General features: G+C 47.8%; 4 protein-coding genes across 8 annotated transcripts in view; 3 read left to right on the top strand and 1 right to left on the bottom strand.

Annotated features, from left to right (window-relative positions):
• Positions 1-7,022, top strand: part of SMARCAL1 (SNF2 related chromatin remodeling annealing helicase 1) — a 37,881-nt gene extending 30,859 nt beyond the window's left edge. For 4 of the 5 annotated variants that reach the window (XM_085066851.1, XM_085066852.1, XM_085066854.1 and 1 more), the window contains 6 exons: positions 176-246; positions 2,382-2,484; positions 3,159-3,341; positions 3,842-3,942; positions 5,487-5,583; positions 5,963-6,249. In XM_085066851.1, coding sequence (XP_084922977.1) covers positions 176-246; positions 2,382-2,484; positions 3,159-3,341; positions 3,842-3,942; positions 5,487-5,583; positions 5,963-6,169 — 762 coding nt within the window. In that variant the 3' untranslated portion in view covers positions 6,170-6,249. Of the gene's footprint in view, positions 1-175; positions 247-2,381; positions 2,485-3,158; positions 3,342-3,841; positions 3,943-5,486; positions 5,584-5,962; positions 6,250-6,921 lie in introns of those variants that run through there. The other variant, XM_085066855.1, reaches the window with a different exon arrangement.
• A 2,702-nt stretch (positions 7,023-9,724) lies between these two features.
• Positions 9,725-13,300, top strand: RPL37A (ribosomal protein L37a). The gene is made up of 4 exons (XM_085066540.1): positions 9,725-10,237; positions 11,192-11,320; positions 12,429-12,511; positions 13,148-13,300. The coding sequence occupies exons 1-4, from the start codon at positions 9,725-9,727 to the stop codon at positions 13,209-13,211; spliced, it is 789 nt and encodes a 262-aa protein (XP_084922666.1). The 3' UTR covers positions 13,212-13,300.
• A 31,221-nt stretch (positions 13,301-44,521) lies between these two features.
• Positions 44,522-106,850, top strand: IGFBP2 (insulin like growth factor binding protein 2). Its single transcript, XM_085066849.1, has 4 exons — positions 44,522-45,109; positions 98,374-98,597; positions 100,002-100,142; positions 101,936-106,850. The coding sequence occupies exons 1-4, from the start codon at positions 44,710-44,712 to the stop codon at positions 102,101-102,103; spliced, it is 933 nt and encodes a 310-aa protein (XP_084922975.1). The 5' UTR covers positions 44,522-44,709; the 3' UTR covers positions 102,104-106,850.
• IGFBP5 (insulin like growth factor binding protein 5) lies at positions 106,229-129,988 on the bottom strand. The gene is made up of 4 exons (XM_085066850.1): positions 128,672-129,988; positions 111,262-111,488; positions 110,978-111,097; positions 106,229-110,589 (listed from the first exon to the last, which is right to left on the bottom strand). Exons 1-4 carry the CDS (start codon positions 129,000-129,002, stop codon positions 110,458-110,460), a joined length of 810 nt encoding a protein of 269 aa, XP_084922976.1. The 5' UTR covers positions 129,003-129,988; the 3' UTR covers positions 106,229-110,457.
• Between the last annotated feature and the right edge of the window lie 10,941 nt (positions 129,989-140,929).

Raw genomic sequence — 140,929 nt, 5'->3', positions numbered from 1 at the left:
CCGTACCCAATGGCGAGTAGGAGACTTCCCCCGCCAGGCCTCTATTGTTGTGCTTTTTTAGGCTGATTTTTTTCCTAGCAAAGTGTTTATTGGCAGCAGCAGACATCCAGATTTGTAAGCAAGAAGGAGAAAAGGCATTTTTGAGACTCAAATTTGTTTATCTTTCCTTCTACAGAAACAACAGGAGAAGGAAGCTCTTCTCGTCTTCTTCAGCAGAACAGCAGAAGCTAAAATCCGCTCAGTCATGTAAGCACCATGTCATTGCCTCATTCTTGCCCAGAAAAATGTGGTTTTCTGCCGAGAGCAGGGAGACAGTACCTTAGAGATAACAGTGCAGGGACATGAGGCATAGCCTCAAGCCAGCCTAGAAAAGCTTGATTGTAATTACAGTGCACTAAACATTTTCTTCTCTTGGAGTTCTTTGGCTTAATAAATCTACTGATTTCATTCCAGATACAGATCTAAACTGTCATTTGAACCATTTAAAATTACTTTGCATTTGGGACTTGGATCAAATACCCTGGTCTGGACCCTATTTCAGTTTAAGGAGTGTGGGAATAATGAAAGTAAAAACATCAACAGAATTTGAGAAAACAAATGCTGCAGTTCTGCTGCAGCAGGAATCCTGAACCAAAAAGCTTATGAGATGGGCTGAGCTTTAGTTGTAGTGTGCTATAGGAATCTCAGAGCTCCTACTGAAGTTGTTGGCTCTTCCACAGGAATCTTCACACAGGACCTCAGTAGCAAAAGGCTTTGTACCATGGGTGTGCTTTTAACTCTCTGTTCTCTAGAAATAATTTCTTTCTGTGCCCTTTCATCTTTAGCCTTTTTGCTGGGAATGCACAGAAGTTGCTTTAGGTCATAGTGTAACTTTCTAATAAGTAAAATGTTAATAACATGAAAATGGTTTACTTTCCACAGCTCTCTGAATGTAAGGACCAACTGAGGTGCACTGTGTGATTTCACAGTCGAAGACCTTGCTGCAAAATTTGCCTGTTTGGCACAGCACTGCACTTCATAGTCCCAGCATTCATTTCTGTAGAGGAGTTTCTTCTTTTTTTTATGTTAGTTAGAAGACTTTCATCTTTTTATTTTGGTTGCAAATGTGAACTTAATATAAAACCATTAAATGTTGTTTACTTGACTTTCTGATAGGAACTAGTCCATTTTTTTCTGGAGTTTAGTAGCATTTAAAATATTAGTCACTACAAGCTGCTAAGGTACAGTGCCATGTAAGGAATGGTACTGTCCTACCATCACCAGCACTTCCCGTGTCTCACTCCTGATGACACATCTCCCATTGCTTCCACTGAAATGACTTGCCATTTGTTAAGTAGAATGTGGGAATGAGATATAAAATAATTGTGATGTATTGGTTGGCATCTGCTTACTACTCTGAATGTTTGCTTTGATATTTGTTTTAAAATCGAGCAGTCCCATTTCTCTCCCAGATTTCTTTGTTAAATAATACTGCCATGTAATGGGGATCTGAATATTAGGAACCCCCTTGCAAAGTTGTCTGTCATCTTAATACAGTGCTGAAATCCTTCTTGGTCTTTTGTGACAGTTGCTGCTGACCTAAGATGTATTGTATTTAGCAAAGGTCTTGGTATTCCTGATCTTCACACCAGCTTTGCTGTTCCAAAGAAAAGATGACCTTTGTATCATCTGTATGGACTTAGCAGTGTTCCTCAGGCTCCAGCTGACCTCATTATAACTCAAGTTACTACATAGAAATGGGTTCTGTAGCTGTGCTGGTAGTCCATAGGAAAAACTAGATGTTTTCATTTAAGTGCATTTTAAAGGAGTCTTGTTGCCTTTCATTGACCATTAGCCTATATGCATATGGATAACTCCTAGAAATAGCTGATGAATTTAGATTCTTAAGCTGGAGTAAATTGTCAGTGGGACCCCTTACAAGGAAAGGGTTTTTTTTCTGATCAGTGTGTTTAGAGGTCTTCTGATATAAAAACAATCCCAACTAAACACAGGAAATACTACTGCATACAAATTATTTTAGTGTATTGTGATTGTGCAATAGTTAGAAATACAGATGAGTGAATGAGATTGTAATTAAGTATAGATGACCTTCAGTTGATTGGCCTGGTATGTCATGTTCCAAGTAGTATATAATAAACTGATGTTTAATGTAGGTAGCTGTCTGCCTGTGGTGAAGAGAAAGTGAGGGAATTTTCCTTTCTGTATTTTAACCTATAGAAGACTTGACTTGATACTTGCATTTTACTGCAGCTTTTTATGCTAGCCTGTTTCCTACTGTCTGTGTATGGATGGGCAGTATCTTCAAAATTTTGTTGTGAGCCAAGTCTGTATTCTCTGAGCACATAATTTTATAGAGTTTTGGTGTTTTTCCTTTCATGTAGAGAATACATCCTGGAGTTATTGGAAAGTGGGAATAATAAATTCCTGGTGTTTGCTCATCACAAGATAATGCTGGATGCAGTAGTTGCAGAACTGAAGAAGAAAGTAAGTGACTGATTTGTCTTAACTTTATCACTGTTTGAACTTCAAAGCTGTTGGAGAGCCCCCTGGATTTATGGCTGGTCAGATAGTATAGAACAGTTAGTGACAGAGATAATTTCTACTTGCTGTGCTTCTGAGTGTGCCCTTCACTGAGAGACCTGAGCTGTCAGCATGAATGCTTCACAAGATGCACTCGGTATTAGCTTAATGGCTTTTATTGTATTTAGTGTTCTTTAATTCCACTGTCTGCCCTGGAGTTTGTGAGTTCTTGGAGGAGTGTTACCCTGTGTGGCTGATGTTCTCCAGGCTTTCCTCAGAGCGAGAATGCAACTACCCAAGCCCACCATCCCTGCCTGCCTTTACTTCTGTGGTGCTTTTATATTTTTGAATTAAGGTACTGTAGGGAGACTTGATCGACCTGCCAGTCATTTCTCTGACTCGAAAATTATTTCTCTTAAGTTTTCATGTGAGATTTCCATGGATGCTCCGAAAGTGTTCTGGATCATGGTGGAGCAGCATGAAGAATGGTTGAAGATAACATTCCAGACTATAACCCACAGTGGGACTGGGAACTTTGCTCAGTGGCAGCACTGGGCATGGAATCCACTAGAACATGGAAGGAGTATGTAAGAAAGAGGACATCAGGTCTCTAAACAGCATCTTCTGCCTTTTCACAGCACGTTGAGCACATTCGCATCGATGGCTCCACATCTTCAGCTGAGCGGCAGTCTCTGTGCCACAAGTTCCAGTTCTCAGAGAAGCAGGCTGTGGCTGTCCTTTCCCTCACTGCTGCAAACATGGGCTTGACGTTGTCTGCTGCGGATCTGGTGGTGTTTGCAGAGCTCTTCTGGAACCCAGGGGTAAATGTTCTGGAGGGGAGAGGGGTTTGATGTTCCCTGGAGAGCAGAAACATTGCTGATTAGGAGATGTAATGGGCAGGTAACTTTCTCTAGGGTTTTTCTCTTCCTTTCTCAGATGTCTGCTGTCTCTGCAACCACAGGTGCCAGGGCTTGAACCTGTGAGGCTGGTTTACACAGATTGCAGGCTGGGAAAAGTGGCACAAAAGGGAACATGCTCCTGTCTTAATTTGACAGAGCTCTTGAGAGTTTGCCCAGCCAAAATCTGAAAGGGTCCATCATCAGTGCTGACCCTCTACTTCTGAGAAGTGCTCAGTGCCTTTTGGGAACCTGGTGTACCAGATTACTTCTTGGCTTAGTCTGTGTTTGAGAACACAGGTCTTAACAGGATCCGGATAAAAAACAGTTGCTAAGCAGAAGAAATGAGATCTTCCTGTTCTCTGGTGTTTACACTATTTCTTAAATGTTGGAGTTCTCACTTTTTGTCATGTTTTTACGTTAAGATTTTGATCCAAGCAGAAGATCGAGCACATCGAATTGGACAGACCAACTCTGTTAATGTTCACTACCTGGTGGCTAAAGGCACAGCAGATGACTACTTATGGTAAGAAGTGAGAAAGACACTTTGGTTCTCCTGCCACCTGTTTCCACTGTTTGTCTCATATGTGGTGTGAGGGGTTAATGTTAGTGCTGATTTCCACAGTCTGTGAGGGGAGGATCAATACCTGCCAGTCAGGGCTGCTGCAAGCTGGTGACATGGCCTGGCTGCAATGGACATAACTAAGTGGCTGACAAGCAGGTGGAATAAAAGTAGCTACCTGACAAAGAAAGTGTTCTTAAGAGAAATTCTGGGAAAGTTGATGTATCTGAAACAGTGTCTGTATAAGGAAGAGGAATTGTCTTAGGTAACAGGCCAGAACATTCCTGTGCTAGGGTCCTGTGAAGTGCTGAGACTTTCAGACAAAGCCAGCAGACACTGGAGATGGTTCAATGTATTGTACATCATGTCTGAGCAGCAATCTGGCTGCTGAGTGCTTCAACAGGGAGCTGTGGAGGAGGACTGCACTGTTGCCTTCCTCTTGCTCTTCAGTGAGCCCTTCAGATGGACTAAAAAGGTGCTATTCACCCACCTCTGCATAGTTGGGCTATGAGCCTTTTTGGCTGCAGTGAGAGTTATCAGTGGACATTAGTCCTTAGGGCTGGGGAATTTCACATCAGGGTGGGGGGGATCTGAGGAATCTTTAATGTTGCAAGGGACCTGACCTGCAAATAATGGAAAGAAATTATCTACCAGCTGGTTCATTTAAGGTCCAAAATTACATCTTTATTACCTTGTTTAAGGGAATGAACGAACTAAGTGAACTTGTGCAGTTCTCAGAATATCATGATGGCAAATAATTATAACCCTACAATGCAGGGATCTGGAAACTGATGCATCACCCAAATTTCATGGAAAGTTAATGACAGTAATTCTGCCTTTATTTGTGAAATGCTATCTGTGCAGTCATTAGTGCTTAATGGGAAAGAAATATGGCTCTCTAAAGGACAGTGGCATCTTTTTAAAGACAAGAAAAAGAACAAGAGGACAAGGCTATTTGGTAACTTCATTAATTGTGCTGTGGCCTTGGCATCTTTCAGTGTCCAGTCTGTAGGTGTGGCCAGGACCTCTCGGCCTCTTGGGCCAGCGATGGATTCTTCCTCCTGCTGTACATTGGGAGTTGTCCTTGAAATGCTGATTCATCTGTTGCTGGGGTTTACTATTGCTTGCCTTGGAGACTGAGCACACAGGCTACTAGGAGTCCTTTTTAGCTGCATCTTATTTTTCTGACTTCATACCATTGATGTTGCCTCAGTCAGCTAGTTTCCCTATTGGATGTGTGTGTTCTCCAAATGTTGATAGTCTAAAATCCTCTAATTGTTACTTATTTAATTGATTGACACTTGTTTAAATTGGATGGATTGATATCCCAAGGCAGCATACAGTGGTGATCATAAACAAGAGCAGAACAGGTTAAGGAACCAACAAAGTTTGGTAGAAAAGCCATTTTTATACCCAGTTTTATCCTTTTTTAATCTACACATAGTAAATGAAGCAGTGTCCTTGATGATACTTTTTTCCTTCCAGTAATATCCGTTTATCACTCCTAGGCCAATGATTCAGGAGAAAATCAAAGTGCTGGGCGAAGCTGGTCTTTCAGAAACCAATTTCTCCGAAACAGCTGAGTCAACTAATTACTATCCTAAGGTAATTGACCTGAAAGAATATTGGTGGTCCCTGGGAGAGGCTGAATGGGCTTTGGCTTGTGTATATCTAGATTGGCACAGGTGACTTTACACCTGTTCTGCCTTTAATGCCGCAGACCAGATTGTTCAACTCCTCCCAGGATCCATGCCTTGGCTTGGACTCTCCACAGCGATTACAAGCCTGCTACTTGCAAGGAGACCATGTTAGCCTCCATGTCATATATATGTCTTTGAGTATAGATGTATGAGGTGTATGTGTGTATCATATATGGTATGATCTATACACAGGAGTGCACTGTGTAAGGGGAGTGTCCTCTGATTTTGCTCACTGTTTTATGTGACAGTGCAGATGCAGATCCTGTTCTGTTCTGTTTCCTCAGCCAGATGCAAAGCAGAAGAGCATCTATGACCTTTTCCAGAAGACCTTCTCTGAGAGCAGAGATGACACTGATGATATTTTGCTTTTGGAGGCAGCTGATGCTGGCTGTGAGTTTGACTCTGGCAGTGCCTTGCAAGACAGAGAAGCAGAGACATGTTCAGTGAGTCCCCAGAAAAAGCGGCGTATTGAGGAGTTTTTCAAAGAGTAATTTTTTAAATTAAAAAAGAAAAAACAAAAGCAATCATGTATTATTTTTTGAGTTTCTGAAAATAAAAGACGTTTTCTGTATCTTTGGCATGTTTCATCTCAAAGGATGAGAAAGCAGTCTGACAGTGTGACAGATGTGCAATGCACACCTGGCAGCCTGCAGGGTTTGAAGTCCTGGTTTTCCCGATGACTGAGTGGACATGGGCAAGTATTCTGCTGTGTTTCAGTCAGCTTCCACAGTTGTTTTGTTTAAAAAACAGTAATGGTTGTCTGTCCCCAAGGCAGAACTATTGAGAGAACGAGCTCCTCAGCAGCTACAGAGTGCTTGTGACAGCGTTCCATTTCCAGAAGTTCTGGTCTGTATTTCTAGGAGTTTGTTCATGGCAAATTCGGCCATTTCTTGGATCACTCACAAACTGGCTCTTGGGTATTCGGTTTGGCCATGAGGAAAAAAGATCCAGACAGATCTTGATGTTTTGTGGAGGTGGGGAAGAAGAGGGAAAAGAGCAAGTCACCACCTTGAAACTAAGTAATGTAGCTGTGTGCCAGTAAGTGTGCATTGTCTATTTTAGGCACATGTCTGCGGGAGCATACTCATCTCCAGCCTCGTGCTGAATGTTAGGAGCTGCTCCATGGCATGTGCTTCTTGTATCAATGGAAGGGGAAGCTTGTGCTGTCTGCCAGGGATTAAGCCTGATTTTTCAGGGAGGAGGTGTGTGTGTGTTTTCTTCAAGACTTGACTGATTTCTGCAGGTGAATGCGGAGAGGGGGACACAGGCAGACTTTTCCTCTTGTTTTGTACGAAATCGATTCCAGACTGGATTGTTTAAATAAAAAGTTGTTTTAAGTTGTGATTCCCAAGCTTTTGGTACTCTTTGTATTTTAGCATTTTATCTCCCAGTTAGCTGTGTTTTAGAGCCGTAATCTGTAGAGAAGGTGCCAAACTGAAGGCTTACGTTTAGCTCCTGGAGGCCAGCAGCTAACATGCTGTGGAGGTGACATGCTTGGCTCTGTGCAGATACCAGATACTGACAAAAACACTTCTATTGCAAGGCAGAGGAGAAAAATGTTTGTGCTGTAAGATCAACCTGGTAATATTAGGTATTTTTTCCTGCATTGAAGGGTTTGATTGTTCCATTTTCAGCTGTTGTCGTCATGGAAATGCCCCACAGGCTGCGTGTACAATTGTGCTGGGTGGAGAATTGCTTCTCATTCATGACTGCAGATGGTGCTTTGGTGTGTGAGCAGTAGCAAGGGGTGTGTGACTGGGCAGCTGGAGGAAATGCTGGGTTTGAGGCTGAAGTTAAACATCACTGCTCTTGCTTCAACAGCTGGCCAGGCAATGAAGACACCCTTTTTGACATTTTTAAATGTCTGTCATCTCGAACACATGATATTTAATCTGTCTCTAGGACGAGTGATCTTTCTACTTGGCGAAGTGGGTTGTTCTGAGTAAGGGGTGAGAAATGTTGCTGTCTGTTGGCTGAAAAAAAATTGCAAAAGACATTATTTGTGTACCCATCGTGTTGTCTCCTATAGAAATAGTGATCTTCTTTGTAAAGCTACAGCTATTTCAAAACAGTATTTTTCTCAGGTACACTGAAAGTACCCTTGGAGAATTCTGCTGCTTATGAACTTGATTCATCTTGTCCATGTGTTGGTAAATCCCAGCCCTGGTAGAGGAATGGTAGGTGTACCCTTCCTTTGTCAGGACTCATAAAATCTCAGCTGGTTTGCTGCAGAGATACAGAGGTTTTTCAAGTACACTTGAGATTCACTTTATCCTTGCTAGATGAAAAGGGGGAGAAGAACCTTGCAGCAATGTGCTATTAGTGATCACTTCAAGGGATTGGAGAGACTGCAGGCCTTACCCTGATGGCACCATTAGTCCATCATTAATATGGTGAGGTGGCTGGGCAGCTGCCAGCAGGCTCAGGCAGGATCTCCAAGGCTTGGTGACAAGAACCTGTACAAGGCAGTGTGCAAGTTTCCAGTGAGACCCACAGGCAGGCTCAGGAACACTCCTGGGAACTCTTGCACCTGCTTACTGAAGATGATAGAGCTATATCTTTGTGGCATTATCTAAAGCCAGTAGAGGAAAGGAAAGGACCCATCTTACTGGATCTGGAAGCATCTTGCTATGGCTAGATGCCTGCTTGTACACCTGCACCAGTCCTCCCACCTGTGTTGGAGAAAGGTCTGTTTTAAGAAGGGTGCCAAAATAACAACTGGTAAAAATACTTGAACAACAAGCTGGAGCAGTTCCAGCTAAGGCTTCTGTGTTCCCCAGGCTGGCCTGTGCTGAAGAGTTCCAAGGTAATCAAGGTAAGGCTGTGCTGGCCTGTGTCCTTCATCTTCTCAGTCACTTGGAAATGCGTGTTTACTTTGGCAGTGCTGGGAATGGCTGTCACCGTGGGACTCGGGGTCTGGTTGTTGCCAGAGCTGTCTGTGACACTGGTAGATGAAGGATGTGACCACATGCTGTACTGTTACAGCAAACTTCAACTCTGTAGATGCAGACCAGAAAACAGCAGTGGATTCTCTGGATGTACTGACTGACAATTTATATTTTTATTTTATTTATATCGTCACTAAGCAGCCAAAGGAACTTATTTTTCTTTTCTAATACGTTGGTATCAAAGCTGTATCCTGTGAGTCATCATTATGACGAGGATCTGAAAAGGGCAAATATATTCCTAGGATATATCAAATGAGATTTTGATTCAACAGAGAAAGATATAAATACCATTGCCTAAAGCCCTGCTGAGCCCTCATCTCAAACATTGCTCTGGCCCACCAGCTCCCAGAAGAGCTTGCAGGGAGGATCAGGGAGTAAGGAGCCTGGCATGACAGAGGGAATTAAAAATGTCAGCCTTCAAACCCTCAAAGCAAGAGCCAAGAGGGGATGTGACACCTGCCTTGAGCATCTCTTAAGTACAGACCCCAGCCAGGGGAAGTAACATAGGGGCAGGGTACACTCAATTCCTTAATTCCCTCTTAACTAAGACCATAAATGAAGAGGGCTGTCGTGGGTTGAGGCAGCAAGCATGGGTGTGGAGGAGCATTACCTGCACCAACTACCTGGGGATGGTTTCTCTGGGTGGACTGAGAAGCTCTGGCCCTCCCCTGGCAGAAGGGGATGAACCACAGCTAGTTCTGCCCATCAAAAAGTTCTCAGGGTAACTGGATTACATTTCTTAATGGAGGTTAATGGGTTGCTAACACCCTTACAAGCACTGCATCTCGGTGGCCATTGCTGTTTTCCTCTCCCTGTATTTTGGTGCTGGGAGTCACCTCTGCAGTGGCACATAGACTTTGATGGTTGGTTGTTTCAGCACTGGGTAATCCCAAGGAAATTAGGAAATTGCCTTAACCTGCCCTGATGCAAAAACTCTTGAAACCTCACGTTTTAGGGCTGGCATGTGTTAAGAATTCATCCTCATTGATTTTTGTATGTATTTATTATTATTTACTTTTTCTGGAATTCTGGTCATGTTTTCTGTCCCTGGTTCGACATCTACCTGCTGCTTCTTCTCTTTAAAAAGGAGATGAGAGAATGGAACTGCCCTATCTCCTTTCCTGCTGTGGCCTCCCTCGGTGGAAACGCAGGAACCTGTGCTCCTGGGGCTCCTGTGCCGCCTGGTCTCACCCTGGGCCCCACGGGACGAGGCAGGCTGGAAGGAACCACCATGCTCATGTGCCCCAGCCTCCGTGCTCGAGCAGGGCCATCCCAGGGCACACGGCACAGGACTGCGTTCACACGGCTCGTGAGCATCTCCAGCGAAGGAGCCTCTGTAACCTCTCAGGCCTCAGTCCTGCAGCCCGCTCCCGTGCCCCGCTCCCGTTCGGGGCTCAGTCCTGCAGCCCGCTCCCGTTCGGGGCTCAGTCCTGCAGCCCGCTCCCGTTCGGGGCTCTGCCCTGCAGCCCGCTCCCGTTCGGGGCTCTCCCGCTCCCGCTCTTTGCCAAGCGCCGCTCGCCCACAGCCGCGTCCCGCCCGCCCTGCCTTGCGTCACTTCCGCCCGCGCCTGCGCGCTGTGGCTCTCTCTCCGCGTCGCAGCCGGCAAAGATGGTGAGTGCGGCCGGGCCTGTCCGCCGCCATCTGCCGCCATCGGCGCCGGGGCGGCTGTTCTGAGCCCGCGGGGCGCGCCCGGGGCAGCGCGGGGCCGGGGCCGGAGTGCGCCGCGTCCCTGAGCCGGCCCCGGCCCCGCGCTGCGCTGTGATAGCGGCTCGCTGCGGCCGGGAGGAGGCGGCCTGGGTGAGGGGAATGGCAGCCGGGGCGCTGGGAGAGAAGGGGCTGCAGCGCTCCGTGCCACAGCCGGCGGGCCCCGGGGAGGGACAGAGCTCTGCTCGGGCTCGGCGGCCGCACTGCCGCCCCAAGTGCCCCGGCAGGAGTTGGGAGGCTGCAGCAGTGCCAGCCGGCGGCCTTTCGTCACTGATGCTCCAGGGGAGGGCAGCGAGAACTGGGGGACTGGAATAACTATTATGAGCACGGGCTGAGGAGGCTGCGCCTGGTCAGGCGATTGAGAGGGCATCTCATTATTAAATATATAATAGTGTGCGGATGTCTAAAGGGGGCTGACAGGAAGCTGGAGTCAGGCTCTTCTCGGTGGTGCCAAGCAGTAGGACAAATGGGCAGAACCTGATGCACAGGAAGTTCCACCTGAACATGAGGAAGAGCTTGGTTACTGTCCAGCGAGGAGCACTGGAATAGGCTGCCCAGAGAGGGTGTGGAGTCTCCCTCACTGGAGATAGTCAGGAACGCTCTGGATGCACTCCTGTGCACTGCCATGTGCTCGGGACGATCCTACTTGAGTAGGAGGTTGGACCAGATGAGCACTGTGGTCCTTTCCAACCTGACCCATTCCGTGACTGAATACTCAGTTTTCCCAGCGGCAGGGAGAGGCTGCAGGTCGGCTTTGGGGTGCTCAGCACGCAGCTGCCATGTCGGGAGAGGGGAGCAGCGAGGGGACAGCAGAGGCTGTCTGTGTAGAGTTGCAGCTTATTCTGGTTTGCCTCCCAACAGGCCAAGCGCACCAAGAAGGTCGGGATTGTGGGTAAATATGGGACCCGTTATGGTGCATCCCTTAGGAAGATGGTGAAGAAGATTGAAATCAGCCAGCATGCCAAGTATACCTGCTCCTTCTGTGGCAAGGTGAGAGATCTCCTTTCCCCAAAAAAGTCTTTAAAAATTACATTGTTATTGATGCTAGAATGGTGATTTGATGCTTCAGTAATTTTTGTACTGAAGAGGAATGTCACTACTTCTGAGACTGACAGCATAGGCATTTCACATGCATGTTTAGTGGTAATTGAATGAAAATAAACATAGATTGTATTTCATTATACAGAAGACTGAGCAATATTGCCATATTGTATATTTTACATAATTAATAAAATAGACCTGACAGAATTAAAGCATCACAGTTGTTATCTTGATAATTAAGGCTTGACTTGGGCTTTTTTTTTTTCTCCTTCAGTAACTTTACAGCATACCTGGAGGAGGACCAGAGCTTAATTTTCCCACTTTAAACTTTTGATGGTAGTTGCTTACTTCTGTGTGATGTATAACTGTAGATGGGGAGGAATTTCTGATGGGAAGTAATCTTACCTGCATGTGTACATAATTAAAATTCACTGTTAAATCCAGTGTTTGACAGTTTGAAGGGCCCATCAGCTTATGCTTTGCATAGATTTTTTTTATATATATTTGTAGAGTAGGAATCTTTAAAGTGGCTGGAAATTAAAAAATATTTCATAGTGGGTTATTTTGTTGTTTTGATTTGTTGGTTTTTTGTTTAACTTTCTGTCTCATATAAAGTGAGAATACTTGTGAGAGGGAGAGAGTTCAGTACCCACTGCTCACTCTTCAGATGCTGTTAGAAGTGGGTCTGGGTTAGAGCAATCTGAGGTTGCTCAGGGAGTCCTGGGAACAGTGGTGTTACATGAATCACCAAACCAGGTGAGAATATCAGTTGTTACGACCAAGGTCACTCCTTAATATTTTTGTCCTTCAAAACAAGCTGAATTTTCGATGATGCACTCAGAAATGACCCAGTTTATATCAGAATAAAAAGTTTTTCAGAAGGACTTCCGCTGTTCTGCAGATTTTGAGTGAAAGGATCCCAACCCTTTCCTGTCATAATTTGGCTTATAGGAATGCTGTGATGTGATGCTGAAGTCCTTGCCTGAAATTTGTTGTTTTGCTTTTTCAGCTGATGGAGAGTGATTTTTTTTCCCCCCTGCTTTTTCTTCTGTTTCAGACCAAAATGAAGAGGAAGGCTGTGGGTATCTGGCACTGTGGATCCTGCATGAAGACAGTTGCTGGTGGTGCCTGGACTTACAAGTAAGGAGATGAAGAAGCTCCTGTCAGCATTTATTCTCACATAGCTGAGGCATAATACAGCTTTTATTTTTTATCTTTTTTAAAAAATTTTTGGTATACTAACCACTAAGGCGGTTTGTCTTGAGTTAGCAATAAGGGGGAGTTGCCTTTTTTGTTAAAATTCAATTGCTATGGATCAAAGATTTGATTGCTATTCTTTGCAATAGGCAAAACCAGATTTACTCCCAGAAAAATTATTTTAATGTTTTCCTCTTGTTGTAAAAGCGTTGAATTGTAATAACGTTTATTGTGAGGGTGCTGTTGCTTACTCCCTGTCTTTGCTCTCCTTCCCCCACAATTGTGTAGAAGACACTGTTGCCCCTTGTGTAGCAGTCGTGAGGGATCTGAGCCCACGCATTTGTGCACATGGTGGGTGCATGACTGGGAAATTTGGGTTGGGAAATAGCCTGTGAAGTTCCATGTGCTTTGTGGACCAAGGCCTACGCTTTGTTGTCAGGAAAATAAAAGTGGAGTTAGACCCCATTTGACAGCACAATCAGATGATAATTTGAAATTATTAGTGCTTTCTCAAAAAAACCCAAAAAATGCTAGCACAGTTGTTCAGCCACATGCAAATGACTCTTTTTCTTCCTCCAGTACCACCTCTGCAGTGACAGTCAAATCTGCCATCAGAAGACTGAAGGAATTGAAAGACCAGTAGAAGCTACTTCCTGTTCTCCTTGTGAAACATCCTTTTTTTTTCTCCACTGTCAAGATCTGTCCTTTTATCAATAAAAGGTTGATAATGGAGTGGAATCATGTTTGTCTTTTCTGCAAAAAGCCTGTTGTGTAATGTGTGGTGGGTGCCAGGGGCCCAGCAGAGCTTCCCCATCACTGCCTTCCTCTGCCAGACAGGCAAGTGAAAATAAAATGAAAGGTTCATGGGTTGACAGCAGTTACTGTCATGGGCAAAACAGACCTAACGTAGAGAAACCAGTTTAATTTGTTACCAATTACATCAGAGTCGGACAATGAGAAATAAAGCCAAATGTTAATTCTGCTCACACGTCCCTACTTCCCAGGCTCAACTTAAATCTTGATTTTTCTCTCCCTCCCCAGCAGCTGCACAGGGAGATGAGGAATGGGGGCTGAGTCCATCACATGCTGACTGCTGCTCCATCTCCCTCAGGGGGAGGACTCCTCACTTCCTCTGCTCCAGCACGGGTCCCCCATGGTGCCACAAGTCCTGGCAGCAAACCACCTCCCATATGAGCTCCTCTCCACAGGGCCACAGGTCCTGCTGGGAGCCTGCTCCACTGTAGGCTTCCTACACTGTCACAGCCTCCTTTGGACATAGCCCTGCTTCAGCACGGAGTCCTCCATGGGCTGCAGGACTCATGTAGCAGGTATATTTTAGAACAATTTAGTTGCAGTGGCATGAAGGAATGTAGCTGTTTTGATTATCTACAGAAATAACAATATAAAAGTATTAAAATACTTAAAAACACAAATAAAAGGAAAGACTGAGAAAAATAGAGGAAAACCACCACCACCCATGGATCCAGTGACAAGACTTGATTGCTGGTGAATTCAATGTTCCTTGGTTGAGATGATGGTCAGTCTTGATTTGTGGGAGGTGGGGGAGCCCCTGAAACACAAAGTTCACTGGATTAGTAAGTTTAGGTTTAGGTGGGAATGCCTATGTAGTTCCCCTGAAGGGAGTGGGCTTTCCACTGTCTGATGAACATTGTGGATCATGTGCAGTCCAGGTCTAGAAATGGGTCTGGGGATACTTCAGGGGTCTTGGATGGTTTATGACCCCTTCTAAGACATGACAGCTGCCTCGTGTCAGCGTAGCTGATCCACTGATGAAAGCTGTCAGGCCTACACGTTAATGTCCCAATACCTTCCAGGGCAGGGGGGAAAGGGAGGAGCAGTTTTACATCTCAGCCAGTTGTGTAAGGTAGGACATCAGCATGATAAAAGGCATTATCCCACCTTGCAGAATCTGCTTATTACTAGCCTTCTCCCTCATCTGGCTCAAAACCCAGTTTGTTGCTAAACAGAAGTTGGTTTGAAGTCATGCACTTCACCAGCTGCTTTTGAAAAGGCTGATTGAGTCACTAACCCTTAAAATTTCAGTCTCAAAGGCAGGTGCCTGGAGCATCTGTTTCTGCTGCACTGACCTGGGTACCTGCAGACCTGTACCTTTCACATACTCTCACTCCCCTCTCTGGCTGCAATTGCTGTTGTGTCAGTTTTTTTCTCCTTAAATCTGTTAGCCCAGACACTCTACCATTATTGCCGATGGGCTTGTCCTTGGCAAGTGGTGGGTCCATGTGGGAGTGGGCTGACATCAGCTCTGTCAGACACAGGGGAAGCTTCTGGCAGCTTCTCACAGAGGCTGCCCCTGTAGCCCCCCCCACTTCCAAAACCTTGCCATGCAAACCCAGTGCACTGTTCTGTTTTTAGAGGTGTAACTATGGAGACATCAGTAGTGCTATCCAGCAGTTTGAGTGGCTCTTGTTACTGGTGAGGCCATTAAAAAACACTTGCCTTTCTAGTTAACTGCACACTTTGTTGCTTGAATGCACTGAGGTGAATCTGAGGAAAGATTAAACATGAAGAAGCTTGGTTCATCTTGCTATGTCCTTCACATCTGTGCCTTGAGGAATAGAGCTCCATGAGTGGAGGAATGGACAGATGTAAGGGAGGCAAGAGAGAACACAAAAAACATGACTCTGCCTCTTCCCATTTCCTCAAGGGACTGGGGCATGTGCTGCAAGATGGAGAGAAAAAGAGCATCTTGACTGGCTTGGCAGAGACTGGAATGGTGAAAGCAGCTCATGCTCTGTTGCTGGCTGGTACTGCTAATTCTTCAGCACCAACCACAGATAAGTGTGTAGTACAGCCTGTGGCATGTTCTGCTGGCTGCAGACCTCGGGATTAGCCCACCTGAATGCTTGGCTCCCTGTGGCTCACTCCCTCTTGCCCTGGTAGCAACTTTTGTGTCCGTAGGTTTGAGTTGCCTAATCCATACTGAGTTGCAGCAATACATTTTCATGTTGAGCCAATCCTTGGGACATTCAGTCTTGGAGAAAAAGCTGCTGTTTGAGTTCATAACTGCCTCCAGATAATCCATTTAGACTGTCAAGATGCTGGAACATCTTTTATGGTCTGACTCGTGAGTCTCAATTTGGTTTTGTCCAAGGTTTTTTGGTGACTACTGTCTCCCATCCCTAACAATACAGGTCATAAAATGCAAGTCTTGTTAATAACTTTGGTTATTAACCAAACTTATTAACAAATTTTCCTGCTGGAAGAAAAATAGTAAGGAGGTAGCAGAAGGGTTGCTTGTTCTTGCTCCAAATAAAGCTTTACATGGATTTGGGTAGTGATAAGCCACAGCAATAGCAATTCATTAATGATCCTGACATCTTCAAAACACTAATTCAAAGCTGGACCTAAGTAGGAACTTTTTCCCAAGATGCAAAAAGTGTGTGGCTCCCAAGTTTGACTGCAGTGTTTCTGAAGTTGTTTTCTACATGCTTTTTTTTTTTCCCCCTTTTAATTCAGTGTTTCAGACTTCCCTTACAAAAGTCAATTAATGTGTTCTGGTATCTACTGTTATTCACACCAACCTGCATATCCTCATATCCCAGCTAGCTTGGTGCTGTAACCACTTCCCAGGGAAGCCAGCTGCAGTGCCCAACTACTCCCTGGGTGGAAAACTTCTTCCTAATATCCAGCTTAAACCTCCCCTGACAGAACTTAGTTATGTTCCTTTGGATCCTGTTACTGATCATGAGAGATCAGCCCCTGCCCCTCTGCAGTGTGGTTCTGCATATTGCTTCTTATTATTGATGCAGAGTGCTTGGGTCACATTTCCACATGCTGAGACATGACTCTGTACACCTCTGTGCTTTCCTCATTAATGCAGAGGTCGTAATTGAAGTACAGGTTTCTGATAAAGCCCTCTCAGCTGCTCTGAAGTAGCCATTCATTAACAGGTGCAGAGGATATGTTTCACTGTGTTGATATCCCAGGATGGTTGCTCAGGTATCTTATCTGAGGTGACTTCTATTCCTGCTGAGGAGGTTATTAATTGTCCTTTGGGTTTATACTTGCAGAGGGTGGAAGCTGGGCAGGGTAGAAATAAAAAGAGGAGATAAGGATGTGAGACAATCTTTTTGACCTGGATTGTGTGGTCCTACCTGCATCCCTGTGGGATGGGCTGCTCCCGCAGATCCCCTGGGCTCTCTGTGCCGTGCTACCCTGGCCTGCTCCTCGGCAGAGACGCTTTGTGCTGGCGAATCCTCAAGGCTGCCAGTTCCAAGGGAGGGCGAGGAGGAGGAAGGATGCTCGGGCAATGCTGCGAGCGGCCAGCGGGCGACACTGCCGCTGCATCCTTCGGCTTCCCTCCCTCTCTCCCTCCCGGCCGGGAGCGGCTCTGCTCACCTGGGCGCCTGCTGCAGCTGCTCAGCTCGGCGGATCGTGCTCCTCCCCCTAAAATAGAACATGGCAGTCATTTTAGATTGAAGCAAGAGTCTGTGACAAAAGATATCGGGAGGTTCAAATAGTCTGCGGGGGGGAGGGTTGGACGTGAGGATTTTGTAGTCATTTGTCATCTCTAGCAGAACTGAATTTGTCAGTGCTCAGTCCAAATGCTGTGTATATCATAGGAGAAATTGTATTGACAGCTACATGATTTGGCCAGGTGATCCTCCAAATTTGTTGTTTCCTCTGGGAATCTAGGGTGAAAACAGGAATTCTAAACAATTTTGCTTACTGCTTTCAGTATATTTGCTGTTAAGCCTTTATTAGGCACTTGGATAAACTTGTCTTAGAAGCTGTAGAAGCAGAGAGCTGATACATGTCCTGGAGGAGCTTATGGCAATGTCTGACCCATCTGGATTACTACAGCTCTGGGAATTGAAGAAGGGATAGATGGAAGCAGAGACTTTAAATCTGAATGTTTTCTAGCTGTGGCTGTGCAGGTTAGTTGATCTTGGTTCCTTTTAAAGAGCAGGTGAGAAGGGAACCTCTTTCTCAGAGCAATCTGTCAGTCCCATGGGATTTTTCTTTCAGGATCAAGGGTATAACCTAATGGGATGGTAGGTGTAATCAGGGTGGCATTTCAGGTACCCAAAGGTGTTTCAGGAGCCCGAAGGAACTTGGAAATAAAAAACCAAACAAGCTCAGGGCAGCTTTCCTCATTCTGATTTCTGTTAAGCATTTCTTTGTTTCTAAAACAAAACAATTGCTTTGGCTTTACCCCATTTGTGCTTCCTGCTCCCTCTTGGTCCTTGACAGCCTGTTTGGTCTATAGGGGATCATGATGCCTTGGGGGCACCACTGGTGTTTGCTATGCCACATATTAAAGACTGTGGGGTTTTAGGGCTTACAGGGATGAGAAACCTCAGTCACAGGGGTTGGTTGCCCCTTCTGCGTGTCCTGGCTCCAAGGTGGTGTAAACTCAGCCCGTGTGCAGATGCTCTCTTTTGGCTTGGTGTCTTAGAGATTTAAATGCAATACAGCCTGGCAGTTAGGAGCAATGGGCACCATGTTTTAGGGAGCATATTCCAGTGTGATTTTTAACTTTCATGACCATCAAATGTCTTGCCCTTACTGTATGGTCAGCTACTTTCCTCCTTGAGCACAACCAAGGGCTCCTCATGGCCTTCCTGAGCTCCTTCATGCCTCTTCCTCCACACTGCATCCCCAGGAGGTTTCAGTGGCACTTCAGGAACAAGAGTGACTGATGCAGGTGAGTCACCTTCCTGGTGCAGACTAACCCTGTCTTGGGACTATTTTCTAGGTTTTCTCCCTGGAAAGGAAGGAGATTTAGTGATGGAGTTTATTGCTGGCTTTGCATGCAGCTCAGAACACAGGACAGGAAAAGCAACCAGATTTGGGCAATGATGTGAGCACCACTTTAACAGGCTGCAAGTCACCATCTGATTTTACATATTATCCTAGCTTCCACCTGCTGCTCATCCCACCTGGATTTTCAGCAGCTCTACTTGGGGAAAAATTTCGTTGCAGAGCTGGCCCAGCTCCTGTGCAAGAAGCAGGCAGGCAATATCTCTCTGCTCCCCAGCTATGCACTCACAGCTTTCCCTGGAGACATGGCTCCTTAAAGGATGCTACAAAATGATTCACAGTGGCATGAGATTGTGCATTTCCAACGGCTCGAGGTGCCTGCTTGCAACTGGCCCCAGTGCTCTGGAAGTGGGCAGTTGCCATCGGTAACACATCCTTCCTCTGAGTATTTGATCTTAGCGGATGTCTTTTGAGGCATGGAGTGTGGCAGAGTTGTGGATATGCCTCACGTGCCCTTATTAGATGCCTGGATGCATTTTGAAAATGGCTGCTTAGAAAATGTCTAATTGCTATTCCACATATTCAAAAAGGGGCTTTTTTTCTCTTGTCAAGGCTTTGGCATGCCTTGGATTGCTAAATATACTTTCCTCTTGCAAATTCTTGGCAGGAATCTGTGTAAGGAATCATGCCAAGCAGTCTCTTCAAATGTTAACAAGCTCATCGGTGTGGCTTTCCCAGTGCAGGGTTTGTGCTCTTTTTTTTTTCCACCTTCCTTCCCAAAAAACCCCAACCCTTCTTTTTGTACACTGTTGCTCTAAGCACATGAACTATGGCAGCTCTGCAATAAAGGATTTTTCTAACCAAAGCCAAAAAAAGTGCTTGTTTCGTGTACAACAGTTTGGTGTCACTGCCCTGCTCAACCTCCCAGGGCTCCTGTTGAGTAGGAAGCAGGGATTTTGGGGTCCTTATGGAAAACCTAATCCACTTCCTCTCCTCCTTTGCCATTCTTGCTTTTCCCTCTGTTTTTAGCAAGCTGGACTGTGTCCTTGCATGGCAATTGTAGATTTGATGTCTTTCTTTCAGCAGCCTATTAGCAAGTGAATGAGGCTGTCATGCTCCCCTTTTGTTTCCTCCCCAGTGCTTATCCTGGTGCAGAAGCAGCCCTGGAGGTGGTGCCTGCAGCCGGGCAGGGACCTGCAGATTAGAGCTTCAGGCTGGGCTGCTTCTCTCCCTGTGCCCCAGGCAAAGAGCAGTGCTGCTCTGGCATCTGGAATTTACAAAGCAAAGAAAGCAGTGAGAAGCCAGAACCCCTGAAAAGCCCAATGTCTTCCTAAAGGAAACCTTATCCCAGGACTTTGGCATCCATTAATATGTCAGGTTACACACCTCCCCTGAGCTTCACTGGAGACAATCTTGCATAAGCATTTGGAGAGCTTTGCCTCTGACTTGCTCTCCTGGCCTTCAGTCATCCGATGGACACACCTTGGGAGCAAGGGTTTGTGTTTGGGTTGGGATGTTGGATTCCCCTCCCTGTACTCAGAGTCCAACCTCGTCTTCATGAAAAGAGCTCCGTGTGGGATGCAGGGAAGGTGCTGCAGAGGAAATCGAGTTGTGGGGCCAAAGGGCCTGAGTGCAGCAGACTGCTGCCTGGAATGAGCAGTGGGTGTTTTTGAAGGGACCTCTGTTCACACCGAGGAATATTTATTTATAACTCATGAGTTTGGTGTCAGGAATTTGCTCTGTGACCCTTCTCCACTCTTTGATTAAACCTCCTATTGTAAGAGGAACATTTTATTCTGCAGTCCTTCCCCACCCTGAGACAAATGTCCTGCAAGTCACAGCTTTGCTCTCCCCTTCAGGCAATTCTGGAACAGCTTCAGCTCTCTGAAAGTGTGGAGAGAGAACCTGTTTCCTCCAAGTAAATGTGATTGATACTAAGTGATGGACCAAGAGGGCTCTTGCCTTTTTCACTGAATATACTTTTCCAAGTTGCCACCTACCACTGGGCCTCACCTTTGAAGGAAAAAATTTTGATGCAAAGCAGGATTGTCTCTAATATCCCAGCTGTGAGGCCAAGTTGATTATTTGAAGATAGGATCTTGGGCTCTATCAGTCATGTCTCTTTCCATTCAAGTGGTTGCATTTGAAGCTGTTGTTACTGTGATGGATTAGATTTGAGATTAAAAGGCAAATCTGTAAAGGGAACATTAAAAAAAAATCCTTAAATAAAAATTAGACCCAAGTCATGCAAGGAAAGAAGAGAAACAAACAAATAATCTAGGCATTAAACAATTAATTTTTAACCTTAGTGATATGAAGATGCATTTTTCGTTTTGCATATGGAAATGGAATATGAAACAAAGAAATGCAAGTTCCTGTTGCAAGCAAGAGGTGCTTGTTCCAAAGTAGGTCCACCTCTGACAGAAATGTTGTGTATGCTGTGGTGGCTGTTGTGGAACTCAGGTGAAATTATGCTGGTACTGTCAAAACAAAGAACAAAACAGTCAAAGGAAAAGATAGAAGACAATAAACAATCAGACAGGTTGATGGAAGATTCACAGCCCTAAAAACAGGCTTGTGATCTGAGCCCATCAGCAGCCTGGCCATTGCTTTGGTTTGGACTGTTATTACTGCACCAGCACTTAGAAGTTGAAGACAGTGATGGTTTTTACAATATATACCATAATTTCTGGTAAGCAATTTCACATTGCTCACTTGGAGAATCCAAGGCATTAAAAATGGTGATAGAGCTGCTGGTTGTGTTACTTTTTTGCTCTCAAAGGGTAGAGAGTGATTGTATGGGGTGATCAGACTACTGAATTTGGTAATTGTACTGTCCTGCCCTTTCCCACTACTCCCCTTCTCTGGCGTGTTCTCACCTTACATTGATCCTCCTTGATGCTGTTAGGCCCTTGAGGCATGGAGAATATCTGCTTGTTTTGCCCACTGGGGTGAGCTGAGCACAGAGGATCCTGCATGCTGCCTGGTTCCTCTGTTGTTCATCTGGAGCATGGAGATCTCCCAAGCCTTTGAGAATATATTTCAGGAGCATTCCCTGCCATCACTGCAGGAAGATGGTACCTTTGTCAAAGGGAAAACTTGCCACCACTTGCAGAAGAAGGCATTGCATAAAAATGAGGCAGACTCTGACTTGTGGTTTTGCTCTAAATCAGCTGCATTTTTAACATTCAGAAGCCAACAAAGATGAAAGGCTCCTGGTCAACCTCTCTACTCCCTTGGGGAAAAAAGTAAAAAGACTTGATAAATATTTTGCATTAATAAATTCCATTTGTCTTATAAAACAAAGTTTGCCAGCTCCCAAAGCAGGAAAAATATTTTACATAACTTTGAGTGCGACGTCTAAAAGGTTGCTATGAGCCTGGTTTGAACAACTCTTTCTTTCCACAAACCAGAATGCGAAGGAATGCTGAGCTTCACCCAAGCTAGGACCAAGCTTGCTGCGTGTGTCCCTGTGGTGGTCCAACCCTGTCTGGGTGCCAGGTGCCCACCAAAGCTGCTTGACCTGACTTGGGGAAATTAATTTAATTTATTGCCAATCAAATCAATGTGGGGTAACAACAAAATGAAAACCAAAACTCTTAAAACACCTTCCTCCCACCCCTCTCTTCTTTCCTAGGCACAACTTCATGGCCTTCTGGTGAGTGGGGTCCAGCAGGTAAGAGGTAAGCCATGGAAAAAGAGATCAAGGTGTGTACATGTCCCAGAAGCTGTTTGTGAACCCAAGTCCTTCACTGTGCCGTGGGAACATTGCTATAAAAGGCAGGAAAAGCACAGCTGCCTACTATTATTGTTTTATTATTAATTTTTAAGTGTGATGTTGATTAATCAGTGGAGCAGATTTCCCAGGGATGTTTCTTGGTCTGGACTACCAAGTTTCTGATTCTCAGGGCAGGAATTGAGCACTGGCTGCTCCTGCTGATCCTGACAGGGTCTATGGGATGGTTTGCATCACCCTGCTGTGGTGTCGTGTCAGGCTGTGAAGTGTCAGACATCAGCCACAGCCTCTCAGGGAGCTGCAGGAGGCTTTGCTTGCCCTTTGCAAGCCTGCACCCTCGGTCTTGGTTAGCACTTCCAGGCATGCAGAAATACAAATTGTTATGAGTGGTGGAAGAAGGAGACACCCAAGCCTGCGACAAGCAGGGTGCAGCTGAGGTCTGCCTTCAAATAACAGTCTCAAGACCACTTCAGGTTTGGCACTCGGAGCATCCCAAGCCAAGGATGCTTTTTTGGCTTTGTAGAATGCACAGGATTGCAGCTGACCAACCTCCCTCCACCCTTCCCATCAGTCTTCTCCTAGGTATCAGCTTGGCTTGCAGGAGCTGGGGTTGTTTCTCTACTCAGTTTAAGCCCATCTCCTGCTCACCTCTGCCTACCTCCTCAAAGATGAACTGGCTGCAGCTTTTGGATGCTTACACTTCCCCTTGAGACTCCCTTTGCCATGGGCCATCTGCCACCAGATGATCTTTTGGAAGGAGGGGATCATCAAAGGCTCACAAGTCCCTGTCAATGTCAAGGCCAGGAAATGCTTTGAGTTAAAACACAAAGAAAATGAGGGATGCAGCAGTTCTGGGGGCACAAGAATTGTCTGGAGCTTGGCTCCTACAAGCATTGAAGCTCCCCAGCCCTGCTGCCTGTGATATGCATGCTAGGAAGATATGCCATGGTGAGCCTCATGGCAAGTGACCATTCCCTCCTGGGAAGGTATTTGAAACAGTCGACTGAGGATTTATCCTGATTTGGGGTGAAAATTTATTTGTGAATCCCAAACAATGTCTCTTGTGGAGCTGTGGGAATGTTGCTATAAAAGTCACAAAAGGCCCAGCTGTCTACGATTATTGTTTTGTTGTTAATTTTTAACAATGAGGGCAATTACCCATTGGAGCAGATCCCCCCTGGGATGTTTGTTGGTCTTGAGTATTTAAACTATGAGGTCCTGTGAGCAGAGACGTGTCTGGGGCAAAGTGTGTGTACAGCACCGAAAACCTCAGTGCCTTCAGCCACGGCTTGTGCAAACCTCCTCTCAGTTGTGTTGCAGCAGTTCAGGAGGGCACATGTGGCCAGACACGCTGTCTCAGCAGAGGGGTGAGTGCTCCTACTGGAGTGGCAGTAAGTCTTAGGAAAACTTAGAGACTTGAGTAGCCCTGAGCACCTGAAGTCTCTCCCAGTTTTATCAGATTGATATTTCACAGCAGAATGGCCTGGTCAGGCTATATATAGCCAGCCCCTAGCTGAGAACAATTAGTATTTGTTTTAACAGCAACTGAGGCTCTTCGGAAAGTTTCAACAACTAAAGGATCAGTTCTTGGTCACCAAGGGTGGGGTGTTGTTTTGGTTTTCTCCTCCCCCTCTCCCCCTCAGAAGACTGTGCAAGTGCCTTCTCTTTTAGGAATAAGTTCTGGAACAAATGGAGACTCGCCACTAAATTATATCTCTGGGCAGAAAAGCAATGCCAAGGCAGTTGGTTGATTTTGTAATGTAGGACAGAGCCCCCCTTGCCCTGCGTGCAGTCATGCACAGACTCCTTGGCAGCTAATTAATAATTTGCAGTTAAGCGGTGGCTGCTCCCTTGCATCATTTCAACACCGTTGCCAAGTGGAAAATTGAAAAGCAAGAGAGAGCCAAAGAGAGGATGACAATGACAACAACAACAACAACAACAAAGGTTTAAAGTTCTAGGAAATTTCACTATGTGAGGTCAAAATTCCTTGCGCGTTCAGGGGCCAGGCTGCTGGCTGGCAGGCAACTCTAGTTAACATGGCAAAGCCCTTTCTTTTCAAAGCCCTCTTCTCCTCAAGCACCTCCTGTTTGAGAGGAACTTCTTGGTCCTAAAATGCATGTGTTTGGGAGGGAGAGAATGTGGGGAGTACATGGGACTAGGGCAGGTTGAAGAGAAGTCAGGTGAAGGTTTTTCTCATGGTTGGGAAGGTAACAAGTGCTCTGGGGGATGGGAACAGGCAAGGAGGGATGGTGAAGCAGACCTCCCAGGACAGGACTGGGAGAGGATGGGGGTGATGCCACCAAAGAATCTGCAAAGCGGAGGATACCCAAGAGTGGGCTTACAGCCAAGGGAAACCTGGTCCTAGTTTTTCTGGATCCTGGGGAACACATCTTGCCAGAAGTCTCTCCTCCCAGTCTGGTCAGTAGTTGGACTGTGTTTGGCCTGTTCATGACACAAAAGGGCTTTCCTCTGGGCGGAGGGGTTTTTAGCACAGTCCAGTTAGACAACAGTAACAGTATTATCTCATTAGTTAGGTTTTCCACTCTTTTATGCTGTTAGCCTTGGGGAAGAGCAGGGCACGAAATATTGGCACAGCAAGAAGTACAACAGCTGAACTGAGCACTTGGAGTTTTCATACATCTTCATGCTTGAAATTGTCAGAGATGTGAGGAGAAGGGTGCTGAGGAAAGGCTGGTGTTCAGAGCATCTGATGAGCTGCTTCTGCTTTGCCAGCCCTTCTTCTGTTTTCTCCTCTCCATGGAGGCATCTGACTCTTCCCAACTACAGTCACAGTAATCTTCATGAGGTTGAGCTCCAGGATCTGTGTGTCTGGAGACTGGCAATTATCTGTGGCATAAAAGATCATCAATCTCAAGAACATGACCTATGAGGAAAGCCTAAAGGATCTAAAGAAGGAAAGCCTTTTTGAAAACATTTGTTTTTAAATACACAAAATATTTTGCTGTAAGGTGAAATGGCCTCACCAGTTCTCTGTATCCATTGCAGACCTGACAAGAAGTGATGACTGAAACTTCAGCAGTGGGTTAAGTGTTAGTTGGACATCTTTTGGCTAAGTAGGTTGGCCTAACTTTGAGTTGGGGCTGGAGCAGAGACTTCCAGATGTGCTTTCCAGCAACAAAATTCTAAATTTTGTGATAGGAACAACTTCCCTGCAATAAGGATGGTCACACAGTGATGAAGTGAAGTGACAGCAATGTCACATCTGGAAGTTCCAAGTTGGAGATTAGGCAGACAGTTTTTTCAGAAGTGGCCTGGGGAGAGCTGTCAGTGGTTGAAGGAGGGCAAGCAGAATGTCCTCCTGATGTCTATTCTATCTTTGACTTTAAAAACCATCAGGTCACAACTCTCAAGTGCTGACAGCTGAGGGCATCAGGCTATGCAGCCTCCACTTCTGCTTGGAGGATATTGAGGCTTACAGGTACCTGGCATGAGAAAAGGGGGGAATCTGGGAAGCCAACAGGTTCCATTAAGGAAACTGTTGCTCTCCCATGTTCACTGTCTTGGTTTGGGGATTTTCTGGAGAAGGAAGGAACCAATGGTGTGGATGACTCATGGCCCTTTTCTGAGAAGCCCAGTAATGCTGGGTTGAATCACCAAGCAAACACAGGCAGAACTGCAAATACCCAGAGGTCTTGGCTTCCTTCTGCTGCTCACATTTCATGATTTCATGGATCTAAACTTGGGGCTCACAGTCCTTTCCAGGGAGGTGTGTTTAACAGCACACACGTATCATCAGCCACATCTCTTCCTCTTTGCCCTGAGCCTTTGTACACAAAGCAGTGATGGGGGGCTTGTAGCTTCTTGCAGTTTCTTGCTTCTGTGGGATTCCTGTGGGCTGAGCATAACTGAATGGATGCAGTCCTGTGGATGAGAAATGCCTCACACCCTGCTGGCTTCGAGAAAGGATTACTGTTCCCCTGCTTAATGCATTCGTTTAATGCCCATTCCATGAGGCTGTTTCTCAGGCTGTTTTCCTTGCAGGATATGTCTCTCTGTATGCAATTAGCTAAGAGACATTAGCTTAATGACTTGTGCGTGTCTGAGTTAGGCCTGGCCCAATCTCGGATGGCTGCCTTTCTCCTGTCTGGAGACTTAATTCTCTGCAGCACAAACTGCTCTGTAATGCTCATCCCAGGGGCTGGATGCAGACAGTGTCTCTTGCTGGTCCCCAGCCAAAGGAACCCTGCTATCACACATAATTACCTCCTTGACTCATCATGACTTTTATTGCACACCCCCCCCACTTTTTTTGTTTTGTTTTATAAGTTTGATTTGTTCTTTCGAAGCTATTGTTTCCATCCCTGTATTCCCAGTGGCTCTGGAGGACTGCAGTGTATTCATGCAGGAATTACTGGGGCGGGCTCTGTGGTCTGTTTTGTGTAAGAGTTCAGACTGAGTGATTGTTCTGGTCTCTTCTGGCTGGTTTCTGAGCTTATGGGTTAGGCAGAGGGAGAGTAATATCTGGACAGCAAGCTGCATTGTTCAGGAGCCTGGTGCTGAATCAGAGTCCCTCACCAAAATGTAGGTGATAATTTCTTTTTAATGGACTGATTGTTTTGGTCATCTCAAGTGGTCCACAGCAGCTGGTTGAACAGTGGCTCAGGTAAGATGAAGGGGACACTGGTCATTCAGCCTTCTGAACAGTTCCAGAGCTAGAAGTTTTCAGGACCGCAAGAGTAGATCTCATAAAGAATTTCTCCTCCCCATCCCTCTTTTGTCTTCAGTCATTTTCTTTCCCATATACTTCAGCCCCAGCTTCAAAACTCAGCCCAACAATTGTGTCTGCAGAGGGCACTGGTAAAAGACAGGTTCTTTTTTCTCTGTTCCTGGATGGAACTTTTGCTGGCTCAACTGGATGGCTTCTCCTCTAGACACAGAGCCACCACTGTGAAACAATTTGCAGTGATTGGACCTGCACAACAACATTTATGGGAAGAAAGGCAAGCAGATAGAGGTATCTTGTGGGCTTGCTGATAGGTAAAAGCATGGTCAGACAAGTTTTTTGAGCCAGACATTGTCTGCCTAATGTTACCTCTGGTCCTTTCTTTAAAGGTGAGGGCAGGAGGAGTGCTGTACATTTTGGATAGCAGAGAGTCAGTTATCTGCACCTCTGCCCTTGTGAGAGGTTTCCCTGGGCCTCCAGGCACTTCTATATTCTTTCCAGTTCCTCCCTCCTTGTGCTACCACCCATAGGTAAGGTCCTTGAAGTCATCACCTGCAGCTCACACTCGGGAGAGACCTGTACTTGCTCCCTTGGTGGAAGCTGAGGAGAAAAGGAGTGTTTGAGTGGACCATGCTGGAAGACTTCCTTCATGGATTTTTCTTTGGGTAGGATATGTGGGCCATGGAGGCAGCTGTTTTGGTGTAGATGGTTTGAGATACTGTCTGGAGCAACAGGAGAGTAAGTGACAAGTTCATATCTTTCATTGCTTTTCCTCACCAATTTGCACTTCTATAGTAGATTTGGCAAGGCATCAGCTTCAGACTTGGCACAGGGAGGAACAATCCGAATTAATTTACCTTATCTCTGCTTTAAAAACTCCAAGATCTATCAGTTTATTGTCATCCTGGAAAGGACTGTGACATTTCTCTTATTGCTGAATACATTGTTCATGTTAAAAAGTGTCACTCCTGTTGGTTTTTGACGTAGATGGATATAATCTACATCAAATCAAATACATTCCTTTCATTGATGTAATTAATAAGCAGAAGGCATGGGAAAAATGTTAAATTACTGAACACTGCAAATTAAGGCCTTCAAGAACAACAACAAATCCATGTCTATAATGGAAAGAGCAAAGACATGTCAATCTTGTTTAGTTACCCGGTTATAGGATTCAAGATCCTTTACTGACAGCTTCAGAAAGAGTGTGACAGGGTAAGAATATAAGAATGCCAGATCCACTAGCTCCTATTGAACCAAACCCATATGAACTCTCTCATCAGACATGCTTCTTATTTTCTTACATAAATTGTTTTTCTATTATGAAAACCAGTCCTTTTTGTGAAACTAAGCATTTCAACAAGGAACATCTCTCTCTGAGGACTTTTTCCCTAGATTTCTCATGGGAAACTGACCAAATAACCCAACTCTGATGTTATTTTCTTTTAAATCAAATTCATTGGCCTTTGCTGAAAGCCTTGTAGGTTTTATTTCTTCATCTTAAACCTGAGAAACATGTTAAAAAGAGGTCAAGGATAAAGACAATTTTTAGCAGCAAAAAGCAACAACATTTTAACAACCTTTTTTTCTGACCAGCTTGGCTAATTTTTCATTAAAATACTGCTAAAAGCCTTGAAGAGGGACAACAGCTCTGGAACCATCTCCATCTGTCCTGGGAGATGGGCAGGAAACCAGCAGGAGCTCATGGAGCAGGGATTGTACTGGACAGGGAGCAGGTTCTTGGTTGCTCTGTGCATCTTCCTCCCACAGAAGGTGTTGAAGGTCATCATCATTCCCACTTCTCAAGGCTTGGTTTCCATTAACTGCATGGGTTTGGGTTTGTTATCTCTGGCTCTACAAGCAGGCTCTTCATGACCCCTAGACCAAGATATTTCTGCAAAGAAAAATCTAGAAAAATATTGTGAAAAGGACTCCTGGGTCTTTCCCCTTTTAGACCTTGAAGACAAAGCTCCATTTGAGTCTGTGGCCATCTTTAAATAGAGTTGTGTCAAAAGATGAGTCCATCCCTTCATTTATCAAACAAAACAGCCTGATCTCTCTGTCATTCAGGTCTTGCATTAATGCTCTACAAGTGTTGGATGTGGCTGGCTGAGCCAGCGTTCTGCCTGGCCTCACTGCTATCATGAGGTTTTGGGGGTTATCAGTAAAGAAGTGAGAATGTTGGATGCAGATGGATGTGCTCATGCACCGGTAATTCCCACTCCTTCAAACACCACAGGCTGAGTCACTCTGCTTCCATCATGATTCCTCCATTGGGCTCAGAGGGATGGAAAGGGTAAAAGAGGTGCCCAGGCTGCAGCAAGCCAGGGATGAAGGCCAGCTGTCCCATGCATGAGTCTCCAGGGCCTTAACCTCCAGACCACAGTGCTCAGCGTCTTCTGAAAAAGGACAAGGCTGCACAGCAGAACTGTGGAACTGGAAGGCTTGCGGGCTGAAATGAGTCCAAAAGACATATTAACAGGCATGAGAGGCCTGTGATGAAATAGCTAAGGTATTAATGTAGCCAGAGGCTGGTAATGAATACAAGAAATGCCCACATTTACCCAAGAGGTCCCAAAGGTCTCTTGTCCAGAACATTGTGATCCTTAGAGAAATCTCTTAAGAAAGTTAAACCACAGGACTAGAGCTCCAGGACAAAATCTGGGCTAGTGTGGTATCAGCTGCTCTGACCTCTTGTCTGATGAGACCCTATTTGCAGTTTTGTGCTTTTTAAAAAGTACAGATGTTATCTTCTGGGACTTGTCATCCAGAGCCCTGTCAGGTGAGGGTGCCCTCCTGCCCCTATGGATGGTGTGAGTCTCCCACTGTGCCCTGTGGCTGTGATGCAGATAGCTAAGCTTAGTTTGCATATTTTCAGACGAGATTCTGTCCCCTGATAACAGGGGAAATCCTGAACACTCAGGTACTACCCATGATGCACTAAATGCTCTTCTGATACTCATCTCTCTCCATCTCTCAGCTGCTGAAGGAAACCTCTGAGGTACAGAGCACAGGTCAGCGCAGGCTAAATTGCCATCATCACAATCTGACCTTCACTTCTCCTTGCTGCCTTGGCCCATTCCTTCTTTAATGCATGGAGAGCCTGGAAATGGTCTCTTGATGCTGAGCAGAGCTGGGTTGCAAGGAGAAGATGGGAACTGGAGGCTGACAAAAGCAGAGAGCTGGATGGCTGAACATCCCTGGTGCTGGATATAGTGCCAACACCACAGAAATGAGGAAACAAAAGCAGGTTTGATGGATCTGCCTCTAAAGTTAATTCCAAACCAGTGCCCATCTGACCTGCATTTTGGAGAGAGTCCTACTTTTTAGGACTCATGCACTGCAATCATGCATCTTTCTGACCCTTCCAGAAGAGACAGACCCACCATTGGTGTGGGCAGGCTCTGACTATCCCCAAGGCCCCACTGCTCACCCTATGTCTATGTGTCCTTCAGCCTCTCTGTCCTTCAGAATTTTTTCTCCTTTTGTCCATATGGTTTTTTATTCAGAGTGCCCCAATGAGGAAGAGCTGCTGAGTGGAGGCCTTGCTGTATGGTACTGGCATGTCCCTTGGCATGTCCCTTGGCACGAAAACACCACCAGTGCTGTGATTATTTTGTGCACCTGATGTGAGTCTGTGCAGCCATTCTTTGCTTTGACCATTTACAAGTCCGGATTTTAGTCCAAAACAAGCTTTCTTAAAACAAAATAGTCCTTTTTCAGTCTTCCTGTAGAAGCCAAAAGTATTTTAAGTTGGACTAGACTGGCCTAAACACAGGGTGGGGAGCGAGTCAGTAGGTTGGGGACATTTTAATAATGACGAGAAGAATGTGAAAGGAAGGATTAAACATGGTGTTTTATGTGTATTTATTGAGTCAATTTATAAGGTGCCTTTTGCAAAATATCTTGAGCACTGCATGGAAAACCACAATGCAAAATATTTGAAAAATTTGAACATGAAGCCAACGTATCCCAGCGTACAGCCAGGAAACAGAGGAGAAGCTGGCACTGGGAGCAGGTCTCTAATCACCAGGCCCCAGCAAAAGGAGATCTGTGTCTGTAGGACAAGATGAGCCATCATGGGAAGGATCTGCTCCCTGTGCTTCAGCCAGCCCCTGGGTCTCTGGGGGCAGTCTGGAGGACAAGGGGCTCAGCCCATCAGATCTCCTCCAAACAGAATCCTGGGCTGACAAACATCAAGGGAGATAGGGTGACCCTGGCTGATCTGGGAGGCCTGAAGGTCACCCACTGAAAGCCCAGCTGGTGAACACATGGACCCCAGCAGCAGGACTGCCTGAATTGGAGCACTTTGGGGAAAGCAACCACTGTTTCTTCCATACTGCACAATCCTCAGCACTGCTGCCCCTGGACTGTTTTCAGGGAGAGGCCAATTAAGAAGCCCATTTTACCTGGCCGAGGCAAGAGCACAGCTGTTTGTGGCACGGCTTCTGTTATGGGATTTTCTTGCTTGGAACTGAAGCATGAGTTTTCACTCTGGCATGCTGCTGTGCTGATGGCTTTTTCCTGTGAGATGGCCAGAGCTGCCCCTCCAGATGTGGGGCTCTGCTAAACCCTGCCCAGGGGCTGCCAAGTGCTGCCACAGCAGGACTGCCTCTCCAAAACCTTTGGGAAATCTGTGGGACACTTATGTGGTGAGGAACGCTATAAAGAAAGCACTTAACAAGAGTGCTTTGAAGTCATGGGTACTGAAAAAATATTCTGTTGAGGTTTTAACTGAATTAAAGAGCAGGTAAAGACCTCAAGGCAAAATTGCAGCACCTCACCTCTATTATACAACTTCCTCAATCATTTTTAAGGGTGGCAAGGAACTGAAAATGGGTAGAGTAGAAAAATGACCATGCTGATTGCTTTGAGCCATACAAGATGCATTTTTTAGCATCTGTAGCACAATTGATTTCCTTATACAGTATTTTTCCTGAAAATAATTTGCTATAATAAAAATGAAGGAACACCAAGCCCATGGGACAGAGATTAATCTGCAGTACAGAGGGACATTTCTTCAGGGGAGGAAGCATACCTACAAGAGGTTTAATTGCTGGAAATACTGCTCACCAAATTGCTGAATTAAGCATATTTGAAGAGATAACTTTGTTTTGCAAATCTAACCTGTGCAGTTTCTGCTGTGGCTCAGGCTGGGAGAGATGAGTAGGATCAACAAACATTGTGAGTGGGGTGGCCTTCATCACTTCCTCCCCTATAGTCAACCACTTGCCTCTCTTACAATGAGGAGAGTGAAATACTTAAAAAAAAAAACGAAAACAACACAAGAAAACCAGCTCATAAAACCTCATCTATTGGCAGTGAGGCCCAAGACAGGACTTCAGTCTGGTTTTAGCTCTTGCCTTTGTCATCTGACTGAAGGTCAATCCACAAAGTAGCCCTTTGGTTGGCTAGGACATTTACTACACATATTAAGGCTTTGGGCAATCGCTGTTGGGAAAGGCATTTTGGACAGGTGTCCCTAGAGAGTGGTCCAGGGTTTTTCAGTTATGAGCTGCTTGTCCACCTGTCTGTCCCCATCTTGGAAGAGAGGTGAGAACAAGAACCATGGAGCCCAAGCCTTCCATTCGGATCCTGAATGAGAAGCATAGACTGCTGCTGCTGCATCTTGGTGTGAGAAGGGCAGCATCACCTGGCTTTCTGCCACATGGTTTTCAGGTATTTTCTGGACAGTGCCCTTACCTGGAGGACTTCACCAGCTAGGAGCAGAAGTGATTTGCAGCCTGATATTTTTCAGAAATGAGAGTGTGCTTGTATGGTAGATGTTAGAATAGGGGCTGATACTTGGCAGTGCTGCAAAGCATTGCTGGAGGAGCTGGTTTGCATGCAGGAGCATTTGACCTTGAACTTTCCCCTGCAGTTCACGCCAACATCCTCTACCCCTAGGCCTGAAAAATGTTCCTCCCCCTTGCTTTAAAAATATATTTGTTATGTCTAATGTTTCTGGCCAGAGCACTGGTACAGACTTGTACCCACAGAGCTATGTGGGTCAGGGGTGGGAGGTGATGTGACATGTGAGTGACTTCAGCTAAGCTTACTGGAGTCCCCGGAGCAGTCACCCCAGCAGAACTGTTCTCTTCTGGGGACAGTTTACTGTCATCCCCCCAGATGGTGGCTTTAGTGTCCCAGTGTGAAGCACAGCCCTGTGAGTCTTCCTGGGGTCGCACTCGGCTGTGGCAGCCACAAGGTTGCTGTGACACCCATGCTGCCAGTTCCAGGGTGGGTTTGAAAGCAGATACCCAAATCTCTGACCTACTCATGTTCAGGGGACCTGCCAAAGGGCTCTGGGTGTCTTGGAGCAGAGTCTCTGATAAGCCAGAGCATGTGAGCTTGGATCTTGGCTGCACAGCTCCAGGCCTTATGTGGGACATGTGTGGGTGTGTGAGTAATGTGGCTAGCAGGAGAGTCCCATTCTGGGGACAAGCTCAAGTAGGAGATTCATGTGCCCTGTGATCCCATGAGTTAGCCACAGAACAAGGCATGGACTGAAGCAGTGACGGAACAGGTTTGTCTGCTCTAGCCGTGGAGCTGCAGCCAGACTGCCTGGTCCCCAGCCAGAGCACTGCAGCACCCAGGCCCAGCTCCAGAGTGGTTCTCCTTAGGATCACACACACAGCTTCCTCCACCACAGCTGCTGGGACAGTGGAGGCCAATGCCATGCTGACAGGTGCCTGGGTGAGTCACAGAGCACAACCCCCCCACCCCCAAGTCAGTCTAGACACGGAGAAGTCCAGCTGCCTGCAGACACCCCATCCCATCAGCTTCCCAGCCAAGCAGTGCTCTCCTGGCTGGCTCGGGTAATTTGGAAGGACTCCAGTGGAGGATTTGGCAGGCTGATCTCTCACAGTTCTTCCCAGTTCAGACCAATGTGGTGAACTGGTTTACCAAACACTTCATACTGTTCACTGTGCTTTTGCCCTTCTTTGAGTAATGTCTGTGTTTATTGGTAAAATGTCAACGTGCATGAAGTGACACCCCTTGTCTTCATGTGAGAGGTTACTGTCATGCTGGAGTGGAAGCATCTATTTGCTTTTGTGGGAGAAAAGTGGGTATAGAGGACAAAGTGGTGATTTTACTAGCTGCAGTGTTGGATATAGGAAGCTACATGGTTGAGTCCTGTCACTGCCACACCAGAGTGGGTTCTCCAGTGAATTCCCAGCAGTGGGGGATCTTCAAGGTGTCCTAAGAAAGACTCTCCCTGCCTGGGAGGATGCAGGCAATATCTCAGTGGCACGTGGATCATGCTGAGCTTGCTGTCAAACCTCTCCAGGTGCTTATCACCGCTGCTGATTTTTTTGATGTAAATGGTTTGTGTAGAGAGGCTGACATTTTCCCACAGACCATGACTTAAACCTCGTGGGAGCTCATATGCAGGCTGCTGGTGGTGTGGGTATACAGGAATCCTGGCTGGCTTCCATGCAGCTACCTGCCCTGACCTGTACCATGAAATTAAGAGAAGCAAAAGCTATTTCCTAGGAGATCTTTTGTTTATGCTTTGCTGGGTCAGCCTGGCCCACAGAAGCCATCAGGCTGGGGTTGTTTCCGCATTGGCTCAGTGGCTGGAGGAGTTTGAACACTAGACATCTTTTTATAACATCAGCTGTGCCCCCATCTCCTCTCCATGTGGCAGGATAGTCCTGCTTGGACAGAAGGATGGCAGTATCCTCCTGACAACTTCTTCTTGGCACATTAATGCAGCACTAGAAAGCAGTGGTAATGTCCTTCAGGGAGACAGATGCACAAATCTTGAGAACGTGAGCTACAAAAATCTTGTTTCATTGAGACATTGGGCAATTCAAAGAAACACAATTGCCAAGAGTTATGTCCCTCTGTGATGTTTCCTTCTAAATTTTTAAAAAATATTTATTTTTATTTTTAACTCACCTTCCATCACTTTCTGTATCCATTGCAGTTTCTAGCTCTGTGTTCAGCTTTTTCCTGCCCACTCCCCTTGCATTCCCAGTGCATGCAGCCCTGCAGAAATGCAGCTGCCTCTACCCAGGAGCTCCTGGCATCCGGCAGAGGGCAAGCAAGCTAAGACAGCAATCCTGTTCCTGCAATCCCCCCTGCAATGCTCACTGCTCATGGAAGACCTTTTGGGATTGTTCTGTGCTCTCAGCAGACAAGATCACATTATCCAACCCCTTTTTCCCCACTCTTCACCTGCCTGCATCTTTCCACTTTTCCTGGACAGTAACACCATGTTGTTGTTGGTTTTTTTTTCCTGCATTGGTGTCCTGATTGGTACTGGCTTGATCTTCTATTCAAAATTTTAGCTATTTTTCAGTCTGACTAGATACAGGAAGTATTTTTTCTGGTTTTTGTTTCCTGTGTTTATTTCCTGCGGTTTCAGAAGACATCTTCCTCTTTCTTCAGTCCATTTTGGATCACAGGCCCTGGGGTCTTGAAAGCTGATTCCCCGGAGAAGCTGCTGTTTCCCCAGCCTGCCTGCTAAAAGCAAGGAGCAGTTCTGTCAAACATGTGCAAAAACGTTACTCAAATGGTTCCTGCTCCCTCTTTTACAGCTATAGTACATCCACACATTCACATTGTTACCTGTTACTGTTCCAGCTGGCAGCTTCACAATCCCATGTGCTGCAGGACAGAATCTTTCTAATCAAGCCCCCCCCTTTCTGGGAATGTGCACTGTTCACCCTTACACCTGGCTGAGGAAAAGATTCAATCAGCAAATTAAAAAATAAACAAAGCAAGTTTGAAGAGAAGCAGATATTTCTGTCCTTTATTTTGGGATGCTCTCTCTTTGTTCTCAGCACAAGTTAGAGTGTGTGCATCATCAAAGGAGTTTAAATTGTGGTTCAAATCTCAAAAGACACTGCGGGAAACCAGCACCAGTTGCTGTGCATTTGCTTCCTGTAAAAGGTCAGCACTAGGCTGTACTTGCTGGGAGAGTTAAAAATGCTGAAGGAAATTATATACTCATTTCCCTTTGAATGCTTGTAGTGCACAGGCTCCTGGTTCTCTTAGGTTCTTCTGGAAAATCCCAGCAATGAAAATAAGTGGGCTTTACTCCAGCTCACAGCTGTTCTGGTAGGTAAAAGAGTGAGTAACTGGTTTATTGCCTTAGACAAGGGCATGTTTGCTCCTGACTGCTCCCTGTTCCCCCCTGCAGCCACACTAGCAGTGCCCACTGGGACAGAGTAACAGGAGGGAGAGCTGGATGCTGTAGCAGGATGGATACAGCATGAATCCAGAAAATGGATCAGGTTCTGCTTGGGTAGATATCCCAAAAGCCAGGGTATTGCATAGGGTTTGGGGGGAGGTAGATTTGGACCCTCCACTTTAGAGCTTGTGGGGGAGGGAGGAGAACCTGTGCTTGCAGAAGGCTCATTAGAAAACAGCTCTCTCTGGTGGGGTGGGTTTCATCTGGAATCTGTGAGAGACAATAAACAGGATGTCCCACAATGACATTTTTATAGAGCTGCTTTGCAGAGTGGGGCTGTGCTTAAAATCCAAATTTAGTTTATTTGAGTGGGAGCATCCTCAGCTTTACTGTCTGCTTGCTTTCAAAGCAACATGATAGAGCTTGGCTCATGCAGCTCTGATGTCCAGGCAAACCCGTGATCTGGATCCCTCCTGCTATCTTCCTAAAAGCCCCCTGTCCTTCCCTTGAGCTACACTGTGCTCATGCTTTGAGACTTTAGCTGTAATGAATTTGTGAAGGGTTAATTAGCAAGCTGTGCTCTGCAGCAGAGATGACTTCATTTTAAGGTTTAAGCATCTTTGTACATCAGGCCAGTAAAATATTCTTGGAAATAGACACAGAGCTATAAACCTAAAATCATGCTCTACTGCTGAGTGAGATACAAGAATCTTTAATAAAAGGTCTGGTTAATTACTAGCATGTGATGCAAAGTGACCAGGAGAGGCTGTAGGCTGTGTTTTTTCAACCTGGAGAAGAGAGGGCAAGAGCCAGTTGCTGTATTTGACTCTCCAAAGGGATGGTTCGGAGAGGATGGAGCAGAGAGGCACCACAAACAGACAAGAAACAACAGGGACACAGTTGCTGTGAGGGAAGTTCTGTCTCAATAAAAAGAAAATAATTTCACAGGGAGAGTGGTTTAGCTCAGAGTGCCTTTGGATCTCCATCCCTGGAGATACTCAAAACTGGATCAGAACAGACCCTGAGTAACCTTTTCCAGCTCTGAAGGGGAGATCTGTAGGTCTCCAGCTGAACCCTCTGTTTTGCACAGCATCTGTTTGCTTTAGGTGGGGAACTCCAGGGGGTATTGGTTTGTGGGGTTACCAGGGGACCTTTTCTTAGGGTGGAAGGAATATACAGGCTTGGGTAGTGGTGGCCCAACCTTCTTACTTCAGTCATGCCTTTTCTTTGGCAGGGTGTCCACGTCAGCAAGGAAATGAAGAGCCTGTTAGTCCAGCTCCTCCTCTGTCACAGCGAGGGTCCAGAGAAGCAAGCCAGAAACCAGCAGTGATGCTTGGAGGTAAAGTTGCAGAAGGGGTCTTGCTTGTGGGCTGCACACCAGTGCTTGTGTTCACAGCCTGGTACATATAAACATACTGAAGAAATGGAAAGACTCACTGCTGTAGGAGTGTCCTGCAAGGGGAAACCCTCCTGCCAAGGCTGCCTGGCTGTCTCAGCAGGGCTGCACCAGTGCAGGAGGGCTCATTGTGCTACCTCGGGGTGAGATCATCCAGATCATCCCCTCCCACACCTGTCTTGACAGGTTGTGTGCTTAAAAGCATATGATTAAATGCTGTGAGTTGAGGCCCTGTGCTTTTCTGCTGGCCCCTGGCTTTAGAACTGCTATCAGTTGAGCATTTGTGCTGCTCATCAGGGATATTTCTCTGAACTGAAGAGCAGGAAAGGACACTTTTATATAGGGTTGCTTCCTCAGTCTTTCTCCTGTTCTGTTGCTGAAGAGGGCAAGGGGTTTTGTCTGGAGGCAGAAGGGCAGAATTGGTGTTGCCCCAAGGTGCCCTACAAGTGGTCTCTGCCTTTGCTACTGAGTGGGGTCGGAGGTGGGATAGAGCCTATCTGGGGCCTGGGGAGCTATAGGATTGGGACCTGTTTCTGCAAGATGCTCTGTCCCCTCAGCTCTTGGCTCCATCTTCCTCCACCTTGGCCACATATCCAGAAATGAGTCAGACCAACAGAGGTGCAGACACAGAGCCAGGGGAACGGGACTGGAGAAATTCTTGTTTAAGAAGTACAGAGGGGGTTAAAGGCAACACAGCCCTGTGGGCTCCCTAGTCCTGGAGCAGCTCCTGTTCCTCAACAGCCAGGAGACTGTGAGTGCCTGGGGTCTCCTTTGTGCTAGACATAATTGTCAGTGTACCTTCAAACACTTCTCTTGCCCTAGGAGAGCTCTGTGCTCTGAGTCAAGATCTGAATGGCCTGTCTTGCCCCAGCCAAAACACGACTGTTCCCTGTATTTCTTCCAGTACTTGTTTTATTTGTCCCATGAGACGAATAAAGTTACTTCCCCGAGGAGGCTTTGACACAGGCAGCTAGAGACCAGCAGCTGGAGTCCTTTCTTAATATGTAGTCGCACCACACTCTCCTTTCCTTCATCCTGTTCCATCCAAGCACTTTCTGTGGACTCGTGTAAGCAATCCCTGCTCTCCCTGGGGCTGCAGCCCCTTTCCACTCCATTCCTGCATGCAATGTTGTTACTCAAAGCAGTATCCCAGCATGGTGCCTGGAAAAGAGCTGTTTTCTCTCCTGAGTAGGTTCTCCAAAGCTGTTATTACTTTTCCAACAGCAAATACAAAGCAAGTGGAAATGTTGGCTGATGCTGCTAAAAAAATTCTTAAGCATCTATGTGTGCTTTGAAATACTGTCATCCCGCTGCCCTGCTCCAGGGGTACCAGGCACCGAAGGAAAGCCTGTCAAGGTAAATGTCAAAGAGATCTTTGGGTTCTCGTATCTGTCAGGGGGATTCTGTCCATTTTCCATTTCAGAGGCTGAGAGGCCTCTCCAAGAAGCTGGACCCTTTAGCATCTGGACTCACTGAAACAAAGGGATTTTTAATCTAACTTTTATCTTGGGATCTAAATCCCCATGGAAACCAAGGATCATATTGGAAGACTCGGTAGGTGTACAGAATGTGGTGACTCTCATGCCCACACATGTGAATTTTCGGGAGCACTCCTACTACTGAAATCATGGTTGAGTGGTCTGGAGAGGGAAGGTCTCTGAAGCCAAAAGAACAGGTCCTCAGGTAAGAAGCAAGGGCTGTTAGTCACCAAACATGGGCAGTACTAATCCCCATTCCCTGTAGGTTATGGCTGGGATTTTGTGATGTCTGTAAAGCCACTGAGAATTTAGGTTCTTTGGAAACAAGTCACCTTCTGCTGATATCCTGAGAACTGCCACGAGGAAACTGTAATAAAGAAGCTGTGAAATAGTACCAGGTCCTTTAGCCGCTCAAGGCCCACTTGAAACAAAGATTTGTTTAAATTAGGAATATCTCTGCAAAGATGCACTGCTACCTCGGACTGAGCTAAAGGCTCTTCCTTCCCCTCCCTCAGTTACATCTCCTTGCTAGGTCCTCTTCCAAGAGCAATTAGCTCTGGTACCTGCAGAAATCAAGGACAGCCTCCACACAAATCCTCTCTGCTTTTGTTTTATCATCCCTATAAGCCAAGTCAGTGCCTGATCTGCCTAGGTCAATATTCAACCGTTTTTCCTTACCCCCTCCTGCTCAGCTGCTTGGTTTCAAACTGCTCTGTACACTGGAGACTAATGAAGGCATCTTTGAGGGAAGCTTAGGGATGACGGAGGAGTGACTACTGGGGGGTCCAAATGCACAAGGCTCTGTTATGTATGGCAACTGCAGACCAGACAGACTTGTGACACCCTGCCTCCCTCCCCTGCACCCCCGCTGGAGAGCAGCAGTGCCTGGGAGGTGGGTGAGTATGCAGCACCTGGCCCCTGATCCTGACAATCACCACTGCTTTATGCCTTCCAGCTAATGGGTGGTTTTAGGTTTGCTAATCTCTAATCACTGCTGGAGAAACCTAAACAAACTAGGCTGGACCATTCCAAAGCATTCATAATTACTGGATCAGGCTCAAAGATAATGCATTTAGGGCTGCTCTAAAAACATTTCAGATAGGGTGAATGTAAATAAAGTGGCCTATAATTGACCCTTCTGCTGACATCTGAACCCTGGCTGCTCTGATGCACCTGGGGAAAACAATATGAGGATGGAGAGGGGTGCCTGGGGCATGAGGCAGGTCCAGACCTACCTCTGAGTGTGACCTGTGGAGCAACAGAGCTAAGAGTGTGGATCAGAGGCACAGGAGCTTGTGGGGTTCCTAAGCCCCTTGCATGGGAGCCAACCAGGCTCCTGAGAACAAGTGCTGATGGAAGTGTGAAACATGCTGATGAGTTTTGGGGGGATGCAAGTACCAGAGGCTGATGTGCAAACACAGGTCTAACTCTGGCAGTTCAGGTAAGGTTTGCAGCGACCATCTGGGCACCTAACCCTGATGAGCAAGATGTCATGTTGGGAACTAATTTCGTTTATTTCGTTTATTTCCTCGAAAGCTTGCTGTTTACAATGTTATTGTTTTGGGGAGCAGCTGTGGGCAGGATGTAACGAGTGGGTCTCGCCAGTGCCTTCCTCCTTCCTGCAGGGCTCTGCTCAGCTCACTCCCACCACCCCAATTCAGTGGGCAAAGCTGCTGAACTGGGGTGGCTGAAAGCAGGTTAAGTTTCATGCGGCAAGGCAGCATGGTAGGAGCATTGGGACCTACAGTCCTGGGGAGTGTGTAGGGAGGGACAGTGAGCCAATTCCTTGGCATCCTATAGCCTGGATTTAAAGGCTTAATGTTCCTTTTGAGGGGGAGCAAGGGTACCCCCTGCAGAGAACAGAGATCATGGCAGAGCTGCTTCTTCCCCTGCTGCCTATTCACCCTGGCCTTGTGCATGTTCCCCTGGCAGTCCCTGGGAAGGGATGGGGGCGAGGGAGGGAAAACCCCCTGTCATCCCACTCTGGTGTGCTTCCCTGTGAGCCAGAGGCAATTCCCACATCCCAGTACCTTTTACTCATGGCCGAACTTTGCTGAATCTCCAGCGAGAAAGCAAAACGTTGGCCACCAAATACATCAATCCCAACCTTCCTCCTCACAGCCTCCTCCCCTTCATCATCACCTGCCCCTCACCACACCAGCTCCGGGACTCGGGAGACACATAAAGCACTTTGTGTCAATCTACTGCAAAGGAGGACTTTAAAAATAATAACACTATTTTAATCTTCTTGACTCTTTTTTTTTTCCCTTTCTTTCTTAACCCCTCCCCTGCTCCCCATTACCCATGAAGCAAAAATGAGGGAAAGAAAAAGGCAGAAGGGCACTTTGTTTTCTCCCCCCACACACTCAGAGCTGTAAAATACTTCTTAATCATTGGGAGCAAGAGGATCTCCGTGCTGGGCCTCAACTTTTTGTTTGTGAGTTTATTTTTCCTAATTCATCCTTGACAAAGGACAGAGCCATAAAAGAATCAACCAGCACGTCTGTGGGAAAAAACTGCCCTGAAAAGGGTCGGAGGAATACTGTAGCATTTCCAAACAATTCCAAGGGCTAAAGCCTGTGTGAGACGCAGCTTCAGCTATAACTTGCCTTTCTAGGAACAAGCCTACATCTGTTTGGCAATGCCATATTTTGTAGGGTAAAATAAACCCTTGAGAACAAACAGGCCAGCTTATCCAGAGGGGTAAATGCCTGGGAACAGAGCTCACTTGTTAATCCTAAAACTGTCAGCAAAGACCCACTGGAGAAATTATAGCTGGCCATGGGCACTCAAGCTGTTTCCCTCTGCCTCCCCGCCTCCCCCCATCCCCACAACAGCTGTAAAATCTTCTTTATTGTTCTGCTGGAGTTGGAGAGCAGCACAGAGAGGTCTCCTAGCCCAGCGCTGCAGCAGCAGGGGCAGGGGAACATCTGATCCATTGTATCTGCACCGGTGTTATTGCTTCAGTGGCGGACAAAGAAAATGACGGCAATAAAAGAAGAACAGCCCGAGCACCTACTAAAGAGGCATATGAACAGGAAATCCTGGTTCGTTCCCACATCTGAGCTGCGTACAGTTTCTTTCCCTACAGGATCATTATGTTTAATGTCGTCCTGCAATTCAGGCAGCTGAGCCAGTGGAGCCCCTTCCCTCCCCCTCATCTCTACCTTCCCTTCTCTCATCAGATTTCGAGCCCTCCCTGTGGAAAAATGATTTGTGCACAAGCAGCCTACACAACGGTGCTTAGAAGGAATTTGCCCCTGCCAGGAGTTATTAATGGCACCCCAGTAAATGCCCCCAGCAAAACGGGCCGCTGCAAGCATCAAGTGCGTGTTGAAAATTCGGACTTAAATCGTCCCTTGGGGAATGACCTATTGGCCACCTAAAAAACGCAGGATTGGTTTGCTGTATAATTAAGTTCAGGCCATCTCTTGTGCTTACACATGCAGAAACCCAGATGTCAGCTTGGTGCGAGTCAAAGTTCTGGGCTCTTTTAAAGCACCAGAAGACAGACCGTGAGGGCATAACATTTGCCACTGGAAGAAAAGCTACTTTGAATACTTGGAATATTTAACTGACTACAACAGATAATTAGCCAAACCCTCTTACGCCTCCAAATATAGATTCATTAGTCATATGAAAATATCTCATTGGAACCAAATGTGAGTCATTAGTGAAGTCAACAGCAGATCATAAAAAAGGTACTGAGAGCCTCCTTCCCGCTATCCCCGAGAAGTTGTAAGTGTGCAATGAAAATAATTCGCTCCATTTTCTATTGAACATCTGCTGGGAAATCTGTTTAAAAGGGAGGCTTTTGAAAGGCTGCTGGTATGCAGGGCTGTGCATCCCATTTTCCCACTTTGAGATTTGCGGGAGTAATAATTGCAAATTCTGTGCTGGGCTTTTTTACTGTGGTTTTTTTTCTTTTTGTCTTCTTGAAGAAACTTTCTCAAGTCACTTAGGCTAAAATTTGGGCTCTGTGATATAAAGAAAGGTTTCATAACATGAAGTAGAATAAAAATCTCTTTGTTTTTTGCTTGTAATTTCAGGGGAACATATTTGTTGGCTTGGAATTTCGGAGTTCCCTAAACTCACAGCAATGAGTGCTGCTGCCACAGAGACCCCAAAAACAACTGGATAGTTTCCAAAGTGAAATGGGGCTGGTTAAAATCAGTGTCCAGCTTAAGCAAGGTGCAAACAAGCAATGGTGTGTTTTAAAAATTAAAGCAAATGGGTAGCTCCTCTATGGCAAGGTATCTGCAGCATGATGGGCAGACAGAGAAAGGGACCATGCTTGATTAAAGTCTTGTAAAACCTGAGTTATTGTTTGGGAAGACCCAGGGACTGGGATGGGATTGCATACTCAATCCCAGGATGTATCATGGATTTCACAGAGCATGCTGAACTCTGCAGTCCATCAACCTACCCTGCAGTCATCAATCTCACAAACAAACATGTTGTTGTATAACTCCAGAGCCGTGAGTAATCCTGTGCCAAAAGTTGTGTCGCACAAGTCGTCAACAGCAGCATTTTGCATTTTTCCTAATTTGAAAAAAACCCAAAACCAAAACAACACAAAATTACACCAGCAGATTTTAAATGCTCCAAAGCTGACATTTTCCCGTGGCTAAGAGAACTCGGGCTGCCCCAGTACTTGCCTTTAACCATACACCCCCTCAAAGATATTAACTGAGTTTTCCAGCTTCATTAGTTCAGTTGCATTCCCTTGGCTTTGTTGTCGCTATTTTTTAATTATGGAAAAAGTCACTTCTATGTAATACTCCTTGCACTTAAAATCTTCTGTGTAGCCTGCAACAGTCAGGCAGCAGGAAAAGGAGTGTTATAGGGGTTTGAAATGGGCATTTCACACCAAAATCTCAAAGCTCAGAGACCTCTGTCTCTGCACCTCTGGCTGTACCCCACTGTTGGTCACTCTTGTCAGGCAGTGCAACAAGAAGTGCTGAGTCGGCTGCAGATGGCTTTGATCAGGGGGTAACTGAGCTGTGGGCAGCCAGGCTGGAGACATGGGGCATCCCTATGGGCATGGGGCCCTGGGTTCCCAAGAGGTCTCACCCAACCGCAGGGTTCTGTTCCCATGGAGGCAGGGTGGCTCCCAGGCCCAACATCTGGTGAGCAACTGGGTGTTGGGACCGTCCCTGAGTGCAGGTTTTGTCCCCCATCCCATGGTGGCACCTGTACTGCAATGTGGCTGCTCGTGCCAGGCCTGGCACTTTGGGGGCAGCGGGGTGAGAGCAGGCCCTTGCTTACCCTCCAGCTCCCCTCTTGTTTCTGGGGGTGTGGAAATCACCCAGTTCCCCCTCTCGCAGCACTAGCTGTTGCTGTGAGGCATGACCCCAGCCCTCTGGTGGAGTAGGATCTCCATTCCTTCCTGTTCTATGTGTCCCTGTGCAGCGGCTCTTGGCTCGCTCCGCGCTCGGCCTCGCCGCACTCAGCGGGCAGAACCCCATCCCTGAGGGAGACCTTGCCTCCCTCTGCAGCAGGTCCTCTCCCCGTGTAGGTCACACTCCCCACTTCCTCTCTGGCTCATCCCCAACCCTGTGTGCGGCTGTCCCCAGCCCGTTCCGGGGCTGATCCCCGCTCATCACCGGCACGGACAGCCCCGACCCCCGCGGGGGAAGGGGGGCGGGCGCGGGGGCGGCTCTAGGACCCAGCGGCGGCGCGGCGCGCCCGGCCCCGCTCAGCCCCGCTCAGCCCGACTCCGCGCTGAGCCGTGCCGTGCCGTGCCGTGCCGTGCCGTGCCGTGCCGTGCCGTGCCGTGCCGTGCCGTGCCGTGCCTCGCCTCGCCTCGCCTCGCCTCGCCTCGCCGGGCCGTGCTGTGCCTCGCCGGGCCGTGCCGTGCCACGCCGCCCGGTTCCGCTCCTCTCCGCCCCGCGCCGCCCCGCCGGGGGGCCGAGCGGCGCGTCCACCTGCCGGCCCCGCCGCCCGTCAGTCCCACCATGGCGCTCGGCGGGGTCGGGCGCGGCGCGGCGCGGGCCGCCTGGCCGCGGCTGCTGGTGGCGGCGGCGGCGGCGGCGCTGGCGCTGGCGGGGCCGGCGCTGCCCGAGGTGCTGTTCCGCTGCCCGCCCTGCACGGCGGAGCGCCTGGCCGCCTGCCCCCCGGCTGCCCGCCCGCCCTGCCCCGAGCTGGTGCGGGAGCCGGGCTGCGGCTGCTGCCCGGTGTGCGCCCGCCTGGAGGCCGAGGCGTGCGGTGTCTACACGCCGCGCTGCGCCGCCGGCTTGCGCTGCTACCCCGACCCTGGCGCCGAGCTGCCTCTGCAAGCCCTGGTGCAGGGACAGGGCACCTGCGCCCGCCGCCGCGACACGGCCGAGTACGGCACCAGCGCCGAGCGCCCCGCAGGTGAGCTGCGCCCGGCCCCGGCCTCCGCGGGTCCGGCACGGCGCGCCCAGAGCCGCGCACCGGGGACCGGGCGCTGCGCCCCGAGCGCCGGGGACCTGGGGCTGGGGACCGCCCTCCGGGCTTCGGGCACCGGGGACAGTGCATCGTGCACCGCTGCCTGGGCAGCGGGCACTGGGGTCGGTGCGTCGTGCCCCGCACTCCGGGCGCTGGGGACAGGTGGCCGCTGGGCACCGCGCACTCGGGAGCGTGTGCCGGGGCAGCGCCGGGGCCCCGGATCGGCCAGGGGACAAAGGAATCCTGAAGGGTGACCCCAAGGGGGTCCTGCCGGGGCAGAGGGACCCCGCGGGAGGGTAGGCAAGGGTGGTCCCTGCGGGAGAGGAGCGAGAGGAAGTCCAGGGAAGCACAAAGAGGAAAAGAATGAGAGGGGCGCTGGAGGGGGAATAAAGCATGAGCGCATCCCTGAGATGGGCAAAATGGGATATTTGGGGGGTGCAATTATTTCGGGGATTAGAGGGGTTTCCTTGGCATGGGAGGGGGGAATACAGGGGCTTCTCCAGGAGGCAGGCTGGAGACTGGGGTCTTTAAGGGAAAAAAAACCCACCATGGGAACAGGTAAGCGTGAAGTTTGGGGAGATGCAGCTGAGGGGCGGGGAGAGTCCTTCGGGGAGCATGGGGAAGTGAACGTTCAGATCTGTGTTTGGTGGAGGAGTAAAGCCACCGTGAAGGGTGATGGATGCCCCAAAGATACGGGCAAAGGCGGTGTGGGAGACCATGTGCTGCCTGGTGGGAAGGGGGAGGCTGAGGCACTGCGGGGGCCCTGCTAGTGAGGAACTTGTTCCCTATGGCCACCCTTCCAGCAGAGCCCTCTGGCAGCTCCCGTGGGGATCCTGCCTCCCTCAGGCCCCCCTGCTCCGGGCACTGGGTGCAGGGAGAAGAGGAGCATCCCCGGAGGGCGCAGCTCCGGGGACAGGGACGCCAACAGGCTCCTGACCTGTTGCTGTGATTGCCGTGGGAGGGAGCGCTCTTGGGGTTGCCAGTGCAGCAGTGCTGGGCTTTATTAATGCCTCCTCTCCCCTGCGATCGGCTGCAAGCTCTTTCCTTTTCCGTGAGATGTTCAAAATTGGCAAATCAGCTCTGGAAATAGAAACCAGCACTTTCTCCTTTGTAATCACCCCTCCTTGACTTCTGCTGCTTTGCTGGTTTTGCTCCCCTGGCTGTGACGGGGGCTCTGACCCTGTTTGCATAACTAGTTCAGCAGCACGACTTTGAATTCCCTCTGTTCCCTTTTGAGGCTTTATTTAAAGGCTCTCTGAACCGGGCTGTATCTCTTGGCTTCCCTCTCCGTGAGGATGGGAATGCAGCCAGGTACCTGTGCATGCTGCTCAGGTACCTGTGCATGCTGCCCTGCTCGAGGAGGAGAGATGGAGAGAGAGGAGTGAAGGAAAAACAGCAGCAGGGAGAACTTCGCACGTTTCAAGCTGCTGCTTTGCACAGCCAGGCTCGTGATTGCTGTTGTCCCCACTCCTGTCCCCTCTCCTGTCCTTGCTCCTTTGCCCAGCTGTGAAGGGCTGTGGACAGCCGGGACTCTGGAGAACATGTTGATGTGAAATCTTCTTTGACTACAGAATATGAATATCAAGGGAATGAATTTTACACTCTCCAGGAGAAGCTAAGGGCATTTAGATTCAAGGAATTTGGCGCTCGCTTCCAGGCTTATGCTTTTACAAAAAGTTGGGGTGGGAGGAGGGCATTGTAGTGATGGGCTGAGAGGTGATTTTCTGAGTTAGGGCTTCTTTTTTTCTTTCATGAACTTTAATTCAGAATTATGTTAACTTCACTCAGTATTTTGCTTGATTTTATGATCTTTATTACTTTACAGTGTGTGATTTATTTGACTGTATCTCTGTGTGTAATACACAGAGACATAAATTGCACAGTTTAAGGACACTATAATGTATGTGGTGCTCTGTAATATCCATAGGGGGTGAATAATAAAAATACTGGCACATCTTTCACCAGCGTGATGTGAAACATGCAGCTGGAATATTCACAGTTGAGCATGTCTTGGCAGAGTAGCATGGACATCCAGAAAAGGGTTTGCACTCTTCAGATTACAAAACTTTTAACAGGTTGTTGTAGCCATTAGGAAAAAAAATCCCAACCCAACCAAAACAACCAAACCCACAACAAAAACAAAACCTGAATCTGCCAGCTTCACTTGATACTCTTCAGACTCTCATCTTTGATCCCATCTGCACTGTGCTTGCTGAACATATAGGAGGGAGCTGAGTTTGCTTTTAGTTTTAAGCAGTGTCAGGGAAAGCACTCTGGCACCCAAAAGAGCAGGGACTGGAATTTGCTTTCAAATGCTGATGTTAAGCCAGTTTCAAGAGTGCCCCAAGAGCAAGTTTTTGCCTGCAAAAAGCAGGTGTTGAGGGTTTTTTTGGTGTGGTTGGTTTTGTGGTACTTTTTTTTCTTTTAAAATGTGCTTAAAGGTATTTACCCTTTTTCCCCTTTCCAGCTTGAAAAGGCTCCTTTGGCTGATTCAGGACTGGAATGCAGAGCTCGTGCTATTCCTAAATTAAGAGGTTGGCAAGTTTTTTTGTCCCTGATGAGAGGCAGAAGGATTGCCCAAATGAAACAAGGAATAAAACTCTGCAAATTCTCCTGCTATGGCTCCAGCATTGTTTAGTCTTCCACTAAGCTCTGTAAAGCCAATCCTGAAATGGTTGTAGGCGGAAAGTAACATAAACCACCATGTAGCTAAGAAGCAGGGGATGTTGCTCATTGCACAAGAGGCTTTGGGTATTTTGGAGATGTTGGGAATGTTGGAACAAAATAGCAGCAGTCTGTGGAAATCAGTCTGAGAACTTCTACCCTCCCCGGGGAGGTGAGTGCATCAACTCCCACCAGTGGTGGGAGAGAGGTAGAGGCTCAGCATCTCCAGGGATCAGGGCCTTGCAGATAGTTTTGGTGCCTCTGCACCACGCTCCTTTGCAGTTCGTTTCAGGTCATGGTGTAACAAGTCTCCGTGCTGCTGACTGGAACCGTCTGACCTGGGGACAGAGTTGTTACTGTGTGTGCAGAGCTCGCAGAGCTCATGCTGGTCTTGAGTGTATTTATTCTCTCTCAGCACCTCAGCAAGATTATCACGCTGCTTTGCAGATGGAGTAAATTATCTGCCCAAAGTCCTCCAGGACACAGGGAGCAGAGTGAGGGCTGTCTTAATTTGCTTGTGTCCTGGCAGAAAATGTCCCAGTCCCTATAGCCATCTTCTGTTCAAACAGGCCTAAAGTGGCCAGATGGGTCTTGTAGCCACAGAGTGAGTTGAGAGGCATTTTAGGTACCACTGTGGTTTTTCAACCCCTCCAATCTCAGCCAAAGGGTGGGGATACTGCCTTCTGTTTTAGCCATGATGCACTGGAATCAGGGGCTTGTGTGATGTTGTTTCCCCTTCTGCTGGGTTCAGCTCTCACCGTATGTCAGAGTAGGCTGGTTCAGGAGCTGGTCCTGCAGCAAACCAGCCCCAGAAAACAAGTGTCACATCAATAACCTGAAGTGGCTCCAGGTGCAGCAGGGTGCCCAACAGGGTGCCAAGTGCTGCTCCGAGGTGGGAACTTACTCTAAAAGGTGGAGCAGGGCATATCTTAGTGATGTCAGCAAATGTTCTAGATTGTCTTGCCCAAGCTGAATAGCTGGGCAAGAGAATAGCTGAAGAAGATATTTTCTCCTAATAGAGACAAGATCCTAGGAATAAAACTTGTTCCACTCTGAAAAAAAGGAACTTCTTGAGCCACTGTTCAAAGCTGACTAATTAAGAGAATTTTTTTCCCTTTCCCAGTGCAGTACAATTGCAGTACAATTATTTTGTTTTTGGGATACTTGCACTAATTTAATGGGATATGTCTCAGAACCCACTACTAGCTAATGAGTCCTGCTTTGGAATCTCACTTATTTATTGAAACAAATGTGTTTTTTTAGTCCATGCCAGTGCAAAGTAACCTTTCCAAAGGGAGAGCTGAGCAAAGAATGTGGCTCAAAGCAAATGTGAACTTGGAGGGCTGGGCTTGCCTTATTCACCTGACCAGGGACTCCAGTTTGAACTCCCATAATACAAAAACAGCGTCAAAATAGTTAACTGCTAAAAACACAGCTCGTTTTAACATCCAGCTAAAATCCTTATTTGGATAGCTCCAAATGCCACACATCCTTCCTTACAGGTCAGATGTCAAAACCTTCATTTCCCCTTGGCAGGCAGCTGCTAAAAGACACTTTAATGTATTGCTCCAAAACACAGAAGACTCTGAGGTTGGAGGTAGCATAATGTAACTGGAATTTTAACAGCAACTTGAAAACCATGCCAGTAATGCTATGAATGCATTTTTCATGTCTACTGAATTGCCAGGAAGACTTCTGCTTTTCTCCTGCTTTTATAAGGAAATGAAGCATCCGTTATGATCTTTATGTGCATGTGTGTATCTGTCCTTCTGCCCCCACAACTTCTGACCCTGTCAGTCAAGTTGGTGGATCCAGCACAGCAGTGCATGTCCTGAAAGTACTGCATTGCTAAAACACGGGTGAGGAGTAGAGGAGGGCCAGGCTGGGAGTGTCCCCTCATCCTATGCTGGAAGCACATGAGCAAGAGGGAGGCTAGTTATGAGTGTGGCAACCAGGCGTTGAGCCTGGCTTATGCAAGCTTGGGCATTGCCACATGCCAGGGAAGACAGCTACCAGAACCAAATCCACAGGAGGGTGTTAATATGATCATAGCCACTACAGCGGCTCTGCCCAGGATAAGCCAAATGTCTGCACAGCTCCTTGCCTTGGAAGAAATTATTAAAAGTGAAATGCAATTAGTAACAGCTGTAGGGATGATAAGTGAATAAGAAAACCACACAGCTCGTCTATCCTCAGTGCCTCTGAGCCTTTGCCAGTAGGTGGACCAGGTCTCCATGCTCCTCTGTGGCAGCTGTGTCTGGTCAAGAGCTAACCTGGTCATCTTATAAGACAATAACACCTTTGTGGAGCAGCTTCTTGAAGATAATACTACCCCCTGCCACAGTCCCACTGGAGTTTGCTGTGGTGCAGGCGATGCTGGTGTGAAAATGGTGGTTTGGAGGGAGAGAGAGGCCTGGGAAGATTTTGAGGCTCTGACCCAAAGCAGAAATGTGTTTTCATGCTGTCCCTTGGCAAATGATCTGTTTCCTTCTTGCCCTTTGCAGTTGTTTCCTTTCCTCTGGATTTCAGGCTTATACTCACTGAGTATGGTATTTGTCAAGGGAACAGCAAGAAGCCCCGTCTGTGAGAAAGTCCATGTCGTTTGTTTTATCCACATCCAGGAATTGAGCTGAGATAAACAATTCAGGAGGCAAACCAGTGAAAACTGGAATGTGAGAGGTGTCTTTGTGTATGGCTCTGTACTAGACCTGGCTGCAGTATCATCTGGGTCTAATTTATCTGTCCAATGGGCAGCTGTCGCTGTTACCCACAAACACAATTGGATTTGTGAAGGCAGGTTTCATCCCAGCAGCCAGCAGCATTCCTGTTCCTGCTTTTCCTGGTCATGTGTTCTGCACTAAGGAGCTAGGAGAAACAGTAGTTTCCCTAGTGGATTTTTTGCATTTCTGTTTGGATTGGACAATTCTAGCTTTCTGAGCATGTCACATCTGCCTTCCCAGCTGAGACTCTGACCCCTTCAGGGAGGATCTTTTGCTCTAAGCAGACAGAGTAAGAGGCAGGCCAAGGCAGAGTGTAAAGATGCTTTATAAAGCATTTCTGTTACAGAAGGAAGGCTGAGCTTGGTGGTGTACTGAGTTTTCAGGCAGAAGAATTCCCATTTTCTTTCCTTGAATTGGGGTGAGATATGTAACTGTGATCATCTGCTTAGCAGACCCTTTCTGTATTAGAGAGATGCAAATCCATTGCCGTTGCTTACACTTCTACTATCGCATCCACCCATCTTCGCCCTGGCTCTTCCTTGGGGAGGTGCTGCCAGAATCAGTGTCATTTAGCAGCACGTACTGAACACATTGTGCTTGGCTTTCCGACTTGTCCTCTCCTACTGTTTGCATCTGCCAAAAGGGGCAGGTTTGTCCTGAGGCTTGCATTAATGCCCCGTGTCTTCCCGGGGGAGAGAGCTGAGGTACATGAGTGCACCAGTGCAAGAACGTGGTGCCTCATGGATGCTGAGTGTGCTGTGGGATTGGGAGGCCAACCATAGTGTGTGGTCCTGCTGTGAACTTGTGAGAGAAGGAAACAACCTTGCTGGTGGTTCTAACAGACTGAGCAGATTATTCTGCTGAGCTGATGTTGTGTCAGCAGTGCCCTGCTTTCTCCCTGGTGCATTCTCATGCTCTGTCATGCAGGTCCTGGTCTTTCTTTGGACCCTAGAGCCAGGATAAGGAGTTAACCCAATCAAATCTTCACTTTTCTGGAAGGATGAGTTTTCTGCCAATTTATCAAATTGCAAATCTAGTCTTTTTATTATTTTCACAAAGACAAACTACCTTCAGCTGACTGAGCCTGACTGAAACATCTCTGCCTACTTTCAGCAGTCACTGCCAGCAAGCTGAAAGGTGTTTCTCATTCACAAACTGGCCAAGTGTGACCTCATTAAACGTCGAGTTGACACCTAATTACAAGAACACGTGATGTGGTGGCTATCCTAGGCAAAGGCTGAAGAGAAAGGGGTTATTGCTCAGTTATTGGAGCTTTGCTGCAGCCCAGCATTTGACAGCTCTTTGTAATTGCATTATTGATTGATTTCTGCTCAGTGTTTTGCCAGACATGTCATTTAGTGAGATACCAGTGGGAAGATGAAGTCTCTTGCTGCATCAGCTTATGGTAGAAATGAATTGTTTAAGGAAGGAAAGAATCAGTAATCATGTGCCTTTCTTAAGGACTGAAATACTGGGAGACATCAGGTCACCATTATAAGCCTTGAACTATACTCTGACGTTGCAGCTTTTATTCTGAAGAAAGCTTCACTGTGCCTCTTGGCTGGTAAGGGAACAAGTTCACTGCCTGGTGCTCTCTATAGTCAAAGATCCCATTAATTCTGCCGGCTGCGAGGAACGATTTCTTGGTATTTCATTCTCGACTGTAATTGAGAGTGACACAAAGCACTGGTGGGAATTGGACTGCATTGAAATCCCTGCTTTTTCTTAATTTTCTGCAGATAAACCAGCTCAGGTGGGATGAGGGTATTTCTAATGTTCTGCCCTTGAAATTTATAACATTTTCAACACTTTGCTGGCAGGAGGCAATTTTAGAGAGATGTTTTTGTGTCTCCTTGCAGCTTGCCCTTGTATCCAGGTGATGCACGATGCCTACAACACTGACACACAGTGCACTGCATTCGCTTGCATGACGTGTGTGGGAGAGTCCTGTAGTCCTGTAACATCATGAAAATTCATGAAGCTTTGCCCAGTATTTTTGCTCCAGACTACAGCAAGATTTTCCCATACAATGTTGCTTTCCAGACTTCAGCCAGACAAGTCTGTTCTCTGCTCTCCTGACTAGTTGTAGAAGACTTAGTCCAGTGAGATGAATTTCTCTTGGCTTGGTGAGGAGATTGTCTGAAACCTTCCCTTGTTTTTTCTTGCTGTTTTCTAACTAGAAAAGGGTGAGCATCTGATGTCCATGTCTTCAAGAGTGTTTGCTGCTCAGTCTGAGGTGACTGGTCAGCTGTTAAAAGTGTTTTTGTGGTTTTGGGTGTCCTTTAAGATCTCTTTGGTACCTCCAAAGATCAGGTCTGTGTCCTTAGTGTGACCAGACTCTGGTAGTGTAGGGAGCACCGTGTATTTAAGAATTCCCGCATTTTGCTCCAATGAAACTGGACAGAATTTGACTTTTTTGGTATGTGGAAAGTTATAGGGGGTCATTTTCTGTTTGGGCCCAGGAGGTTTTGTCTGTAGTTCTCAGTGCACCGTTTGGCTGCAGGCTGAGCCGGGGGGAATGCTTCTCTCCTATTGCGTCCAGAGGGTGAGCTGCTCACCTCCATCTGGCACTTCAAACCAAGCAGAAATGGGGAGGGAAACTCAGGTTTGTTGGAGGGGAGTGGCATGAGGAGAAGCAGGATGGGTGGCTGGCATGAGACTCCATCCTCCCACTGTTGGAGCCCAGAGCTGGTGCTGGGGCTCCTCCTCATAGCCCCAGCTGTGGCTGTAGCTACCAAGGCTGTGGATAATCCAGGATGGCTGGCTCAGAGGCTCCCCAGGGTGCCTGGTTTGTATCCTCTGGGACGTGGCTGCTGGCAGAGTTTGGTATGAAAGTTGGAGCCACCATGGTGTTCTTGTTCTCAGTGAAGCTGATCCAAGAGCCCTGGGACTTTCTGTGGCTGTTTTTAAGTTCCTTTTGGCCCTCCTTGCTCACTGGGCAGTATCTGTGCTAAAGACAAATTCTAGTTGTATTGGTGAATTATATCTTGCTACCTGGGGACACTGCTCAGGGGTGCTGCAACCACCCTTCCCTCAGTAGCTGCTTTGCTCTTCTAGCTTTGCAGCTGAACCAGTGTGAGGAAAATGCTGAGTGATGACACTATAATGAGTCTTAGCACTGCTTTCTGAAGGTTGAAGAACTGTTCCAGGCTCCATCCCAGGCTCTGAATGGGCATCTTATTCCAGCTGATCAAGGATGATGTTCCTTTTACTGAACCTTTTCTCTCTGCACTATTGGGCTCCAACAGCCATTCTTTTTCTAGCATAGTATCCAGCACTAACTAAGGGCCATGATTTCGATATGATCTTTTATGTATAGAGGGCCCATTCCTTTTGTCTGAGCATCATTTGAACTTGATAAATAGAGTGGCAGGGAAACCACTGCTGCACCATCTTGATCTGACTGTGGTGTGAATGAACAAGTAAATAATCTGCCAAGATGGAAGCTGGGATGAGGAGGCCTAGAGCAAAGGCTGGCCATGGTAGGGTACCTCTTCCTTTGGCCATAGTGAGTGAACAGGACTGCTTCCATGGCTTGTGCAGGATTTTGTTTAGGCAGAAATCCAGGTTGTTACAGACAGTCCATTACAGAGATCACCTGGAGCAGAAGATCTGGATTTCTAGTGGTGTTTAGGAAATATTGCCATTCCTGGGACAGGATGCTGGGTCAGCAGTACAGGTACTATTTAGGGGCTAACCCACCAATCCATCACTGAATTTAAAGAGTACTCAGGAACTGGGAGAGAAAAGCGAGACTATGGCAAAATGGTGCCTTCTTACAGATCAGCTCCCTGTGGGAATTCTGAGTCACTTTGTTGTTGTGGATTTTAGTAACTAAAATAAGTTTATTCTCTGTTTTTTTTTTTTTTTTCCTTGCCAGACCCCACAGACCCTGTCACCCCGAGCTTGCAGATTCCAGTAATTCTTGTGCATTATTGAGGGTTTTTGGTTGATTAGATTCTTGCCTGGAATTTCTCTGTGGAGGAGCCTGGCTTCCCACTGCCTGCAGATGGGACCTGTAAAGCTCAGCTTCCTCACACACCCAGCCGGTGGTGGGAATACAACTTCTGATGTCTTCTGGATAAACTTGGTACCCTGTTCCTTTCAGGGCACCTGTTACTGAGAGCATGGCCAAGACTGGATAGGTGGAAAGCAATTGGTCTACAGAGCTTTGAATAAAGCCAAAATCCCTGTTTTGGGCTGACTTTGGCAGTCTAGGAAGGTCTAGACCTCTCTGCACATTACTGAGGCAGAGTTGGTCTGTGGGCACTGGGAGGAATTTTGCATGGAGCCCTCTGAAGCAACTCTCTTGTCTAGTAAAACTCAGGCTGTGGGAGTCGGTGTGAGGAAATAACAACATCCACTTTGGTTTCTGCAGGCTCTGTCCCGGGGGCCGGTTGGGTGTTGCAGGAGGCCACAGGAATCCTGCTTGTGACCACAGCCAGATTAATGGCCACTTTGGCAGCTTTTCAGAAGTAAGGAATTTGTCCACTTTCACAATAATGGCTAGAAATTCCACATGAATTAATTAGTTTTATTACAGGACTTGTCCTTCCTACTCCTCCAGGGCTGCCTGAAACACTGAACTCATTACATGAAGAAATGGAAATAGTACTAAAAATAACTGGTATTCCAGGCCTTTGTGCAGAAACACACAGAGTATACCGACATCCTCCACCAGATGTATTTACCAAGCTGTGGCTTTTGGCCAGATGAGATCTAAACCCAAGTTTTAGATCAATTGCAGCCACTTAAACACCCCAGCCTGCTCCATGAGGCAGTCTTCTCTCAGCTTCTTATTCCCTGCTCAGCTTAGGTCATTCATCTAGGCTTAGTAATTATCCCACAGTTTCAGTTTAATGCAATATTCAGATCTGACCCTTGCATGTTGCACAGTGAAGGCTATACATCTTCAGCCACCTCTCCCCATTAGAATGGGTTTCCCACCTTGCAAGGACACTGTATGCTTGTATGGTAGTGAAGTGCTTGAAAATAGCCTTGGGAAAGGGTGCTCTGCACTTGAGTTATGGTAGCACGGGACTTTGGAAAGGTTTGATTGAGTGTAGTCAGAGTAATGTTAGATTGAGTAAATATTTTGGGAGCCCAGAGCTGATAACTTTCCCTTGCTTATGTTTGTGGGAGGTCAGCCTGCTGGAACTTACCACCTCTCACATGGCTTTTAAACAAATGTTGTCCATACACTCAGTGTGCTTTTATTTTAATCCATTTTTAGAAGTGCTGATGTTGTCTTGAGATTTACCCTGTGGATAAGGGCAGGTGTGCTGCTTGCTGGTCATTCCAGTGTTTGCTTTATGAACATTGCTTCAGATACCTGTGTTTGGACAGGGGTTCTCATTTTGAGTCTGACCCCTCCTTTCTGCTCAGCCCCACCTTTATGACCCAGGCTTGACTTGATTTTTCTCCCATTTTGGATGAAATGAGTTCAACTTGAGAAAGCTGACCAGTGAGGTGGTAAAGTTCCTGTGGGTCCCACGGCACAGAGTGGTTTGATTACTGCTGAGTTCTCTTGAGAATTGTGACCCTCATCCTGGACTATGGCCAAATGAGCTAACAAGGATCGAAACACAGAATTTCCAGCATTAACAAAATGTGCCCTGTACAGAGTAAAAAATGCAAATACAGACATAGATTCAGATGGTTGGAATCTCAGATGATTGGAAAGCTTCTCTCGTTCTAGTAATGTTTGTTGTGTATTTTAGTCATTGCTTTTCTCCATCTTTCTGTTAATTCTTTGTATCAGGCTGGTTTCAAAGGATTTCTTACCTTACTCCTGGCCATTAGGATGGTTCTGCACAAGCTGAAACTGACCTTTGCAAATTCAGACCACACTGAAAGTGCCTGGGCAGTGCAGATATAACGGGGCAGTAGGTGAACCTGGCCAAATGTCTGTCACATTCATGATCCTGCCTTAGGTGGTAGCCAGCAGTGCACAAATTGGGAACTTACGAGAAGAGTATGGAGTGAACCTTGCAAGGTGGGAACAGTGCTATGGAAACCATGCTGCTGCTGCTGCTGCTCAGCCCATGATTTCAGGGATTTCCGAAGCACAGCCTGGTCTGCTGGCTGCTCACAGAGGTACTTTCTTTATTGGGTGAATGCCCTTCTGACTTCCAGCAGTGGGACTTTTATGGGCTGGGGAAGGCAAACAAACCCACAGTGATGTCTGTGTACATCAGTGCTGTGTCTTGAGGCTTCAGCTGTGGCAAGAAGGGCTATGCCCAGTGGAAGCCCAGCCCTGCCCACATCTGTTTTTATCCTTGGTTATGGGATGTGCTAGGAGAGCTGAGCCTCCAGCTTGTCGTTGTCAGCAGTATCCTGTCCCCTGGAGCTGATCTGCCCCAGCAGAACTAAAATGTCTCAGCTGACCTAAAAAAACTGCTTGTAATTGAAATGCAGTGGCCTCCATAAATATTTAACTGAGTGTGTGTTTTCTTGTGGCTTTTTCCAGTTCTCTTTTGCTTTTCCCTACCTGTGTGTGGATAGTTAACTGAATGTACAATGTACATGTCCTCTGTGGCATCCTGTGATGAAATGGCATTTTTGGCAGTTAAATTACGCATGTTGCTTGTCTTCCATCATCATCACATTCAAGACTGACATCAAGCTCAGTGTTGAGTGTGTGATTGCTCCTGTGAGAATGTTTACACCCCACTATGGGCTGCCCACTGCCATACAAACCACATCCTGAGAACCTTTGTGCAGTGTTCATTAAGCTTTTGCAACTCTGCTGCTGAAGCAGTGGACTCCCATCAGATGAGGGAAGTTACTGAAATTTTGCCCAAGAAATAGCTGTGGATGGATGGGACTTAAGGTAGTGTGGCAGAAAGAGCCTGCAATGCAAGACTCCGATTAGTGCAGTCAGACAGCGATAAAGGTATCTGTGTGAGCAGCTGGCACACTGGGCTGAGCTTTGGAAATTCCTGAAATTGGAGGCACTCTGGGCTGAGTTTTGGGAATCCCTGAAATCACAGGCTGAGTGGTGTCAGCAGTGTGACCTGAGCTGGGCTGACTACCTGAAGCCAGTACCTGGGGCTTGTGCAAGGTGTACAGCCTGCCCTGTACTGGAGTAACCCCAGCTGGGCTGCTCTCCTTTCTCCAACTGTGGAAGCATGCACAGTGCGTGAAGGACACATAGCCACAGCCTGTCAGGGACTAGGACAGCACGGATCAGACACTGCACCCGTGGTGGAGTTAGGCTGGGGATGCTTCAAAGCCATTGGTAGCCATTGGTTGCCACCCATTATCGCAGTTCAGCCTGGAGCAAATGTGATTTCCCCGTTGTGACAGTGGTCAGCAGCTGCATTGCAGAGCTGCAGAGGTGGTGTTGGTTCCCCTCTGTTCTGAACCCTGCAAAGGGGCTGATGCAGGGCAGTCCTGCCATCCTGTCCTGGCTGGCATGTGGAGAGAGTGGGGCACTACTGTTCTGTGCTGGGGTCAGACTCTGAGCGGCCTTGGGCCAGGGTTGCAGGGTTGTCTTTTCCCAGACAGACATACGGATCTGTTTAAGGCAGGCAAGGCACAGAGCAAGAGAGACTGAACCTCCCCAAAACTGCCCCAGTTTCCCAAGGATGTGAAGCGGGGACCGCAGGAGTGGGATTAGACACCAGAGTTTGAGCATACATATGTTGCAATGCTGCCTGGAGGGTGCTTCTGTCCAGGGGCTTTCCTGTGGAGAGACATAGCCGGGAAGCAGAAATAGCAAGTGACTAAATGTCACGGTTACATTCCTGCCATCTGAAAAGAACTCCCTATTTTCTTTTGGCTGTGAAAATTAACTTCCCTTTTCTCCTCCCTGAGCGGGTGAGCTGGCTCCCGGTGGCCGTGCCCTCGTGGCGGATGCACAGGACGGTCCAGGTCAGACTGAAAGGAAAACTCTCCTACTGGGGGCTTTTCACTGTTGTGCTCCTTTCTAAAGAAAATGTGCAGGGCTTTTCTTGGCCCTTGTGAAGGCCAAGATGCAGGTCTGTAGCTGGAATAGGATAAGACTGGCCTCATTTGGGAGCTCTTTTGGGTTTTGAGCCGCTTGCTTCCCTTCTGCATCCTGCTGAGCTGTGTGGGGTGGGGGCTGGCGGCTGGCATCCGGCTTTTTGTTATTCATGTAATTAATCTCATTCCTCCCCGACTGTGGTTCTGCAGCCCCCAGGCACAGACTGGCTGTTTGGCCTCTGCTGCATAGTAAAAGCTCCACCTGGAAGTCAAGGAAACTGAGGCAGGTACAGCTGAGTGTGTTGTTCTTGGGTGTGCTTATCCTTTGGTCCTGGAAGACTCAGTAATGGGACTGTACCTTAGGACAGTAAGTCAGACTAAACAGCTTGCTAGTTGCTCCAGTGATGAGCACTACAAAAACAATGATGGTTTCACGTGTTGCCTAGTTTGAAGATGCCAGGGTGGGGAAGACATTGAACAGGCTCCAATGCAAAATTCCCTGGGATTTTTTAAAATTTCTTTTAATACTCTTTGCAATAGCAACATTGTAGATTTTTGTGGGATGAGAGCCTGATGGGTAAGGAGTGACTCAGCAGCTGCTCCACCTGGGAGAAGTCAAGAGCTTGGTCCTTTGACTTGCAAAAGGCTTTTGTGGGCCCTCTGGGATCTCCTTAGTGCCAAGAAGAAAATATGCATCATTATACCCATGCTGACCATGGGCATTCAGACCAGCATGTTCATCCCAGTCTCTTTTGCCTTCTTCGTTTGCTGCTTTTTTTTTCCCCTGGAGCCCTGTACATTTTTCCATTGCTTTTTTTTTGTCAACAAGTTTTATTCTTTTCCTGCTATAAAGCGCTGTGCTTTCTTTCTTCCTCTTTTGTTCTTCTTGCTGCATTTCTGCCAGCCTCATCTTCCCTCCTCATGCTTGGTCTCATATTTACTTTGCATATTTTCAGCAGGGTGCTAGCAGGATTATTGTGACCTGTCTGGCTCAGTGAAGACCTGCTGAAACCTGCCATTCATTGATCCAGCGAGAGGAGCCGTCAGGAGCTCTCCTGCCAGGGTGGGAGGGTCAGGGCAGAGCTCTGTGCAAGCATGTCTGGGAGCTGTGGAGGTGACACACTCTGGGTTTGGAGTATGATAGAATCCACATGTTGGTTCCTGCTTGGGACTGATCCTTTTGGTTTGACTGCCAAACCATTAAAAAAAAAAAAAGGTAAAATCTAAGGTTTTACTCTGGTAACTTTGAAATATTGGCATTTCTCCTTGGGAGCACAAAGGAACTTCAAAACAAGCTTGCAAAGTTATTTAGGGAGATCAGCAGCTAAAGAAGTTCACCACTTGAGCATTTTTAAATAAAGAAGAGGGAATGAACATCCACACTCTCAAAAGCAATGCCAAAGAACATGCCACCAGTGACCCAGGATGTGTGAAAAGTCACCCCAAACTCTTGTTTTGCCTGGGAGGTGAATCCAGGCTGTCTGGGCTCCCACACTGTAACACATGGGTTTTGTAAAACGCTGACATTTCAGCTGGCATTAGCAGCTGGTGGTGTTTGGGAGAGAGCCTGGAGGAGCACAGCAATCCCTCTGGGCTCGATGAACCTCCTGAGCAGCAACTGCAGGAGCCAGCAGGATCTCTGGTTCAGTGGGTGTGGAAGACTTTAGTCCCAAATGGCCAGGCTCCTGGTGGCTTGTGTTGTCATTGCTCTTCCAGTTCTTGCTGAAATTGGGCCATAAACGTACCTCTTTGGTGGAGCTGCTGGCACACAGACTCCCTCCACCCAACTGGCCCCAGAACTGACCGCAATCTTCTATTTCTTTTCCTTCTGAAAGGACCAGAAAGAACCCTTGGGTTTGACCATAAGCCAGCCTTTTTGACTTGATCGCTGTTAGTGCTGTGATTAAACTCAAACAAACCAAAACCTGGAATGTTTTCTATATGTCCAGTTTTAGTTCCTTTTTTCCAGGTCATCAGCCAAACCAAATAGCCCCAAACAGACCCCAGGTGTTTGCACTGTCCTGCTTTTTCATGAAAATGCACAGTTACTTTATAAAAACTTGTGCAAGAATTTGGGGTTTTCCTACTTGCACTCTTTCTCAAGGGCATTTGGAGAGAGATCCTCTTCTCTGTTTCAGCTGTATTGGGATGTTTTCATCCTGGCAAGGCGGGGAAAGAAGAAGCCATCAAGCAGCTGTGGAAAGAGAAGCGTGACTGAGAACCAAAGTGGACTTCGGAGCAAAGCCGTCCAATGAAATTTTCCTGGGGGTGGTGTTGACCCTCTGGGTGGGTTAAATGTCTGCATCTATAGCTACCCCCTTTCTCCCCTCTTGCAAACTCAACGGGGCTTTCCTGGAAGCCCATCCCAAACCTGGGGCTGGCTGTCATGTAGAGTGGTGCAAGTCCAGTGCCTGGACTGTACTTGGACCAGTACCCATCCACTTTCCAGAGGGTGGGGGGCTAAGTCCACAAGGAAAGTTTTCCCAGGTTTTGATGAGTCGAGTGACCATTATGGCATGTGGGCTGAGACATATGTGGACCCTTATCTCTTGGCTCTTTTCTCCAGTTACCTGAGGTGCTGTCGTCTCAGCATGCAAATTCCTCTCTGCCTTGCATCATAATTCCAGCCAGTGCAAATTGCTCTCCTCCTCCTCCATTGATATCTGTTCTCTGACTTAGCATTTCTGCTGCTGCTGAGTTCTGGCCTTGCCTCTTTGGGGGCTGGCACCCACCAAACCCAGCTGAGAATGTGGCCCTTTGTGCCGAAGCTGCTTGCAGGAGCTGGGGAGCTTTGCCTTCCCTGCTGCGAGCCTTTTTGGCTGGAGAACGCGTGCCCTTTCCTGGTGGGGAGGGATTTAGGGGTGAGGGGGAGGTGAGAGCGCTCCTTGTGCTAGAAGAAAAATGATGAATGACTCTCTTGTGCTTCTGAACAAAACCAGGAAATGGGGGGGGGAAGCAAAAAAAAGAGGAAATGAGAAACAGTAAAGAGGCCTCCCCCGCCTTCATATAAGCAATCACTCCACAGCATCTGGAGTCCAGTAAAAGGGCTGTTCCCAGGAGACCTCACACTCGCCAGCCACACAGATCTCCTTTATTGCAGACTCCTGGGGATTGCACCCCCACCTACCTCCCCTGTGCCAGCCCTGCACCCCAAACCAGCCTGACAAGGGCCAACTGAAGCTCAGTTGCCATGGCCATGAGCACCAGAGATGCTCGTGTGTGGCTCGGCTGGCAGGCCACGGCCTGGATCCATCCCAAGGATGTGGTTGCGATGCTGTGGAAGAGCTGGAGCACCTGCACACTGTTTGTGCTGGCATGCTGCCTGGCAGCACCAGGGCACAGACAATGTGATACTCTTATCTGGTGTGAGATCTGCTGGAGTGGAGTCACCTCTCCTGCCCTCTTCTCCAAAACTGTTTTGGATGCATTAGATGCAGTAGGGATGAGCACAGAGTGGGTCACTAGCCATTGTGGTTTGTGTCTGATTTTAGCGCTCTCCTTTTGTTATTTGTCTAAAAACATCTGGCAGGAACCTCAGTAGGTTAAGCTCTTTCTTACTGTAACCTTGCTGGCATTACTGGTTTAGCCATCGTGGAAGGGGCTAGTTGGCAGTAGGAAAGCTGTTCTGAGTGCAGCTTTAAAATCACAATGCAGGTTTCAGAAACAGAGACCCTGAGAGGGGAGTGGTTCTCATGCATTTCTCAATGGAGGTGATCACAGTTGATCACTGAGCATCTTTATCATCCCAGCCAAAACACTGCATACTAATTTAGTTGTAGTACTTACTCCTCTGTTTTTTTCATCAAGTCCCAACTGAATTCATATGTTAGGTAGGAGGGGGTTTGGTTGTTTCTCCTTCCTGAGCTGAGAGGAGCTCTTCTCCTGGATGTAAGTCAGTTAGCTGTTGTCATCCCTTCTGGAGATGGGGAGTGTTTCTGATGTGGCATTTGGGTCTTGCCTGCGAATATTTAGTGTTCAGGGCTCTATAGGAGAATTGTTTGTCACATAGGTAATGCAGATAGTGGGGAACCTCTGTGCTGACAGGTGTTTTTGTTTCTTATATCCAGAGATTATAGTTTAATCCAGGCTTTAGTTCAGTGCTTGTTCACCTGCTTGTGTGACCCCATTTTCATTCATACAAATCTGGAGGATTGAGTGCATTATTTGAAAAATACATTCTCTCTTGTGTGGGCATGGGAAGAGAAAGTTTTCTCATGTGAAAAGGTAAATCACCACTTTGGATATTTGCAGCTGTTCTTGAAATCCTCTCTTATCCCCTTGTCAGCAGAAGGGAATCCTTGTTCTGTTCACATATGCAGTGTCCTCGACACGTATCTCTGTTTGGCATGCTCCCAAAGGAGCTTCTTTTTGAGGGGCTGAGGAGAGGGATAGCTGGGCTCATGCAGGTGCTCACATGGAAGAAAGGCAGAAATTGCAGAGGACTCACAGACATCCCATTGTTTTGTGGAGAGACAGGAAATAAAATCAGATGGCATCCTTGCAAAGTGGTGTCTTCAGGTTTTCCCTAGCTAGTTAATGGTGAGGTTGGTGGTGATGCTATGGATTTGGGCTGTCATCCTGGGGCAGCCTCCATGTAAATTGGCTGAATTCAAGAGGAAAAGCAGTATTACTCTTGAGTTTAAAGCAGCTCCTGGGGTTGCTCAGCATCTAGAGGAGTTTGCTGAGAGAGACAGTATAGTAAAAATCCTCAGCTCTTCTGCCTAAAATCCACAGGGCAGTACCTTCCTGAACTTGCTCTACCTTTCCCCTTGTGTCCTGGGGTTTGGGTGCTCGAGGAGGCATGTGAGAAGCCAGGCAGGCCTCCACTCTTTGCACTGCCTGAGCCCTAGGCTTAGCTTTGGAGCGACCCCTGAATTGCACAAATTTGGAGACAGTGGTCAGAAGAGGCACTGTAAGCTCTGTCTGCAAGGTCTGAGCTGTGCTGCTGTGGGCTTAGCTGGAGAGTGATAATGTAAGGTAGCGAGGATAGATTCATGTTTGGGACACAGAATGATCAGGGACTTGGCTGGGAGCTGGTTATTTTTTATTCAACAATTACGTGACCAGTCCTTAAAGGAGGGAAGCTTATGATTCACCCCATCCCTCCTTTTGCCTTTACATCAGCAATGCTTTTAAAGCAGAGTTCTTGATGGCTGGGGAATGTGCTGAGTCAGCAGCTAGTGCTGCTGCTGGATCAGACCCTGGTCAGGGGTGTGAAGTTTTGAGTCTGCCTCAAGGCATCACAGCCTTCTCTGCTGGCTGCCCCTGTGAGGGGGGCCTTGAGCTCTCATTAGCTCAAACTGGCAGCATTTGAGCCTGTTAAATTTATTTTCTCTGGAAGTCACTTGATTGGAAACCCTGGGTTGGGTGACTGGTGCATTTTGGTCCTAAGCCCTTCAAAGTTAGATGGGCCCACTCAAAGGGAGAGAAATATTTGGAATTGTCTTCCTTGGGAAAAGCTCCTGAGGGAAGTCTGACTGCTCTGCGGTTTCCATAACACCATGCTGAGGTGTCTGTGTGTCCTGATGTCTTACTAATTTGTCAGTGATGATTTTTTTTTGAGTTATTTTTAACAGGCGCATTGTGCAACTAATGGGCTTTTTATTGGTGGTAAACAAGCCGAGCTAGACAGGAATGCTGCCGAGGCTGGACTGGCAGGCTTGCCTCTCAGTGCTGTAGAAATAACTTGTTCATTTTTTTTAAAGAGGGAGAGAGAACCTGTGGCTCTCCTGCAGCCTGATGCTCCTACCAGCCTCCTAGCCTCCCCCATGGAAACAGTGGCAGAGCAGCTGAGATGCACGCTCTGCACCTCATGGCCTGGTTTTTGGGTCTAAAACTTCTTTCTGCATTGGTTTATAGGACTGTAACCTTTGGTGGGAAGGCAGTGGCTTTGCCTATACACCACAGCTGGGCAATGCAGGGCCCAATCTTCTCCTGGCCCAGAGAGCTGAGTCCTGCCAGGCAGTGGCTGGGATGCTTGGGGCTGAATGCATGGAGCTGGTGGGTCTTTGTAGGGGCTGTGGAAACACCCCTGTCTCTTACCACACTTCTTAATGAGATCAAAACTGTGGACACAGAGCATTTCAAAACCCTATTGGAGGGGAGTAGGGTTGTGCTGGAAACAAACACAGGCAGGGGAACGCAGGTAGTGCCACAGAGCTGTGGGCACTGGTGACGCCTGGCAGTGCTCAGGCAGTGCTCACTGCAGGGCTGTGCTGCGGCACTGCGACTCCCACCAAGCTCAGAGCCGTCTCTGGCTTCAGCCTCTGTTCCTGCAGTGTGTGTGCCACTACTGTCCAGGATAACCTCAAGTGAAAAGTATCAGACTTCAGTGGCCAAGAAAAGAGTGCTGACCTATTTTGGACACTTATTTATATTCAAGTTGCTTCTCTCTGTGAAAAAGCTGTTGTGACTCCAATACTTCTTAAAAGTTTTTCCCCTCCCACAGCTTTTGTTTTTAACAGGATATGATCTAGGACTAACATCTGTATTTTCCAGTAGCCAGAATAAATGTCTTATTATCTTTTATTTTTCTTGCTGAAACAACACTTCTACGGGGCAAAGCCAATTTTGCAATACAGCTAAGCATTTAGTTGCATTGTGTCTCAATTTTTACAGGTTCTCTTTTTATTAAAAGTCTTTACTACTACAATTCAGTTTTCATACCAAAATGAAAAAAAGTTGGAAGTATATTGACGTCACTGCTGTTTTGGGTTGTGAGCAACAAAAAGTCATCCAATCTAAGGTCACAAAAATGATGGAAACCTGTTTTGTGTGGGGTTTTTTTAGTACGGTTTCCTTCTGTCATTTACTGCCTGTGTCACTTTGCTGAAATCTTGATCTTCTGAAAGATCTTACTGGTGATTTTTTTAAAATTTGTTTTGTTTTGTTTTATCCTATTTTGACAGTTAGCTATTCTCCAGCTTTGTATGCTGCAGTTCACAGTTAATTTCTTATGTTTATTTAAATTGAAGCTGTAGTTTCTCTGACAAAATTCTACCATTGGAATAATCATAAAATCTGAACAGCTTGGTCAGGGCAGCTGTGTGCACTAATTCTAGGTGGATACTTGTCAGCCTGTAGATTTTAGGACTTGCAGTTCTGTGAAAAGTAGGATTCTAAGTTAGACACTTAATCAACAAGGAAAACAAAGGCAAATGCTATGTATATTCATCATTCATCCATATAAATTTTTCCTGCTTTAATGTAGGAGGGGTTTTTTGTGTGGGTTTTTTTGGGTTTTTTTTTAGTATTGTGGTTGGATTTTTTTTGTTGGTTTTTTTTTCTTTTTGTCTGTGTCTTTAAGACCTGAAAGAGCAAGGATGAAAAAACTTGCTGTATGGAAATTGCAAATGCTTTGGCTTCACTAGCCGAACTTGCAAACTCACTGAACAGCACCAACCTTGCACTGACTAGCTGTGCCCTGTGCAAGTGCATCTCCATGAAGATTATATGCAGCTCCCAGAAGACCAGTGGGAGCCTTTCCCCTATCCTTGCCGGCAGCTGAATTCAACCCAAAGTATATCTGAGAAGGAATAGGGCAGTTTCTTTGTTGAACACAGTTTTGGTAGCTTTTGTGCTGTCCCATCTGTGTTCTGTCTTCAGTGGCTGACGTGAAATTACCAGTTTGCATGCCCAGACAGACACACAGCCACTTGCAGCCTCTGTGTGCACTCTGATGTCTCTGTTTATCAGTGTGGCTGGATTTGGGATGATTCCACTGCGCTGTGGTAGAAGGGCTGTGCTGGCCCCCTGGGCTCCCAAGGCTGATGGCTCTGTGGCATCAAGTACAGCTGGTCCTTGAGCATAGTCAGTTGCGACTGTCACTGCTTGTGAGGTTGGTCCTATGCAGGGTTTTGGAGAGAAGGACTGGAGTCTTACTTTGCCTCACAGACTGTTGTAAGAAGTTTTTCTCCAGTGTGCCTCCCTGTGCAGCCAAATGCTGTGATGGTTTGTGGGTGCTGAGTCGGGAGATAGTCTTCATTCAAAGTCATCAGGGAGGGGAGAGATGCAGGTAGAGCACTCAAGACACATCAAAGAAGAGTGTTTCAGCTTCTGTCAGTGAGAAACATCAGTTGAGGTCTGAGGCCTCTGGTCAGGACCTTGTCCTGAGAAGCTCAGCATTGCCCTTAGCAGGAGTGGTGTATGTCATGCCATGGTCAAGTTAGTGTCCCCATGCTGCATGCTGGGCTTTGAAGAGTCAAATGCTCTTCAACTTTCAGTGGTTCACATGTGTTTAAAGTTGCTTCTGATCCTTGTTTGTTAAAAACATTTTTTAAGCTCATAGGAGGTAGGTTTTGAAGGTGAAACTAGTTCCTACTGCTGCTGGGATCAAAGGAGTGTTGCAGCAGTGTCCCGAGTGGTGTGTGGGATGGATTTGGTTGTTCAGACCTGGCCGTGGAGAGACTAGACCAGACTATGACCCCTTCAGTGCAAAATAAATTTTAAAAAATATTTTGTGTATGTTTAAATGGACAGCATTTCTTTGCTTTCAGAAGAGCTGTTCTAAGTGACCTATCACCCTAACAATAAACACAACAGTGAAATGGTGGGCTCCAGAATAGATGCTTACTTTGTCTCCTGAATATGTTCCACAGGCTGCTGCAGTGGAGCAATGCTGTTGGCATCTCCTGGTGAAATCTGCTGGGGTGCTTTCACATCAGCAAGATAACTAGGAGTTCACAAAACTCATCTGGGATTTGCTGGATTAGGCACGATGAGAGGCTGCTGAGTTTGGAAGCTGAGGGACTCTCAGGAATTAATGATGTGTATATTGTCTGGATTAGTTTTATCTATAGAAGTTTTAATGCAAGGCATTTACTGGGCGTTGAAATGCTCCTTGTTCAAAATGAGCAGAATTCTCCCTGCAAATGAAAAGGCAAACTTAAAGGAGGGATGGTTTGTATGGAATTGGCATGTTTAGTATGGTTTAGCTACTCTACTGTGAAAGTGAATTCAGATTAAGCAGAAACTGTAAAGGAATCTGCCCTGAGTGCAGGGAATGTCCATGGAGCTGGCAGCATTGGCAGAGCTGGGAATGGGGAACACTTTGGGGAATGTATGAGACCATCCACTTCAGTGCTTAGCCCTCTTACATCTTATACATCATGTATCAGGTATGAAACTACAATTTTCCTATTCTGGACATACATGAAGATGATTGTTCCATTTTCACTGAGTCCATCAAAGATCAGTCCCTTGTACTTTGGCTTAGTTGTCTTCATGTTTGCTGGTGGTCTCGTGCACATGTGGCTTCACACGTTGCACACCAGAATGTCAACAGGACAAATTTTTTTTATAAAGTTACTGGGGAAAACTTACAGTATTCTATATTGTCAGTTTCTTGGAGACATTTGGATTCAAAGCTGAGGCTTGAGTGTTCTTTCCCTGTGTTGCTGCCATCATATTTGTCTCTAAGCAGGAACACTGATTAAATTACAGTGCACCTCTGATAATGTGCACATATGGCAACTCTCTAAAGTTTTATATTAATTTTTATTTTTCATTTGGTAAATAATCATGCTCACACATCCAGAGGGTTGAGAAAAGAACAGTACACAGTAATTGCTGGATATGCATTTCAAAATTCCCTGTGGAAGACTAATTAGATTTAATGAGCTGGCTGGTGAGCATGCGTGTGCATGTGTGCTTTCACCACCTCTCTTGAGCCAAATGGATCAGAAGTGCTTATGTGTGTCCGAGGTGAACTGGAGGAGTATGTGGAAGAGATATTTTTGCACTTGGAGAGTGCAGGTTTGAAGCAGACTTCTGCCTGCATTTCTCACGTCTGTGCTGTAATGGGGGACTTCCACCATGGAGGTGAAGCATTTGATAATGGAGGTGATAAATTGGAAGTGACTCTTTGTTGTGGTTTCAGCTGCTTAGGTGAGGAGGGATGGGAGAGTATCTGTATCTGTGTAGTTGGTATCCCTTCCTCTGTAATGTACTCCTCAGAGCTGCTGGTGCAGGGCGTAGCAGAGCTACAGCAGGTCACGGGACATGTGCCACTGAGCTGCCAGGAGAAGGTTTTGATTTAGCTGGAGGCAAACAGTCAGTGAGGCTGGGATTTCTGTGAGTGAGGTGGATTACAGCCATCAGGTTCGAACATTGCTGTGTCTCTGATCTGCTCTGCTGGCTGGTTTCCCACCCCTCCATCACTGGAGACAGCCCTGAGCTGGTTGTGTGCAGTTCAGCTTTTTTGTCACTGCCATGGGTCAGTAATCTGTTTCCAAGAAGGACTGGTGTGAGTAGAGAGCTGTGCTGAGAGGGTGGCCATTTTAATGAGGGGTTTCTGTGTGGTTTTTTTTGTTTCTTTCTTCTTTTTTTTTAATATTAATTAACCTTTGTTTTCTGTCAAGAAAGTTGTCCTGAAGCATGACTTAGCAAGGCAAACATGCCTGGACAAAAGGAGCATTAAGCCTGCACAGAGGGAGGGGAGAGGGTTACACCTCTAATTACTTTGTGTGCATATAATTTTTTTTCCCCTCTGGTGACTGATGGGTCTTGAAAGGACTTGCCGGGGTTGGTGTGTGATTCACCAGGGCAGAGCATGTTCTGGGCTGAGGCTGCTGGCTGTCTGGCCCTGGATGCCAAGAGCAGGCGATGTCCTTGTGCTGGTGTTGCTCACGCCTGAGTCAGCACTTGAGCAGCACAGCTGCTCCCCAGCTGGGGGTCAGGCATGGGATTCACTGCTCACGCCCCAGCCCAGCTGGACGGGAGGCTGCGGAGGCTTGGTTCTGCCATGTGAGCGCTGTCTGGAGTGGGCTGGTGTGCGAGCAGGTGGAGCAACATCTCCTGGTAGCAGTGTGGGTGATCAGAGCCATCCTGAGCAGGTGTGAAGCCCTGAGCTGCCAAGGTGCTCATGCCAAACAAGGGGGTGGAGAAGGAGGCAATCCTTTCACACATCACTATCCCCAAATAGGGAAAAAGGGATCAGTGCTCTCCCACCCTGCCAATAAACAGCAGCCTACAAACTACCCAACCGAGCACTCTGTCCTTTTCTCTGGTCTTTAAGCCTGGTCCTGGAGCCCATGGTAGACACCCAGGCTCTCCTGAAATGGGACCTGGGATTGGCTAGGTGAGGAGTTGTTAGAGCTCATGATGTTCATGTGGGAAGCAAGAAGTGGGAAGAAGGGGAACTGAGGTGAAGGAGAAAAATGGATAATGAGCAGTTGTGGGAGTGGTGTTCAGGGAAGAGGAGGAGAAGCTGGGGCTGCCCAGAAGAGAGGAGGAACTCGTGGAGTGGGCTGCAGTCCTGGCCTCAAAACTGATGGATTAGGAGGGCTTGGCAGGGAGTTGGGGATCTGGTTTTAGGCAAATAGTGTAAAATATGTGGAATTCAAGGAGGGAGCTCCAAAGCCAGTGGGCTTGGCTCCTAAAGATCCCACAGGACAGAATGAATTTTAGTCTGCTTTCTATAAAGATTTTCTCTTTTCCCCTAGTTTTTGGATCCATTGACCAACTTCCTGCTGGTGGGGTGGTGCAGAGGTCTGACCAATGATTTTCTTTTTCAAAGTTAGGTGAAAATCACTGGCCAGATAGAGGAGGAAAGGCCCTGTTAGTGCCCACTTGGAGAGGAAGGCTGCAGCATGGGTTCAATTGGAAGATTAGGTATCAGGGCATCTGTGTGGGTGCTTAAGGGCCAAGATGCACTCTTCGGTAATTCTGCTTCTGAGATGCCTGGCTCTTTTTGGGAAATTTTCTGCACCAAAATCATGGAATCATTTAGGTTGGAAAAGATCCTTGAGATCATTGATTTCAACTATAAACCCAGCACTGCTAAGTTCACCACTAAACCATGACCTTAAGTGCCACATCTACGTGTCTTTTAAACACCTTCAGTGCCAACGCCACCACTTCCCTGGGCAGTCCATTCCAATGAAGAAATTTTTCCTGATATCCAATCTAAACCTCCCCTGCTACAATTTAAGGGCATTTCCTCTTTTCCCATTGCTTGTTACGAGAAGGGCCAGAGGAGGTTATTGCAGAATTAGATTTGGCATTTGGAAAAACCTAACCCTGCCATGGCAGCTGGGAGATGCAGGGGGATGGAACCCTTTCTGAGCTGGGTGGTTCCAGATTTGAATCCTATAATTTTAGATATGGGGTTTCCCTGCTTCTGGGCATGACACTCAGTAACTTAAGTATATCTTACTACTGGGACCTTTTTCCAGTCTTTCCTTCTTCATTTTACCAATTCCTCTTTCCTGATGCTTACATAAGTGTCAGTGGTTTAGAGAGGATGTTTTTCATATCTTCCTTCCCCCCCTTCCCCATTAACATCTTTTATATTGTTTTCATGAATGAAAAGTTGTCTCTAGCAAAAGGGAATGAGACTATTTGCCATTTTGAGCAAATTCTTGTCTTACCAGCATGGGGAAATCTATCTCCAGTGTCCCCTGTTTGGTTGGGTCCACCAGCTCTTCTCTACTGATAGAAGATCAGTTGCATCTTGCAACTGAATTTGGTTTTGGGTGTGTTATATTTCTTTTTTTTTGTTAAAACAAAAAATACCAAAAAAGCCAAACACCAAACCACCCAGTTGCCTGGGAGTTCTTTCATTAAATGGAGCTGAGGCACTGCAGCAAGGTACCTCTTTTGCAGGAATCTCTTTCGGCTTGAAAGGAATTATTCATGCAGTTACGCAATTCACGCTGAATTTTCAATTTGTCACAGTTTTCCCCTGCCTCCTCCCTTTTGTTCACCAGCCCAACTAGGCTCCTGCTGAGTCTCTTCATTGAGTGACTTGCTTTAGCAAGAGTTCTAATGTATAGGTGCAGTCCTGATCCAGCAGCCCTCCATTCTCTGAGATCTCTTCTTGGAGTGAGGGGCTGCAGTGCACAATGAGGTTCTAGATTCTCTCCCATTTTAAGGTTACACCTTCTGAGAGGAAAAGCCATCATTTTTCAACATGAATTCTTTTCTGAGAGCCTGCGGTTGCCTGGTATCTTGGCTTTACTCCCTTCATCCGTGTGGGAGAGCCAAGTGGTTCACATTCCTTGCAGGAAGAAATCTTGGAAGCAGAGGACTGCATAATCCTCTGCAGCCACAACCTGAAGTGCAAAGGTATTGGGGAAAATCTCAGGAGTCTTCACTTCATGAGTATCTCTGCTCAGATGGGTGGTTGCTGAGCTGTTTTATTTTCCTCAAACAATTTCAAATGTGGGGAGGAGGTGTTCACTGCTCATCCTGATGTAGGGAGCTCTGCCACCTACAATAGGAACCTGAGCTGCTGCTGGCACCTGTTAAATTTTAAATAGGAGCGTGTGTGTGCTGCATATCTGTGGTGGGTTGGTCCTGGCTGGATGCCAGGTGCCCATTGAAGCTGCTCTATCGCTCCCCTCTTCAGCTGGACAGGGGAGAGAAAATATAAATAAAGGCTTGTGGTTTGAGATAAGAGTAGGGAGCAATCTCGCACTACTGCTGCTCTTGGGTCATTGGATTCATGCATGTGCACCCAGGTGGGATGGCAGGGAAAGCTCCTCCTGCCCACTCACTCACTGCAGAGCCTGGTGTGTGCAGAGTATCTGTAACAGGAATATGGGGATGGGGTTATCCCGCAAAAACAGGGAGTGTGGCTCCTGAGGTGTTGCCTTCACTCTGGCGTGTTGCTCCCTCCCCTCTCCCAGGGGAGAATTGGTCAGTGGGGTGGTCATGGGCTGAAGGAGCCGTGCAGTGGGTGATGTGTAAGCAGCACCAGCACATTTAGTGATGCAAATGTTTGTGGGATGTGGGTTTTCATTTTACTTCTCCCATTCAGTACTCTGTTTGGATAATGGAAGGAATTACAGCTGATAAAGCTAGCTGTTGCTGTTAACAAAAGCATTTTCTTTCAACTCCCTAAAAGCTCCAGCAGAGAAAACAATAAAAATTCACTTGCTGTTCATGTTTGCAGGGTGTTCAGGCCTTAGAGATGCACCAGGTTGGTGGAATAGGAAGATCTAAGGGAGGATATACACACGTAGGACTGTGATCAAGAGTATGAAGAACTATTCACAAAAATATAAAACAAAGCAGAGCAAAGCCAACCAATGCTTCCCTAAAGACCACTTTTGCTCCTCTCCCTTGGTGCAGCACTGCCTTGAACCTGACACCCCCCACCTTTCCCTGTGCTGATTTCTGTTACTAATTTCTCTTGCTGCAACAAGTGTTAAATCCCAGCTGCTAAGCAGCAGGTCTGGGCTGTGTTTCAACCCCCTCCTCTTTCCCAGGAGCTGTTGACGTGCCTGTGCTTGCACCCTTCGTGCTGTGTCCTCCATCCTGACACAGCTTTTTCCTTTCCTCTCCCTCTCTCACTTTTGAAGGGTTTAGGCTGGGGGTGTGATGTGTGTAGTGGGGTTTTTTTATGGATATATCTTCCTTGACAATGTTCCTTGAAAGCTGTCCCAGCCTGAGCAGAGCAGAAAACTTGTGGAATATATGAGCTGCTGACTGCTTGGATGGTCTCATCTCCTGGGTAATGGGGCACAGGGGCAAATGTTGCTTCTGGCAGACACTGGAATTGGAAGGTCTCTCCTCTGCAGAAGGTACCCCTGAATTCCTCAGTTGTGGTGAGGCCAGCCCAGCCAGCCAGAAGGGTCCCTTTGGCCCACTGTATTTTATTTTGGTCCTAAAATTGCTTAAGGCGAATTCAAATTTCATTTCTCCTACTTGATCCAGCCCTCCCCCTGGGTTTTCTCCATATGTGGTGTGCTGGAGTCATGGTAGCATGGGAACACCTCCAGGCCTGGATGGTGTTAGGGGCAGAACATCCCATTCCTGTGTGTGGGGCTGCCGTGGGGTGCTGCCACGGCCCCTGGCTCCCCTTGTGCAGCAGCTGGAGGCAGGCGGTGAGCAGGCCTTGCCCGCCAGCTTTGCAAGGTGAGCAACTGCCTTTGTGCTTCCATGCATGCTGCTCCATAACGTGTCTGTCCCTGCTTGTTTGTGCCACCGCCTGAGCCCCGGGGATGGGGAGGGCAGCATCCCCTGTGCTGCTCCAGGACCTGGCACGGGAGCTCTCCACATCCCCGCGTGTTGCAGGCGAGTGCATGCATGTGTTTTACGAGGCTGAGTTCACCATGCCTGTTCTTTGTCTCTCCCCCACCCCTTAAAATTTCCAAATCTTACTTTTTTTTAATCCCCATCATATGAATGCAAACTTCATGCACCCAGAGCATCTGATTGCAGTCAGAGTGCAGATCTTTCCCCTTTAACACCTCTATGGTGTGCCATGCCATATAACTCTGTTGAGAGGGTATCTGGGCAATAAAGTGCAAGCATGGTCCTTGTTTGGCTCTTGCACTCAGTAAAGACTTCTCTTTCTTGTTTTAAAGCAATGCACTGGCTGTCCCATTTTGAGCCTGGCTTTCTTCCAAAGGAGCCTGTGTGTGGGCACGTGTGGATTATCTTTGTCTCTATGGCTACCCTGAAAACTTTTGAACCGGAAAATTCAGTGGAGGGATTGAGCTCTAAGATACTGGTTTCCTATGGCTTTTATGGAAATAGTTGCTGTGTGGTAGGACTGTACCTTATTCATGTCTCCTGAGGGGTTGAAGCAGACACACAGCCAGTATTAGACATCAGAGAACCAACAACATACTCACTAGCATACTGTCAGGAAACATACATAAAACTCCTTAAAAATCAAGCTTTGTTAGTTCTATCACTCAAGTGTATTAATATTAATTAGGTCATTTTACTAATTACCTGTTCATCTGTATGTAAGGGGCAATTGATAGCTTGCTGATGGGTCCCAGCTGGAAACTGTAGAGCATGAGAAACAGACCTTGAGAGTCACGTGTAGGCAAGAGGGGGTTGATTATCACCTCCAAGAGCTCTTGTTTGCTAGGCCTTTAAATCATTTTGGCAATGCCTGAGGATTCATGTGGGATGGAGTAGTGCTGTCTCTGATGAGGGTTAAATGTGTGCTTTTTAAGAGAGAATTAGTGCATGTAAGCTGTTCACTGGTGCGCGCTTGCTAAGAGCTGCTGTCAACATTTTAAAGATGATAACAAGTAACAGCACTTACAAATATCATCATCATCCTTATGTTTTGTCTGTTTTCAGGCACCTTCCCAGCTGGGGATTTAAAGAGGTTTCTAATTAGTCACTGTTTCAGGTTCTGGGAGATGAGAGTTGCAGAGGCTCTGTTGCAGAGATGTCTGTATTCTGTCCTTCCTGTGATCTTATTCTGGGATGAGCATTGTCTCTGCTCCCCTCGTGAAGGTCACACACTCTGCAGTGAGTGTGAGGAGATAAAGCAGGGGACACTGGAAGGGAAACGTGTTTCATGTTTCCTGTGGGCTTTAGGTCTCATGGAGGGGATATGTTCTCTGAGGACTTGGCTTGTCTTGCACCATCAGTTGGATGTGCCAAATGCTTTTTCTTCCTTTGGCTTGTCCAGCTGCAGTGGCACACAGATACTGGCTGGCACCAGCAGGTTTTCTAGCCCAACTGTGTCTCTGGGTATTTCTGTGCTAGGCTTGACTCTAGGGATGGGTCAAGCTTAGGAAGGAAAGATTTGGTGGTAAGCAAATGTGTTGTCACTTACGAGTCTCTCTAGACTGGTTATGGGAGTCAGGTCCTATGGGTGATTTTTACAGTGTTTCTTTTTAAACATAAATGGTGACATTTCCCACATTTCATTCATTTCATGCCTGGTGTAATAATCTTTGGAGCCATTTAAACTATTTGTTACCCATTTAATGAAAATTGGCAGTGATGCTTTAATTTTTGTACTTGAAATACTACGAATTTGATGTCAGAAAACCAAATGGAAAGAATTCATCCATGCCAGTCCCCTGAACAGACAACCTCCTTGGTTCTGCTCCCTGGAGAACTCTCCAGCCCATTGTCATTTTGGGCAGAAGAGATGTTAAAATTGGCCACATTCTTCCCCAGTTCACAAGTATTTTGGTTGAAATCTTGCTGTTTTAAGGCAATTGTTCCTTTCTGGCTTGTCAAGCCTTTTCTTTCCTATTTTTTGCACCCTCCTGAAAGCTGCTGCTCTTGCTTACACCCCTGCTGATGGGGTGTCTGTCAGACTTTCCTGATTCCTTGCTCCGCTCCCTGAGCCCAGTTCCCTTTCTCCGAGTGTTTTTTGATCATGCAGCACAACACAACCCTCAAGTTTAGACTAAGCTGCCACAGAAGTGCTGTAGTCCCCAGAGGTTCCAGGTGGGAATCCTTATGGTGCAGCGGGTTTGAACCAGTGCTTTTTTGCCATCAGAGCATAAGGAAGGACAGGGTCACAGGCTAATGCTGCTCTCAGAGAAGAGACAATGAAGGCTTGGTCTGAGATGGGGAAACAAAGAGGAGGGGGAAGTGTGTCCATCCCTGAAACAAGAGCTGCTGTTGCTCAAAGCAAGGAGTGAAATAACATTAAATATAATTGATGATATGGCATAAGTGGAGGAGACAAGGCAAGGAGGTAGCTGCCTCTGGACATCTGGACATGAACAAACAGCTGTCTCAGGAAGAAATTCATTTGCCCTGGGAAGAAACTACTCTGGATGGGAACTGGTTAGGGCAGGTTCACTTCAGCACAGGGTTGCATCATGCAGCCTTTTTCCCCTCCCCTTAGGCCATCTGGGGATTTCCTGGCTGATCCTGTTCATGCTGCTTTCTCTTGGGTGCTTGAGAGATTGCTTGCTAATAGGTGCTTGTGAACAGCTGTGGGGGACAAGCTTAGGGCTGGCCTAGCTCATTATAGGAAAATGGTTTCAGAGCAACTAAGGTGATCTGGAGGCATTAATTGGTGGAAGAGAAGGACTGGGTTTTTCCTTTTCATTGCTGCAGTCTTCTGAAGGCATGCTGGGATCTGGTGGGATAGGTAAATGGCAGCTGTATTCATGGAAGCACTGAAATAAGACTCTCACTGCTCTCGGCAAGGGTCCTTTGCCCTGCTGTGTTGCTTCAGCAAGGCACACTCATCTTCCAGTCATTAGTCATTTGCTTGTTATTTTTTGTGGAGGAGATTATAACCAGCTGAGGCGATAGGGCAACATGAGGGACCAGGCTGCTGTCTTAAACCACTGTATTGTCCTTTTGTCTTTGCTTTGTCCTCCTTCTAAACCAATGGCCATCCAGACCATAAAATGGAGAGCAGGCAACAGCATTCCTTAGGGTGGGAGGAGCAGACAGTTTGGATTTTTCCAAGTCAAGTTGCCCAACACTGGAGTTATGTTATTCACTGTGGAAAAAACAAGGGCAAAGGATTGTGGTGGTGTAGTGTTGATTTCAGAGAACTTATAAACTGTGATGAATTTAAGGAGAGCAGAGGCTCAGGGCTTGAGGGCTTCATCATGTGGCTGGTTATTGCAGCCTTCGAATCAGCCATGTCTCAGCAGTTTCGGCAAGAGCAGGTGGATTTGAGGGAGCTCAGCTTCAGGATCTGAACCTAAAGATCCATAATACGTAATTGATCACGAAGCAGTGAGATTAGGGGTGCTTACTTCTTTCCTTAGACCCTGACTGTTGTTCTTTGATGAAAAAGTCTTCAGGAGACAAGTTTATCTCTAAATTATTCTGTTCATTAGATTGTATACTGGGACTCTGTTGTCCTGGAGGGACCTGAGGTCAACACATTGATTTTAAGTGAGAATGATAGCATTTGATCAAGTGGCTCAGGTGAAGAGTTAGATTTATCACTTCTAGGAGTCTGACCTTTGCTCCCAGGGTCCTACAGTTCTTTCAGGACCAAACCTCAGTTCTTCTGGAGCTGTTCACTGCCTGGGAGCAGCATTCTCCCTATGAATAAATAGCTTATTATATTACTGCCTGATGTTTCTCAAGGGCAAGTCGGAGACTACTGTTGCCTCTGACGTGCCTAGGCTCACATGTGTTTTGGCACGTACACCTCTTTGATATGAAAAATGACTGGGTTAAGAAAATGCAAATCACTTCTGCAAAATTGCTGATTCTTGTTGTATGAGAGAGGAAGGAAAAAAAAAAATGCACCCAAATCTTTCCTGAAAGTCCCAAGTTTGAGGAGTGTACAATCCCTGCCAGGCTTGGCATTCACAGTGCCTGGTGCCAAGCAAGAATAGGGATTTTTCAGCAGGTAAGATGGTAACAGTGAGGTGGATCGTGTTTGGTGCTGTGGGCAAACATCTGTGTTCCCCCTGCTGAGTGGTTCAGAGTGGGGGCCATGTCAGGGTGAGCATTCAGAGGCAGCTGTCTGTATCTCCTGGGTTTCTGCATGGGGTCAGTTTTGCTTAATCTGCATAGCCTGAGGGAAAAATCAAATCAAGTGCACAGCTCAGGATTATTGTATAGGGTTGTCTGAGTTTGGGCAGCTGCAGTGCATGAGGTTTTTTGTGAAGAGGCAATTTTTGGAGCAAGGCAGGTGAGGTAATTACCACAATCCTTTTTTTGGATTTTGCTAAACGCCTCCAGCCTTTGCAGGGCTGAGGAGAGAAAGAAATTGGACTTTCCCCCCATCCTCTGCCCATTTTTACTTTAACCTGTATGTTCAGTGATAACAGCATAACAAAATAAAGGGAAATTATTTATGTGGCACTAAAAGCACAGTCAGTGTCAGAGTAAGGGACTTGCACCTAAATATCTATTTATTTTAGCTATATGGCTGTCCTTGCCATAGTTACAAGGATTTTTTTCTATCTGCTGGCTTGATACTAACAGTCATTCTGTCAAGGATGGGATTTTTATGGTCCCTTTTTTATAGATGTGTACTGCTGGATAGAGTGATAAAATTACTTCCTCAAGGTCTCTTAAGGATCGAGAAGCAGGGTAGGAGGGCTCAAATCCAATTCTCTTGAATCCTAGTTCACAAACTTGGCTCTGAGACTGTTTATGGAACCTTCCTGGTGTCAGGATTGACTTCCCTGAAGTCAGCTGCATTGTACCACCATAAATTACCTTAAGCAGATTATGGCCAGGGCCACATTAGTTGCTTTTAAGGACTTTACTGTGAAACAAAGCACACAAAAATTGGAGTGGGATCAGGAACAAAGAAAGTACTGAAAACAAAACTCTTTGGTCCCAGTCACTAACAGAATGGGCACTGAGACTTCTTTAGTCTACCAGAATCCATTTTTGTCTTAGTCTAATTCATCCTCTTTCATTTGCATTTCCCCTTTTTTTGGCTAACACTGGTTTTGATGAAGAAATGTGCCAGACCCTGTGACATCCATGACAAGTCCATTCACAGTCCCTCATGTTGAGCCAACACTACTGACTCCATCTCAAACAGACGAAAGATGAGGCCACAATTAGCAAAGACTTAAATGTTCTCCAGTGACACGTTTTTATGGTGGTGTTTTTCTGTGATGGTGTGTTTTGTTTACTTTGGTAGTGTCCTCAGAAAGGAGAAAGGTCTGAGTGGCTGTGATTAGAAGTCAAGGACCCAGAATTGGTGATACCAGCAGCACTGGCACATAGTCTATATGGACTGGTAGTGATGTAAAGAAGAGAAAGGCAACCTTTGTGGGGAGGCTGGAATTAAAAATGAAAATTAAGGAAATTAAGAAAATGAAGGAAACTCTATGGGGTGGCAGGGGATGTTTGGATAAAAGTCTCTGTAATGTTATTGGAAAGATAAAAGTTTCCAAAATAATATTGCCGTGGGAACTTAGGAATGTATCTTCATATCTAGGAATACAGATTGGCAAACACATTTTATTAATAAGGTAAAACATAGATATGCCTAGATGTGATAGCCCAGATTTTTTCATTAAATAGAGCACCAGCAAGTGGAGGTGCTATTTTAGGTTTTGTTTTGGTAACTAGTGTTGATGTTAAGAGGGCCTGATTGTACAGAGGAATCTTGGACCTAGTGCTCATAAAATGGATTCCTTTTAAATTAAATGGAAGCCTAAAAAAAAGTAGACCTGGAACCTAGGATACTTGTCTTTGAAAGGGCAAACTTTGAAAAATGAAAAAACCTGGTGGGTGAAGTCATCTGGGCAGAGAATTGTGAGAACTTGAATGCAGAGGATACAGAGCCTCTAATTCAGAGGTGCAGAAACTATCTGGACCAGGGATCCTAAACAAAGGAGGAAAACAGGGCAGGAAAGGGCTGCTCGCTGAAGCTAGTGAATAGCAACCTTAAGAAGGATAGTTGGGATTAAACAGAGAGTCTGTGAGGAATGGAAAAAAAGACTAATTGGCAAAAAAGCAATGTCTTAGAGGTCAGGAAGGGTAGGGATAAAATGAGAATTGCCAAAAGTCAAGCTGTGTTAGGCCTGGCAAAAGAAATTAAAACAAATAGTAACAGGTTTCTCAGCTACATAAATAAAATGAGACTTGAAGCTGCTGTGCAGCAAGGACCGACTGGAAGATCAAAGATGATGTAGGTATGGGTCCAGTATTAACCAAATTTTGCTTCAGTGTTCAATACAGTTGGAGGGGATGAGGACATGGAAATTGTGGAAACTGTGGGCAAGAACTAAAAGTCAAAGAAACAAATTGATTGAAATCAGTCAGAGGGCAGGAGTACCAGCCCTGGTGGAAACTGTAGGTGTGAAGATCTTGAGTACTTGTGATTGCACTGTTAGGCTCGTTGCTTTGAAAAGAAAAAGCCCAGAAAAACTCTTTAGGATAAATGATGTGGATGTTGAGAGAGTCAGAAGTGGGATAAAACTGAATAGCACAGAGTGCTGGGATGGGGAGTGAAAGACCAGGCTGGAGACTTTGATGAATGGGACCTCTGCTAGTGAAACCTGTCAGTGGACAGCTACGACCTGTGTGTGTTAATCAATCCCAGAGTGAGGGGGAACTTCCATCCTGCTTTGCAAAAATCACCCAGGCTCACCCTGTATCCAGAGAGAAGTGTCCCACGGGGAGGGAAGCGTTAACCCCTCGGAAAGCAGCTGGCAAGCCCTCAGCAGCAGTCATGAGCCTGAAAAAACGGATGTGGGCAGGCACAGGTGCAGGGAAAAGCTCCAGGGGAGTGGGAGCTTGTGCCACCGGGAGGGCTTGGCTGCTCTGACCAGTTACAGCAGGAAAACAAAGGGAGGGGAGAGAATGCTGTGAGTGAGAAGAGTGTTGGCATGAGGACCTCATACCATAATTCAGCCCTAATAATATCCTGTCTAGAAAATATGGCATCGTCTGCTGACTGGAGCACTGTCCTTCTAGGATGACATCTCCAGGTGATACCTCAAGGGCAGGACAGATACTTTTCTGCTCCCAGGGAGGCTTGTGTGATGTGGCTGGTGGCCAGTCTCATGTCCAGTGCCTCAGGAGGCCCTTGCAGTAATCCCAGGGAGGATTTAATTTTTTTTTCTTTAAAAGAAGAATTTTCTAAAATGTTTTAGTTCTCCTCATGAGCACAGCAGGTTTTGTCAACACACAGAGAAGCACAGAGCTGACCCTGCCATGCTAATGCTCCTTCAGCTTGGCAGAAGGCAGGTTTTGTCATGGGAGAGTGATTATTAAAGATCAGTGTGACCAAGTGATGATCACAACCAAATTCAAAATAAAATTGTGCTCTCAAGAGTTTGGGGTTTCATTCACAGTACACTTGGATTGAGGCTGAATTAGTATTCCTGCTTCACAATAAATTTTAGTGTACTGAATTTTCAAAGGGAATGGAGAGATGGTTTTGCTGTTGTTAATACTGTTTTTTAGGTGCGGGTCCCTGGTCTGCCTGTTTTTTAAATTGAAATTAATTTTAATTGTAGCAAACCAAGTGGCATGGCATTCTCTGACCTAAAGAGAGTTTCCATCTATTTATTTATTTACTGAGATTTTATTGCTCAGCATTTCAGAGTAGCAGAAGTGTCCTATGTGTTTGTTTTCTTTAGGCTCTAGAGTTTACTCTGCAGCCAAGCCAAATTATTCCAGCTTTGGGGGGAGTTGAAATGAGGAAATCTGTACTTTGTGACCTTAAACTTTAAATGAAAGGGGATTTGGGACACTGAGGAAGTGATCAGAAAGTGAATATTTGCAATGGGTAAATGGGCTAAGGCTTTAAAACAAAGCCCTTAAACAATGCCAATGACTAGATAATGTGGTAAAGTTGGGAATAGAGATAGAGAATCAGTTGCTCAAGAGGAAGTATCAGGTATGTTGTCTGAGGCCAACAGACCTGACAGAAACAGGGAAAAGGATAGCTGGCATCTCTGATACTTTAATTGCAAATGAAACAAAAGCTGGTAAGGGAGAAACTGAGAAGTGTCACATGCCTTTAAGGCCTCCAAAAGTCTCTTCCCCAGCTTACTGTGGGCCTTTATAGAGCGACTTATTCCTGTGACTCAGTGAGGGTTGGATTTCAAGCTTTTGCGTCTCTCCACTTCCAGTCTCCCCCAGCATGGCTGTGCAGCCTTTGGGGCAAAGGAGCAAGATGCACTTCAAACTATTTATGGCTCATTCTACAGTTTCATTCTTGGAACATTGCAGGGATGCTGATGGTTGTTTTGATGCCTAATACTCCTCAGCCTTCTGCCATTTTCCAAGTTAATTTGCTGGATGACTTCTCCAGTGACATCTCACATTTTCCACCACCTGATGCTCTATTAAGAGTTTATTCCTTTGTCCATCTCTGGGGCTGTTTCATTGTATGGATGCTGCTCTGTTTTCTGTCCAGTTTAAGGATTTATGCTGACTTTGTCAATTGTGGCAACTCATTGAGGCCACTTTTGTAAGAAATCATCATCTGGAGACCTCCATCCCAGGTCCACTGCGGTAGGTGTGCCCTTTTCTTTGGTGGAAGTTCTTGGTTTAAGGATCATTCCACATGGTGTCAGGTCATCTCTTAGGACATCCATCTCTGATGCTCCCAGGTTAATTTTTCCTGGCTTTACAGCCCGAAGGACAGTGTCCTATTCTCAAGCCTGCTTCCTCATCCAGTTCAGACCACAGATTTTTGCTGTGTGAGTGGCTGTTTTGATTAGAACATTACAAAAAACATTTGGTCTTGACTTTAAAATCACTCATAACATGATAGACTGTCACAACCCTTTTGTAAACTATATCAGTGGCTAATTATTTGGATTGTCCATGTTTATCTAATGCAGTAGTTTTCATCTCGGTAAAAATTGCATCTTTATAAGAGTTGTTAATTCCTTTTGGTCTTCCTAGACTTCACTATAGGTGTAGTCAAATTTTCCCTGGTTGCTCTTTTTCCTTTCTATTATCTTATGTGGTCCTACTTTCTAGTATCTTATCTAGTCCTACTTTTCTTCGGTGGTGCTCCATTATATAATTTAGGAACAAGAAGGATGCTTGTGTGGAATTATCTCCACAGGTTTTATTCACTTTTGCTTTTCATTATTGATAAGCAGTTTCCGTTCTCCTCTTCTCTTACATTTCCTTAATGATAAATATTTATGTTGCCCCATCAGTTTACCTAGTATTCTGCAGACCTTAAAAGAGGCAAAGTCCTGTCCCCCTGATTTCTAGTCTTCTCATGCATCTCCCATGCTGCCGTGGGGACACTGGGAGCAGCAATGACACAGCTTTGCAGGGAAGGACTCACATACTGCAGAGGCTGCATGTATTTTGCTCCTTTGGAGCTCACTGGAAATGAAAGACCTTCCTAATTCCCTTTCAAAGAGGGGAGGACAGAGCAGCTGGTGATATTACACTTTGAGAGAGAGTGGCAGTACCCTGAAACTGGACACTCCCATTCAACCTTCTCTGGTCCTGTAATAAATCCTGTATTTGAATGCAGAATTTGCACTACCTCTCCTGTGAGGTGTTAAATACCACCAGTAACTCTTCCCTGCTGACTACAAACCTTTCCCTCCAGCCTTACCTGTTTGCTGCTCCTCCAGGCACACTTTCTAAATGATGTAGGAGGGAGTAGTAGTTATATGAGTTGTTAGCTCTTGCAGCGTTAGGGATGTCTCTGGTCTGGAGGAACTTGATGATGAAGAGATCTGTGGCTGTGTTTGGATCAGCCAAATGAAGCTGGTAGAAATGAGATCAGCCCAAGGATTTTCTTACCCTGGTATTCAGTAGGAAGACGTGAGTGTAAATACGATGATTGCAAGCACATGTGGCTGTGGCTGTCCATCTTGAGACCTGTTCAGTGAAAACTGGACTTATCTGTTTGCCAAGAGCAACATGCTTTTCCCTTTAACCCTCAGGAAGCCTTTCAGCTTTAGTCTGGCTGACACCATCATGGTTTATATAGCAAGGTGAAGCAATAGTGAGGCTGAGGGAATGGTGTGAGAGGCCACATCTGGGCTTTGTGAGAGACAGGGATGGGGCAAGGGAGAAAACAATTAGGAAAAAGCAAGTGTTCTGGTGCAGAGTTTTAGAGTGGGACTTGTAATGTTCAGTGGTAAATAGCTGGTTAATCAATGCCAGATTGTCTCTTGGAAGTCCTCTTAATTACTTCAGTCTGTGCCAGACACTGATATCCTTGAAACCTGAAAAATCCCATTAGAAGGTGCTTTCATTGGTCCTCAGCCAACATGTTTCACTGTGTGACAAGAGCGAGTGCTGATGGGCTGGGGATGGCCTGGAGCCATCGGGGCAGCACAGGGGGTGGCACTGGAGGGGTCTGTGTGTCAGGGCACCCTGTGCAACTGGTCAAGAGCTTGCAGTGAGTTCTTTACTCTGGGGTGGTGTCCCAACCCTCCAGTTAGACATGCAGCAGTGAGAACTGCTGTTGCTGTTTTCCATGTGCTTTGGCTTTGTTCCTGTGCCCTCAGCTTGTGCCAAGGCCTTCTGTAGTTGCGAAAAGGCCAGGCATTTTTCATTCTCTTTAAAGAAGAGGTGTCCTGGCTCCCAGCCCCTCACCAGGGCTGTGGTTGATTTTGGAGGCGTGCGTGGCACACAGCAGGTGCACATTGCATTCTGAAGGTCAATGTCTTGGCTAAGGGGTCTTCAAAACCTGTCTCTACAGGGTGTAAAGGCCGGCACTGTAGTGTTTAGGTCTTTCTGCTGATTTGTTCCTGTGGGCTGAGGGAAAGCTATGAAGCAAGAACAAGATCACTGTTTTTCAGTTTCATTTGGCATTCCATGAAAAGATCAAGCAGGGCACAGAATGAAACCGTGAAGCTCATTGCTGTAGGAAGCTGGAAATATCCTTGATATAAATGACATCTAAAAGGAAGTATAGGTATTCACCAAAGTATGGCTGGCTAAGAAATGTGATGATCCATATGATGATCCATATGCAGCCTCTGGCTTGGAAAGCCTCTATGCCTTTTGTTTCCAGAAGCAGAGGAGATGATCAGTCCTTAGAGTCCTGACATCAGCTACTGGTCATGGAGGAGCAGCTCATTCCCTGTTTCCCTGGGAAGCAGTGCTGCAGAAGCTGTCTGCTGTCCCCTATTTCTGTCTTGGTCGAAGTGGGGGCAGCGTGGGTTGTACAGTGGTACCCAAATTCTCTGCCTTCCCTAACTTTGGAAGATGGGGTGTCCTTTTGAGGATAACTTGGATTGGTGCTCCCACAGGTAGAGTCCAGCTGGGTTCAATCGTAAAGCCTAAAGAGGGATTTTTTTTTCATAGGAAAGATGTCTCTGCTTTGCACATACGAGCTGTACTGAAGGAAGAGAGGAGAGCAAGAGAGAGGTTCAGAGACTGTAATGTGATCACTGCCTTCCTCCCATGAAATCCAGAAGAATCTGTCTTGTTAAAGACAGTTCTGTTTTCCTCTCTAGTGAAACAAGAGTGCCTGAGTAATTATCAAATGCACAGGAACATCCATTACCAGTTTGGGATAGGAAGCACAGAGTTTAATTACATTTTGACTCTCTTTCACTTCACTATTCAGATATTTCTTTTCCTGGGCTTGAAGTCTTGTTTGATTGGGACAGGAAGGACCAGGGGAGCTCATTCGGCTGCTGCTAATACTCCTTGCTTGCTTCGAGGGTGGCTTTTGTGTTCAGACATCTGAGAAAAGATGCCAGGCAACAGGGATAAAGGGTGGTTGGACTCAGCACTGCAGCATGAAATCAAACTGGAACACAGCACTGGGAGAGCTGACAGTGCTTTGAATATCTTATTCTCATAGGAGGGGGGACAGGCAGGACACTGACGCCTGCTTCCATTGGAAGAGTTGAAAGAGAGAGTTCACGAGGTGTGACACTGGCTGAACAGGATTCCCTTGTATGTGGCAGGCAGGAGAACAAGGAGCTGATGGTCAGGGCAGGACACTTGGAGACATGGCTGGTGGGGGTAGGGATTATACCTGATGGGCATGAAAAGCAAGTGGTGGTGTAACTGAGAAGCTTCCTTCTGGGTGCCTGAAACAGATTGTGGGGATTGCTGCGTCACAGCTATGACATGTGGTGGTGTGATGAAACATCACTTCATCCATCCACTTACCCTGAAGCTGCAATAGCCCCCATCTCAGCAGGTCATCCTGCTTTTAGCAGGTATAGAGCTCCTGGGCTGCTTGTGTGGGTTGCATTCTGTGTTAGCATTAAGTAGCATCATGTATTTGTGTTCATTTGGTGCTCCATGAAAGTCAGGCAGCCTGCTGAGCAGTCTCAACCTCAGTCTGCAGTGAGAGAAATACTGTCTGGGATAGCGCCCATCCTGTATCATGGCCTGAAAGCTGTGGAAGGATGCTGGGCATGGGTGCCTGTGAGGATGCCGCAGGCCAGCAAAGGTGCCCTAACTCCTTGTCCAGGAGGCACCAGTACTGTTCTCCCAGTGGCTGTGAAGTACTTGGGCTGGCTTAGTGGGAAAATAGCCAAATTTCAAGCCAGCACTCCTTTATGTTCGCAGCTACTATGTGCCTGGCTTCTGGTTTCACAGGGAAACAGGCATCTTCCATCATTGGAACTGGCAAAGGGCATTTCAGGTAACCTCTCCTCAGTCTGGGGGCATGAAGGACCCTTGTACTTTCTGGAAGGGATTCAAGCACTGCATGCATCAAATGCAGGCTTTCTGAGCCAGGCTTTTCTGTTCTTCAGGCCACCTGGAAGGATGTGCCAGAGGAGTCTCGCAGCGTGATTGTTTGTGAGCGGTAGCTGGCACTAGCATAGCCTGCACTGCGTGGATGGAGGGGGGGACACGGGGGCTGTATTTTGATTCTGCTTTTCCTGTTTGTTGTAACTTGGCAGAGGCAAAGCTTCACAGACTGCAGGGGCAGCAAGATCCTTTTTCTTTTCTTTCTTCTTGACGTGTACTACACCTTCTGCCACTAACTCTGATATTTTGCTAGGGAAGGAGAGTGGGAAGGGAGGATTGGTGGTGTTGAGTTCTGCAGCTTCGAAGCACATAAACCAGAATATTTAGGATAGAATTTATTGTCTAGAGAGGAGTCTTTCCTAAAAGCAACCCCGGAGATTGTGAGCAGCTGTCACAGCAGCTTTTGTTCCTGCTTCAGGTGGGATTTCAGTGGAAAATAAATTACAAAAGGAAGAATGAAAAAAAAGCAAACTTCAGCCACACAAAACCTTCTCCTCAAGGCCTGTTCAGAAAATGGAGATAAAGCAGCAATAAAGTCAAGTGCTCAATTAAGCCAGATGTGTGTGCCTTAAAGCACTAACAGATGTGGCAGCAGTGGCTCTAATGAAGTGGAGCTTGATGGACCAAGTGTGATGGAGGTGGGTGTGGGTGCCCATTACTTCCCCGTTGGGACTAGTGCAGCAGTGCATTTGTTCTTGGGGACTGATGGAAAGGGGTATATAGCTGCTGTATGTAGCTGGAGTGGGGCTGTTGTTTCCCAGTGTCTCCTTGGCTCCTGCCCCCTTGCCTCTGAGATGGCTGTGGTTACAGTGTTTTCCAATTGTGGAGGTCTGTCTGAGAGCAGTGTGAGTTACCTCACTCCAGGGCAATTTACCTACAGACAGCCTCCCACCTTAGGGCTTCCCAGAGGGTTTAGTGGCCCCCTTGATGGGCTCCTTCCCCAGACCCTATGCCTGGAGACTTACATGCCCTTAAATGACTGTTGCATTTTGCTTTGAAAATGTGGGGGTTCCAAAATACTATAGATAAAGGCCAGGTAAAACCTGTTGGATGCTGTACAACACCGGCAGAGTACAGTGTGAGCCTTACTTGCTTCAGAGCAGCTGGCTGGGCTGTGGCTGGGGAGGCTCACCCACACCAGGCTTACACAGTGTTCAGGGTTGGTTTGGAGAAGGACATAAACATACATACGCCACAAGCCAGCCTATGGCATCTGGCATTTTGGGGTGAACTCTGTGAGAACACCAGTCCTTGAAGCCAGGGGATTGCCCGTGTTTCTTTGCAGAAGCTCAGTGTTTAACAATTTGGCTTGTTTACAAAGGCAGGGGTGGTTTTCTCTAACTTGAGGACCATCCAACCTGATGTACCAGCACATCCCACCTTTCAGGGGCTCTTTGCCACATGTCTGGATCTCTTCCAAGGCCTCAAGTAGTATCCAGATCATCCCACCAAGAAAGGGGTGCTGCGTAGATCAGGTGTAAACCAAACACACTAGGGCACTTGGTGCTGAGCATGCTGGCTGGCTGCACACAAAATGCTTTCTGGAGCTGTTTGACAGGAAAGCTGATTGATGTACATCCCAACTTCTCTTTGAGTGGTTCAGCTGGCTTATCACATTTGTCTTCATCACTCTGTTTTGTGGTGGTGTGTTTCTTCAGCTTTGCAATGCCCCCATACTCTTTGGTAATGCAGCTACTGATGTTCCCCTTTCTTTTCTTCCTTCCTCTGCCACAGTTTTATGACTCTCTCTTCCTGCCTTTTGCTCAGCAGGAGTTTGCATACTCCAGAGGTTTGAACTGGGGCAACTTCACGGGTGGCCCAAAATAGAGTAATTTTCAAATAAAATGAGATCCAGCCCTTTTTCTAGAAAGGCAAGAGACCAAAGCAACGACATCAGAGTGAAGCAGCAGGCTGCCTGGCACTGCTTCCCTTCCACCTGTGGGGAGGAAACGTCCCTTTCTGAAGGCCAAGTGTCATAGATGTGGACATGCTGTAGGCTCTGGAGGTTGGAAGTCACTGAGGGACCTTAAAGGTGACTTGCATTAGTTGCATGTGCATGGCCCTTGTACGCCACAAATAGTTATTACAGATCAAATTGCTGCCTTCTGGTAGAGTGTCCATTGTGAACCCTTCATTGTGTTCATGTGTGCATGTGCCAGTCAGCAGTAGGATGAATCTGCAAAGTCTTAGTTTTGTCAAAGCTCCTTTTTATTTCAGTAGCAGTGTTGTATCAGTGAAGACTTTATCCTTAGAGGTTGGCAGTTGCCTTGTTTCAGTAAGTGCACATACTAAGAGATAAATAGTAAATGTGCATCACAAGTACACATGCAAGACCATGTTCAGTCCCTTCTCATGAAATACTGAAACACAGGGGTTCAAATTCAGCTTTGCCTCTAGCTGGGAGAAGGATAAAGCAAAGGTTAAAGAAACTGAGGAAAATGACTGCAAAACTGAGTGAAATACTGCCCCAAGAACAGATGAACAAAGAGTTTTGACGTAACCTGAAACAATTGCGATGTTGCTTCGCTTGGATGTTAAATGAGAAAAAAACATAATCTGGGAACAGCTCAATGTGTGGCTTAAATGTGGGATTTGGCAACTAAGTATTAGCCCTCATGAGGAGGGAAGGATAATGACCATGAGTGCTAGAGGCAGCTGGGAGATGCTGGTGGGCAAAAAAGGCTCAACTAAATTGCAGCAGATAATCGCTCTTTCTACCTTCAGTTCAGTGCTTTGGTTTTATTTGGAGGCACCTGTGCTTTGTCCCTGGGGAATGCTGGTTTCTTTGGAAAAAGAAAACAGGGTTGGCTTTGAGGGCTGGCGTATGGCTCAGGGGCTGCATGGGGACAGTGGGTCCAGCAGACCTTGAGGTGACACTGGTGGTATTGTCTGCGGGGCTCTGGAGGAGTTTCTGAGAAGGTAGGAAGGAATTACTGCAATAACAGTGTGTTTTGAAAAAGGCAGACTTTGAGGAAATGTGCAATGAGATTTGGGTGGGTGGTGAGGGGAGCCCTGGCCTGAGCTGCCGTCTGGAAAATTGACTTTGGAAAAGTGAGATGTTATTTAAAAACTGGTAATACAAATGACTGAAGTTCATTCCATTTGTATGCATAATAACTGGAGAAGCCAATGTGGCTGAGAAGGGAGCGGAGCAATACCAGAGAAAGGTGAGAGATGGCTCTCCCAGGCAGGGTGAAGCACCTCTTTGGGTTTTAAGTGCTTTTTGCTTTATTTGTGGGTTATTTTTTTGTTTGGTTGGAGATTTTTTATTTCTGGTTTTGAGGTTTTTTCACCTTTCTTGGGGGTGAAAGGTCAGACTTCTGGCTGTGCTGCACACAGCCTTCCCAGATGGTGCAGTACTCTGTCATAGGCTCCTCTCATACCGTGTCCAGAGCCACTTCCCCATCAGCCATTGATCCTGATGGGGGTAGTGAACAGGCACCAAATGGTTACTCAAAAATCAGTGAATTGCAGTTGGGCTTCCAGAGCCAGAAGACATCTTTTTGGTGAGCTTTTGTCCGTCCTTGAGCCATAGCCGGAACAGGCAGAGGGCATTGTTAGAAATACTCTAGACTATCTCCCTTAGCTTCTTATATGATAGAACCCACAAAATTTCCCTCAGCCACCTCTCCTTGATGCCAGATGTCTTGTATTTGGCTAAAGCACCCTACCCAAGAGACATGGACAGATGTGAGCACTTTGTCCAGTAGCCCATCTTTCATTTGTGCAGGTTTAAACTAATCTTTAGCAGTCTATCTCCAGCAAGCGTGGTGTTTGCTTGTTGCTGCCTGCACCTAGAAAGGTAATAATTTAAAAACAGGAGAACATATAATTTAAAAATAGAAGAAGGTCCTGTATACTGTAATTTTTCCCAAAATGTGTGAGGGAGGCAGAAATGTTTACTGTGATTTTGAAGAGTTTCTTGTTAGTGATTGTGTCCATCAGACCATAAGTCCTTCATCAACCCTTCCTGGCAGGCTGCAGAGCACCATACCTGGGAATCAGCCTTGTTGAGATTCACAGTTCCTGTAATTCTGGCAACCTCTGTCTCTCCTGCAGGAAAGAAAGCTGCAGCAGCCCAATGCCAAACAGAGATCATCTAGATAGTAATGAACATGCAGGCACCCTCATGGAGGCTGTGGTAAGGCAAGCTCTTCCGTGCTTGCATAGTCTAGACTGTGGGATGCACAAGCCCGGATGGATTTGGACTTGGGGTTAGAGATGGACCCGTGTTTCCATTGGGGAAATACAGGTAATTTGAACACAGCAGTTAAACCTATAGGAAATGAATAAGGTGGTTTTGTGGTTTTGTTTTATTGTAGAAATTCATAGGAACCAAGGATTTAGGCACTGATCTTATGCTAGAAATTGGTTTAGGCTTTTTGGGGTGGCTGAAGACCACACAGATGCATGTGAGTGACTGGGGAAGGAGAGCGGAGACTTGGCCTGGTAAGATTAATGGCTTGTTTCATTCAGGCAGAAGCCCCTAATGACTGAGTAGTAGCTACTCTGGGGATTTTACAGACAGGGTCAATGTCAAATGGGGAAGCTGCAGTGCAATTAATTTAAGCTTGGAAGTGTTTTCAAGTTAATTCATTTAGTTCTGCTGGGAAGGTTGGAGCTTTGCAGAGGGCTAATTGTAGAACTGTGTTGAAAAGGCTGAGATACGGTTCACTAACAAGAGGGAATGCTTTTATGGTGGCAGGGAGCTCAGAGAGCCTCACTCAGCAAAACCTTCCAAACACATTAAGGTCTTTAGGTCTTTCCCCTGAGCATGCTGCCTTCACACATGTTGAGGTTAAGTATATGCACAAAAAAACTGTCATCAGCCATGAGATGAGAACCTCTGGCTCCTCAGCCTCAGCTTTTAGGTGAGTCCAGAGTGTCTCTGCTGTAGCTGCACACTGGGATGCGCAGCAGCTCAGTGCTCAGGAGAAGTGGTGAAAGGAAAGCAGGATTGTAAGTGGAAGCTTGGTAAATGATGGGACTTGGAGCATTCCCCTGCATTTTTGAGGGTCCTCAACAGCATTTTCACTTACCATTCTTGGCACACAGTGAACAGCTGGTGTGGGAGGGAACAGGATGAGCTCATAGAGTCTCACTGCTGGCTGGAGGAGGGCTGGAGCAGACCTTCCCCAGCGGTGGTTTGTGCTGTGCTGGGTCTGTACAGAGTGGACTGGTAATGTGCTACATGGCCCATCAGTCAAATAATTTGGAAAGAAAGCTAACACAACAAACCCTGCTATTTGTCTCTCTTCAGCCTGGTTGCACATTTCCATGAAATGGTGGAAACTTACTATTTTTGTGAATTGTGTTCCTGTTTGAGATGCAGTTGGCATTTGCTGACGTGTTTGTAGATATATTGGGAGGTGGAGGGGGAGGAGACCTAATAGGGAGACAGGCAGTCATACAAACATATGCACATGCAGAAACACATAGAGGCAGGCTGTGTAATTGCACAAGTCCTGTATCCTTGGGAAACCAGTCTACAAACATGGTTTAAAAAAAAAGAAAAAAAGACTGTTGGAAGTAAAGCCTGGGGGAAGGGACATCTCTGTCCCTCTCCTTTCCTCATCTGACATCAGCTCCATGTCAGTATTGCTTCTCCCTTGGTGCTGGAGGACTTGGTGTGCAGAAGTACACAGGTGTGCTACAGGGCACTGCGCAGTGGTAAGAAGTTTTCCTGGCTGTGGACCTAGGTGGATGGAGGAGGGAAAGTTGAGCTCTCCAGCCACCAGGAATAGGCAGAGAAAAGAGAGCAAAGCGCGCTGCTGAAAGCTGTGCTGCCCTGAGTCAGTGTCCCTGGCACTTTGGAGGAGCATAAAGCATTTCCTGTAGGATGCCTGAGTCAAAGGAAAGCACTGGGTGCCCCTTGGATCACCCCTCGGTGCCAGCTGCTCAGGGCAGGGAGAAGAGCTTGCTAAGCAACCCCTGGCCAGAACATGCTGTTCCCTCCCCAGTCCTGCCTTCCCTGCTGGTAGAGATGGGCTGAAAAGATCTCATGGCAAAAAAACCCCAAAAAACCAAAAAGTGTTTGCAGAGCCCTAGGGCTTTTGGCCCCAGGGGATCTCAGAGTGCTTTGTGGACAGCTTATCACACAGGTAAAACAAGCTCTTGGAGACTGATGCAGGAATTTTCTGGCTGTGGTGTGCAATATCGCTGATACTGAGCAAGCTGGTGTGATGAAATAACTCTGGAGTGGAGGCAGGCAGAGGGTCCTGGGAGCTCTTTAGCAGATGGGAGAGATGCTCTGAAGTGATCAGTGTATCATGGGAGCCTGTGTTTCTGAGAGATTGGGATGACCCATCTTCTGGCCAGTCCTCCTGAAAGCTGGGTGGCACAGATACCTCTGGGCTTGTAAATCCTTTGCAACCAGATCAACTGTTCAAACGTGACATGTTCCCTGTGCAGAACTGGATGAGGCTAAGCAGAACAGGCTGCTGGATGAGGAGAGGGGGCAGGAAGTAGTATGGGGGTATCCCTCTACTTGAATCCAGAAGGAGTCATGCACAGTTTTTCGCTAGTTAGGTCTGTCAGTGACTGTTAAACCCAGCCTAGATGAAATACCTTTAGTTCCTGAACTGCCGATGGCCAGAAGGAGAGCTGGGGAGGAATTGCTGTGTAATTGTCTTTTCTTCTGCCTCTCCCCTGGGCATCCATGGTTGGCCTCTGTGAAAGGTGTTATTCCTGGGTGGGGGATGCTTCTTCTCTGATGTGTGCCCCTCTGCCATTGCCTCCTCTCCTACACAGCCCATTGCTTATCCTCTCTCTGTGGCATTTCCAGTTGCACTTTTGTGCAAAGTGAAGAGTGCAACTTGAGTGGTGCTTTGGTTTCATCTACCTATGGACAGCTGCATCTAGACAGGCTTGATGATGCTTGGGGCCAGCCCATGTACTGGTGGTCCCACGTTTTCCCTCTGCCACCAGCTGAACATGGATGGATGTTGTGCCATGGCTCAGTGCTTTACAGGTTGGCAGTGCAAATCAGCAAACCCTGGGTCCTTTTCAGGGTAGGGTGTGGGCCAGAGGTCCTGGGCAGGCAAGGAGGCATGGGGCTTTGTTCTTGGCAGCTCCTGCTGTGAGGAAATTTCAATGCCAGTATAATCCTTATTGGCAAAGTTTTCCTGAGGTTTCTGAACTCCAGGTCATAACACACACTCCAGAGCTGTTGCACAGGAAACTTTGCCCAGGACCTTTCTAGAAGTACTTTGCAGACTGATGATACAGAGGTCACTGGGGCTGTGTTTGGGGTTTGTCTGCTACTTCACCACCTTCCTGCAAGTAATGCTTCTGCTGGAGCTGTTGTGCATATGAAAGGTCAGGCTTAAAAGCTCTGTCTGCTTTCAGGCTGCACAGGACAAGCGCTGGCTTCCTGGCAGCCTGGGACAGGTAGCTCTGCTCCTTAAAATAAAGAGTTGCGAGCAAAAAGAACAGGCATTTAAATTATCCTGAAATGGTAGAATTTGCAGACACAAAAAGCTAAAAGAGTTGCAGGCAACCCCCGGCCCCCAAACCTAGCTAAGGTAGACGACACTGCTCAGGGTGAAAAATCTCTCCATGGATGCTGCATTCCTGCAGCCCCAAGTGTGCTCACTTCTCTGCATAGTGCAGTGCCAGGCCAGGACTTGGGCTTCTGGATGTACCCATCTATTCCCTGCATGGCTTTGGGCAGCACTCTCAAATATTTCTGTGCCTTTTTTTTTAACCATGTGCAATCCAGGATGGACACCTTTCTGTCATCAGGGTAATTAATGAACTGCAAAGCCCTTAGACATCTTCAGAAGGAAAGTGCTGGCCAAGGGAGGCTGTGATTGCTGCGGGAGGGAGGTGTAAGCCCTGTCCAGCCCAGGACACATCTGGGACCCCCAGATAGTGAGGTTTCAGGCAGGGTGTTGAAGGCCACTTGGGTGAAACTTTCTGTGGGTCTGGGACTTTAATCAGCATTTGAACACTGTACAAACACCCTGGAGAGATAAGAAAATGCACGTGAAACCCTCTGGGCAAACTGTTGATGAAGGAGAGCAAGTGCAGAGAGAACAGGAGCAGCACTGGCGAGGGCAGCTGCGGTCCTTGGCATGGTGTGTGCTCCCCGTGATACAGCCTGGCCCTCCCATGCTGAGTGAGTGCTACTGGCTCTGTCCAGCCCTGCAGCCCAGATACGCTTCAGGGCTCTTCAAAGGGATAAAAACATATTTTTAACCTGAGGCAGCTGCTTTTTTGTGTGTGGTACTTTTTTTCTTGTAGCTCTGGAAGTGACAGGTTGTTTTTCAGCCCCTCTGTTTCTCAGCTGTCTCGGCAGAGGTGCCTAGAGGTCTCAAACCAGATTCCCGAGAATTTTAGTACTGGAAATTGGTAGTTGCTTTTGAAAATGTTGGCGAGACAGTGCAGCTCCCTACAGACGTTAACTGATGGCCATTTGAACAGGCTTTTTCCTCAGCCAAGTCTTCGCCCCATTGAAGCCAATGGGAATTTTCCTTGAAAAAGGCTATAAAGAAATTGTTTTCTTGGCAAGGAGAGAGGTGTTTCATGGACTCTACAGCAGTGTTCAGGAGAACTTCAGCTATCTGTTTAGATTCCTGCCACACTTGTCCCACCCTGCACAAAGCTTTCTAAATTTTGATCCAAAATAACACAGGAGATGTTTTCCACATGCCATAGGAAAGAACTATAAAACAATTGTTTTGAAGTTTGGCACCACTCCCTTACAGATATATTTAGTGTGAATTGAAATTGGTCAGCAAAAGGTGTTGGCCAGAATGACAGACAGATTAGGGCTGTGTATCTTGAGGCTATTGCATACCTGCCCATCCCATGCTGGTAGGGGTGGGTAGGTGGCTTCATTAGTTCACGGATAGTCATAAGCATTTCTTACAGCTTTTGGGCAGCATTAAAAAGCATTATCTGGCTTTAAGAGGGGTTGTTTGGTTTGCGGCATGCTCTGTGCTCTCCTGACCTTGAGTCTTTATCTCTCCACTCTTCTTGTTGCTCCCTGGCCCTTTTGCTCTTTCAAATATGGTCTATCACACCTGGTGCTCAGGCTCCTCATATGCATGCAGCCTGTCCTGACAGAAACACTGGTGCTTTCCACATGGGGCCAACCTCTTCTGTCTCATCTTCCTTCCCCTGTGATTAAGCCATCCCTGGAAGCTCCAAGTGAGGATAGCTTCTCCTAAGAGCAGCACCAGATTTGAGAGACGGAAAAGCTGTGATGAGGCTCTGGCATCAGCCCCAGGTGGATCAGTCCAGCTTGGCAGCAGGGTGAAAGGGACGGCTCACCATGGCTGACTTGGCCTTGGAGAGGAGAGCTTACAGTCAATAGCAGCTAGACCTTCCTGGCCTCTGATCCAGTCTTGTTCCTGTGATGGTGCCTGGGGAGCCAAGACCAGTCTCTCCTGTCCCTGGGTGTGTTCATGCACATGGGCCTGCACACTCCACTCCCATCGGTGGTTTTCTTTGGGCTGATATTTGTTAGCATTGGAAACTGAGAAAAATGAGCGAAAATATTATCAGAAGCAGGTTTTGTGAATGAATCAGCCGACAAGAGGCTTACCAGCTTGCCTGCATTTACTAGCACAGTGCTTATTTGGGCAGATGTCTATATATTTTAGTTGGAGGCAGAAAGGAGTGAGAATGGATGGGGGAAGGCACCACTTCCAGTTTGCTGCTTTTCTGTCAGTTTGTACCATCTTTTTCTGAATGAAGCAGGGGACTACAGTATGTCTGAGAAGCTGCCCTGCTGCTGCCCTTCTACTGCTGTTGTTGACAACTTGGTGGGACACCAAGGAGAGGAGCACAAAAGAAGTCAGAAGGCTAAAACTCTCCTAAGCAGCTTGTTGAGGATCAGGGCCTGGCCAGCTTTGCCCATCTCTTCATGGTGCTTTTTTATTTGATCCTCTCTAAAGGCAGCCTCATGGCCTTCTCTCTTCTCACTATGTGTTTCTAATTAACGGGGAGACTGGCATATAAACAGAATATTCCTGCTCAAAATATTGCTTGTCTGACTCCTAGGATGATAGCCAGATGGCAATCACCAGACAGCAGCCTAGACTTTGAGCTTGCCCATCTGGCTATCAAACCTGGTCTCAGTTCTCATCTGGAACCAGAACTGAGGAAAGTAATGGACTTTGCCAGATTGGTTTTGCCCCATGTTTGCTTTTCAGTTGCTACCTAGGCAGCTAAAAACCTGCTGACCAAATGCATTTAGTATTTCTGGAAATAGTGAGGAAGTTCAGAAAGATACTGGACAAATCCATTGAGGGATGGGTCTTCTGGTGGCTGTTAAATCCCATGGGTCAGATGCAGTATTCAGCCATGAAAGTGCTTTTGCTGCTGGTCTGCTGTACAGACTGGGAATAGTCCTTCTTCTCCCAAGCAGCTGCTGATGGTCTCTCATGAATGGCAGGCTGGGCTGGATGGCTCTTTGATCCAGTCCACCTGGGCCACCTTGGCATCAGACAGCTGCATGTTGCCTGAGTAAGTTCAGAAAAAACTCTTCTCACAGCTTCTCCTTTGTGAGCTTGGGGTTTTAGTAGCTGAAAAGAGCTTAGAAAACTGTGGCAGAAATAAAACACTTGCTATTATGATTTTTCACTCTGTTATGAGAGTAGGGCTATACCCTAACAAAACATCATGATGCAGATTTTGAAAAAAGGAACTGTTAACATCTGTAAATGCTCTGTATGCTTGGTCCTCTGAGAAGCAGGAGAGATCCATAAATTAAGCACTTTTACATGAGCAAAAGCATTGCTTGCCCTGTATCATGCATGGTTTGATGTGATTTCTTGACCTCTAGATAAGTGCCTGAGTTCCATAATGCTGGAAAGCTGAAATTAGAGGTGCCAGAGAGAATGCTGGTACTGAGAGGTTGGGTGCTACAGTTCTTCCTTGGCAATGCTAAAAGACACTTCTGTTTGTCACCACCACCAGGAAGAACAGCCTGGTCTGTCCTGTGGTGTGGTACCTGTGGAGCTGCTGAAGAAGTCTTACATAGAGAGATACATGCAGAGACACACAAAGCCTGGTCTGGGTTAGTGCACTGAGAGGTGATGTGCATATGTGGGTTCAATCTAGGTCTGGGCTGGAATGGACCTCTGGAGGTCTTGCTTCAAGTCTCAGCTTAATGCAGGGTCAACTTCAATATTAGATTCAGCTATAGTATTAGATGTGTTTGCTCAGCCCGATCAGAGCAGGCAATGAGGGTTCAGCTGTCACCTTCTGGGTGTTTGGAGCAAACCAGATTGCCACTGCTAAGTCCAAAGAGACTGGTGTCTGCAGCATTGTGACCATCGTGTCCAGCTTTGGTAAGGCTTGCTCTTAGAAATTTCCAGTGATTTGGGAAAATGCATAAAGCACAAAGTAGAGGAGATGGAAAAAGTCCAGAAATCCCCAGATTTCTACTAACTGATTTTGAAATGGCTGAACTAGGTGGGGATCTTGTGGCTTTCAGCAGAAGTGGCCAAATGCAGAAGTAGGTAGAAGCTAAATGAGTAACACAGTGTATGACAAACAGTGGGAAAGATGGTATGGTAAGGATGATGATCACTGAAATGGCAGGATCTCCAAAGGATGTTAGGGTAGCCACAAAACAGAGGCAAGGCATTTCTGAAAGCAGGCCTGAGAATTTATTTTAGCACATGAATATTGAGTAAGTATTCCTGGAGATACTCTGGGGGATGATAGACGGACTCAAGATATTGTTACTAATCACTGTGGTTTTAAGTTTTGGAGCTGAAGTACACTTGGCATCTCTAATCCAACTGGACTTCTGATGGGAAAATTGCATTCTTGGGAAGTAATTTAGAAGGTCAAAGAAAAGCCAGAAAGAACTTCTCCAGCAGCGATTTTGCCTGCTCTCCAAACTGTCTTTTAGAGTGGTAATAACTCCAGAATGAAAGGATCTATTCTCACCTTCCAGATGAAAGGGCTAATGCAATTTAAAATTTTTGCATGCAAAGATTTTATGGCTTGGTAACCAGCCACCTCTGAAAATGATCCAGGGCGGGATGAACACATGAGGTAGCGCCTGACTGACCTGGACGCTTTCCTTGTCTGCCCTGTCTCCTGCAGATAATGGTGATGACCGGTCCGAGAGCATTCTTGCTGAGAACCACGTGGATGGCACTGTGGGGATCCTGAGTGGAGCTGGAGGGAGGAAGCCCATGAAGACAGGCATGAAGGAGCTGGCAGTGATGAGGGAGAAGGTGAACGAGCAGCAGCGGCAGATGGGCAAAGTCAGCAAGGCCCATCACAACCACGAGGACTCCAAAAAGTCACGGCTGTCGACGGGCAGGGTGAGAGGGCAGGGCTTTGGGGAGCTAAGGGGGCAGCTGTGGGCTCACTGGGAAATGCTGAATGCAAAGCCTTAGTGGCATCTGCACAGCAAGAAACTGTCTTAAAAACAAAAAATAAATTGAAAGAAGAAAGTGGGGAGAAGAAAAAGAGGAAAAGCAAACATTTTTGGCCTGATGCTGGGGCCAAACACACCATCTGATGAACTTTGATGTGCTGGTCAGGAGGCATTATTTCCATTGTAGCTTCACCTCCTCATGGCAGAGCTGGGGAAGGGGGCTTCTGCTGGCTCAACACCCACCTCTGCAGGGGTGCAGGCATGTCCTTTGCCCATGAACTAGCTTTCTCACACCCATTTTCCCTAAGTAGGCATGGCCCAAGGGGATTTGAGGGGGAAGAAGTGGGTCTGTGCCTAATACAGGGCAGCCCCAGGCCAGGTTAAGGGGGCCCACAAGCCCCGAGGATGAGCTGTGTGACTGTCCTGTAGCAGAGAGTGCTCAAAGTCCTCCATCTCCCTGCCTGTCCCCGTCTCTGTTATCCAGTTCTTGGCCGTGGCTTCCCTCTAGTGGGAAGCTTGATCAAGGCAACTAGATGGGATAGGGATGGAAATGGAAACCCAGCCCAAAGGGTGCACAATATACATCCCTGTAAACAGACAGAATATTAATATCTGGGGAGCGCAGGGACAGAAAGGGTCTTTAAAAGAGAGTCCTTATACCTTCCAAGGAATAGGCAAAACAGAGGTTCAAAATAAGATGCAGGCACTATCAACTTTGAGAGCTCACACACTGTTGCTCTCCTTTGCAAAAAAATCTCACCCACTGCAAAAGCAGAGAGGTGTGGACTCAATTTGGCTCACATCAGGAGTATTTCAACCAGACTGCCTTGGCTGGAAGCCCTGTCTGGGAGCTGCTGTGGAGCAAGAGGGATGCCTCCAGAGGCTGGCTTTGGGTACTCTCATTCCCAGGTCTTCCCTCTCCATTCTGATGGAGTCTCACATACTTTTGAGTTACACTTCTGGGCCAAAACTGCATCACAGGTGTGGGCTCTGGGCTATGCTTATGGAAACCCACCTGGTCTGTCCGGACTAGCCCTGCTTCATGTCACTTGTCGCGACCAGCAGTACTTCTCTGAGCTTTCTTCTCTCTCTATCCAGGACTTGGGACCTGGTATTATGTAAGCTCTTGGCCATGTCAGGTACATAGGAGAGATGTGCATGTCTGTGCACATCTGACTTTGGGTGCCTGCAGGTGAAGACTGCAGCAGGACCCAGTGGCAAACCTGTGTCTTAAGGATGTGCACACAGGTGTTCATCCTTACTGGTGTTCCCACTGTCCACAGTGTTGATGCTGAATGGCACCATTGTCCTGATTTATTCTTTTTTCTGCTTTCTGGGCTGCTTTCAGACCCCTTGTCAGCAGGAGCTGGATCAGGTCCTGGAACGTATATCCACCATGAGGCTGCCAGATGAGCGAGGGCCCCTGGAGCACCTCTACTCCCTTCACATCCCCAACTGTGACAAGCATGGCTTGTACAATCTCAAACAGGTAAGGGGGGAGAGCAGCAGCTCTGGGGCTGTCTGTGCTCACAGCAGCAGCCCTTGGCTCACTGTCCCCACCATGTGCAGACACAGAACATGCACAGTTCAGGGCTGGGCTGACACTCTGCATGTGATGTAAGGTGTGGGGTAAACAGCAAATACTGCATGTGGCATGGACAGGTTAATTACCCCCAGGTGCACCTGCAGCCACAGGTTTGCAAGTGGAGATGAAATCCACATCCACACATGACTGTGGGCAGCCCGGAGATGGAGAATCAATTTAGTTCTTCCTCACAAGAGCTTCTTATCTGTCCAGGTCTATTTTCATGAACTTTAAACCAGGTCTTGTCCTGTCTGGGCCCTGCTGCAGGAGAAAAGCAGAGAGGGACTGAATGCTGGCCAGTCTTGCAGACAAAGCAGATAGCAGTTCTGGGGTTCAGGAAAGTTTCTACTGTGCTTTACTGGTTTTCCTCCACAAGTCAAAGCTGGTCCCATAGATCCAGGAGGGATTCCTTCCAGGCAAGGTGGGAGTTGGGGTGCAGCATGCTTCTGAAGTTATTTATGGGACCCAGAAGGACTCAGACTGTGGGTCTGAATTCTGACTTCTTGGCTTCATCCGTGCAAAATCACCAGGTGTCAGTGGCTGAGGAATGGGGAAAAATGCCAGGAAAAACAGCAAAACACCAGCTGGTGGAGGGTTGGCTAGAATCCCCTGTGAATAGTACCTGGACAAGAGGATCCCTTATAGCTGAGCCTTTGGAGGGAGACCCATGCTGTTTTTGTGGTTAGGCCTTTTACTCAGGGCTACTTCTACCCCTTGATCAGAAACATTAAATAAAAAAAAAATAGGATGCTCTGAGATAATTTCCCTCTGTCCCTTCTCCTGTCTCTGTCCCACTTGGACCCTCACCCTCCATCTCCCCTGAAGAGCCCCATGGGCTGGCTGGATCCTCTGGCATGAGCATATTTGGAAGGCCTGGATGGAGCAGAGCTGGCAAATTGCCTGTAAGATGAGCCACGTCTGGGGAATGAGCCCAGACACTGCAGTGATGCTTTGTGTGCTACAGAAGAAAAAACAGTCTCTGCTGCTCCTTGTGCCCGGGGACAAAGTCAGCCTGCACTGGCCTGCTTGGAGTAACCTCTGCATCTCCCATTACACCCTGTTCAGAAGTGTATCTGCTGGGGATAGAGGGATGAACATCAGGCTCAAAGTGCATGCAGCTCTGCAGGGCAGGAGGAGGACAATGACCATTAGGCCAAGAACCTTTTCTCTAATAAGACTGGGAGGACAGAGTCCAGGTCCAGATGCACCGTGCTCCCTACCTCTGTTCTGGGATGAGTGAATCTCTGTTTGGTCTGGCCGTGGGAGCCTTGATCTGATGTTTGTGTAGCCTAATGTGCAGGTGAGAATGATCTTATACAGCTCCTCTGTCATCCCTCTTTCCCAAGGGATTTTTGCCTCTTAAGATGCTTTCATCCACTGTTGGCAAAGCATGATGCATTTCAGGGACAACTGTACTTCTGGTTCATTAAAAATGGCTTCTTGGTCCCTGGCACAGACCCTGGGGAAAGAGGGTCAGCCCTCAGCCTGGACTGCTGGTGTAACACTGCTGGTTCAGCATAGGCCCTGAGGAGTTTGAGTAAAGCATCCCATGGATCTTGCCTAAATCCAAACTAGTGCCAAATCACCAGAGAAACCCCAGCTCTGCCAGTGTTGGGGCTTTGGGCTGGCTGACCTGAGAAGTGGGTTGTTTTGTCCCTCTCTTCACTCTGACACCTGTCCTGTCTCTCTCCACACAGTGCAAGATGTCAGTGAATGGGCAGCGTGGTGAGTGCTGGTGTGTGGACCCCATCCATGGGAAGGTGATCCAGGGTGCACCCACCATCCGTGGGGACCCCGAGTGCCATCTCTTCTACACAGCCCATGAGCAGGAGGACCGGGGAGCACACGCCCTGCGGAGCCAGTAGACAGATGTGATCCTGCTGGCTGGAGGTGGCTCACTGTGGCCCCAGTGCTGGATTTTACATGGGTTTCAGCATGTCTCTTTAGGCTCTGGAAGAGACTGGGGTTGGGTTCTGTGTGCTGCCTTCCTTCCTCAGCTGCCTGGTTCCTGGGGAGGGGAGGGATAATGGGAGGGGAAAGGCGGTGGGGGGTTTGCAAGGAGAAGGGACTGCTTTCTTAGTCTTTCACCCAACATAAACCAGAGAACTGGTCTCTTTTGCTCCTCGCCCTGCAGCCCTGCCCTCCCTGCTGCTTCGCGGCATCTTTCTGCATCCTCCAGCACAGAATGCCGTGTGCTCCCTGACCCCTCCCAGGGGACAATACCCCTTGCTATGGGTGGGAGAGGGTAAAAAAAATTAAAGAGCCCAGCCTTTTCCCCTCTTTCTCTCTCTTCCCCAAGACCAAAGACTGTAAATACTGTCACCTGCCTCTTGCGTCCTGCCAGTCCCCTGTGCCCCAGCCCAGCCATCGGTCCTGGCATGGAATGTGGGTTAGGAGGGATGGAAGGAAGAAAGCCCCGGGCTTCCCAGCTGGAACTTAACCACAGTTGGGATGTGTTCCCCAAGGAGGCAGCAGTGAGGGAAAGGGCTAAAGATGGAGCAGCTGCCCCCTAACGATACCCCTGGGTGCTTCCTTTCCTGGTGCTGGGGAACAGCCAACTCCACAGGGACCTGGCTTCAGCCAGTGGTCTGGGAGCATGGGGCCTTTGGGTGATGGCAAAGCTAAATGCTTGTTTTTCCAGGGGATTTGAAGGGCTTTTGCACAGTATTTCTTAGGATCAGCTTATGCCGAGGGAGCTAATATGAACTTGCTGAGGCTGGGTGGAAAGATGCCTGTGTAGATTTAGGATAACAAGCCAGGGAATGTTTCTCTTTCTCCCATTCATTTTTTCTTTATTTCTAGATAGGAAAAAAAAAACCCCATCTAAAACCTGCATTCCCAAGCAGCTGCCTTTGTCCCTCCATTTTTGCTTGGGACTGAAGTGAGCATCTGTTATTCAGCACATAACTTTTTCTTTTTGTAAGTAAATTACAATATATATTGTGCTTTGTAAAGGCCCACACACACACACAGTGCTCTGCCCACATACACATTTGTATAGATGAAATCCAAGTGATTCCAGGTGCTCTGAGAGGTTTTGTGCTGGACATGCTGAGGAGAGATGTGTCTCTGCTGTTAATTCACCTGTTGATTTCTTTCTGTACAGAGTACACTGATGGTGAGAATAAATAACTTCCCCATTGCCTAAGCAAGGAGATTTTATTATTTTCTTCCTTTAAAATTTTTGTAATATGGATATCCTTTTTAAAGCAATTGCAAAAACGGTCTCCTTAGAGTAAAAGTCTCGAGCTTTCCTTAAATGGTTTGTTGTTTCTTGTCCCCCTTCTTGGACCCACATTTCAGGTCCCAAGTGTGAAGGTCACAGGTGGGCTCTGTAAATTAAGGCCCTCATGACTTTGCAGGGGTTTGGATATGGCAGTGGAGGAGACAGGGGAAGAATCCCCTTTGGAATGTTGGGGGTGGGCATATGGGAATGTGTATGAATGGGAGCACATGAAAGAAGAAGAAAACACACCTCCATGCAAAATCAAGTGACTGTAAAAATGATGCTGCCTGTTTTCTGTTAACATCTGAGGGTGTTCTGCTTTTTCATATAAAACTTGCACATGCTGGCTCTCATCTCCAGTTTGTACTTTGTTTTGTTTAGGAATAAGGACGTTTTGTTATGTGTTTGCCTTTTTGACTTTCGAAAAAGCTGAGCTACATAAAGTTGGAATAAATTAAATAGGATACTGGAAAGCTGTTAACTTTCCCCTCCACACTGCTCACAGGACAGGTTTCTTTGCCTGATGCATCACACACAAATTTGTCCCTGTTCTTCCTTTGTCCATGCCTGACAGGCAGTAATGGAAGTTGAGCTTTTCGTTGTTACTGGCCCTGGTTTTGTGAACAGGGAGGAACTGATGTCACTCACCTTTTGCCTGGCTATATTCCTGCTACACCCATGGGACCTTGTGAATATGTTGGGAAGGTGCAGGGAGGTATGGGGTCTGTGTTTGACCACAGTTTGGCTGAGCTGCTCCAGTCATGGGGCTGTGGAAGAGAGGTCCTGCACCTTCTCCCAGGGTGAGAAGTGCTGCCACAGGGAATGTGACAGCAGAGCTTGGTATTTGGGCATCACAGGGAGGCTAATAATAATAACCCCCACATGACATTCAATTAAAATTGCAGCATTGAAGGAGAGGCCCTGTGCTACCCCCAGCATCAAGCATCCAGGCAGCTGTGGTTGCCCTTTGGACTCTCCCAAGGAAGGCAAAACCACTGGGCTTCTTCACCTTCTGTTTTCTTCTACCCTCTGCGAGGAGTTTGGGACTGACAGGTGGTGAGGTGGTGAGGAGAACCAGGAAACTCTGTGGGGACAGTAGGCAGTAAGTGCATGAGGCTGCAGGGGAGGGGAAAGAGGACAGGCACGATGGGGGTGTGATATAAACTGAAGAACATGGGAAAAGGAACAAATTAATATCCTGTTTCATGCCTCAGGGGGGCAGCTGAAGGTGGCTCAGGTGATGCTGTGGGGGGAAGGCCAAGTACCAGGGTGGGACACAAGGGGCTCCAAGCCAGGTGCTGCCCAGAGAGGGCTGGAGGTGACAGAGGTGCCCAAGCCCAGAGCCCAGCAGTGCCTGGCCTCTGTCCAGGGGCTAGAGGGGAACTAACAGGAGCTGTGACACCTTCCACTAGAGCAGGCTGCTCCAAACCCCTTCCAGCCTGCATTTGAACCCCGCGGCTGGGGTATCCACAACTTCTCTGGGCAACCTGTTCCAATGCTTCACCATCCTCACAGGGAAGAATATCTTCCTAGTACTTTGGTGTATCATAAAAACCTGTGCAATAGTTTAATAGAAACAATTATATTTAATATAAAGGACATCGTTAGCATAAGAATGTATGACCGTATCTGTGTGCAGCTGTAGCTACGTACACACTCCAGCTGTCCTTGGGATGTGATTTATTAGCCCGTAGCTGAAGGCGGGGCGCACAGCACTAACTTTTTGTCGGGAAAGCCCAATTTCAGGGCAATTTGCGGCTGGGAGCGGCAGCGACGCGGCGCTGCCCGGCCGGCCGGGCCCTGAGGGCAAGGCGCGCGGGGCGTGGCGCCGCCTAGTGGCGGCTGCGGCGCCGCGCGGCTTCCGGCCTGTGTGCTGCGCGGGGGCGTCGGGCCCAGCCGGGAGCGTGTCCGTGCGGGACAGCGTGTTCATGAGGGGACGGGGTGGCTGTGCCAGCCTCATGTGCTGTGAAATGGGCGCGGGATGCGTGTTAGCACAGCCCTGGCAACCCACAGTCCTCAGTGTGGGGGCAAAGGGGATGATTTCGCCTCCAGCCCTGCTGTGGGTGCACGGGGTGATGCTGGTGGGTGAATGGAGGGGAAGAGGGGCACAGGAGGAGGGAGATCAGGGGGTGAGTGGGAGAGTGAAGGGTGATGGCTGCCTGGGCGGTGGGGCACGGGCAGATCCAGCACTGGTGAGGGCAGGGGGCTGAGTCACCAAGAGATGCCACACAGTGTTTGAGGACCACAGCCTGGCTGGGCCTTGCAGCTCCACGGATGTTCCTGCACAGTGGGACAGTGGGACAAATCTTCCAGCGGCCCCATGAGGTCTGAGGCTCAAATAGGACATCTGATTCCAGGCTGTAGAGCTCACTTTGAGATAGCATTTAGGGGCTGAATGTCACTGGTTGCCAGGTACTTTACCCTGGTAAGCTGTTTGAATGTGTGTGCTGTGCAGCACTGTCACACCCATGCAAAGAAAATTCTAAAAAAAAAAAAATAAAAAAAATTGTAGCTCTGCTTTCAGGAGGCTGTAAAGTCAAACTTGCAACTTTTATTACTCACCTAGCAGATTGCTCTATCATCAAAAGCTCCCCTAAAGCATTGCCACCATTTTACCCCATGCCCTGTACCTCCCTGAGCACCCCTGTGGAGCTGGCTGAGCCCCCCAAGAGACCCAACACAGGCGGCCGTGGGATGCTCGGGGCTGGAGCAGCTCACTGGCAGGCCCCAGCACACAGATGCTCCACGAGGGTCAGGCACAAGCTAACTGAATGCATAACTTTATTAAATAAATGCTTTGTCATGAGAAAAGACAAAGATCAAAGAGTAACATAAATTATAAGTTGAATAAATAGTATACAGCAATCTTCACTTTTTAATAAAATGTGAGATTTTCTTTTTAAGTACAAAATGCTAAACAGAGCATTAAGCTCTTCTTCCATTGTCAGTTTTTCACAAACTGCTTTTTTTTTTTTCCCACCAGTAAGATTATGAGTATTTCTTGTTTACTGGAAAAAAAAAAAACAAAACAACAAAACCAAAACGAAACAACAGAGCTACCGTATGTATGTAAAGCTATAAAAAGCTACCGTAAAATGTGTAGTGAGTATTGCTTAAAGATAAAAACCAGGCAGGAAACTCGGAATCTGGTGTGTTTTAACAACTGTGTTACAATGGTGGGTAACGTGTGCGGTGACGTCTGTCCCGGTGGCAGTGGTGGGGGCTGGTGGGGCTGGGGAGAGGGCCACAGCAGGCAGGGCTCCTAGCCAGGGCCCGGACAGCGGTCTGGAAGTGAGGTGAACTGACGGTTCTTTAAATATACAATGCTCCATTTGGGGGAAGAAAAATCAACAACAGAAAAAAAAAAGGGGAAGGAAAAAAGAAAACCAAACCAACAGCAAAAAAGAATTTTCATGGGGAAGGTAGAGATAAAGGGAAGGGGGGAGAGAGCGGAGAAATAGTGCAAAATGCTCTTGTACTAGTGGTTTTGGAAGTCCACTGCAGTACAGACAAGGGGTAGCCCAGCCACTGAGCACCACTCCCCAGGCAGATGTGGTGGAAGGGCTGTCCTGAGCCATCCTTGTCCTCTCCTTCCCAGCTTTCAACCTAGATACCGGCATGGGCTCGGTGCAAATACCGTAGCCAGAGACCCCTGAGCCTCACACCCTGCGATGCACAAACTGCCAGCATCTCCTCGTGTGCCTCAACCCTCCCCAGCTTCCAAATCTGCCCCTTTTGGTTCTCTCACCCTAAATGCAAAGTGGTGCTGCTGGGTGCTGAGAATGGGAGCACCTCCTCACTGCCACCCAAGGGTGACCAACCCCTCCTGAAGTCACTCTCATTCCCAGCCCGACCCAGGCTCCAACCTCAGTCCTAAATATTAGTGCAGCCTGCAAACAGCCTCGTCCTGCTGGGGATCCTTGAAGGAGTGGGAAGCTGGGGGGGTCACTTGGTGCCTCATCCTGGGAGCTGAGGTGATCTTGGGGGCAAGGGTGGTGCAACCCAAATATCCATCATCCTTCCCCCAGGTTTGTGGGGACAGGACAGGCAATGCCATCGCAGCATGGCATGTGCAGAGGTGAGGGGGTTGTGTGGGATGGATTTTGGTACTCTGGGTTCCCAGGGCCAAGTAGACTTGCTTTGTAGGGAAAGGACAGAGAATCGCACTGTGTCCTCTTCCCAGTGTCTGTGGTGGCCTCATCGTGACACCACCATGGGGCCCTATTGAGCTAATTGTCACCCTGCAAAAGCATGCTCCCCAAAAGGCAAGGTCTATGGGGATCTGCTGCCCTCTGCCTGCTCCCATCCCACCCCGGGGGGCACACATCTCCTTTCTCTGCAGCCAAAGGCTTTCAAGTTTTGGGAAATTAAACAACAAAACAAACAAACAAACAAAAATGCAAGAAAGAGGAAGTAAGAAGGGAGGAAGGATCCTGGGAAAGGTGGTACTGGCCTATAACAGTGAGGAGGTTTTGCACAGGGATCAGCAAGCGGACAGTGTCAACAATGGTGACCAGTGGCCCTTGGGGTTAGCACAAGCTTCCCCTCCTCCTCCTGCTGCTGTCTTCACCCATTCTTTACCCCACTTGCACCCCAGCATTAACCCACCATTCTGATTAAACCAACCCTGCTCCATCAGCTCTGCAGAGCCTGGAGGAGTCCCCCTCTCAGCCCCCGCCATGCTCCCCTCCAGCAACATGGGGGTTACCCTGCTCCAACAGGCTTTTTTGGGAGCAGATCTACATTTGATGGCACACTTCCTTCTTTTCAGCATGGGAAGGTGCTTTGTCTCCAGGTTGAAACATGTTCCGCTGGGTCTCCATGGAAGTCCATCCACAAAACTTGCCTCCACTGTCACTTGGAGGGAAATAACCGCAGGTGCCCAGTCCTCCCCTCCAGTCAGGGTAAGCATCCTGGTGGGGGACCCATGGGGTGCTTAGGGCAGTGATGTCATCTCATGGGAGGCTGTGAGGGCTCCCAATCTGTGATGGCAAGAAGCCTTCACCAGAACCCCTTAGTGCTGAATCCCCCTTGTCCCATCCCCACTGGGGTCCTGGTGGGGTCCTGGTGATGCTGTGGACCTCCATTTTTGTCTGCCCAGGTCCAAGAAGCTCAAAGGGGATTTGGGGGTTCAGGAACCTTCCCCCTGAGATCAGCTGCGTCCTTTGGCCAGTGCCAGCTGCCAGCTCCAGCCATGGCAGTAGGATGTGGTTCCCAGTGGGTGTGTTCGCCCACCACAGCACCCAGACCCCACAGCTCCCTTTCCTTTCTTTCCTTCCCTTCACTGCAGGATCTCCTCCCAGCACCAACATCGTGGAGACCCTTGTCAAGGGTAAGCAAGAGGCAACAGTCCCAAAATCAAATGCAAACATTAAAAACAACAAATGAGTCAGGAAGGCAGCTGAGGGCTGTCCCAGCATGCCTGAGGCAGTGGATCTCCATGGTGCGGTGGCTGCTGTCACTCAACAAGGAGCTGGGTCCCAGGTTAATGGCAAGGGCCCATCACAGGATCTTACTGCACGGTGGTGGGAATCAGCCGTGGCAACATGAGCAGTATCCTCAATGCATAAGGATGGAGACTGGCCTTTTCCTACCCATGGGGAAAGTTATAAACCAGCCTTAACAAAAAACCACGATGAAACAAAGTGAAGGTTTGGGGTTTTTTTTTTCCCCTGGAGCAAACCACATTTTTGGCTGTGAAAATGAAAAACTTAAAAAATCTCCATAGTTGGTCGTCTTTGTGGTGGCAAAGGGTGGTGAAGAGTTTTGGCCCTGATTCCCCTGTCCCCATGTAGGAATACTTCAGTCTGGACAGTGATGCAGCCCTCAGTTTGATGGGGCCCTGATTCCACAGGCACCGATGCTCCTCCATAACTCTGCTTCTGTGCTTAATCCAGCAGGTTATTATTTGTTTTTGGGAGGGGCGTATCCCCCTGATAACATATTACATTGAAACACTGATAGCAGGTTTCCAGGTGAAGCGTTGCAAGGAGGAAAAGCCACATCAATGCACACACACACACTAGTACATGTGCATGCAGGTGACGAATGCTTTCACACCTGGATGGACAATGGTCAGAGTCCTGCTTGTCCAAGAAGATTACAGACCTTCCACTCAAGACGAACTGGACAGGGAAGAATCTATTTCCTTTTTGGATGACTTTTTTTGAAGTCCACAGATATTTTCTGGGGGTATTTGTGCCATTGCAGGATCTGTGTTTCTCTCCCCAGCTCATCTCCAGACACAAAGCCAACAGTCCCATGCCTCCTCTCTTGATGTAATCTGCCTGGACTGGGGGCAGTCATTTGAGATGGAAATCAACTCAAGAGTCCCAGCAACATGGGGAGGACGCTCCACAGGACTGCAGGGGGAAAGCTGGTGGCCGCAAGATTTTTTCTCGACTCTTCAGAAATCAACTAACATGAAAAAATATAAAAATAAAAATGAACCTGCTCAAAACCCTTACTGGAAAATCACCAACTTGGAGAGCTTCCTACATCAGGGTGACCTCCGCTTGTAGCAGAGGGGCGCAGGCAGTGTTGGGGAGAGGTGCAGGACGGCAGAGTGGCCATGGCTGGTTAGTCTCTGGCTCTATCCTTTCCTTGCTGAGTCCTTGTTGTCAAAAGGCTGTTGTAGATTCCGAGTCCTCAGTTTCTTCAGGGTTTATTTTCTCTCTTCTCTTTTCTTTTTTCTTTTCTCTTCTCTTTTTTCTTTACTTTTCTCTTTTCATCTCTCTTTTTTCATTTTCTTTTCTCTTTTCTCTTTTTTCTTTCTTTTCTCTTTTTACATTTCCTTTCCTTACTTCTCTTCTTTCTTTCTTTCCCTTTCTGATTTTTTTTCATTTTCCTTCCTTTCTCTTTTTTCTTTTCCTTTCTTTTTTCGTCTTACATGAGATGAAAGGAATCGGAGTCCTGGGGCGTGGGGAGGTGTGGAGGGGAGGGTGGAAGGGAGTCTGGGTAGATAGTGATGGGGCGGAGGGAAGGGATGCGACTTCACTCCACATTGCTGCTGTCAAATGCGTGGCACTGCAGGTCTCCGCTCAGGTAGTCAGTCCCCGGCAGCTTCATGCCATACTTGTCCACACACCAACACAACCCACGCTTCCGGCCTCGGGAGGGCTTGCACTGGGGAGACACCCAAAGGCAGAGATCAGGAGCTGGCCACCAGATGCTGTGTGGCTTCCTCCCTAGGGATCAGGCCATACCCCTTTCACACCGGCAATGCAATCCCCTGGATGGGATCTGGCTCCTGCTCTCTGCTTTCAGCACATCCCCATCCCTACTGCTACTCCAGCCCAGGGTTCTCTGAGTTTTCCCCCACCCTCACCAGCTCCTTCAAGACGCTTGCTTCAGTCCAGGTGGCACTTGGAGCCATCAGCAAGGCCACCCACCACCTAATGTGTCTGGAGATGCTCACAGCAGCAACCCCACCAACCCAGCAGAGGAAAAACCTCCATCCTTCCCACCTGGGGCAGTAGCAGAGAAAAGCCTTCCTGGGTGGGGAACATTTTACCTGCTTCCTCTTGTAGAAGCCTTTGCGGTCACAGTTGGGGAGGTGGACAGCACGGGGCACCATCCGCTGGCTGCTCTTTAGCTCCTGCAGGGATGCCTCCATGTGCCTGCGGCACGGGCCCTGCATGTGGGGAGATCAAGTGTGAGAAGGGGAGCACCTCACAGAACCTTCCAGCTGCCAAAGTCCCCAGCTCCCCACTACTGGTACCCATTTCCCAGGGGGAAAAGCCCTCCCACCGTCACATTCCCATGGGAGCTCTACGAAGGGAAGGCGAAAGCACCCACCAGCTCAAACTCCTGCCGGAGCTCGGGGATGACAACACGAGGGTGAGCCGTGTTCTCGGCCATTCCCACAAACTTGGCCAGGGTCAGCTTCTTCCGGCGGTCCTTCTTCAGGGCTTCAGCCTTGAGCTCGGAGAGGCGCCCGTGCTTGGGCCGGTAGGCCTTGGGCGGGTAGGTCTCCTCTGTCATCTCTGACGTGGTCGGCTCCTCATGCTCTCGGGACTCCCGTTCTGGAAAGGAAGAGGTACCAAACAGTCAGGTCTCCATGAGCTGAGTGGGGCTTACTTTTGCACAGAAAGCCTCCTCCCCAACCCCAGAGATCTTTGCAGCAGGCAGGGTAAAAACAAATAACCAAAGAAATCCCTTTCCCAGCTGCTGCCTACAGCCATGGCTTTATCCCACTGTGTGGGACTTCACAAGGTTGTTGTGTGACCTCTGAGCTCAGGGCAGGAAGGTGTCTGAGGGCATGGAGGAATTGGAGGTCTAGGATGGCTTCTACATACAAGGGCCCTCATTTTGTGTTAAAAGACCAGTGTGAGGGTCATCCTACCTCCAGAAAGGGTCAGATAACACATAAATGAGGCAGAGAAGCCCCTCTTTATCCATGCAGAGAGGATTAAGTGACAAATTCATACTGCATCCTGCCTTGAGAAAGCAAGAGCAAAAGCCAGGAATGCTTGAAGATAAGACAATTCCAAAGCCAAGGTCAATCACACAGCACAGCCACCATGTGGCTGGGCAGGTGCTTCAGCAGTGATATCTAAGATGTAGCTGACAAGTGCTCGGATCTCCAGGATCCTCCGCTTGCAGCCCCACTCATGGGACCAAACCAGCTCCCATCTGCTGGCACACACCAAACAGCCAGCAAAGCCAAGGGTAACACTGCCAAGCAATGCTGCCTGACTGCCACTGACTATACTGACAGCAAAGGGGGACCATGTTTAGGTTCTGTTCATGGCACTCATCTTCTCGTAGAACCAGCATAACCTCTGCTGGCAGGATGCAGCCAGGAGCTCTGTGCAGTTAAATATAGGAACAAGCTGGTGACAGTCTAAACTTAGATGACTTGTGACATTTAGTACAACCACCAGAGTGAAAAATGGTTTATTTCTTGACTATATTTGAGTACAGTTTAAAGCTCCTGAGGTTCCTGGTCTCCTGACCCCTGGGTCCAGCACCAATGACAAGTCTATGCTGGGACTAGCAAGTGACCATGAGGTAACTCACTGCAGCAGAAGGAAAAGCATCAGAGCAGCGGAAATCTGCCCCTGAACAGCATCTCCTGCAACTTCTATGCCAGTGAACCCAGCTCATCCCCTCCTACAGGAGGGAAAAAGGCTCAGGATTAAAATGAAAGCAGATATACGCCCCCAACAAGGCAAACAGGATTCTCCCTGCAGACTGACTGCTTTCTGGAGCCCAGATGCAGCACCAGGAGGGAGAAAGGTGAAGAGGATGCCACTGCTGCCCAGGGATGCCTGAGGATGCCCAGCAGGGGGGACAGACGAGATACTCAGTGGCAGATGGCAGCGCCAGACTGTCACACACACCTCAGCTGGGGGTTTGGAGGTGACCAAGCGGACAGGCTGGTCACTGGGTGCCCAGGCCATCTACAGGTACCAATCTCCTATTCCTCCTCGCCAAGACAAACTTGCACTCTCCCAGCAAAAAAGGGAAAGTTTCTCATGGCCGCTTATTTATTAAAGTGGCCCTTTGCTTTTCCTGTTTCCACAAGAATAGCCCTGGATCAGCATCTCCAACTCAACATCCTCCTAAGTGCCCAGAGCAATATCAATAACCCACTAACCATCCCCAGGACTCGCACAGCTCCCTCCCCAGGATAGGATCATTTTACCATTTTGCCCCATGATGCTCATATGCTTAGGGTTTTATTCCTTGCTGCAGGACTCAGATCTAGGGCTCCTCTGTTCTAAGAGGATGACAGATGGGATAGAGACTGAGTAAACTGGGAATTACTCCCCGGAGAATGAAACAATACAAGGTGCAGCTGAAGCGCATCCTTTGCCTCAAAGATATTGTGGCAACTCAAAGTCTGAAAGAAGAAAAGAGGCATCTGCAGTGACTAAGCCCTTCCATGGCAACGAAACACACTGTGTTCTGTCCCAGGAATCCCCTCTGGCACCCATGTCTGGGGCTGGAAAAGGCACTGCCAGGGTATCTCCCTGGGCTGCCCGTAAGGGGAGGGAGGTTTCACATTGGTGCTGGCAACCCTCCAGCAACACAAGAGGGGCACAGCTCATTACTTCTGCAATAAAAAGTAAGTGAGGCACAGCTTCTTAGGGCAATCCTAAGAAATAAAAACAAATAACAAATGAAGGGCACAAGGCAGCGAGGATTCAGTCAGAAAAACAGCACTGGGTGTCCAGTCCCCAGGACTCACCATGCAGTGGGTGTTAGCAGCAGCTCAGAATGAGCTGGGGACTAATGTGGAGCCCTTTCAGCAAGGGAAGATGGGAGTCACAGGAGCCCTGTGCTCTTGCTGACAACTGATGTGCACTAAAAGCTGCTCAGCTCCCAACCCGAGTCCAGTGCTTGTTGCAGGGCTGAAAAAGCACCTGGAACTGCCCCCCCCTTCACTCTTCCTAGCATGCATGTGTTCCCCTTCAAGTGGGAACATATGCTTGGGATGTCATACAACAAGGGATGGCAGTGATGGGACTCCTTCAGCTGTGACTCAGCAGTGGTGTCTAGTTTGGGTTTTTATATCCCAGTGATAAGTCCTTGAAGGGATCCCTTTCCTCCACCCTCTAGTGTTTTTTATAGCCTAATTTCCTTCAGCAACAAGGCTGACACAGCCACTTCTTCTAACAAGCCAGTTTTGACAAACTGAAGGGCAGAGGTCTCTGACACAAGAAACTCTTGACAAACTCTGGGCAGGTGGTGAGGGACCTTGCCGGTGCCAGGAGGAGAGGGAAAGGCAGAGCTGGGGCATGCAGCACCCATGCAGCCCCCCCTCCCTTCTCTTCCTGGCTGGCCCATCCACATCAACCTGCAGCTGCTCACTGCAGCCAGGACCAGACGCTCACGTCAGCATCTCCAGCACTCTTGCACCCGCCTGCCCACCCACACCCACCAGCTCATTCATTAACCTCAGTCTGCCCCAGGGCTGGCTCATGGCAGGCAGCATTGGCACCGCTGTGCCTCCACGCCTGAGGAGATGCTCGCAGGAGCAACACCCCGTTTCCCCAAATGAGCCCTACTTGTGTCTGAGACTCAGAAAAGAGACTCAGAGGGAGCTCCTCCTCCCTCACTGTCAGGTTCTGGCCTGCCACACAGCCCCTTCCTGCCAGCCTGGCAGCAGTCTGCAGAGGCAGAGCTGCATCTCTGGGGGCACAAGGCATGGGCAAAGCACACTGCATCTCTGTGCGTGTAGGACATGGGTGGGAGGGCCCTACTCACGGTGTCCCCAGGCGAGGGATAGTGGGAAGCAGGAGGTGGGTGGTTTGCAAGGCTCCATTCCTTCTCCCCACAACTCAGGAGGAGTTGTAGAGGTCCCAAGCTTGCTGGCCCAGAAAAATGACAAAGAATGACATTGCTGGCCAAGCTGAGGATGCCTGGCTACCCTGAAGGTGGCACATGGGCTGTAACCACCTCAAAGAGATGTTGACCCTACAGCCAAGATAGGACACAGAACTCAACTCAGAGCCACCCCACGGCTTCATGTCTGGTCTGAAGTGCTAGTTCCGAGGGAAAAAAGGGCAAGCATCTGGAAAAGCTCTTGAACCAGGCCAGGCCAAAAGGACTGTGGTGATAATGGTGATGATGATGATGACCCATGAGCCCTGGGAGGTAGAAAACACCCATAGCAGAGTGTGGGCTGTCTTCTGCCCTGGGCTGAGGGCACAGTGTCTTCTCCCCACTCCAGACTAGCCAGAGGAAGCTCTGTAACAGGAGCCACTTCCAACTGTTTCCTGTAGAAGGGAAGGGGAGTAGCAAAATACCAGGCACTGTTTCTGGGAAGCCACAAATTGCTCCTGTCTGGCTGCCTGCTGTCCTCCACAGATACCACCCAGGGCAGACTACACATCGTCCTGCCCCAGATCAAAACCCAGCCTGATGCTCCTGGGCTTCAGACACTTTAGACCCATGTGAGGTCCCAATAAGGTGGGGGGTGCATTCACATGGGGGAGCAGAGTGTGTGGGAACACTACATCCCTTCCTGCTGGCATTACAGAGTGGAGCACGAAAAACTTTTTCCAAATGCCTGGGAGGCTTGAATTTCTAACACATTTTCATTGGTTTCTGGCAGAAAGGATCTATTGACCGCTGCTTCTAATGATCTGTGCTCATTACAGCCACAGCCCACTGCTAGAGGACTTGCTGTCCTGTTCAACACCACTCCCAAAAGCCACATGCACCTAAGAAGTACATGCACAACCACAGCACAACCCTGCTAAACAGCCCTCTTGATTATTATAATGATCATTGTTATTTACAGCATAGGCACTAACATAATACACCACTTAAGCAGGAAGGTGTTGGAGAAAGACTTAATGGGGATCTCAGTTAAACCTTTAGCACAGGAATAACAAATATCACTGGTGGAGACCTTGAGAATTTGCCCAGTCCTTCCTCTGCCCCCAAAATCAGCCATTGCTGTTCAGAGGTGCACACTGCAAATGGGGCTTATACAGGAATTCCGTTCTTACGTACCTAGTTGGTAAAAACCCTCACTGAGTATTTCCCCCAGCTGCCTTTCCCAGTTGTTGCCACTCCAGTGGAGGGGACATGCCTAACCTACACCAAAACTTCCTGGTATGGGCAGGCAAGTTCCTCCCTGACCTGGACTTGACCTGTGGCCACGACAGGAAAACAAATTCCTTCTTCCTGGTCAGCACACAGAGACAGCCACTGTGTTTGCATTCTCAAGATTCAGGCAGGGAAGGGATAATGCAGGCAGCAAAGGGATGCAAAGTGAGTAGTGTCATCTCATCTCGCACCCTTTGGCAGCTGGAGAGCACAACTGAGCAGAAGTATTCCTGAGCTCCCCAGAGGCCACCAGAGCCAGCCCAAGCCTAGGAGCTTTCACTCGCCTAATGAAGGAGAGCTCATTTACATCCCTGTCACAGGCACAGCCCCCGGCGCGGTAGCAACCGGGCTGCACACCCACAGGGGTGGTCAGCAGAGCAGCCCAGGCACTCCGGGTCAGTGCTGAGACCACCGCCCTGGTGAGGTCAGGCGGTGAGCTCAGCAGCCGCCCAGCCCATCTGGCACCCACTGGAGGAGGAGCAGCCAGGGCTGGGGATGGAGGTTCCAGCCAGTCCCTCCGCTAGCCCAGGGTGTTGGCTGCCGGAGAGCCAGCTGCAATGTGCCTTGGACTTTGAACGAACTTTTGTGCTTTGGTGGGGTCTTGGCATCAAGCCGGTGCAGTCTATCTGCTAGGGACTGGAGAGGGAGCACGCTGGTAATGCTTGCAGGTGATGAGAGGCTCAGAGGAGACACCACACACCAAGGAGGAAAGAAAAACAGCAGCCCTGTTAGGACTGCCACCCCACCTCCCACAAGCAATGTGCAACAGACACTTAAAACAAATCTATGTCACATAACACCCAAATGCTAACACTGAGGTGTTCTGGATGGCTAAACTCCATGTGTAAGTCATTGCAGAGATGCTGCACCCTCCAAATTGTGACCAGCCCCACCACTTGGCTTGGGTGTTGATTTTGGGGTGGCATGACATATCTCTGGAATCTCCACTCTCTTCTCCTGTGACTCCAATGGTCACACTTAGGCCTCCAAAAAGTTCAGTCCACCACCTCTTCAGTCTTGGTCCCCTTGCAGCCTGTGATGGATTTCTCATGGACCAAGCCGTTGTGCAGGCACAAAGAGCAGTAGTAAAAAAACAGACCCTATTTTCTTCCCTGGGAATCACAAACTTCAAGAGCTGCCAAAGGCAGCAAAACACTTTTGTGACTTGCAGACTGGGGAGACTGGGGAAGAAGTCTCTAGCAGCCAAAGCACTGTGAACTGCTCCTAAAAACACCCACTTTGCCCCACCACACCCAGTCACCAACCAAAGACACATGATTAGAATCCAAACAGTCCATGGCTCAAAAGCCACACAAGCTTTTGGAAAATGGGCTCTGGGGTATTCCAGTATCTTATATCCCTGTGACAATATGGTGGAAGTTGATGAGACCTCACTCCCTTGTTCCACTGAGACACCTTTTAAGGGAAGGATATGGATCAGTAAGACCAAGCTCAGAGAAGAGATGGAAAAGCATCCAGAGGGTTTGCTTGGAAGGCTACGACTTATCTCAATTTTATTAAGCCAAGAGCCAGGAGGATGCTTGGGAACAGCATCAGAATACCTGAAGGGCCTCAGAGAGCAGACACTGATGGCAGAGGGATGTGCTATTCTGTGGCCTTTTTTTTTAAGTTACTGTTTGGGCTTTGCTGAACTAGTCTGGAAGACCAGCTCTTTCTCAGGTGATTAATGTCTTCTCAGCAGAAACCTGTGGATGCAGATTCTGCTGTATCAGCCAGGGCTCACCTGCAGAGCATGAATATCAGGTGCTTGGGCTGCCCCCAGGTTCACACAGGACTCATGGGAAAGGGAGATCATAATCCTGATGACCTCGGTGTCCTCATACAGAGCTGGATAGGGGAGAAATGCAGCTCGGCATGTGGAAAAGGAGCTCTCAAGGGAACCAGCTCATGTTTTGGTCTGCTCTGGATGTGCAGCACCTATCTGTAGGAACGGATCTCTGGGTCAGCACCACTTCTCCGCAGTGCCAGCAAATGCCATGGCTGTGGGAGAGGTACAGCTATGGGAATAGGAAGGATCTGTGTTGCTATGTGCCAAATGGTACTTTCCTGAGCTGCCCTTCCTCGCTGCAGCCACAAAATAAAACTCTCTGGGAGAAACTCTGTAAAGCAAGGAGAAAAGCAGGTTTGGATATGGGGAGCTCCATGATGGGAGCCCCTTCCCTACATGTTGCTAGCTGTTAATTCAGCAGCCTCCAAGCACCCGTATTGTGCTGTAAGAGCCAACCTTGGGCATCAGCTGGTGGGCTACACTGGTGCTGCCTTGAGATCTAGAAGCAAAGAGTGGGGCTCACCAGGAGGTGTTGTCTTTTTCTCTCCAAGGAGTTCCCAAATCTGTTTACAATCAGTTCTCCATGCAGATGTGGGAATTTGCAATGCACATACAAGACACACCAAGACCAGGTGAGGGTCTGAGTCAATAGGCAGCATACCAAGATCCTCTGTGTTCTCATGACAATGATTTCTGTCCAAAAGACAACCCAAAATCTCTAACCAGTTAAAGAATTGGGAAACTTTCCAGAGTTTCTCCTTCCGGTAAGATGATGAAGAAACACACATCCATTTCAATTAAATGATGCTGATGTGCACCATCTTGCAAAATTGCAGGCACTCTGTTGCTAGATAGCTGCTTTTATCAGACTGACATTTCCTGAACAAAGTTATCTTCCAGAGACCTGAACTGGCAAGTGGAGGGGAAGGAAGTATTGCAGGGTTAGATTTATATCACGAAGCTCCTGTTGCTGATGCACTGATGATAGGAAGATAAAACGTATTTCCTTCACATCATCTGGAGACTGCAGATGTTCCCCATTCCATATGCTGAAATTGCAGAAGAAGCTGAGAGCTGAATTATGACCCACAGAAATCTAAATAAGTAATCTTTCAATATCAGAGTGACCAAGACATATTTTTCCTTCCTGGAAAGAATGAAATAATTCAGCCTTTCTCAGTCTTGCATCTTTTCCAATAAATCCACCCTAGTGATGGATTTCATTGGTTGCAGTAAAGGAGACAAAACCCACACCAAGCTGCCAAGACACTAAGAGCAGAAAAGAGCAAAGAAAGAAAACTCAGAGAAGACTGCATGATAATCTCTGCCTAACCAACAATAAATGTGCTAAATCTGGATTAGCTCCTGACAGGCACCATTGAATGGTTTACCAGCAGTTTCTCCATGAGGCTTATCTGTGGCAAAAAGATGAGAACAGACATGCTTTAAGGTTTCTCAATGAAAACAAAAGGTTATTTGTTTTGATCATTTGGCCACCAGAGATGACTTCAAAAAATGTTGCTGCACCTGTAGAAATGAAGGAGGTGTGATGGGCTGGAAGAGAACCCTAATAGTGTCCATCAACTATCATTACTGTATGAGAAAGAAGCAGGCAGAGGGACTTTTTTGGATGCAGGCAACTCAACATCAGCAATGGGGAATGGGTAACTAGGGAGAAGGAGTAGGTAATTTGCCCTCTTGGACTATGTGGGGCTTGTCTTTCAAACTCAGGTGAAGACTGGTATCAATATACATGAGACATCAAGAAACCTGGATTTAAAAGCAGGTCCTGCCAGGATGCTGATGCTATTTTGATTTATGAAACCCAAATATTACAAATCATAGTAGAGTCAGGTGCTAAGAAGGCCTTAGAAGCTGACCCATAACCAAAAGAGTGCTGCTGGTGGCTATCAAGAGCTGGGATATCAGTGTGGATATTGTATCTTTTTACCTTAAGGTACAGTACAAAATCAAGAAAAAAATCCTGTATTAAAGGAGATGATCCTGAGAAAAGGATGTCCTACCAAAAATGTAAGCACTACAGCTTATGCCAACCTTTCTGGCTTGCTTACAGATGAAGGCGGCTTTTGCCTTTTGGACAGAGTTTTGAATCTGATTTCGTTTCCTGTTGAGCAGAAGTTTTAACAACTGTCCTGCTAGTCCTGAATCCAGGAAATGCTGCTCCCACTAGAGGCTGGTGGTCGGCATCCCAAGATCTGTCCCCACAGATGGTTACTGAGGGTCTCTGTTGGCCTCAACAGCAGTCAGGAACTGAAAGAGCCAAGAAAGCCAAACCCTTTGCTCACCCCGAAGAGAGAGGAAAAGGCACATCAAGGTGGAGTGCGGAGATGCACCTGTGTCAGGTGCTGGACAAGAACTGGTACAACACCAGAAGTATTTCAGGTGTGCAGCTGTGATTGTAAACTCCAGCCTAGCCTGGATTAACTTCTAGGCCGTCAGCCTCACTTTCACAGTTTTGCCTTAAACCAGATGGAAAAGCTGTGTGAGATCATCCATTGCTCATCTCAATGTCAGCACCAGATGACACATCATCACATGCACCATCCATCCTGGCTATTAACACCTCTGAGGGATGAGATTTCCAACCTCTGCCCTCAGGACTCCCTTCTTTCTCAATGGCTTCTTCTCTCAGAAAACCTTTGCCTGCAGTAGGCCTGGCTGTTATTTTATCTCTCACTCCACCTAAGTAGGACCACAAGAAAGTACCAGAAGCTTGACATTCACACTGACAATACTGACAAGGAGAGATTTGCCCAAGCTTGATCCTAATGGATGACTCTTGCCTCTCTTAGCCATTTTCCACACTGTACTACTGCATACAATAAGCAATTTCTTTTGGTCCAGTACAATGCAAACATGTTTTTGAATGTTAAAAAAATATCATGGATCTCTTGATGGAGAAAAGGGTACAGATCTCCATTTTGGGGTCTGAAATTCCATGAAGGACAACTGATCCCTCCTTGTTGCCACAGGTCTGGAGCCTTTCTGCAATGATAAAATCCTTGTTGCACTTTGCTGTTTCTCTTGCCATCTCAGGCCACCACTGCTTTTACAAAACCAAATAAATGGACATTGAAATAGTTATGAAATGATGCAGTAGAATTTCACCCACATCTGCTATTTCATCATGAAAGGAGGACTCACAAGGGAAAGCAATGACTGTATGTCACTTCGTATTTAGTTATAATTAAAATTTCTTAAGACGTATAAGTAGCTGTGGCAGCACCATAATTGATGGCTGGACAGGTATAAGTCGTACAATTCTTCCCTAGTAAAACTTTTCTTCTTTTCCAGCATTTCTTTCAAATTAGGAAGTGAAAGCCAGGTTCCATAGTTTTCACTGGCTTATTTAATTAGAGATTTTCACCATTAGCCTAACACATAACATCTGATTTCTTAAGCATGAATAAAAAATGGCTCTGTTGATTTAATTGTCTTCTGATGAATCCCATCTGTATTTGGAAAAGTAAAATATTTCTACTGTTTTTTACAAGAAAGAATTATGAATATTGGCTAACTTTGCCCCCTACGTTACCTTTAAGAAACATTCCTTCTTCTGTTTAGCTACGCAATCTTTTCCTTAAGTATCTGTCAGGATTACCTTCTTGCCCTTAAATAGCAACCAGACAAGTTATCTCCATCAACATAACAATTATCTCCATCAGTGAGCCAGCTGTGTCCATCCAACAAGCAAACAAACCAAACTGCAACAACAGCCCTCGAGGCTCAAAGCTGCAAAAACTGCTCCAACTTTACCAGAGCCAACAGCCTTCACTTTGGCCCCCCAGTCCTTTGAGGACTGATGCAGCTGGTTCCCATTGAGGGCAGGGGTGCCCAAATGCCGTTGCTTCTCTAGCCCTAGAGGAAAAGTACTCAGCATCTTGCAGGATCAAGACCTGCTGGGCTAATAGGGAGCAATGTGCCAGTTTGCTTTGGGAGATATTGACCCCCCATTCTCACATTCTGCATGGAAGAGACAGTAGCACTGGGGTGGAGTTACAATGAAGAATGACGGGAATATCAGAGTGGTCTGGAGAATGAGGCCATAATGAGAACAAGGCTTTGTGCATGCACACAAAAGAAATGCCCACTGACTTCCCAAGCGTAAGTTTAACATGCCTTCTCAAAGTTTAACCTGTTGACCAGAGACTCTCTCTCTCACGCTTGTCCTGGAAACATCATAGACAGACAGAAAACTTACTAAAACATGCTGAGAAATTGATTCCTTGAGAGCAAATTTGCCCATGTCAAATCACTGAGAGTCCCAAATTTCTGCAAACACATTATGCTGGCTCCTGCTGGGATTAACTTCAAGCAGTGGATTGACATGAACACTAAGGGGTCCCCTCAGATCACTAGCATCAAAGAGCCACCTCAAGAACATCTTGCTGAGAGTTGCCTTGGCTACACAGCTGAAGGAACAGAGTCTCTTGTGGGGATTGAGTGGCAAGGGGATGGGGGATGTCACCAGATGTGATGGGACCTTCCAGGATGACCTGAGGCATGAATCATGAACCATGCCCAGTGATCTTAAATGGGCAGCCAAATGATCCAGGAGTATTGGCACAACTGCTGCCCCACTCCATGTCCCACAGGTAGCACTCTGTACTGCCTTGGAGAGAGAGAGCTGGTGTGGAGGTCTTAGGGGATTCTGGCATGGGGGGTCAGGTATTCCTCTCCTCACCAGCAGAGCCTCCTCACACTGTTGGCTATTTCTGTCCTGATGATAAACAGATAATAACTACTTTTTCTCTTTAAAATCTCCTTATAAATGACTAGGTGGCTATCAGGCTGGCTGACAGACATCTTTAGATCATGTCTGGCCTCTGCATGCCCCACGTCTTTGGGTCCTTTTGCTTCCTCTTCTCAGTGCTGGAGATTGCTTCCCCTGCCCTCAGCAGCTACATCTCAGCTAATGTGCCATCTTTTCCCAGTTCAGTTCTTCTTTCACACCTTTCCCAAGGCCCGTTGCTGCTGCCTGGGCATAGGGAAGTTTGCAGGAACCCAGAATCCTCAGTACCCCTGGCACCATCTCCTCCACCTATGATACCAGGCATCAGTGGCCTTGCAGGTAGACTGGGGGCCCTTTGCAAGTCACAACTTCTCCACACCTTTGCTGTGGAAGACATGGGAAAATCTCCCCTCAAGAAACCTCTCCGTGTATTATCTTAGCCTGGACAGAAAACACAACCCACCCTCAAGCACAGGAGGTGAGCTTGGATCCACACAGCTGGCTGAGAGGAGCACAGATCTTGCATCTATCTCCTTCCTCACCTCCCATTGTTTGATATGCTCACCTGGTGCATCTAATTTCTGAGCCCTCAGTGGGAGGAGAGGTGGGCTGATCTGTATGCCACTATCTGATCTTGATGGCAAAATACCGATGTGCCAGTTGTAACCAGAACCCCTGCATCTAAGAGAGGTTTGTGTGTGCTGCCTGGAAACCACTCTGCCTCCAGAGACAAGAATGCTCCGTGTGTGTGCTTGCACACATTAAATGTTTATGCAGGCGTGTGTGGGTGTGTGAACACGGGTACATGTGTGTGTATGCTCACACACATATCTTCCCTGTGCATATTAATCCTGCTCCTTGGCAGCCCACATCGAGGGGCAGGTGTGCTCCAGCCAAATTCTCCACTTATGTCTGGCCTTGAATTTGCACTACTAAGTGGCTGGGTTTAAAAAAAAAAAAAAAAAGGCAGGATTTGCTGTGCCATGGGCACTCTCATCTGCCCTGTGAGCTAGCACAGGGAAACGAGCCACAAGTGTTCTTAGCAGCTCCCCCCGCTGAGGACAGCAAGCCCCGGAGGGACTGAGGTTCCCGCCACCCTTCCCAGGGTGCTCCCAGGCTTTTCAGTTTGCATGAAGAGTTTTGGGAAACGCTGCTGCTCTAACAGCTCCCGCAGCTGCTGCTGCTGCATCTGCGGCTCCTCGGGCCCGGGGCGAGCAGAGCTTCCAGCGGTCGTTAGGAGGAAGCAGAGCACCGCGCTCCGTGTGCGGCAGCGCCGGGTGCCGCCTCTCCTCCTCTGCCTCCCCCTCCGCCCTGACACGTGTGCCAAACTGAGCGACAAAAGGCACTGGGGGATGTCTCTGCAGCTGGCACAGAAGGTACCCAATCTCTCCTACCCGCCTCTGTCAAGCCTGAGGGGACACCCCGCAGTCAGGCAAACGCTTCCAGTCGCACATGACTGTGCTCATGTCACTGACGTGCCAAAGCCGCGACGATCATCTGGGCACAGGATGCTGCTGCTGCTAGAGTATCGACACAAGGAGGCACAATGGCCTCCTCCAGCATCCCTCAAGTTTGCAGAGGCTGCCGTTTGAGACCAGCCCGTTCTCCACGGCGGTGGTGCAAGGTCTGGAGGGGCTCCGTGCACTGACCTGGAGTGGCTCCAGGGCTGTGCGGAAGGTCGGGGCCAGCTCGATCACTCACGCACGCACAGAGCCACGTCTTTTCTCCGGTGAACTCTGCTGGCACTCGGCAGGAATTTCATTTGGATCAACTACTTAATATTCTCCCTCCTTCCTTAGAAACCAGGCTGCTGAAAAATCCTTCCAGCCAAGGCCCCTCCTTTCCTGTTTGAACCACCCCATCCCTTCCTCCCCCGTACACACACACACCGCAGAAACCCAGCTCTCGCTGGCACCTGATGGATTTCACCTTTTTTTTTTTTTTTAAGTATATTGTTATTGTTGTTGAAACTCCAGATCAAAAGAAAAATGGAGATTTTCCTGTTTTGTATCTGAGGTTTTGCAGGCCTGTTGATACTAGCTTTTACCTTGACAGCTCGGAGCTGCTTCGCACAATGGACCTGCTGCTCGCACCAGCCGGGTCCCTCCCAGAGTGACACATGTGCACAAGACAGCGCATCCCGAGTGCCCTGCTCCCTTGACCCCTGCCCTTACCCCTCACCCTTACCCCGGACATCGGCATGGCTCTGCCCACCTGCCTCGCCACATCCCCTTCACCCACCCCTAAGCCCTGCATCCCCAAATGTAGAGCAGGAGAGTATGGGAAGGGGGAATGGGGTGTGGCAGGGAATATGTTGGGGAGCAATAAAGGACAGCACCAAACACAAGCCGCAGGAAATTTGGGCTCGGCAGCACTCCTCCTCCTTTCAGCTGACACAGCAAAGATGATTTTCTTAGGGCTAATTCTCCAACCCCCCCTCCCCCCTTTCCCCTCCTGGTTATCGTTGGCTCACGGTTTCATGAGGAAACTTGCCAAGTCTTGCTCGCTTTCTAGAAAGAGAGCAGGAATGAGAGAGAAGGAAATATTTGACAACCTTTGTTTTTCCATGAGCCTTTTTAGGGCAGCAGGCTCCAATCTGTGCCCTCCGCTCCTCAGTGCTCAGCCTGACCTTGCTGTCTCAGCAGGAGGAAGTCTGGCAGGAGCACAGGGGAGAAAAATGGAAAGACGTGGTATATTTCAAAGGAAACCTAAACAAAACAGAGAAAACCCAGAATCCTGCAGCCTGTGCCATAAATGAAGCTCATTCATGTTTTTTTTACCAGGAACAGTCAATTGCAGACGTGATGTTTGGCTTTCACTAAAGGACAGTGTCTGACTGTTGTGGCAAGAAGGACTACAGGGACCATCCTGTCAGTACCTACATATCCATCTACTTAAAACAAGCTCTACTAAGGCTCTTTAATCCCACACTTGCTTTCATTGCAGACCTCTCATCAAACCAGGAGTACATTCTGCTCATTACCTCTAGCATTCCTCAGTACCACTGTGCCCAGCATACATATGAGGAAACTGAGGCATGTTACCCACGAGCATCTTGCCCCCAGGCAAGACATCTGCTCTACAGGATCTGCTCTACTTGCAGCACTGTTTGATGCATTTCCACCTTGCCCATAAGGTGGAAAGCATCTGCAATTTTAGACTTGGCCAGCACGAGGGCAGAAATAGATAGAAATGCAGTTTGATCTAGTCCTTGCCACTGTCACATAGTTTATTTTACAGAGTACTGATTTTTTCTCAGCAGTTCGCAGCTGAGGGCCAATTTTGGTCATTGATAGATGGGAGGGCCAGGCCAGCTTCCCCAGTGCACAGTCCTTGTGCTGCTGGCCAAACTGGCAGAGGCCAGAAAGTTCAAGTCGAACTTCATTTCTTTTCTTGCCCTGTTGCTTAGAAACATGCCTATGAAAATATACTTTGTTCTCACACGCTACCAGTCGAATGCCAAGTGACTTTTTTTCTCCCTCTCCCCTCCTGAGGAATTCCTGATTTATTTTTTATTTCTTTTTTGCAATTGCACAAATCTCAAGAGGAGCCTGCTGGTCTCCTGTGGCTTCTTGCAGCAGCCTTTCCAATCCAGGCTCATCTGCTGTCTGCAAACAAAACCTGTCAAAAAGAGGCCCCTGCGGCACTCAAAGAGTCCAAACTGGAAGTGCAGGTAGTGCCAGGGGGTTGGTTTGCAAGACAAACCTGCCACCGCTTTCCTGTCCCTCACCTTGTTCATTCAACGGGTGTTCCCCATCCCAAGAAAATCAAAAGCAGCAGAATTGCAAGGGAGCTGGCTAAAGTTTCCACACAAAGCACCTGCTAAAGGACCAGTTTCTTTGGGAAGTGCGAGACAGGTGAAACAGAAGGAGATTTATACTGGGAGCCAAGCACCAAAGCTTTTCCAGGTGTCTGTATGGGGCATCCTTGGCACAGGCACGAGGATGGGCCCTGCTGTCCTGCTGGGTTTCAGCTTCATGGCTTTGCCCTCCTGACCACACTGACCACACGGCCTGCCCCTGGCCACGCACACACACGTGTAGAGTAAATAAACACCGGGATGACGCGCTCTGGAATACTTCACGTATCTCCGCTGGCAGCAGTCACTGCCCAGCTTCCTGGGCTCCACGGCAGGAACGTGCCTCCTGGCCTCACCCTCTGCTCCCTGTGCAGGTTGGCTCCCAACCCTCATCCTTTCCAGCTTCCCTTCAAAAAACCAAGCTCAGTTTTGCTGTTTCTGGCTGATTAAAGGGAGTTTGGACATCTGATGTCATTCGAGGGAGGGGGGAAGTTATTAAACAGAATTTGGTTTTGCTCTGAAGGATGGAGCGTAGCAACGCAACCACTGCCTGCAAGCAGCAAAGGGGAAAAATAATAAAAGCATTGAGATTTATTAGGTGCTAGAAAGGAGAAACGGATTCCCATTGCATGGGTATAAGCAGATGCTTGCTAACAAGTAAAAATGACTTTTTCATGGACCAAAAAAAGTGAGGGTTTCTGTTTGTTTTTCTTTTCTTTTTTGCCAAGTGATCCCCCGGACATAGAGACACCCTTCCTTACTTCCCCTTCACACTGTGGCAGAAATACAGATGTATTTGGAGGAATCTAGGGAATGTGTCCTCACACAAGTGAAAGGATCCAGAAACTGGAGTGAAATGAGTGCCAAAATGAAGGAGCACCTTCTTTCATGCTTTTGTCACGTGCAAGGTGCAAACATTTCAGAGGCTTGGCCTTGCAGTGGTGCTGCTGTGCTTGCCTTCATGCTTGCTTTTAACCTGTTCTTTCCCGTTATTAGCCACACCACCATTATTTTTTGCAAACACATACCCTGTCCCTAATGCACCTGCTCTCTTCACCACCCTGGGCTAAAACCCATCGCCCAACAAAGATGTCCAGCAGTTGGCAGCCAGGCTGTAGCGATTCCAAGGAGGAAGTGTGAGGCAGAGCAACAAACCTCAGGGTGGCTGAGGACTTTGGGAATGGGACAGTTGGTTGTAAGGATATACCCTGCTCTCATCTGTACTGCAATCTACAGAGATCAGCTTGGGCCCCAGAGCAAGGTGGAGGATATGGTGATAGAAGGATGTCAGGGAGAGGGTTGAAGACAGGGATGTGGGAAAGATGTAAAGGATGCAGCTGGGGAAGGACTGGAATGCAGCTGTGAATAAGAGGATGCATCTGGGAAGTGGGGAAAGAAAACCTTTCCACTGCAGATGGGACAACCAAGAGGCAAGGGTGGGAGACACTGTGAGATGATGCAACAGGAGGTTTGGCCACAGCACAGATGGAAACAAGGATGGGAAAAGTGGCAGGGGACATGGAAGAACAGTTAGGGGGATGGAAGAGTACCCACAAAGAAGGAAAAGCAACTGTGGGTGTGGGTGTAAGAACAGCTAGAAAGACGCAAAAGTAGCTGGAAAGGAGGAAAAGCAATAGTGGGGTGAAAGAGCAGCCAGGGGAAGTGGTGGTGGACGAGAAGCAAACAGAAAAGATGGAAAAGCAACCGGGGGCTTGGAAAAGCTGCTCGTGGAGGGGGTGGGGAGGAGAAAGAATGGGGAAATGGCTAGAAAGATGGAAGAGCAGTCAGTGTGTAGCTGTGTGAGAGAAAGAGAAAAATCAGGCAGAAAGACAGAAAAGTAGCCACAAAGATGGAAAAGCAGCTGGTGGTGGTGCAGGGGAATGGAAGAGCCGGGAAGGCAAAAAAGCACACGGCGGGGGAGGGGGCTCGAAGCGCAGGGGGGGAGGGTGGGGATGGAAAACCGGGCGGAAAGATGGAAAAGTAGCCGGGAAGGCGGAAAAGCAAGCGGGGACATGGAACAGCACCTGGGAAGATGGAAAAGCAGCCGGCGGGATGGGAAGGCAGCGGCGGGGGCAGGGAAGAGCAGCCAGTGGGAGGGAGCAGAAAAGCAAGCGGAAAGATGGAAAGGGAGCCGGAAAGACGGAAAAGCAAGCGGAGGGTCATGAAAGAGCACCCGGAACGAGGGAAAAGGCAGCCGGGAGCCGGCGGTGGGGTGGAAAAAGCAGACGGAAAGATGGAAAAGGAGCCGGCAAGGCGGATAAGCATCCGGGAGAGCTGCGGATGGTGGATCGGGGTCACTCACCGGCCTTGGCTTGCTCGCGGTAGCTCTTCTCGCTGAGGCAGACGGCGGTGCCGTGGAGCAGGGCGTGCAGCGGCTTCTCCTCGCCCTGGCGCGGCAGGCAGCGCAGCCCGCGGGCGCAGCGCTCGGTGTAGACGCCGCAGGGCTGCCCGGCGGGCAGGGCGCAGGTGAGGCAGCAGCCGCAGCCCGGCTCTTTCACCAGCTCGCAGCCCAGCGGCGGCGGCGGGCAGAGCGACAGCGCCTTGGCATCGCAAGGCTCGCACTGCACGAAGGAGCCCAGGCACCGCGACAGCCCCGGGCAGGCGCCCAGCAGCACCAGGAACCGCAGCAGCATCGCGGCGGGGATGCTGCGGGACGGGGCGCGGGGGGCTGCCGGGAGCGGGCGGCGCTGGCTTTCCGCTTGCCCCTTCAGGGGCAAAAAAAAAAAGGTAAAAAAGAAAAAAAAGAAAAAAATTAAAGAATATTTTAAAAATTCAAAAAGGAAAGCGCAGCCCCTCCTTGCAGGCGCCCCACTATGGGGTGTATTCTCGGGGTGCGAGAGGTCCTGCTTTTCTTTTGGCGTTGGGAGAGGGGGGACGTCTAGATTTCCCTTTTTTGTCTTTTTTTTTTTTCCTTCCCCCCTCCCTGTTTATCCTTTCAGCTTTTTCTCGCCTCGAAAGGGGGAATTCGCACCGCGATCCGCGGGAGCGCAAAAAAGAGGGAGGGAAGGAGGGGGGAAGGGGAGCGAAGCCTGCAGGGGTTGCACAGCCTACAGGTTGCAGGGGGAGGCGTGGGGGAGCAGGGGGGTTTGGGGAGGTGGGACGATTTCACACACTCACTCACTCATGCACACACACACACTGTTCCCAAAAGGCTGGGAGGAGGCAGGTTGGGAAGGGAGCAAAGTTCCTTGAAAACCAGTGTCCTGCTAATAATGCATCAAAGCAGTCAAGAGGAGGGAAAAAAAAAAAAAAAAAAACCGCAGGAGAAGGAAGAGGGGCTGCAAAGGTCCCCTCCCCTCTCTCTTCTTCTGCAGGAGAAAAAGTCTCTCCCGACGCAGCGAGCTGCTAGGAAGCTTGGTATGAAGCAAAGTTGTGTTTCGATCGGCTCTGTTCAACTCTCCCGCTTTCCTCTTCCAAGATTTGCAAAGAAAAAAAAAAGACCAAAAGATAAAAAAAAAAAAGAAAAAAGTTTTCTGCAAAGTTGGAGCGTTTTGTTGCAAAGTCTGCAGAGGAGCGGTAAAAAATCAGGGGGAAGGGGAAAAAAAAAGAGGAAAAAAATCCACTTTGTAGATCTCCCAACACTTTTCCCCTGGAGAAGTTTCTAAAGAGACTGAATACTGCAGAACAGGCTGTCTTTTAAATAGACTGCCTCTGGCTGCCTGCCAGCCCCTCGCTGCAATTTGAGATCCCAATGACACCTCAGCTTGACTAGGTGCCAGCAGCGAGGGCCCTATCAGTGCGCGCTCGGGCCGTGGGGGTGGGGTGCGCAGCTCCTGACTTCTGGGCTTCAAACCCCGGGCAGTGATCAAGGATAATATTATGAGGAGAGACAAGGGGAGGAGGAGGGGGAAGGGGAAGACGAGGATCGGGGAGGGGGAAGTGGGGGGAAAGTTCAGATCTTCACGGTTTAAGGCGGGGGGGGGAAAAAGCGAAGTGGTTGCCATTGGGTTGCAGGGCAGCCTGGGCTGCAGGGAATCTGGATGGGAGAGGTCAGGGCTCTGAGTTTGGGGAAGAAGTGGGAGATTGAGTTAGCAAGGATCACCTAGCCTGATCCTAGGTGCTGTAGCCTGTGCTGGCGGGGCGTGAGCCCCCATATGGTGCCTGGGTAGCTGGGGACCCTCGCAGCACCCATGCGCTCCAAAGGTGAGCGCCGGAGGAGATGGCTGGGTGCTTGCCAGAAAGCTACTCTCGCCCGCCCGGGCCCAGGAAGGAGCCTTTGTGTGTGCAGAGTGCCCAGCCCTCCTCTCCTGTCCCTCTGCCCCTGGGCTAGCTTTAAAACCGCAGTGACGCTTTGCCCTGTGCCGGGGTGCGCCCCTGACACCCCTAAACCGCAAGGGTTAACGCGGCCGGACAGTGAGCGAGAGGGAGGGCTGGGCTGCTTGTAAGGACTGTGTTAGATTCCTCTTTGGAAAAGTTCGCTGTTGCTTAGGGCATGCCAGAAAAGAAGGGGAATTTTGCCATGTGAAGTCCAATTTGCACGTTTTAGCTCATTCTTTTGCCTCTTGCCCCGCACAAAATGGGGAGGGAGAAGAAAGGGAGAAAAAAAAAAAAGCGCTTTGCAGCGCTCATCCCCTGTCCTGGGCAGCTTGGGGTTTGTTGTCTTTTGTTCCACCGCTGCATTCCTCAGGGTTACAGTTCTCCCGGCCCTGGTCCTTCTCACTTGCCTCCCTCAGTTCTCATTCATCGCTAGGAGCCGGGAAGCTGGAAGCATAGGGAAGGGAATCTCCAAAACTGGGGTGTGCAGCCCCCGCAGCTGTGCTCAGGGGCTTCACCTGGGGCAGGGGGATGAGTTGAACCAAGGGTGGGAGTCTGCTCAGAAGCACAAGCACGGGGGCATCTGCCAGGGCAGTGGGAAATTCAAAGGGATCAAATAGTTCTGAGTGAGGTTTATGTGTGATTCAAGTCAACCCCCCTTCCACATAGGCACACACTCCTCCAAAGCTTCATATTCCCCAGGTTTCTTTTTAGATCAGTCATCTGTGCAGCTGCATTGCATGGATTTTGCCACTAGAATGCACCCTTATCTATGGTAAGAGGACGGATGGTTGCTTAAAAGCATTAACTCCTTCTTCTCCAAAATTTCCAGCTTAAGACTTTCTTTGCACCTCTCAGGTGTTCCTTGTTTTGCTGCCATTCTACCACATGTGGACTCAGTAGTAAAGATCAAATTCCTCCTGTTCTAACCCCTTGCCCTTCAAAAAAGAAAGCCACATTTCTAAGCTGGGTGTTTTTTTGCTTTTATTTCTTCCAAGAGTTTTTCCAGAGATTTTATTTATTACTACCTGAATCTCTGCTTAGATCACGGTTAACTGCAAAAAAAAATAGGCACCTTTAAGGTAAGAAAAGCGCTCCCCAGGGGTTTTATCAAGAAGTGCTTTAAAATGGTTTCTCCAGTTGACACTTAGGACTTTTACAGCATATTAATTGCATCCTGCCGCTGGTTTTTATGAGAATCTGCCACTGGTCTGAATGGGTGCTTTGCAGAAAATAGCACCAGGCAGAGAGTGAGCACTGTTCACCTGGAGATCTGGAAGCACTTTGTGAGAGGGCTTGGGGCAGGAGAAAAATGGCTTTCCTCATCCTCTCATCCACCCCGTAAGAAACAGAGTACCCCGTATTAATACCTGGTACAGATACAGCGAGAGTATCTGGAGGGGTGGAGGAGAGGTTTCACTCCCACTCCAACCTGCGAGACACAAAATGGTGAGGCATGTAGAGAACTGCCTCCATCAAGCCCAGCTGCAAGCCCTGGCATGGGAGGCTTGGGCACGGCTGGATTGCCACGGGGCAGAGATCCTGTGAGGGATCCCAGGGGAAGCTGCTTTAACTTAGAGCTGTCCGGGAAATTTCTCCTGGGCCAAAACCCAGGTCGTGTGAAGTTGTCTTGCAGCCACCCTCATTTCACTCCTGTGCTGTGCTGTGAGAACACTCATCCACAAAAGCTTGCCTGGAAACTGAGTCATATCCTCAGCCAGAAGATGACAATTTCAGCCATGAGAGGTGCCCTCTTGGCAGGTTTCCCTGCATTTTATGAAAGCAATGTCTGCCATGGAGTTCTTAGGGCTACCACCTGTACTGAACCACTGAGGCCAGCAGTTGGGATGGAGTTGCAGATGACCCCCTGGTCTGTGCCCTCTGTGCTCTTTGCAGGGTCTGTCTTTATGGCATCTTCTGCTGACACCAAAAACCCCCCACTGCCCTGGGAACGTAAGACAGCCACAGGACACTGTGCAGCATATGGCTGCTCGTGAGCTGTAGGGGAGCCTGCAGCTAACAAAGATCACATTTCTCCTGGCTTGTGCTCTTCCAAGGGAGATCACAATCATGTTTTATGTTTATAAGACATGCTCTGTTACTTTGAGGGAGAGAACAGAGAGAGAGTGTTCAGAGGAAACCAACATTTCTATTAGTGTCTTCTAGTGTATTTCATTGCTATAGGCTCTATGTGTTACATATAGCTCTGCTGCAAAAAGAGAATTATTTGGAAGGCAGGTACTGTCCTTAACATCACATGATAGTCTCTAATGTGCAAAAGCACTGACTTTCCGGGGTATGATAAAGAGCATGGAACACATACTTTAATCAGCTTGGGCTAATCTGTATGTTTTGGAAGCACTTAGAACATCAAAAAAGTTCAGGCAATCTAGAAAATTTAAGAGCTGAATGACAGATGCAAAAGTGAGATACTTTTTTTCTTCTCCCTCCAAAACGATTGTCCAGTTTTTGTAGATCTGAAACTCATTAGCAAAATAATGCTTATACAGGAGAATGTATAATTTTTTCCATGAGCAGGCATTAAAAAACACTGAACAGTTGTGAAATCAGGTGCCTGAAGCATCGTTCTGGAAGAAAAAAACCCAATACTTCTACAGTCCTTGGAGGGAAAAATGACAAACAACAAAAGTAGAACTGATGGGACATGTCTGAGACAGAAGTGCAGAAAAGAGAGATGAGCAACAGCAGGAGGTGCAGATATCGACTCAGTATTTCACTTTGCATGGAGACTGCGTTGAGTGTCAAAAGTAAAATGTGATTTCTTCCCAAGATATTTGTTCTTCCCTTGGACAGTGCCTTCTTGCTTGTGATGATAACCCCAACAAGTGTTTGCAGCTTCATGCTGGGAGCCCCTTTCCAGCAGGATCCAGCAGCCCATCCCGCAGCAGTGGATGTAGTAGAGCTAGCGAGGGCTAGGTGGCATACTGGATACGTTGGAGAGTCACCTCCAAGGACTTCCTTCCACATCCAGCAAGGGTTAGGCTGAATGAAATTATCTCTTTGCAGGCAGCTTTCTGTGTCATTAAAAAAACAAAGCAACCGATGCTTCCAGTGAAGACAGCATCAATGTTTTGCTTTCTAACATGCCTCATGGGGGTATCAATTTTAAACCGCATGTAGAAATGGAGTCTCCCCCCACCAGATCAGCGCCTGGGTGTTCTGTGGGGCTGTGTTGGCTCTGTTGCACATTATCAGGGCTCAGCTGCCAAGATTTCCAGCGGTGACGGGTGACTGGGGTTCCTCCATCTCCCAGTGGCCCACACAGGTCAGCTTGGGGTGCAAAGTAGGGGGACTCAGTAAGCGAGGGACATCAGATTCAAGGCATCAGGATGTCCTTCCTCAGAGTCTTTCACAAGGACTGAAGCATAAAGGCTATATACTGGATGTGTAAATGATAGAGGCAGAAATAGCTCAGGGGACAAATTCCTCTTGCCTGAGCCCAGATGAAATTAATTTCTTCTGCTAATGGGGAAAAGACAGATGTTTCATCATGAGCAGACAACAGAGGTTCCCTTTTACACCTTCCTGGCCAGAGTGGAGAGCAGAGGTCATTGCATTGCTGGTGGTTCTCAAGGACCCAAATGTGGGCAAAGCACTGTGCATGGCCAGCAACAAGTAGGGCTGCGAGTCTCCTGCCCCGCTGGCCATGCGTGCCATGGCCATGGGGCCCTGGGTGTTCCTGCTTCCCTGGGGCATTGGGAAAGTTCAGCCTGGCTCTGGGAGAGATGCACAATGACTGGGGATTAGTTGCAGAGGTTGCTTCAGTCTCCCTTATCTGTGCAACAGGACTGCTGAGGCTTCTGTGTCTTGGAGAGGACAGGCTGGGCTTAAAAGGGCTGTCTTTTTAAGCAGCTGGAGATCTTGTCAAGGTGCTCTGCAAGCTGGAAATATCCATGTGATTCACTCACTTGCCACCTCCACCTTTCCCCGCTTCATGCTGCCCACATTGTTTTTTTGTTATTAATTGTTTTAGATTCAGACAATGCCTCTCCTTTGGCCTCGGGCAGACACACTGGCTGAATCACTAAAACACTTTAACACACATCTGCTGAGGCAGCAAAACCCAGTATCTCCTTCTCTCCTTTTCTGCCTCTCCAGTATCACAGTCAAAAGGTGACTGAGACACAAAGTAGATCTGAAATTGGCTGAAAAGGGAAAGTGCTCCCAGCTGAAGTGCAGAAAACACCTGCATCTAATAAAAACAAATGAGAAACATCATCAATAACCAGGAGAAAAAAGTAGTGTAAATAAAAGAAAGAGTATAAATTCAGATTGTCTCTGGGAAACTTGAACAGATGCTCTAGCCTGCTGTCTTCTGGAGGTATTGTCTAATTATTTACTTTCTAGTGTAATAAAATTCTGGGGGCTGCTGTGTCTCTCTAGCATAGACTAAGATGCTCTAGAAAACTTGCTGTACACGTGGGTGCCATTGTGATGGGTGACACAGAAATATGATAGGTTATTGCTGTGGCAGGAGAGGGGTATCTCCTAGAAGAAGGAGTTGTCCTAAGAAGGATAGTCCTTTCTGCCCTTGTAAGTTTTTACATGTTCTGAGTATTTGGGTAATTATTCAAGATAGAAGATACGCTCAGAGTTGACTGAGAATCTCGAAGTCCCTAACAGGCTGTGTTGGGAGGTGGAATGTCCTTTGCCTCTGTGGTCATGTACCTGCTGCTGGCCCCATGAACAGCAGTGAGCAGTACTTTACTTTTAGAAGATGACTCCTGACTGTGACCTCCCTCCAAGCCTGCTCTGTGCACGTTCATTCCTGAACCTTTGCATAGCGCCTGAGGAGTTGGCACGAAAACCTCTTGGAGCCCTGCTGATTTTATTTTTTCTTTTTTCATCTTTCAACCACTCTGGATTCCCTTCTGCTCTGTGCGTGAGCCAAGATGGATATAGGCTTTTCATCTCTTTTTGTGATGCCATGTGCCTGGGAATGTTCTTGTCTGAATCAATGTCACCACCAAGAACACACCAAAACTCCTGCCTGAAGGGCAGGGAGGTGTAATTTTCATGGAGAGTCTCATAGGTGGGTGTCTGGCTGCCCCATTGACAGGAGTGGGTATGGATAGTTTGGAGGCTTTCTAGGGATGAGGAAACATGATTCCTATAGCCTGATTCTGAAGAGCTCTCAGAAACCAGCCTGTCTCTTCTGCTGAGGTGCAGCAGAAGTCCCCAGGGACATCCAGACTACTCTGGGCTCTGGGGATAGCAAGTGCTGGCAGTTACCATTTATAGTCCTTTTAAACAGGGAGGACTCCTGCCTGTGACTATCACACCTTGATTTCTTGCAGAGCTTTCTACTGGTGGGATGCCTGTGTGCAGCTGTCTTCATTAGATACCCATAATGAGCAGTTGTATTGTTCAAAGTGCAATTAAGGTCCTCACTGAACTAATCCAGGCGGCAGCTTAGAGCCTCAGCTCCCTGATGTGAAAGGAAAATATCCTGTCTCTGTCCCATCCCAGACACATGCATGGAGCCTCATCCCTGAAGGTCTGCTGAGTGCTGTAAGATCAGAAATGCATGTAGCATTTTGGGGTCCTGCTGAGACACTGGGGACAGCAGGTTCTGTGATGGTGAAGCTGGCTCATGCAGGACTGGATTGAGATGGACCCAAACCAGAGGGGCCCTCAAACCCTGCTTGGATACATCCTCTTCTCAGCCACCAGTAACTGGCCTGGATGTGGGCTCATGATTATATCCCTGAAGTAATTCCCTGGACTTCTCCTTAGCCCCACTCTATAATTATTCATAGTTATTTTCTAATGGCTGTCCTACCACTTGTTTTCTTTCTGGCTTTCTTTCTCTTCCAAGTAATGAAAACACATCAATGGCCTTTCTCCAAGAACTGTTATTAAAGCCATCACCCCTGCCTATCCCCCCTCCCCTCGTTTAAAGCCTATCAAGCTCCATTGGATTTGTGGCCAGAGTTTGCATCAAATTACTATTTTAGGGTTGCCAAAATAAGCACAACCAGAAAGTTTGGAAAAGGGGGGGGGGGGGGCAGGGGGAAAGAAGAATAGGGAGAGAAAGTTATAATCTTCCCAGATCACTATTAATTACATTTATAATAATTATACTTTTCCAGACGGTTACACTGCTGACAAGCAGGAGGATCAGCTCTTGCACAGCAACCTGTGTGTGTATTTTGGCCTTTGCTTTTCCTCTACAACAAGTCCTTTGTGACTTGCAGCTGCTGCTGGGACACCTCTGTCCCCAGTGGGATGGAGAGGACAATGTGCATGTGCAGGGAGGGTGGACAGCTTCATTCCCTCAATGACAGAGCTTGCCCCTGCAAGCAGGTCCCAGCTTGGCTTGCCAATTTGCCACCTCCTCTGAGGCTGCATTTCAGTGCCTTGTTTTGTTAACCCAGTCCCCTGATGGTCTGGAGCTCAGTAGAGGTGGGGTGCAGGATGCAGGACTGGTGATGATTGTCTAAAGCTGTTGCTCAAGGCAAAGAAGTATTAAGGGATGATCTCTCATGGCTCTGGGCTGAGCTGTGCCTCCTCCTGGGAACATGCTCTTGCATGGGTGCATCTAATGGATGAACACAGTGATTTGGAGTAGCTCCCACAAGTCAGGCTGTTCCTCATGTGTCAGAGGATATTTATTTATTTAAAGGGGTGTAACAGTTAGGGAAGAGAGCAGAGATGTCAAAAGGCACTTGGCTTTTCTCCAACCAGCTCCTTCTTCTGGTGCCTCTTTCTAAGGCTGCTGTCCTCCCCAGTCTCCTGCAGTGCTGAAATCCCTGACAAGTGTCTCCCTTGCACTGCAGCTGAAGTTATTCTCTACTCTCATTGCCTTTGCTTGACACCCCCTCTCCTATCCTAAGTCAGAGGTGTGAGGACCCAAATATTCATCAGAAGCAAAACCTCAAAGGCATTAAAATAACACATTTTGTCATTGACCCAGTTATCTCCATTTTCAGAGCTGTCTTACTTCAGACCCATCAAAACTTTGGATCCCACATATTCTCACCTGTAATGTGATATATTTTATGTTTTATACCAAATGCCCTCCCTAAAACTGCATATCACACAGGCCTCTCAGTGAAGAACAAAAACACCCACTTAATAGTGGGGAAACATTTTTATACATCCACTTTGTCTCCAGCCTGTGAATCCTGATCCTCAAGGGTAAACTAAAATAATATCGACTCTTGAACTAAAATTCATAACTCTCCTGCCTGTGACAAATCACAGCCTCAACTAGAGATATTAATTTTATGGCATATTACAGCTTCCCCTGCAATTTACCTGTCCCACAGGATTCTAAAGGCAATAATTATCTTTCCGTCTGTCCATCCAGGCCAACAGCTTTTTTACCTCCCCTTTTCCATCTTCCTCCTCTGCTTTCCAGTTGCTGGCTCCCTGAAGATAGACAGGCATAGCCATCACAGCAAAGAGACACAGGTGGTGTTTGTAAGCCAGGAGAGATCTCCCTGGCACTCCTGACAGATGGCTTGCAGTGGTGGTCCCCTTGTTCTCTCACTTGTGCAGTAATTGCAAAAGTACACAGAACAAGAGCTGAAGGGCCCCACTGCCAGTCTGCCACCTTAACTCCCTTACCTCCTTGGTGAGGAGAGGCATTTTCATCCTTTGAACAACTCATCCTTTCCCCTTGTTTTCTCTAGGAAGCATCCTGACTTGTTTTTTCTGCCTTGTTTGCCGCCTGGTAGAGCAGAGCATTGCTTGTGGAGATCCCAGCAAGTTTTCTTGCCACCATCTGATGAACGGCCCTGGAACTCACTGGTCCATAGGGTTGAGAGTGGCCCTAAGGATTGTTTCACTCAATGTTAAAGGAAATAACAAGTGGTATTAAAGTAGATGCATAAAAAGTAGTATTAATGCATATGACTAAAAAAGGTAGTTGAAGTAAGAGCAGATGCAAAAATCCAGGAAGGAGGTGAGGGAAAATAGAGTCTGTGCCCAGTACAGAAATAGTGAGGCCTTCAATGCACAAGTGTCTCTTGGGCTAGAGCACACATCAAAGGGCCTGAACTTGGTCCAAACCATCATTTCTATTCTTTCCCCCCCTGCCCCCCTCCCTTTTTCTTTTTTGGAGAAGGGAATCTCCACAGCCTCTTGTGAACCAAGTTTCACAACCTGGGGCATGTGGCTTTCTCTGCAGTCTTCCTATTTTCCTTTTACAGCCACGCTGTGGTAGGCTAAGAGAGAGGGAGAGGGAAAGTCAGGGCCACTTATGGCTTGCATTGGCCCTAACTCCTCAGAAGAGTCACTGGGAGGTTGAGTGAAGCACAGGGGTCTCACAGCAGGAGCCGGCACCCTCATGGATTTTTGCTGGGAAAGAACATACGAGTCTTGTGCTTTTGCAGCCTGGGGAAATGTAGTGACTCAACACACTCGTGCCACTGGGTGACATCTTTGTGTTGGGATGCATGTGTCGGCATCAGGAATTAATTGAGCATTCTCCCTGCACGTCAGGCTGACAGGAACTCGCTCAGACCGAAGGCGTGCTCTGGCACATGTGACGTCGCGTCTTTGAGGGCACTTCTTACAACTGTCCCGGGAAAATGCCAGCCAACTGCATGCTGCTTGGCAAGAGGAGGGTAGTGGCAACACGGCAAGAAAGCACAGCCCTCCTACAAAAGAAAATTCTAGGAGAGCTGCTCCATAGCTGTTGCACGTTCCACTGGGATCCATGGACCTTTGGTCACCATCCCTCTGTCTGAAACAAGTCTGGTATAAATGAGGCCTTAAAATACTTGGCTTCCTCTAGGACAGTTAATTTTCACATTTCAGATGGGAGCCTGAGATTGAACCAGTGAGTGCAAAATGGGCAACAGATGGTTGAGGGCTCAAGTGAAATGTGGACCAACTTGACAGGACCAACTCAGTGCCATGAAGTGCAGGCAATTTACAATAGTTAGGAAGAGGAGCAGGGATCTCTCTCTCCTGCATCATAAGGAAGCTGGAGAACCCTTTGCTGGTCACATTCGGAAAGACCACAATTAACAAGCATTCTGGTAATGATACCAGCTCTGCCAGCATTCATATACTAGAGTGATGGATTCTTCCTCAGGACGAGAACTTTATCTGTGAACAAAAGTCTCTGCATAAATTTCAGCCAAAGGAAAAAAAATCATTCCTCCCACGTGCCTTCATTTTTATGGCCCATTTGCACTCTTTTTCCGGAGTTTTCAGCAGCCTCTTCAATCTTCCTGCAGAAATCCCTGAGGATGGCCTGATCCAACATAAACTTTACTGTAGCAGCTTTCCCAGGTGACTGGCTCCTGTAGCTATTCTCTGTGCTCTAGCTCTGCCTGAAGACACTACTTGTTGCCAGATCCTTGACGCTTTTCTGAGGTCTCCAAGGCTGTGAATAGCACGTTGCCTGATTTCCCATCTCTTCCTTGATGTCCTTCTTGTCTGCCTCTTAAAATCTTATCTTTCCAAAGCGTGGCCAGAGTTTTCAGATCTTGTATGTCACACTCTCTACTGAAACCTTCAGAAATCTGAACATATCTCAAGTGTACTGGTGCAAGATTTTGGAGGAGATCACTGTGAGAGTCTTGTGTAAGACCTTGATCTAATCCCAAACTTTACTGACACTCAGAATCATAGCACAGTAGGATTATTTGGGTTGAAAGGGACATTAAAGATTATCTCGTTCCATCCCCTTGCCATGGGCAGGGACACCTTGTACTAGACCAGGTTGCTCAAAGCCCTGTCCAGCCTGGCCTTGAACACTCCCAGGGATGAGGTGTCCACCACTTCTCTGGGCAACCTGTTCCAGTGCCTCACCATCCTCATAGTAAAGAAATGAAAACAATTCTTCCAAATGAATGTAGTAGCCTGTACATCCTAAGTAGCTATCCTTGCAGACCCCACCCCATCTCTCCTTACACATTTAACGGTTGTGTGGTTGAAAGTAGTTGTGGAGCTATTTCGTGGTTAAAGTTTGGTGTGGAGGATCTGAGACGTCCCCACGTCTGAAAGTTTTGTCAGATGTTGAGAAATCCTGTCCTATTCAGGGTCAGTTGACCAAGTGGTAGCTGCTTCAGTGTTTGCAGTGTTCCTGCAAAACAGCCTGGCTTTTGTTCCTTGGAGTCCACTGCTTCTCCAGCAGGCTTGGGAGCCCTTTGGCTGATGGCTGCTCAGCTTCTGGGGCCAGGCAGGAGCAAGTGGCTGCAGTCCCCCAGGTATAGCTGCAGCCTGCATGGGGTGTCTTAGGCTCACTCATGCCTGCATCTGTTCCAACTGGTGGATGAGCCAGAAAGGCCACTCTTTTAGCTGAAGAGGTTCCTGGAGAGTGGCCTTA

Source organism: Lichenostomus cassidix, chromosome 7 (genome assembly GCF_008360975.1).
Source record: "Lichenostomus cassidix isolate B80296 chromosome 7, HeHo_3.0, whole genome shotgun sequence".
NCBI classification, from domain to species: Eukaryota; Metazoa; Chordata; class Aves; order Passeriformes; family Meliphagidae; genus Lichenostomus; species Lichenostomus cassidix.
This window is presented reverse-complemented; position numbering and strand designations above follow the sequence as displayed.

Bases quoted from the DNA above. Each gene is read 5' to 3' on its own strand.
- RPL37A (XM_085066540.1), top strand. From the start codon at position 9,725: ATGGAACTGCCCTATCTCCTTTCCTGCTGTGGCCTCCCTCGGTGGAAA. The intron at 10,238-11,191 runs GTGAGTGCGGCC...GCCTCCCAACAG, and splicing joins CGTCGCAGCCGGCAAAGATG to GCCAAGCGCACCAAGAAGGT. The intron at 11,321-12,428 runs GTGAGAGATCTC...CTTCTGTTTCAG, and splicing joins CCTGCTCCTTCTGTGGCAAG to ACCAAAATGAAGAGGAAGGC.
- IGFBP2 (XM_085066849.1), top strand. From the start codon at position 44,710: ATGGCGCTCGGCGGGGTCGGGCGCGGCGCGGCGCGGGCCGCCTGGCCG. The intron at 98,598-100,001 runs GTGAGAGGGCAG...GGCTGCTTTCAG, and splicing joins CACGGCTGTCGACGGGCAGG to ACCCCTTGTCAGCAGGAGCT. The intron at 100,143-101,935 runs GTAAGGGGGGAG...CTCTCCACACAG, and splicing joins GCTTGTACAATCTCAAACAG to TGCAAGATGTCAGTGAATGG.
- IGFBP5 (XM_085066850.1), bottom strand. From the start codon at position 129,002: ATGCTGCTGCGGTTCCTGGTGCTGCTGGGCGCCTGCCCGGGGCTGTCG. The intron at 111,098-111,261 runs GTGGGTGCTTTC...CCCCACATGCAG, and splicing joins TCCGGCAGGAGTTTGAGCTG to GGCCCGTGCCGCAGGCACAT. The intron at 110,590-110,977 runs GTAAAATGTTCC...GTGTCTCCCCAG, and splicing joins GCTTCTACAAGAGGAAGCAG to TGCAAGCCCTCCCGAGGCCG.